This window comes from Hyalella azteca, unplaced genomic scaffold (assembly GCF_000764305.2).
Source record: "Hyalella azteca isolate HAZT.00-mixed unplaced genomic scaffold, Hazt_2.0.2 contig6587, whole genome shotgun sequence".
Classification (NCBI taxonomy): domain Eukaryota; kingdom Metazoa; phylum Arthropoda; class Malacostraca; order Amphipoda; family Hyalellidae; genus Hyalella; species Hyalella azteca.
Window position 1 is genome coordinate 179346 of NW_025936745.1, and position 116498 is coordinate 295843.

Genomic DNA, 116498 nt, shown 5'->3' on the forward strand with positions numbered 1-116498 from the left:
ATTTTATCAAGAAGATAATCTACAATAACGCTGCCGGTGACGCTAATTGAATTTCATATGTGAATGCTGCACTAATATCATGCTGTATGCTGCACTAATATCACTAATATGTACAGCATTCACATGCTGTATGTGAATGCTGTACTAATAGTCAGACGCTGCACTAATATCTAACAATGTATTTTATTTTTATTTTTGACACAATTGCTATTTCAAACGTTTTTTAACCTAATTTCAGCCAAATAATTTCCAGGGACAGCGATTAGAGAAAGAATTTATTGCACAATATCATTGTATCTTATTAATCAATCACTTACATAGAATTATATCATCACTCTAATAGGTTAGCTCTGCTTTCCCGCGGGGATCGGTTAACCCTTATTCGAATTTCGTCATAACGAATCTAGTAAATTCGAATAAAATCAAATTAAGGTAAGACCCGTTTGCACAAATATTTTTCATATAATACAGAACTCCCATTTGACTTTCTTTTTAAATTATAAACAATCTATTCCATGTCTTTGTTATTAATAATCACTAAACAATTTGAAATCAATCATCCAACTCAAGCCTTTCCTTTCCGTTATGAAATGCCTTACTATTCTTCAACTATGAATAAAATTTAAATTCTAGGTAATATCCCGACACGATAAGTATCCTGAGTATGCACCTCAATAGCCCCCAAGTATTTGCTGTAAGTATAAGTATATTTGCTAAGTATAAGTAGCTAAAACACACACACAAATTTTGACTAATATATGTATATAAGATATAGCGTGCAGAGATTGGTCCCTTGCAGTATACCAGCGCTATCAGGAATTTATCGTGCCTTCAATAGTTCTGTTATGCACGCAGATCTTTTGAAAACTTTGGTATCCCATCCATGTTTAGCTATGCAGCAATCCCTGAAAAAAATCCTGCAACAGCTTCCTTTCAATGGTGTTGGGAAACCGTCGGTTGGTCTGCACAGCAACCGAGGGAGGCGGCAAATGAACTACCGTTGTGCAAGGCAATTCTATCTACACGTTTTTTCATCATCTTAGAAATAGAGGAATATTCGTTGATGGAGTTTTACGCAAGCTATTCTATAGAGAGGAAGTGAGCGTCATTGTGTATCCCGCCGCTGATCCGCAGCTGCACAATATGCGGACCACACGTGGGAAAGCATGACCCCTTTATAGGTTTTTATTTCTATGTAGTTTCGTATTGCAAGGATGTCGTTCGAAAAATAACTGCAAAAGAATGTGTCTTGATGCATTTCTGCAATAAGTATAATATTCTTTCCCGACATATATCATGTTCAGGTTACCAAGAAAACCAGAGTTGAACGCGAAGGGACCATAGAAGTTGAACGCGACGGGGCCTACCCTTCCTCCCCTCATCCACAACCCCCCCTTCACTCCTTTGTATTGTTGTGTTATTTTTGTGATTATCTTCTTGCCTCTCGTGTGGCTCCGTACTCCAGTGAGCTCGACAAACACGCGGTTGCTACGCAACAACGTGTTGGTTCAGAAAATATGAACACATTATTTTGTTCCTACTAAGCAGTGAAATATAGGTTCCGCATTCCAGATAATATCAGTTCCATAGAGTGAACGAAACTCTTAGAATTAAACTAAATTGTATGCCTTAAAATAATTACAGCTGAAAAATTATCCGACCTGTGTAATACATTTCGTCTTGTGTAATATATTTTAAAGTCATGATAAACCAATGTTCGATAACCTATGTAATCGCACATCCTATTTAATAAAATACTGCGTTCTGAACCAATTTACTTTTCCTTTTCCTTCTGTTATAATTAATAATTTTGATTTCAACTCTTTCGATTCAGTATGTTGAAGAATCATTCCTAAATGAAAATCTATGTCATGAGAACAACAATTAAATTAATTGGCTCCTAGAGTGAGTCACAAAATGTGGCCCATCAATCAGAATTACTTCATCCAAAAACAATTATATTAATCAACCCATCGAGCTCATTAGTCTGAAGCCATTCAATTGAAAAGAGGCTCACTCCAGGATGACAGCTAATCCTGAAAGCTCCACGGGTGGTTCATTAATCAAGAAACTGAAAAAGGAAAATTTTCATCTTCGTCATCACTACTAGATAAGTGATTATTGTGAAATTTTTTTTGTACCTTTGGATAGAAATGAAAAGCCGAAATAACGAGTAGGAGCAATTTAAATGCCATTGCGACCGTTTACCCACGCACCGGCGAGGCACAGGATGTGATCACGTCACTCGCTGTGGGAAATCAGGTGCTATGCCAAGCCTTGTTCACGACGTTGAGAATTCCTTCTCCTGCTTCACAATGGCGCTAGAAATATGGTGAAGGAACATGAAGTTCATGGTGGAGAAATAGAGCACTGCTGATATTACATGTAGAATATCGATAAGATTCTTTTAGAACAGCATCCAACTCTGTGAAATTTTAATTTTTCCCACAATTTCTTGAAGTGACAAAAGCAATTTAAGTTGCTAAATTTAATTGTGTGTCACTGGTTTATGATAATCATCGACAATCTAATAATAATCGAATCATCGCCCTTATTGGTATGAATAGAACACCAACTACACAGCAGAGGTAAGAGAAACTTGGTAAAGCTCTGAGATAACTTTTAAAGATAAATGAGGTAAGTTTTCGGGCGCGTGAACGTCCCGGACCGACAAGTGCGTGTCTTAAAATGGAAGGAAAAGAAGTGCTTCTGAAGCGGACGAGTCCAAGCCGCTCAGCTGGATATGGTGGTCAAAAGCAATCAAATCTTTTATGTCAGCAACATAACATGACACACATCAAGTTCTGAGCAGGTAGGATATTTTCATGGGCCAAGAACCAGAGCTCCCATATTTAGAAAAAAAGTAACTACTATTGAGCTAGCGCTGTATCCATTTAAATCAAATTTCAACATATTTCCTTTTCAACATAAACGGGAAAACAACTCTTATTCTTTAATAGTGACTTGTAAAGGTGGAGTAAACGCGCAAGAAGACAAAATAAACTTTATTCTAGAGTAAATTTATGCGCAGTCATGCCTGCCCTGTTAGCTCGATGCTTTTGAATTAGTGTTTTGGAGCCATTCTGCTGTGGCTGCTTTGAAGGCACCGTTCCCCAACTCCAGACTAACAAGAACAGCAAACTAGAGGAAGCATTCAAAGCGGTGCAGGTAAAAGACATCTCGACACTGGCGAAGACGGAGCGCGTCTCTTCTTAAAGAAAACAATGGCACCTCGACCAGTGCGCTCTAATGGATGGCAAAAGACCCAAGAAACACCGCAGCCTCCCTAATTTTCAACTTAGGTTCGCCGGTCGACAGGTGGAACGCATCGTAAATGATGGTCGTCTGAGAATTGCTCACGACGAATGAAGGTGCCGAGAGGGACATTTTTAGTCGACCGGATGAAATTGACACTTTATGTGTTCATGTTTTCGAGCACGAACACAACGGAGATGACACTCCTCCGTCTATAACTTATCGAACGGAAATTTTGATTAGTGATTTGGAAATTAAATTCTGCTGTGTAGATGTTCTTTTTTCATTTTGACTTCCCGTGTGCGAAGCTAGAATTTCATCATGGTTACAATGAAAGATATGCAAGTATCGTGACTGAATAATTTACTTTAATGATAAGATGAATAATCGTGATAAACAACCAGTGCGTGGAGAGCTAACGGAACAGAAATTATCATTATAGATCTCTTGGGGTTCAATTTAACCCTCTACCGCTGTATGTCACTCTCCGGGAATATAACTTTCAAATTAAATTATACGTAAACTATTGAGTGTAACAACCTGAGGACGTTTGTACGCAACAGAAAACAATTTGAAGTTGTCGTACGCGGCGGCAATCATCAGTGCAAGTCATTTTGCGCTCACTAGCTATATATCCTTTTTGGGTAGGCTTGTGACAATATTGCTCCGGTTACTTATGTCAGGCGGTAAGGGGGCGTTAAATTTTACACTATAAAAACTATAATTTGTTTCGTTCACGTTGAAATTATCAATGATAAAAAAAATTAATTTCGATCGCATTCATATCGAATTCAATGCAATCATACAAATCAAACGGATAAAACTTTAGCAGTGAATGTTTGTTTAGTAAAATTTTTCAAGAAAGGTGGTAAACTAAAATAATTCTCGTTTCAAGATAATAGATGTATATTGATGTTTGGTTTCATTAAAAAAATCAAGGCAAGCTCTCCTCTATTCACTTCAATTATCGATCAACTAGCCTAGAGAAGCCTACGGGTAGAGTTCAAGACTCGGGACTTCATATCTTTCAGGTCGTATTTTTCGTGCCCCACCTAAACCGACTAAAATACGACCAATTTTCGCCAAAGCTGATCATTTCATCTCTAGGCTCCACAGTCGTTGTTTTGGTTCTGTCCTATCACTTAATTGAAGCGGTCTCTTCAAGCCTAGGAATAACGAGATCAGCGATAAAGCGCAGACGGTTTTTTACGCAAAGCCCGGTCAATAAGTTGCGCTCTTCATGCGGCGCTCTGTATAAGTGAGCAACCGCTCGCAAAAATGACCACTGATGTTTGCGTGCTCGGAGGTACGAGCAAGCGGAACGCTCTCGGACCATATACGTCTGAGGTTTCATTAGTTTCCAGCTGCGCCCCTTCGTGAACACGAATACTAAAGGCTGCACAAGGGCCCCCGGTCGCAGAGGGGTCGCCCTGGGGCATCGAGTTGGAGTAAAACACGACTAGATTGAGGCACAGGCGTCTTTGGCCGGCGCTCTAGGTCAGAAACGTGAGCACTTTAGCTCTAGGAACTATAGGGGCATCTGGCAACGAGCGTGGGTGGTTCCTCTTCTCTATCCCTACATTTGCATGCCGCTTTGATGGTATCTGCGCTTTAGACATGACCTGCACGATCAGCATCTCTGCAGCGTTTGATACGCTAACTTTGAGAGTGTACACGGCTGCCACTAATTCAATCTCATGAGTCTGCAGCTGCCGAAATATCTGAAAAAAATATAAAAGATATCACGTTTTTAGTGTGGGTAAGCAAGCTCCATTATATACGAAGAGCCGCCAATTGCTTGTTTGCTCAAATAGTAATTTAAACAAACTTAAACAGACCACTTAATAGCAATTTGAACAGACAACTGCACAATTGTCATTAAACAATTTTTAGCACGAATAAAAACTCAAAAAAGTTTTTACAAGAAACGATGGTACAAAAGGTTTCTTTAAATTCTAAGATATATTTTCTCGATTCTGTAACTAAGTTTATAAAGAATCTTGAAGATTCAAACATGTAACATGAAAAAAATCAAGTGTTACTTTAGGTGGTATTATATTCAGTAGGTATTATATTCCGTTACAATTAAATTGGTTGCAATAGTAGCCTAAGATACATGTATTTGTATACATATTACATAATTTAAAGGGAAGCAGTACAAAAAAGCATCATGACATCAATAAAAAAAACAATAAATACCTCCATTTCCACCTCTCAAAATGACCTCCAGATGTAATACACGACCAACAGTCCAACACGCATCGCTGACAGCCGTGATGACGACCCAGCGAAATTTGAGATCTCACGTAAAATGGTCACTTATCGCCACGCCATCTTTTCGGATCGTCGAAGGCCACATTATGTTCGCTCAGAAGGAGAAACTCGAAGCTCGAGTTACCTACCTTCTTCGCGATGTCGTCCGTAATCCAATAGTCTTGGTAATCCCATCTTATGGGCTATAAGCTGCCTATAACGCGCATGCCAAGGCAGCCTGAGACGTGCACAACATTGTCTGCTGACTTTGGCACCGGAATGGGACTCACGACCTAGAACTAATGCGCCGATTTTTTTACAATTTTACACCTGAAACAAATCTTCTCGTGAACTAAAAAGATTAGCCGTCGATTTATGTTTGTGATTGTGCGACTTTGCCTCCAGAAAGAAGCGTTTCCATTTGAAGAAATTTTTATACAACAAATTTTTGACTTTCTATGCATCAATCTAACGCGGATATATGCGCTTATCTAACAGTACTTAACAAGATCACTTATTTTCCCTCATTGATAACGAACGTTCCGCACCGGCGATTTTATCGTATAAATGATTCACGGCGTCCACATGATTCAGGAGCCGTTTTTGTGACTCAAAAATAGTTATCAACAACTGCGAAGGATAAAATTATTCGTTCGAATCGTCTTTAATCGTTTCCAAAGGTTACTCAGACAGATTTTTTCTGGAAACTATGAAGCTAATATCACAAAGAAGTCTTCGCGTTGATTCCACTTGACCAAGTCTGGTGAAATTCTATCTGTCGTAGTCGAACGAAAAAATTCTAACCCCAAGGCTAGGAAAAATCCTAACGTAGAAAGACGAAGTACAAACTCGGTGGATCGGATAGCTTCTCCACTTCCTCATTCACACAGTCCCCATTAATTACCAAGGCAAACAAATAGCAGCGCGGGCAAAGAGCCAGTGTCAACCAGCGCACCTTGCGACCGAGACGGACGGACGAAAACTCCTTTCTGTATTGACAAATTCTTGCCTATAAAAAGACGGCGGCCTAGAAGCGTCTACGCCCTGAATAGCGATGATGTTTTGTTGCAGAAATGATGGTTTGTGTTGAAGGATAGAAAATATTTTTGATTATGGGAAATTATTAGAGCTAAATTTTAGCAATGATCTTCGGTTATAGGAAATGGTCGTTATTGCTAGAGAATGGCAATGAAATTTTTGCCGCAGAAAATTATCGTTTGAGAGGAAGAATAGCCAAGATCTTTTTCGTGCTACAGAATGACAGATTCCAGACCAATTTAAAATAATTGATCAAATTCTATTCAAGTGAAAGTAGCAATCTTCAATGCATTTTCACAAACATTTGTGAATAAATTACTTAATAAAGTACTTTCACAAGAATTTTTCAATAGAAGAAATGAATACCATGAGTGGACATCTATAAATGTCATACAAAAAACGACTCCGGTAATACCTATATATTCATTACCAGCCGCACCCTAACGCCTCATGCAAACAATCGAGGATGTGAATTCGGAAAATAATAAGAAAATGGTCTCAGTAGCAGTTTTTGCTATCATCTTGCATTTCATTACATGAATATCCCTTCATCACAATGAAAATAACATGTTGCACAACGAGCAGGGTTGCCGAAGTCAGGGCATCGTGGGGTTGCATTCGACGTTCGTCAAAGTGAACAAAATAGAGCAGAATGGCTGTTGCGTACATAATGAATCATTCCCAGTAAAAAAAATCATTCTTGGAGATAATGTTTAAGAATTGAAACGTAATTTGGCAGAAAGAGATATCAGTACCGTATAGCGGTATCTTGTTGCCAATTGAGAATAAACGCGAGTATAGCAAAATTAGGCAATATTGTCATTGGTTTCAGAAACAAGACAACAGTGAACTTGGTCCGTGTAGCAGTTCAACCAAAAGACAAAGAAATATTCAACTGAAGAAGGAAACATTGTAGTGCGAAATATAGCACTTCATAACTTATTTGAGTTGCAGGCTGTGATCAGCTCTAAGCTGTGAAATTTCATAAATTGAACAAACTAAACCAAAGTACGTACACCACTAATAATTTATGACCATCATAAGACAGTTCTTTAGCCTTCCTGATCGTCGATGTAAACAGAAGCAAGTCTTCTTTTTTTCGCGTTACTTAAATTCAACCTAATTTAACTATTAGTTCATTCACTTCATTCTGCTTGGTGGTTCTGCTCTCTTATTTTATGAGCTCTTTGCTGTTCGGCCTTCTCTTTTTGCTGCCTGAGGAAGCTTTGGAATGATTCAATCTCCTTGGTTTCCTCGATATCATCGGCGTCTAGTTCTTCATCTTCGCTCCCAGAGTCCGACTGGTAATTGTTGACCAGCATTTCTGTCTCGTTTCTGGAAATAAAATAAAAGGTGCAGGGCAAGGTACTACGAAAATACTGTAAATTAGAATGCTATCAAAGTGGAAAAAGGCAAAAACTTAAAGTTTATTATACAATAATTTACATGTCAAACGTACAGAATAAAATGTCACAAATTTTTAGCCTGCTTGAGCATAACGTAACTTTGACATTTGATTTTTATCTTACAGCAAGTTTGGTACCTATTTCAGAACAAACAGTGGAACTAAAAATTGGTATAATAGATGGCTGAATGAACGGTAAAAAAAGTTTTACTTGCTTCCATCAAATTACGATTGATAATAAAATTACTCACTACTATGGGTACGGTACTTCAGCTGGAAAAGTTTAGTTATTTATTATTTGCTCATAGCTTGCTAAGATATGAACTTTGGTAGGGAAGATTTCAAGGTTCAATTCAAATCACTTCAATGGAAGCCCTATGGGTTTTCCTTAGTAACGTATCTTTAACAATTGTATTAGCTTTTAAATCTTTATTCATCTTACCTGATCGCATCTCGGACAACGCTGATGGGTTCTTTACCGTCAGCTGTAATATCAGCCTTAAACTTGTCCATACTTTTCTTCTTCTCTTCTTCTCTCCTCTTCGATGACTCTTCTTTGAGGTGCTCATACTCTGCTCGATATTCTTCATACTCAATGGCACCCTCTGCTAGCTTCTCCACCAAGTCAGCCATACCCTTTAGATAGATTGGTAAAATAAGCAAGGACTGCTAACTAGATGATGCCCACGGGAAGTTGATAGACATGAATCAACAAAATTATATTTTTGCTTTGACACAAGAAAAAAATTACACTAGAAGAAAGTAAGAGAAAAATCTTGTCATCAAGAATATACCTTCTCTTTGAAATTGAATATTAGGCATAAAAATCTGCTGTAAGTAAAAGTAATTTGATAGTTGAGAAACAATAGATCTCAAATTTATTTTAAGATTTGGCATAAAAAGATACATAAAAAAATTCATGTCATGGGCTATATTTTACACTAGTCATCAAGTTACATGGTATCTAGTAAGCATTTTAATTATTCATGAACGTTTATTACAATTACATTTAGCAACCCACCTCTCCAGTGAAAGAGGACACTCCACAAGCCTTGATGTTGCAATAGAATTCTTCAAGGGCGAGTGACATGGAGCGGGTAAGGTTGGAGGAAAACGTGCTTTCTTCAGCCAGTACATCTTGGAACACTTCAAAGTCTTGCATCCATTCAAATGCAAACTTGCAGTCAGTTATGTCTATCTTATTGAATGCAATGATGAATGGAAGCTTGTACTTGTAAAGAATCGAACAAGCATACAGCATGTTGGCCATAAACGTTTGAGTGTTATTTGATCTAACAGTGTCAACTACATAAAGAATTACTGTTGGATAAACAGATGCAAGAGCCCCAGCAATGATGGGGCCAGAAGCAGACCAGTTGAAAACTTCTATTTGACCAGGTGTATCAAAAATAATATAATCCAAATGGTCTTCTTTCTTGGCTATTAATTTCAAAACGTCATCAAACATGGTAGAGAATAAATTTAGAGATGTGACAATGCCTCCATTTGGTCCCAAGCCATACTGTTTCATAACTTCTTTGTAATTGACTGTATCTCTAATGTCAATGTAAGGCATGAATGGCACACTCTTGACAGCAGGGTCGAGATTTATAGTATGAAATGGCTTCCTAGCACTGGCTAAATATGTACTGAGTCTTCTTACAACACTAGTTTTTCCTGAACCTGCCATTCCAAGCACAAGAACACACAAAGGTTGTTTTTTTATTGCAGTCTTGGCAAAGCTTGATGAAGGGATGCTATCAGCAGCATCTGCTTTAGGCTTGGCTCCAGAAGCATTTTCATCCACAGATGATGAGGCCATTCCTTCAACAATACTTTTCAGAGCTTCATTATCTGGAACATCAACTGCAGAACCAGTAGATTGTGATGAATCAACATCCATTTTGCTTAGCTGAATTGCATCTCCTTCAGGTGGAAGGCTCATACTTGTAGCAGGGCTTGGTGGTAGAAGCAATTCTGAAAAATAGAATTTTAGAAATATTATGAAAGAGAAAATTAAGTGTTCAGTAATTTAGTAAAAAAGTCTCATAAATAAACTTTCCAATGCATTTTAGATGCTTTCAATTTGAAATGGTTAACAAAGATCAATCTTCAGACAAAAAAATGAGCCAAGTTTAAATCAGATTGAGCACTTAGCAACAGGGTAGCAAAAAATCCAGGCTTTTTTAATTGCCCAACCCACTTGGGTTATATTAAAAAACCCAGGCTTTTTGTGAAAAAAAAAAAAACAGGATGAAATGGGCAATAAAATTCTTCACTCATTTCATTTATACCCACATTGCTTAAAGTCCTTTTCAGCTATGTTGATTATTACAAATTTTATGCTGGCTTGTCAAGTATCAACCTTTATTACATTTGCCATAGCTTTAATCAAATAATGGTAAATTTTTAAACAGTGAGCCAGTGATGCATTATTAATTTGTATTACTGTCAATTGGGGCTACTCCGGACGATTTCTAATGTTTTTCATTCATAACTTCTTACCATAAAACATTTCATAAACAAGTTTAGGCTCATTTCAAAGCTCTTTGCAAGGGCTATCACATGGCTTCTCCAAAAAAATTCCATATGCTATTTGTAAGGTGCCAGAAGCAAAAAAAGAGTGTCCCGAGTAGCCCTGTTGAATGGGGCTATTCGGGACACTTAGAATAAAACTTCATTTTAAAATATTTTAAGCATGCAGAGTGTACTCATCTAATACTAACAGTACTCTGAAGTCCTCCTCTTTCATTGTAGATGATGTAGAAGTAGGATAAATGACATTTCCTGCGATTTTTACTCATTTTTCCTCTATTAATATGATATTACCATATACATTAATTACTGTATTATTGATGCAATATTACCATATCCATGAACACGCCATTGAGCATTTACAACAACCTTGTCCACTGCAAGCTTCATATCAGCAACCGTATAGCATTTTTTCTGTATCTGTAAGCTTACAGGATGGCTTGTAATTTCATACCATTTTAATTGGGTTAAGTGAATTTACTATAAAAAAAGATCATGAAAAACATACCTGAAACAGAAAATAATGTTTTAGTGACAACCATCATATGTTTTGGAGAAATAAATCATAGTTTAGGTCAATTACTTTTCATTCTATGATGCCTGGTGCACAATTCTATATATGACATTCTATGCACAATTTTGTGATAACTGATGATGCACTAATTTTTCGATAAGTGATTTTTTTCGCTGAACGAGGTAAATGTAATCAATATTCTTTGTTTTTAATCAATTTTTTTCTTAACTGGAGCCTTTGCTAACTGAGGTTCTACTGTAAATGCCGTTTTTGGGGGTGTCCCAAATAGCCCCAGGGGGGTGTCCCGAGTAGCCCTGCCGTGCGGAAATGGCCGCCATTTTTTTTGGATTGAGGTATGTAAATTCTGCAAATAAAGTTTTCATGCTGACACTTGTCTGCCACTTCTTTCTAAGCAAAATTTTTAAATACCGTACGGCAAATATTTTTTTACTACAGACCTTAGCAGAAGTATAACTTTTCAAAATATCGTTTCTCACCATTCTTTCAGGAATTTTTCAAAGCTAGTAAATGTAGTGTTTTTGAACTTCCTTTATCTTACATAGATAGGAAAAATGTTGATGTTTACGCCACTATATAGTATATTTAGTTTTGCAATATTCCAATTAGTTTTGCAACTAAAACAGTTTTACGTCATGTCGGCGGTATGGTGGCAGAGGAGAGAGTTCTTTAGACTCTTCATAAAGTTCATTTTTGAGTCTTATAAGTAGACCAGTAAAGTATCCAGGATACCAGCATTATCATACATAAGAAATTGGTGTAAATCTCGGGTAAATGAGGAAATTGAAAATGAACCAATTCTAAAAAATCTCTGGTTTGTCAATTGTCACTATGGTCGGAGGACTGTCCCGACTCCCAATTTACCCCGCCTGTCCTGAGTAGCCCCGGTTGACTCACTTGATGCCTGACGGTATACTTAAAGGATTCCTAATATATTCACAGACTTATTTAAAAGTCTCAAACCATAATATTCTTTCTACACAAAGTTTATCACTATATACTATAGTAGAGCAAGGTCAACTATCAACTTTGACACGTGTTTTGATGTCCTCAGTAACTTCTCACTAGCTAGTTGACTTGGACTTTTGCTTTGAGGATCTTAACATTTTCCCACCAGCATAGTGGCAAACCAGAGCTTTATTTTTGGAATCAGTTCATTTTTAATTTCCCCAAAACTTGAGATTTGAACCAATTTCTTAAGCATGATAATGCTGGTATCCATGATACCATAGTGACAAACCAGAAATTTTTTAGAATCAATTCATTTTCAATCTCCTCATTTACTCAAGATATTAACCAATTTCTTATGTATGATAATGCTGGTATCCATGATACTAGTTAACTGGTCTACTTATAGGACTCAAAAATGAACTTGAGGGAGAGTCTAAAAAACTCTCTGCTTTGCCACTATGCATGATACTTTACTGGTCTACTTATAGGACTCAAAAATGAACTTGAGGGAGAGTCTAAAAAACTCTCTGCTTTGCCACTATGCTTTACTTGTCTACTTATAGGACTCAAAAATGAACTTGAGGGAGAGTCTAAAAAGCTCTCTGCTTTGCCACTATGCCCCACTGTGCAGAGAGTGAACAAAGATTTAAAGACCTATGGCAATGCATTATCGGCAAAATTTTTGCCTTCAGAAGATCTTGCCGACACATTTAGATTGAAATTCTTGCATTTAATATATTTCTCAGTCTTCAGCCAACTATTTAGAAAAAAAGTAAGGTTTCCGGTACGTTGGATGGATTACGATGCAGCAAAGCTTGTCCGGAAATCAGTTGCGATGAGTTCCCGCAAAAAATGTAAACAACATTTTTTCGATTGCATAGTTTCGGTCGCATTAGAGCACTGAGCAGTCAGACTGCTTTATTACTTGTTCAGTTGACACTTGCTGTACAACCGGACTGTTTTTAGGGTAAAATTAGTTATTTGGGGTAACACGTGCATGCAACCTTGTAATAAGTTCGTGGCTTGTAAATAGTTTGTCATTACTCAGCGTAAATGGCTTTTCATTAAAAATTACCCGGCGACGCATCTTTAAAATGGCCGGCGACGCTTTGGGCTTAAAAATCCATATATTGCCGACGCTGCATCCACGGTCCACCCTCTGCATAGTGGACTATGGCACTATGCCCACCACTCACCAGACCTAGTGTTTTGCAGGAATCTGGCGCGCAATAATATGACGTCACTACTCACTATTTCAACTATCTACGCATCATTAGCAGAACTTCAGAAGTACTTCTTCAAAAGTTCAAACAAATCACTGTTCAAAATTTATTTTCAGGGATTTTTTGGAGCTAGTAAAATTATAACTTCTAAACTTCCTTTAGTTTATGCTAGTAGCAGCAGTAGCCCAGTACCCAGTACTGGCCAGTAGCCTATGCCCTATAAGTTTTAAGTTGTAATTATTTACCAATCTCAAGTCTCAACAACTACTTAATTAGGTGGTGGTGGCGGGTTATAGATGCATAGATGACCTCACTTCAGGCCAGCCGTTGCACCTGGACATGGCAGAGGTTGATGAAGTTTCTAGATACACATTCCGTTTCTCCACCAGGGGGCCCTGGCGCTTGAAAATCTTTCTTTTTATGTTTGTTCATTTAAATCGGCAAGATTGAGCTGTTTTAAGATTTGGCTAACTGTTAAACAGATTGTTTACGCTAGACTGTCTTATACGTCTTGCCAGCACAAGAGACAAATCGAAACTCCCTACTTAATTAGGTAGTAGTTGTTGTGTTATTAAAATAGTGAGACTTTCTGCAATAATTAACAAAATATTTTTTCTTTCAGAAGATATTCATTGTAAAAATTATACGGTTGAATAATTTTGTAGGTATTGTTGATCTCTAGTCTAGGAAGAAGGTAGCTAGGTCTAAGAAAGATTACCATACCCTTCCATTGACTTTTAATCCCGAGTCCCGACTATCTCATAGCATTAAAATGTAATTCTTAAATTCTGGCATTCAAATATATTTTAATATAATATAAATACGACTTACTTTTGAGCTTATATATTTTAGGACTTCGGAGAATACCTACAACTTGCAAGCTAAAACCAGCTACAAAAACAAAGAACGGTAGGTACAACGCAACGAAAGACTTACTGGCGCTTCCTTGGCAGCGCACCAGTGTTGCCAGGTTTTTTCTTGGCGAGAATACCAGATTGCCTAGCTCAAAATACCAGAAATATACCAGAAATTCTATCGTTCAAAAAACAGACTAATACCTCCAAATTTAATAAAACTATTCGTCAGAAACGTTGGTTACAAAAAAATTATCTTATGTACTGTGCAGTTATCTGGCTTGTCGATAATTAGCCAAATTGAACACGTTATATTTTTTCCCCTCTGTTTGCAACATTTTGACCCTTTTCTTTTCCTGTGTTTGATTACATTGACACTTTTTCCTTTTTTTATCAGTGTCATTGTGGCACTTTTTCCTCTTCGCTCAACATGAGCAAGCCACGGAAACAGGTCATCTTCATTTTGCTTATTTTCGTACACGCTTGCATATTGCATTAATCTAACATTTCGGGTGTGATCACATGTTGCGGTTGAGCAGATAGCTTTTGGTCCGAATAAGGAACTCCAGTACCTTTGTTGAAATTTTATTCGTTTCTTGTTTTTCACATAAGTGACTTGTGGAAACACTTGCACCACGAATGCTTTGGAGACAGGTCATTGTAGACAAGTGATGCAGTAGGCAGCCAGTTCCCTGAATGGATGATAATTGTCAAGATCAGTGAAATATTGAATGGCACTCCAGAATTCAAGTGGCACTCTAGAATTCAAAACCACCAAACAAAAACAAAAATGGTTGAGCTTGCGTCGCAGAGATCGGTTCGACAACCTCACTCGTCCTAGGTCATATCATCAGTTCATCACTGATCAGTAATCAATCGAGGATCATCACTCTCATGCTCATATTGCACTAAGCACTTTTGTTAAATGTTAACAATTAAATTGGGGTTATTTTATCAAGCGGTAAACTTGCGGTTCTAAAAATGGCGGGAAACCTCTAGTCGCGCCACTCTGATGGTAACCTATATAATCCACGCCTACGTTGGAGGAAATTCAAACTTCAGAGGTGGAACTTAATGCAGTAAATTTGCAGTAAGTCAGAAAATACCAGAAAAATACCAGATTTAGGCAAATATACCAGATCTAAAATGTTCATACCAGACACCTTTTGAAAATACCAGATTTGTGAAATCTGGTATAGAAATATACCATCTGGCAACGCTGCAGCGCACCGCTTGGATGCCTAGCCTCCTAGGAACGTCGCATGCGAAAACTTAACCTACAATCGGAATTCATCCGTAACTGCGTAAAAATTTAAATCCAATCCATCAAACATCTGGAATCACCCGAAAGGACTCGATTGAACGTAAAAAAAAATATATTGTAGACATAGCTACTTTCAGTATTCGTTGATATATGCGATGCTGGCTTTAAGAAAGAAAAAGTAAGACACTTTCGGCAATTAAGTTTCTACTTTTTCGGCAATTAAGTTTCTAATTTGAGCGTTATTCAAATTCAAGAGCATGATAAAAATTATATTAAGTGCCGATTATTGTAAATTTCTCGAGTATAAGACAACAAACCGTTATGATGTGTACGGCAGCAGGCAATTCAGAGAGCTTATTCAAGTTAAAGCTTAACATTATTTACATGACAACTGACTAAGCGGAGGCTCGGAGCATCACAAAATCACCGTTTATTCAAAAACAAAAAAAGTTAATGTAAATCATTCTTTCTTGGCTCGGTTATAAGACTTCAACTATGTATTTTCTGTTCTTTTTTGAAGAATATCAGCAATTCCAAAGTCAGGCTTTGGTGGAAAAGCATATTATAAGAATGATCGCACTCGATTGCGCAATTACTAATAAAATAGAATAATCACACACATCTTCGAGAATCAAATCAATGGATCAAATAAAACAATTTTTATAGATTTCATTAATCAAAACGTTGCGCAGTATAAAATACGAATATGTATAACAAATAACACGAGAGTAATGATAGGCTCCGACCCAAAATGAAAGTATAGCAAAGATACACTAACAATGTGTGGCCTTTAGTCTCGGCTGTTAACTCAAAATACACCCACAGGCATTTCTGCCATTGAAATTTGATTTTGATATCTTGATACAAATTTATCAGCTTAAAAGTACGCTACCAACTGCGGTGTTTGGACGATTAGAGAGAAGAAACCATATCATAAGCACATATAAGATTTGAGTAAGCCATTCTCAGCTTTATGTACGTATAATACTAGTCCATATGAAATGATCCATTCCAAAATATTTATTACGCTCATGTGATGCTCCAACAAGAGAATTTGTGCCTTAAAACATTAAGAATCGAATAAGAAAATGAAGTTGAGCAATTTCAACGAGAGAATAGCGAGACCAAAAAAATATCATGGAAGATAATATTCCTTTTTGATTTCACAAATAAGCGCTAGCATAAATTCTGCACACTACCGTCGTTTCCGTTTCACTACTTAACACTTAAAAATCAACACATGGAATATAAGACCCTCTTCTTCGTTGAATGTCGCAAAACTTATCCAGAAGCGAAATTTGAATATGGCTGAAGAATTCTCACAAGATCCTTACAATTACTGATTTGGCAAGTGTTTAAAGGAAAGTCTCATGTGTAATGGGTATATAAATGTATACAAAAAATATGTCAGTCAACATAAATGTGTATAAAACTTAACAGACTAATGAGCAGCGAAATTGACCCAACAAAAGCAATGAAAGAAGCTGTCTTTTATGAGTTGCAAAGAATATTGCGTTATAACATTACAGCTTGAATGTATTCAAGTCGACGATGCATTGCAGGAGCAAGCAGCAAACAGGACATTAAAAACAAAACATGCAACAATAAATTTCTACACACAGGGTTATGTAGTAAAAAAATTAAAACGAACATTGAAGTAAATAAAGAGTACAGAATGACGCTAAGTATCTGTAAAAAGATGATAGTCAACTGTACCTCACACGTTTCTTTTAAACTAAACAAGACAAAAAAGTAAACAGCCTTGAAAAACACAAAACGAAAAATAAGTGCAGAGTTTTTGTAGGCGCGAAGTGAATGCAGCAATGCAAATATGAAACAAGTAGGGAAAATAAATGTGATCCTCAAGTTGTTCATGTAAAAGTTATGTTACTGAAACCATATTATGTATACCAGACCAAACCCATCATGTAACTCCGTAAGTACCAAAACATTTGAATCGTCACGAAAGAAATATGACAGCTCAACATGAACAAAAACAGTAAAAAAAACGCGAGCCATATTATACGCAAGCTTAGAAAATTTCCATTTGCAGGTGACAGCAGATAATTGTACACATGCACTGCAATTGTTAGGCACAATAATTTTTCTCTTATGTACACAAGATTCTGTGCTCAGCTCTAGCAGTTTGATAAAGTTAGCGGCGTAAACAGCTTCTAATTTCTATGCATCATTGACGCAATGAAGATGTTTCATTAAACGGGAATCAATCTTTTGCAATGAACAGATTATCATATATTCACGCCTTGAAATTGATTGAGCTCGTGACAAGAATATTTCTACTGTAAGCAAAACATTGTAACTTCATTAATATAAGAATTTCAGTATCGTAATTAATTGAACAAGTAAAATGAAGAAAAAAGACTAAAAAAAAGATAGCTAAATTCCGTGGGGCTGATGGAAGAGACATCCACCCCTCTGAGGTATCCACTCCACGGCCAACAATTCGGAATACAGCCTTCAGAATAAAAAAAAAAAGATGGCATACTTTAGCTAAAGCCTATAAATCGCCCTTCAACAAAATTGTCTGAAATAATGACGAAGATAATCCACGCGAAAATGACACAGAGAAACTATCTATTAAAGAGAATTTACAGAATACACGCTCTCCATTAAATTTTCATGAGCATATCCGATAACTTTGTGAAGCAATCAAAGACAGAATGGGCGAGTATGTCTACGCAAGCGAGTTGTGCAAGTCGCCATAATTCGCCCAACGTTGCCTTAACGCGAGCATTGTGAGTACTCATTCAGTAGGTGCAAGGTTCATTAGACGTCACGGCAGGAGCTCATCACAGTAACATCACATTACATGAGTAATGTGATAAATACACATCACTTAAGTTGAATATTAGTCTTTTTGTTGCGGCAGATCTTGAAACCTAAGTGATTAGGAACCTGACATACTGGCAGTGGCAGTCTTAACTGCTTACCACCAAACCAAAAAAAAGTTTGTTCATATATTCGTAATGCTATTCTTGCGTGAATACAGAAACAATTCAGTACATTTATTTTGAAGGCTATACCAGACAAATCCATCACAGATGCAAGACAATACATGCATTACATTGGACCGATAAAAAGGCACAAAAGTCATCAAAACAACACAGAAAGAGTAGCTCACACAATACGAAACATACATCAAATTGAACATTCATCTGAAGATATCATTCAATGTTGCTATAAATTTACTCATCTGTAGGGAGATGAAGTTTCTCAAGTTTATGAGGGAAAATTCGTTGGATCCTCTCGTAGTTTTTAATCTCCGATTAGTTTAGATGATCCATTGTATTTGTTGTTTCATATGCATAACTCTAAAAATGAAAGCAGTCACTCAGACGACAATTTACATTTCAGGTATTCGGGCATACAATCAATAGGATACTCCATAAGAATTCACGTAAAATAGGTACTACGTGGAGATGACCAAGTCTCTAACTAACCAAGGCTCTAGAGATGACCAAGTCTCTAACAACTGCGAACCCAACATGGCACATCTTACGACTACATACACCAGAGGCACTAGGCAGCTTACATGTCTATTCGACGAGTCACTACACAAAGCCTAAAACACCCATGAACAGAATACGCAACGCTCTTCACCTGCGAAAACTGAAAAAATAATCATCAATTATTCACGAAGTTCAAACCAGAAAAATCAGCGGCTCGCATTGGCCTAAGAAATTTATAATGGCAGCATAACATACAAGGTATGAGGGGAAAGAATCATACCAACTATCCAGACATCTCAGTTCTGCAGAGCCGTGAGTATTTTATTTAAAAACTCGAGGAAAGAAGTGTCAGTGCTGCTAAACCTGAAACTGAAGGAAATATTTGCCGCATTCTGAAGCATGCCATTTATCTGGCGAGTGAAGCATAACAGCATGGAAAGATATACTGAGCACTTCGAGAGCAAATAATACAGAAGAAATTATAGGAGAGACACATTAGACACGAGCAATCATTTTCAGCCCTTAGCATGATAGTCACTCGCACTAGAGACCTAGAATCATGGTTTAGTTATCTAGAGGTAATTAGAACGATACCGTACATATGAAAACTTAAATCTCTTTAGTAAAATATATCTTTTATAGTTCATAAAATGCCTAAAGACGAGCTTCCACAATAAACAATCGAACACAAGAAATTAACAAGGCGATGAACGACTACGTGACAGAGATGGACGGAGCATTTGAATGAAAAGATATCTTCTACTACACGCAAGCTCGAAATTGACACCATAACATCTGCTGGTTGCGCTAGACAAGTGATGACGCGTTTCTGTCCTGACCACAAGTCTGTGACCTGAAGAAAAATTAGACACCTAATCTACAATTGATTGAAATTGCAGGCCCTATTTCTGTATTTTTTTGAGTAGCCATAATTTTTTCTAGCTCTACACTTTAGCGTTGCGATTCAAAGTCTCTATCCCGCAACCTACGTGAATTTTATTAAGCAGCATTCATCACTTCACTTGATTAGCATCAGAAAGTGCACGGCTCAAAATGTAATATCCACTAGTCTCTTGAATATTTCTTTGAAATTGACAAAATAAAATTATTACCATTGATAAGATTCAGCCAGCACTTTAGGCTCACTTTCTCATTTGCTACTAATCACAATCCATCAGCGCCAATTCCTGCTAAAAAATTTTACGCAAACGCTCATGTGAATACTACTGATCACGCACGATAGATGTATCGTTACTGAAAACATTTGCCATACAATTCGAAAACTCATAATGGAAATTCCAGATAAACGTTTACAATGACACAGTACATATTCATTTCAATGGCAGATGCTACATGGCAACTTCATCTTCATCCATAACAGTTCTAGAGTTTGTGACAATTATTTGAGGGGAAGTTTAGCCTCGTAAAATGTTACTTTTGTTAACGACTTTGAGCCCGTCGAAGGCAATGGGCTGATCTTTGCACTTGTCGACGACGAACTGCGTAAAGCGCTTCAGGAACTTGGGATACTCTCGCTTGAACACGGCGCGTAGCACTGAAGCCGGCGCCCACCCTCCAGGGTTAACTGAAATCAAATTCAACTTTAAAAAATGCAAGGAAACTAATGAGGCATTCTTCTTCATAAGATAATCAGAGTAAAATCTATGACCTGGGCCAGAGTAAGAAGTTGCCTGTACAATGTGTAATGTACACGAAGTATGTAGATAGTGACTATCAGGTGTGAAATTTGATTCCAAACCTTTAAAAACTGTCTCATAACGTTAATCAGAACTTCTTTCAACCAATTTACATTATGAATTGTTAAGCTATTGAACAGCAATGGTACCAAATTGTTGGAAAGAGATAGCAGAACTTGAATTGTTATGTACCTCAACCTTGAAGTTATGAACTATACAGAAGATATTTAACAGTGCTAGTAGGCTTATCTGCGCACTGTGTGGAGCTCAGTAGAGCTCATATGGGACAGTTACTGGACTCGAAGATATTCAGTGAGAGGAACAGATTTGAACTCAGGAGTATGTCTACAGATAAGATTATAAAACTGAGCATTAATTTTTAGTGAATTATATTTAGAATTTACATCATTTTAAAGATTGGTGGATGCTTAAGGGTTGAAGGTGAGGCACTCTTGAAACTTGAGTACTGTTGTGTAAACTCTGGTGGTCTCTTTCAGAAAATTGAAGTGAACTCACCAGCCGATGTGTAAGTGACCTTAACGATGAGGCGGTCTCTAGAGATCGTCTCTATAGTCTCTCCTTCTGCCAGGGGAGGCTCGATGTAAGTCAAACAAAGGAAACAAGTCCGCGCGTCTACGCGAACTCTGTTGGGGTCCAGCTGCGCAAATATGAAAGATTTGGAGGCGCACTAATAAACAGCATTCATTATAGACATGATTGGGAGAAAGTATGGAGTTAAAACAAGCCTCAGCCTCTGAAGACCGATAGAACGCCTGGTGGTATGGCCACCGGGCGAATGTCCAGTAAATCTCTGGTGCACATGTGACCCATCATAATCACTTCATCACATCAAAATCACAATACCGTCGGAGTGGGACGGCAGGATACTGACTATGGCGTCAGGGTGGGACGTGGACTTGTTGCTGACGAGCCAGGCATCGTAGGGCGGGTCGCTGAGTTTCTTGAGCTCAGGATGGTCGCGGTCGAGACGTCGCACGTGAGACCACACAAGACAGTCCCGCTGAGCTATGGGCCACACGCGCTTGTGGATCTGATGTATCACTATAGTGTTGTCGTCAATGCTGTCCAGGATGGTGAGCTGCTCCACAGTCACTGCACACACACAAAATACCAAGTAAGCTGTGCGGAATATGAATGTTATTTTGTCCAGGATGGTGAACTGCTCCACAGTCACTGAACACACAAAATGCCAGATGCGAAGCTTATTAAAAGAACACAATATATTGACCGCGATGGTGAACGGCAGATAGGTAATGTTAGTTGAAGAGCAGGCAAAATAGATCAAATGTCAGAACTAAGAGAAGAGTAAGAAATGTGCTCGCTGCACTGAAGTCAAAAGATATGCATCTTGAAAATTTAAGGGTTTAATTTGATATAGTTACTCATTCATATAATGGAAGATAAAAACAATAACATTATATCAATGTAATATGAAAATATATATTTCAAGAAATAATTGGTCTAAAAAGGTAGTAATAGTAGTATTATCAATTTGAATGGCATCGAGGAACCGGAAAATAGTGTGCCGTTCAACTGAGATGATAGAAAGAAATGAAAAATTAAGACTAAGATTATCAGGAGTCGATATACGAGTATTTCAATTGAGACACCAAAACATTTCTGCTGCTTCTCCACAGCCTCTGAATAATAGGCATATTACACCCCACAAGCAGTAACATCCTCCAAACTCATCCAACACCGCAGCATATATTCAAGGACCCACCATCCCAGTCAAAGCGCAGTTCAGGAGACCAGAAGTAGTGTGTCATCTCGTGTGCCGTGGCCCCACAGACTTTATGTATGCCCTTGCAGGGGTCCAGGATGAGGCCGTCCTCCTCCACCTCCTTCCTGAAGAGTTTCATTTCGCCGTCCTCGTGGAAGAGCATCCACGAACCGGGCTCGTTTGGGTCCACGGAGATCTTCTCGAGAGACAAGCTTAGATGTTCCTCCGCCATACGGTTGATCTGTGAGTAACGTTCAGTAAGTGAGCTGATACGAATTTATGCTTATAAACAAACGAAAACATTTTTCACGAGAGACAAGGTCGCAAAATACAGTAATTAAATTCACCAACAAAAACGATGCCCTAACAATGCGTCGAGTTCTCATCAGTTTGAAATTCTTAATTGACAGGTTCTCATGTAAATTAGCCTGCTTAATTTAAAACTATGTTATTATTTCCTTCCTGCGAATTTGGCTTTTCTCCAGTGATGTTACTTATACTATAATTTTTTGAGCTGACGATTGATGTGTTCTTTAAAACTTTTTTGTGAAAATTTGGTGAATTTGCTTTTCATTTTATTCGTTGTTAAATTCATAATGAGCTAAAAATTTCAGCAAAAAGCACAGGCACAAACTGAATTAGAATTACGGCTCTTCACAGGGAAAATGAATCTAGAATAAAACGAAAATATTGTTGCTGTATAGGTAGAGGAAATATATCGGTTGTTACTCAGATACATCACATTATATTATCATAAAAAGATTATAAACTAGTCTAATAATTTCAGTTCAGTTAATTTACTGTTCAGAAGAAAACTAAATTTGTGATACCGGTAACAAATTGAACGATGTCATGAGTTTATTGCAAGTCATTCTTTATGAATCCAATTGGATTTAACGCAATACAAAAAATAGCTCAAGCAATCGGGTTGAAACTGTACGCATGACACGTAATGGATTGCCACTGGAAATTAAGCACAATTGAAGTATAGACTCATAATGGAGGTCAATGATGTAAACTCAAGCACAATTGAGGTACAGATTCCCAATTTCAATGAAGCACAATTGAGGCACGGATTCCTAATTTCAATGAAGCACAATTGAGGCACGGATTCCTAATTTCAATGAAGCACAATTGAGGCACGGATTCCTAATTTCAATGAAGTACAATTGAGGTACGGATTCCTAATTTCAATGAAGTACAATTGAGGTACGGATTCCTAATTGAAAAGAAGCACAATTGAGGTTCCATAAACGAGTTCCCTCATGGAGCTCAAGAGAAGACTCACGTCAGGCCACAGCGGGTGCTGCACGGACGGTACGACGGACGACGCAGCGTTGCGTCGCTGCCTCAGGCGGTCCCTGAGCTCGTCCTCCTCGTCCATCTTGTCGAGCGTGGACTCGACCGCGTCATAGAACTCATCCTCCCCCATCACGGAGTGGGGGCCTTCCTGTGGGGGCAAGGGGGAGGAGCAAGGCTGGGGTTAAGAGGAGGTCACGGCTGAGGTGAGAGCTTAGGCTGCGGTTGAAAGGTCAGACTTGGGTAACGAGTGCATGTATTTACGTGTTAAATAAAGTGTAAATATTGAGCAGGAACACTATGGCTGTGACGTCAAATATAGTGCAGAAAACTTAATTTGTATAGTGATGAGTTATATTTACGACGAGTGATTAGATTTAAATATAGCTTATTTGTGTATAGAAAAATAAATGATTTTAATCATTATGTGAGAGAAGCAACTGCACAACAAATAACCTGCATAAACACCGTCATGGCATGTCTGATTTAAACGATTTCAAACCATATTTTGAAATTGATAATGTGAGGGTTCATCTACGATTTTAAAAACACTTCAAAATTAATTCAATTGTTTCTGTGCTTTCTAGGCAATATTAGGATTTTTACTAATTTTCCTAAGCGACACAATTGGTAACAACTAGTATTAATGATCAAAATTTAAGTTATTGTCAACAACCTTTGCTATTCTTGTAGCTCAATCTATACGTATATTAATGACCTATATATTAATCTAAATCAATAACCCAACATTGAGGTAACCAAGAACAACACACTAAGGGGGAGCCAACCAACCATATTCAGGCAACCATGAACTTGGAAACAAAGACGGTCACCATATTTAAAAAATCTATTCACCATATCATCCAGTAAAACGTACATGTTACTGTATATTGGACCATTACACAATCCACCAACATGTTCTCATTTGAGAAACGGTGCATTTTATTCGGAGTTTTCTTTGCCTTGAAATTCTTAGTGAACTTGCAATTTAAGCAGACTAATGAAATAAAGTCTGCTTAAGCAGACTAATGAACTTGCAATTTAAGCAGACTCATATTGAGGAAATATCTGGATGACAACAAGACTTAAGGCTGCCTACACGTGCTGTGTCCAGTTCTGAGATAAGGATGAAATTCAGTTACTAGGATCAAGTTGCTGATAATAAATAGTTCCATACATGATAATACACACCTATATATAAATATTTCTGAATTATTTCTTATTCAGATAAATATTAATATTAGAAACTGTCAGCCAAAACACGTGAGGAACACGTCACCTCGTAGTCAGGACCGCCGAGCATCATGCCTCTGGCGTCAGCAGGGACGGTCACTCTAGGCATGCTGCCGATACCCACGGCTGCCGCACCCACCCCTCCACCAGACACTCCACACTCCTCCACCTGCACACAGTGAGAACTGCTTACTCTTCAAACTATGGACATGGGCGAGGAAATTTATCCAGCACATCAACCCGCATAGCAAGATATTGAAACATCAACCCGAAAAATGGAAGAGGAAATTTAAGATATTGAAACATCAACACGAGAAATGGGAGAGGAAATTTAAGATATTGAAACATCAACACGAGAAATGGGAGAGGAAATTTAAGATATTGAAACATCAACCCGAAAAATGGAAGAGGAAATTTAAGATATTGAAACATCAACACGAAAAATGGGCGGGGAAATTTAAGATATTGAAACATCAACACGACAAGTAGGCCGATTTGTGTAGGTATGTTATTTCAACCCCTCAATCCATTAATTTTGATCAACACGCTAAACATCACTCTTCCAGCTAGACATAGAAGGGAGGTGCATTACAATCAAGTGCAAGAATACAGAAAAATAATTCATAAATTTTACGACTTTTATCAGTCGAAAATTTGTATAAACCACCGATCGGTCGATTGCTCGGGTATAAAGAATAACTAAGGTTTATGGGTAAAAGAAAGTTATGCCAGTTAATTATAATGCATGAGAAAAGGAAAGGATGGCGAGAGACATTCGAAAGAAAAAGACAGTTATGACGTATAATTAATGCTCTTAATAAGAACTAATAGGTGACAGTTAATTTATTCATTTTAAACTAATTGCTGACGGTTTATTGAGCAGACTTATAAGAGTTATTATGATGGTTATTGCATATGTACCTGTGCCTTGTATTGCTGCACTCGCTCCTCCGCACACTTGCGTCTCTCCACCTCCTTCTCTAGGCGCCTCTTGTAGGCCTCCTCCCGCTGGCTCAGGATCTCCACGCACTGCGCCAGCGTCTGCTGGATGCCTGCTGTCGTCGCTTGAACAACATCAAAATTGCTAATATAACACACAAAAAAACAATAGTACCTCGAAAATTTAATAAAGTTAGTCTTCAAAAGTTAATTGAGACAATAACATTACAAACACTGTGCCGGCCTCTGCTGGATGTCTGCAGTTGTCGACCAAACATCAGTAAATTTCTAATAATTACAAAAAATATAACTCAGTACTCACTGCAGTGAGTGACTGAGAGCGCATTTTCTTGTCGACAAAAACATGAAGTCACGGACGAACAGACAGACGGACATGGCGAGCACAATAGTGCATTTTTTCATAAATGAAAAAATGCGCTAAAGAGTCCAAAATCTTTCTAGTCATTGCAAAAAACAAATGAAGGCATCGAAATTACATGAATAAAAATAAAGGCTACATGGTAGGGAGGGTACCTTGAAGGTGAGAGCCTCGCCCTTGAAGTCGAGCACAGAGGCCCCGTACTTGTCGAGCATGTCTGTGGTGAGCGTGACTTCAGGGGCGACCGGCAGCTCCCCTTCTGCAGTGACAACGTCGCCACTGTCATGGCTGCCGTTGCCTGGAAAATACAGTAAACTTATTACAAGTCAAGAAAAATGAGGGTGCTGGATCGAGCATAGAGTTTTTTTCCATGTCCATGTCACTACAGGTTTGCACATCAACTTAATTGTTCAATGCTCGTATCTATTAAAGATTGTTTATGTGATTGAAGCCTGGCACCGCTAATTTAAAAAGAAGTTGAGACCCCTGTCCACAATACCTATCGCGTCACAATATTAATTGGCAATTTATTTTTAATCGTGGAATTTCTTGTTAATTTTTTACTTAGGAAAGTGTAAATTTTGTTCAAAAGAGAAACACAAGTTTCTTTTACATTTTAAAACATGACTCAAAATGTGGTTTCGTTCGTTTCGCTCATATAATTTTCAAGCCACACTGTTCAAAGAAATACCCTAAAATTTCGGGCTCTAAGCCAGGAACAAATTGAGAAGCAGTTGCAGTGGTCACAACCATGGCATCACCAAGCCAGCAAATAAAGCACTTACAAAGCAGGCTTTTATTCTTCGACAGGTCAGAGCAGGCATCAAAGAAGGACTGCAGAGCATCCATTTGTTTGATGAGGATATCTCTGTACGTCTCCAGCTCGGCAAGTTTGTCGCGCAGCCCTGAAGAAAATGGCATACAAACCAACACGCTAATAAATATTAAACAGCAATATTGAACAAAGTTCGAGATTTAGGCTTAAGAGAAAATCAAAATAATATCTAGAGCTTATTTATTTGCGGTCAGAATGAAGGGCATAACATGTATCACAGTGCATCAACAAAAACAAAAAAGGTTCATGTACGGTATTTAATGAAATATATTTGACAATTTGTAGTAAAATGAAAAACAATTTACATTACACTAAATCAACAAAAAAGGTTAATGCCTTCAGTGGCTAGGACAATCTTTAGCTTAAATAGACGTAGATTCAAACATGAAAATATACAATAACTTCAAAAACATAAGAAAACAATTTTTGGCAGGCAGTTAGTCAGAATTCTTACCACCAACACTGCTGTATAGCAGTAACAGACAATAGTTCTGAATGAAAAGATCACGATTCCTCAGACCCAAAGGATAATTTAACACAGTACAACTAACGATGGCATTTCTTGGATGAATGTCAGCCCTTCCAATGATGTACCATGAGCCAACAAGTCAGTTGGAACAACCAGTACCAGTATGAGATGAATGAGCGAGAACATCATGTTTTTGTCAAGCATTTCAGATACCATAGATGGACTGAATAAGAGAAATATATATATACTACTAGAAATCAAGCTTTAAGCAACCAGGTGGCACAATTATCACATTACTAACACAATGAAACAAAAAAAAGAATTTATATTAAAGAGCTGGTTGAGTTTTCAGAATTATATAATAGGGAACAAGCTAATGAGAGATATCTGTTGGATTTAAAATATATATTTTTTAAATTTTAAATAATCATTCTCTCAAGCCACCTTCAACTTTAAATTGAAAATAAACTTACAAATTAGAGCAAAAATTCAAATCATTATAAGATTAAATAGTGACACTCTGAGCCATGAGCCATGAACCTGAAATTTTAACACAATTGATTGTGGAATAGGAGTTACAAAAAAAAAAACAATGTTAACAAGATGAGCATGCCATTCTGTTGTATTCTGAGCAGGGGTTGCAGAGCATTAAGGCAGTCAATTGCAGCAACTCAATGTGGTCACGACGTGGGTATAACCTACCACCTTTTGATCCCCAAGCTATCAGTAAAGCTAGTATGGTTAACCATTAGAATTACCATAGACATGCCGTAAAATGGGTTACCTTGTACCATTGCTGTGTTACTTGGACCATTTTTATTGCTTACCTTTTTGTGAGACAAAAGCCATATAATAAATAAATAAATATATCTCTCAATTGCATTCGTAGGTTATCTCATGGTACTTCTAGAGCCATTAACACAATTTTTCTAAGGCAAGAACTTTTTGAGTAGTACTATATTTCATTTTCTTAAATTTCAAAACGGTCCAAGTCACCCCATCAATGGACCACATTACCCCGTTTTACAGTGACAGCTCATTTCCCCGTGTTAGAAGTTGAGCAGCTTCAGGCGTCACAACTGGCCAGTTCTTACCGTGCATCTTGAGAGCGGCACTTGATGGAAGGGAGGCATTACCATCACCCTCCTTAGAGAGCCTGGGAGGATGAGATGCTGAAGCTTTAAGTGGACTACCTTGCCCACCTTTGGAACTTTTGGCTGCTGCTGCTGTGACCGAGTTGGACGAAAGAGACACTGTACTGCCGTGACGGTTGAGGCTTTCGTTCTCCTGCATAATACGTAAAAATTTAATCCATTTGGCATTTCAAAGACTAAATTAAAATTAATTGAGTTTTTTTCAAGCCGGAACAAGAATTTTCAGCAAAACACTGAATAAGAAGGAGCTCAGGTGTGGTAACTAACCTTGTGTAACTCGAATGCATCAACCCATTGATGCTTGACATCACATCTCTCAGTGCGAAGATACCAGACACTGTCATTCAGGCACACATCAAATCTGCACTCATCAATTTCATGAGCCTGCAAAAAATTAGCAATAGAGACATAAATATAGTAGAAAAAAAAATGGTTATCAGCAAGCAACAACAATTGTGTCAGGCACCAAAATAAAAGAAAAAAATCTGGTGAATAGGCAAATTGAAATGTTAAATGCAAAGTGAACTTCAAGTAGCATGTTCTTAATGTTCTTTAATAGTATGTGAATATTGAGAGTCAAAGAAATAAATCACAAAAATTATATGGAAAAAAGGCCTCTTGGATTCTTCAGCTGTTTATATACAGGTAGCAGAAAGTATACCTATATTAGGATGACTATTTCTTATGAACATTTATATACTTCACTGTTGCTTGTCCCTCTAAACTAGAATTAAGTCAAATTATGATGAGCCAGTACCTTGACTATAGCTTGTAACTAGGTACTGTATTTATATTCCTTATTAGTATTTGTACCTGTAGGTAAGTATTAATCATTTAATTTATGATGAACCAGTACCTTGACTATAGCTCTAGAAACACTGATGGAACCACGGCAGCCAAAAGAAGCATCACCCTGGCTGCGGTAGTAGCTGAGTGTGCCATCCCGCAGAACAAAATATCGGTCTTGCCACCCATGAATGTAGTTAGTCCACTTTGATAGCACACCCTGAGATGGTTCAAAAACACAAAAATAGGAAAATTAGGTAAATGGAGCACTTCATTCAGAAAATTTTTTAAATGAAGAAATACAAGTTACATGAAATGTAGCTTCAAAGATGACCCTGCCTAAAGTTCAGTAATTAATTTGCTTATTAGTTTATTGCCAAATATTTCATGATGTTGCTTCTACAAAGGAATTCACAATGCAGATAATTTGGTATCATCCACTGAATTAAACAGGTATACAATAGAAATCTTTCAAATGGAAAAAAATAGCATCCACAATCAGGCTAACATAATATTAGCACAGACTTAAGTGAATGACTAAGCTGTTCACTAATTGATTCTTGAGCACTAATTGTTACCTGCATCACAGGAGGATTGCGGAGATTCAAGTTCTTCTCATCATCACTGTCATCCTCTGACAGCTGAGTAGCAGAGGCAATGTCTGTAGACATGGCTACCTATTTACATATGATAAGGAAGACTTGTGGAACAATGTATAAATGCTAACAAGGTATATATATATATAGATGACTGAATTTTAATTTTTAGTTGAGAAGCACTCATAAGTTGTCTTTTTATATTCTACAAAACCATTTAACTGAAGTTTCTCTGAAAAAAATAGGAAATTACATTGAATGGCCATTCTGTTTATTTACTTAGCACAAAACAGTATCATGCTTATAGCAATTACCCCAAGGACAGTGCATGCTGACAGGGCAATGGCTATGCAGTTTGTGCAGAAAGAGTTAAGAAATTTCACTTTTAACAGAAGCTTACAAAAGTTGAAGAACTGCAATTCAGCAAAATTTGATCACATTTTATGAAGTACAATAGGATTACAGTACCTACTTCAAATATTTGTGCAACCTTCCATTGGAATATTCATATAGACATCATTAAATACTTGTCTTCAGCTATTAGGATTGAGATTCAAATACAGATTGAAACGAGGAATATATCTACCTCTAAAACCGCATGTACAGCTTTGCTATCATTTTTTAACGAAATTACCGCTGCATGAATTACCTCTTATTTAATTGTTAATAACAGTGTATATTATATATATTATTGTGTACACTTTTATAAAAGTGTGTATTATTAAGTGTGTGTGTGTATTCCCAAAAGTGCCTATTTTACCATTTTATTTCAACAATAATCAGTCTTAGCCCTAATTGCTTCAGGTTTTTGAGTCACACTACAAACTTGTGTGGCAATGATTTTTGCAAGCTCAGCTCATTTAAGTAGTATTTTTTAGATGTTCTTCATCTTACATGCACCACAATTATTATACCAGGCATTGACTCATTAAAGCCTATTGGCAACTTTAGTAGCCACCTCAAAAGAATGGATCTTTCATTAATAATTTAAATTAAATTTCAGTTTTGTTGTACTTTTCTGTATCATACACATTTCATAGACATACAAAACAAGAATTGTTTTGTTTGGTCACTGACGTCAGTCAGTTGGCGTGGTATTGGCGAAATCATGAAAATTTTCTGCGCAAGTTGACGTAATATTTTTTATTTTAGAACATATTAATTGCAAAAATTTGTCTTATACGACTAGTGAATGTATTTGAGGGAGGCATCACCAACACGGTATCAGATTTCGAATCCCACGAGATATTGGAAGCGCGACAGATTCTGATGAGCTCAGTATATCGATTGGCACTGTGATGGAAGGTGTTTTGTGTTAGGTTTTTTGATCCATTTTCTTATGTTAACATGAGAATATCCACTGTGCAGGGAATGGGTAAATATTGCAAGATATTTGGTGATGCTTCAGCAGCAAAATTTATGCCTTCAGAAGACCCCAAGAGCTGGGGTAACAAAGACCATCACTTTTTTTAAATTACATCAAAACTATGAGAGGCAGGAGCCAGCAATTTATGGTGAGTAAAGCTAGAGTATAGACCTGTATTTTACATGTTTCAATTTAAGTTTAACTTATCTAGTAAAAAAAATGGCATCATTTTGAAAAAAAAAAGTGGTCAAAGTTACCCCAGTTTACGGTACATGTTATGCTTCTTATTTCAAGTGCATAATACAATAATATACCTAGTTATGTCACTATTGATGAATATTGCAAAAAATAACATCTTTACTATGTACCTTTGCTTACAAATACATGAAAAACTGCCCATGATTCAATCCACAAATACAAAACTGATCACTGATGCAATAAGCTGAGACATGAAAACTCCTTCCATTGCAAGCAGGAATACCAACCAAAGAAAAACATAACAAAGAAGGTAACAGGGACCTGGGACACCAACCATCATTATACTAATGTGAAAAATTGAAAGATACAAATTTTTCTATATTAAAAATTATCAGTAACTGACATTCAACAGAATGGTTTAAAAAAATAATAACCTTTGTAAATGTTATACATGCATGCATGCAGAATGCATGTGCAACAGACAAGGTGGTGGAAATCTAAAGATGGTTAGTGCCTTAGTGGTTACTGGTTAGTGGTATAGTTCTCATTACGCAATTGGTGGGTGAGGTAACTACAGCGCATTAACTGCAGATAAAGCTCCCGAACTTCGAGACGAAAATTGAGCGAAAACTTTATGTGATATATTGTGAGCCTTCTAAAGTTTTAATAATGAAGAATTCACAAGGTTCACAGAATCTAAAGGTTTGAATGCTTAATTTTTTATGTACTCTAATCTAGTCAGTCAACTGAGTTGTGCAAGTGTCATGTTGTGCATTGCCTTTTCTTCGATAAGTTTCCCCAATTGCCAATGAGTTTATCCTCAATTTGAAAGCTGATGTAACGAACAGGTGCAAATGCAATAGGCCTAAATGCTTTTTATATCTAATTTGAAACCTTAATGTTCAGAGTATTAGTATACTATTTCCTTCTATAGAATAATAGATCTCTCTTGCACATCTGTGAGTGACACACGCAATTAACAATGTTGGGAGTGGGACTGAGGGACTGGGACACTTTTTTTAAGTGAACCACAAATCTTAGAGATAGAATTCCATCCTGCAGTCTGCACCCTGGGAGAATATATTACCTATACAGAATTCCACACTTGACCCCATCAATCATCATCATAGGAGCCTTAGGAGGTAATTCATTTGGCAGAAATCTTATGCATCGTGGCAAAGCAGAAACTTTTTAATCTCTCTCAAGTTCATTTTTGAGTTCTGTAAGTAGACCTGTAAAGTATGTATCCTGGATACCAGACTTATCAAGTTATCATACATAAGAAATTGGTTTAAATCTCGAGTAAATGAGGGAATTAAATTTGAATTTTTTTTTTAAAGGCCTCCCACACTCACCATTCCAACAAAAAAAAAAGGAATTGATTGAAGGCACCCTATCATTGAATTTGAATTGATTCAAAAAAATTTCAGGTTTGTCACTATGAATTATTCTTGTATATCCGCAAATGGCAGGAAACCTCTGGTCGTGGCCCTTAAGTTAGCTAGATGTTTTCCACACTTCCTGGCAGGCACTACAGCCTTACAGTTACAGGCACTTAGGCATTATTTTAAACTGGGTTGTGTGGTTAGAGTTTGGCTTTGAAGCAGGTTCTGAAGAGTGAAGAAGTTGATGTAGATTGTAGAACAGGTTTGGCATAACTGTGAGCGTGAAGTCTGGGCTTTATTTTTGGTAGGTCTTCCTTCCTGTTATGAGCCACACATTTAGGATGAAGTAGGTTTTCGGGGAATTTTCCTGCGTATTTTGACTTTTTTAAGCCATTGCTGCGCACAGTTGGCACAATGTAATCAAAATTGTCTCTCTTCACGCACGTGTTCACGCAATCCCAGCCATCAATTCTACATTGCGCTGCCGCGCAAGAGCAGTTTGTGGAGGAACAGACGTAATACTCAGTACAGTATGCCTTTAATTATCTTTCAATAATATATGATTTTTCTTGATATGGAAATTTGGTGAATGAGAAATCTAGAACTTGATTTTAGAAGACATTTTTTCCAAAGTCATATGGCAACACTGAACACCATCTGTTTACATTTCATATGTATAATAGCCGCAGTTCACGATTACCGCACATTCCATATCCGACAAGCGGAAGAGTCAGAAATAACCTGGACATGTCTTACATTTAAATTGTTAGTTCGACTTGCGTAGTTGATATAAACTTTGATCTTTGATGACCAACGAAATATAACTTTTTAATAGGGAGACTTCATGTTTATTATACTACAAGTAATGATCTTTATTTAATTAGAGCCATGTTGAAATGTTTTTTTTTTTAAGCCTGCTTCTAGATCATTAATGTTTTTATATAGGTACATCCTCATATTGTTAGGGACGCTCGCTGCTGCCATCAGATTTTAAAATGTAAAAGTTGAATAGATACAGATTTGTATGAATAATGCCATTCAATATCATTAGCTACATTAAATTGAGGGTGAAACATTAGAATGGCAATGTTCAGTTTATCTGAAGCAACCTTTACAAAATTAGCGTCAAACAAGCAAACGGATGTCATGTCAACCGGAACTGGAACATCATGGCTGAGAGTATTTTATGCAGCTAATGAATTTCACAAACTTTGCTGGAAGTGAGAAAAAAATGTGAGATTATTGAATTTTTGAAAAAATGCGGGATAATTCAATGAAGGGTGGTAGCAGAACTGCAATCTTGATACTCTATGGCAATTTGTGCTATGATAACCTACGTTACTATTTTCATATGATAGTTATAATTTTTGCACATTCAAAGTACACATGACATAACATAACGCACCCAGATTTGGAAACCATAATTGCTCAAATGAAGCAAAAATAAACGACAGACCATTGACTTATCATGCAAATATATATTTTCATATTTTGTATCACATAGTTTAATTATGCTCTGTAATTATGCCGTATTGACCTAGTTTGTATAGTCCATTTATGCGCATTGTTATTAGTATTAGGTATTGATCGTGTCAATTTTGCCGGCCAGGAGGATGTTGGGATTTGGGAATGTAGTGACGTAGTTGATGACACTTTTTTACTTTTTAAGCATCCTTCTCACATTAAACTCTTTTTTGATTACCTAAATTCGCAGCATAAATCTATCAAATTTACTATGGAACTGGAATCTAACAATAGCCTGTCCTTCCTCGATTGCAATATTACTAAATCTAATGGCTGTTTTCAAACTTCTGTATACCGAAAATCGACTTTCACAGGCCTCAGTACCAGCTTTTTTAGCTTTTGCTTGTTTCGATTTAAGATTAATGGGATTCAAACACTTTTACACCGAGGTTTTCGTATTTGTTCTACTTACAATATTCTGCACGCTGAATTCGAATTTTTACGCAATATATTTTCGCTTAATGGATTTCCGACTAATCTGGTGTTTACCCAAATAAAGAAATTCATGTCCAAGCGGTACCATGAGGTTGCTCCCGAGCGTGACAATAGGGATGTTGTTTATTGCTCTCTTCCATATTTCGGCCCTGCATCCAAAACTATGTCAAGAGAGCTAAAACTGTTATTTTCTAAGTATTTTGCAAATGTTAATCTTCGTGTCATATTGGTCAACCATTTTAAAATCGGTTCTTTTTTTAGGTACAAAGATACTCTCCCACTGCATATGCAAGCGTCCCTAATTTATAAATATAGTTGTGCACAATGTGCATCTGCGTACGTCAGGATGACGTCTCGCAATCTTCATTCTAGGGTCGCAGAACATAGGGGCAGGAGTTGTAGAACTGGTAACTTACTGTCGCGCCCACCTCATTCGGCTGTGCGGGCTCAAGCCGAGCAGTGCGATGTTCCAGTTTCTGACAGCGACTTCAAAGTTTTAGCTTCCAGTTCCGGTGTTTCTGATTTGCGCATTTTAGAATCATTGTATATCTTTAAACAGAGGCCTAGTTTGAATTTAGCTTTTAGCTCTTACCCGCTTGAAATTGTAAATAGGGTAAAGGCGGTATATTCCGACATCGTAGGTAATTCCGTCACTTCTCTAGTTTTTCCTTTATATTAAGCTTTGTTTTAGTTCCATGCGTTCATTGATGGTTGAAATGGTGACGTTATACATTTGCGTGTCGAAATACTGCAGTAAGTTACGTAACCCCCATGTTAGTAAGTCGCGAAAAAAATCGGTTTTCCGATGCCGACCGCCAAAAATGGATTTCAGATTCGTAATCTACACCCCAAAAAACATATAATTCAAAAAAAACACCCTTTTTTTTGGATGTAGTTAATCTGCAATAATACCCGCCAGCCAATCAGTAATCAGAGCAGGAGGCAGGGCCACCGCAGGGGCCACACCCAGTCAGGCCAGCCTTAGTCTGGCCAGGCCAGGGCCCGGGCCAGCCGCCAGATACCAGATGACTATTCAGCCAAATACTTTTCATATTTGAATGTTCTTAACACAATCACACTAATTCGGTTAGGTAGCACTAGTGACAGTAGTGTTTACAAATTTTCCTTGTATTTTCAGATTAATCTACAACACCGTGAAGTCCCTGAAGCGTGAACTTTGGTAGTTTGGTTATTGTGCGAAAGCACCACGTAACCACACGTCTTGTCACCATGAACGAACAAACAATACTCGGTGTCCGGTGAGGAATGTACAAGTCCACTATAGCACCAGTTATTGATGCCAGGCTTCACGGTCCGCAAATTTTTTACGCCAATGACGTCAATCGAGGACACTGGAAAACCCAGAAGTTCTCTGCAAATTTTTGTCTCGGTCTATTTTCCTTCCTGATCAACTTGAAGGTTCTATTAATATCATACAGCATAGAATCATGTTTTCCTTGATACTACGCTTGTCTATTAAAATGAATACTTTTTTTTGCGATTAAGTCCACAAGTCATACGCGTGATAGAGTGGCACCATAGTTAAGATAATTTACACGAGGTACTTGATAGCCTAATAAAGTTACTAGGAGACATTGAAATTTTACTTGCCTTAGAAATTTATTTCACTCAGTTATTATGTTATCATATTCCTGCTCAAGTTTAGTGTGCAATGTAGAGTTAGTTTTTGGGCGTAAGCCCAAACTCATTTGGAATAGAATAGAAGAGTCTGCACTGAAGAAATAGTCCCATGGCCTGTTGCCGATTCTTGTACTTTTCTTGATTTGATTTCACACCCTGTCGCAACAGGCTACTCCTAACGTAACGTAACCTAACCTGCGAGGCTGCGCCTCTGTTGCGGTGGGGCCTGTTGCGCTCCGGCCAGTTGTGCTCCGGCGCTGTGAAGCAGTGGCTGTGTTGTGCAAAGCGGATTTACAGTTAGCCGGAGTTACCCACAGCTCATTGATCTGAGGCTATGTGTAGATATTGCATGCTGATGGTTGGCGTTAGGCCCAAGGCCTGTTTACGAGTCAATTTTGTTACCCAAAGCTGCGCTCCCGTTCCGCGCCAGCTGCCACCACATGTCCACGACCACATCACGGACATCAGCCACCTAACTTCAGTTTGCTCACAGTTATTTTTACACAGTAATTTTTATCTTTCTCCTTCCCTACATGGATGTCTACTTTAATCTACCAATCTCAAAAATTACCCAAATATATATAAAATAAAAGACTAATTTTTTATATGTATATGTGGATAATTTTTGAGATTGTAGATTAAAGTGGACATCCATGTAGGGAAGGTAAAACATAAGAATAACTAATTTTTATTTACTGTATCTAACCCGTACTATTTCGGTTAGGTTAATTGCAATAAAGTTGCATTGATATGTTTTGAAAATGTTTTATTATCACTAAATGTTTATGAGTAAATCCCAATAGCAAAACAATAAATATTTAGAGATTTCCAATAATTTTGGCCATTGTAGCGGCTAATGTAGCGGCGCTACATTTTACTGTAGCGGTAGCGGCAGCTACATTTCAGAGTAGCGCTGCCCAGCTCTTTCTGTTATACCTCAGAACCTATTTCATTCAGCAAGACAATGAGAAGCCACTTGCGAGTGCAACACTGGCGCTCTGAAACGCTCATCATACGTCATACGGGATATTATATATTAGCGGCCAGCATTGCTTAATACCTCCATCAATTTTCTGTGATGAGTAAAGCATGCTACAGTTTAAGTCAGTGTAGTCGCATGGATTTGAACCCCAGAAATAGTCTTCAATGATTTAACGTCAAGGAAGTTAGGCGAGCAAAAGCTGCCAGAAACTTGAGTTTAGTGCACTACGTCCTAACAAAGCGAATAACCTAATTATAACACGTATCACTTATGTTCTGTTTTTACGTCATCCATGAATCTGAATAAACGGTAGAAAATAATCAGTCGATTTATTTCTCCCGTTGAGCCACCACATCCGTGTTAAATATAAAATATAATTTTCAATTTGAAATTAAATTCAAAATTCGCATTCAAACATTTAGCTGCAACATGACTTGACGGTATGGAAAGAATAAGGTCCGGAATACAAAAAAAAATCTGTTTTTTTTTTAACAGTTCATAAAACAAAGATTTCTCAAAGTCAGAGTACATCATAAGTCAAAGGCTCTACAAATTAGTGGCTCTCATTTATAAGAGATCCTCATAAATAAGAGATCTTCATAAACCAAAGACCTTTAAAAAAAAGACGGTAACCAAAAGAAGGTAATGAACCCAAAACCCTCAATAAACAAAGAACCATAATAAACAAAAGACCCTCATAAACAAAAGACCCTCATAAACAAAAGACCCTCATAAACAAAAGACCCTCACAAACCAAAGACCCTTTTAAACAAAAGACCAGCATAAACCCTCATAAAGGGAGTAACAATTAATTCAGTGATGTCGGCGCTGAAGAGTGGGCCTGATGTGGCCTGTCGGCGATTCTTGTACTTTTCGTGAGTTGTTCACAGAATATCTAAAAGCATGTCATTGGACCGGATCTTTTCAGGACTGACGATAGTTTGAAATTGCTACTAGACTTACACCGGGTTCGATATTGTGCTAGGCATCTCAAGTCTGAACATATATTTCTCCATAGCTTTATCTATTGTTCTTGAACTCGTTTATACTCTGAGCGTCAACGATGTAATCGGGGAGGCAGTTCCACGTCATGTCGGTGATTCGAAGCGAGAAGAAATGTTGTCGCGTGGATGAGTTGCAACTCATTTTTTTTAGTTTATGGAGTTTCATAGGTGGTTTATTGAGTTTCATAGTTTATAGGCTCCTGGTGTTGGTTCTTGTTTCAAATTCTAGTAATCCTTCTGGGCCCTTGTATAAACCTTGAGTATACTTGTATGCTTCAATGAGGTCCCCAGGCAGACGTCGATCACTGAGGCTTGGAAGCTTCAAAATCTTTAATCTTTCTTCATAGAATTATCCTTGTTGCACGTCTTTAAACATTCTCTATTAAATTTTTGTCCTTTTTAAATCTCGGTGACTACACAGCGTTTCCAAATTCTAGATTCGGGTGCACGACAGCAACAAACAACTGCATCATCGCCTCTGCATCTAGGAACTTTGCATCATCAGTGCACCAGTGTTGGTTGCATCATCGCCTCTGCATCTAGGAACTCGCAGGAGCGTCTGATTAGTCCAAGAAGTTTGTTGGATGTATTACCTTGCGTTTCAACATGTTTAGAAAATTTCAGCTCCTTGTCGACAGAAACTCCCAAATCTTTTTCCACACTAGACTTTTCAATCATTACTCTCTCGTTGCATCCATGTCTTCTCATACTGTAATCTTGCTGTTCATTGTCCTTCTCGAGTTGAAGTACTTTACACTTGTCAGCAAATTTACTTCCAACTTGATATTCAAACCATATTAGTATCGCAACATCGCACTGGATGGTGGATAAACACCTTAATTTTTTGTGGTTCCGTGATACGTCTAAGATAAATCTAAATCTGTTCAATATTTAAGGAGAAATTCTATGCCATGCTCACTGCGAAATTAAAGGGGGCGCAGCCGTAGGCAACAAATTTTACTCTTAAATAAGACCTGGAGCTAACGCCTAGCGTCACCCCTAGTAACAATTGTACAATGGGCCCATGAGGGGCCCATGTGACAATGTGGAAATGAGGTGGCATTACGGGTTCAACATATGGGGCCCACATTGATGCTATCTTACTCTGAATTTGCATGACATTGCTATGTGGCTACAACATTGTACAAATAGAGCAAAACCAGTAAATAAATCGGTGGTGTTGGCCCATATGGTGTGCATGTGGCAAACCATTACTCTTAAATAAGACCTGGAGCTAACGCCTAGCTTCACCATGCATTCACTTTACTCAGCCTCAGAACTAGAAGCCGCAGACTACGCTTGAACTCCGTAATCCAGACAAGCGAAACACTGCCGAAAGACAATAGCGCCGTAGGTCTTCAGCCAATGCTTAAGCATGCTCGCTCATAAGCAGGCAGTTCCCCATCCGGCTGTACCTACTCCGGCCTAACCTCTTCTGGCCTAACCTATTCACGCTGTCACGGCTCACAACCTTCTTGCAGCCAATGACTGGCTCTACCAGTACACTTGGACCACCTTTCTAACTTCTTGCAGCCAATGAGGTTAGGTTAGGTCCGCTCAGGTTTGTTTTGGGTGGAGAAAGGTTGCAGCTCGTATAGGTTAGGCCAGAAGAGGTTTGGCCAGATGCTGTATGGCCATATTTACCTTTGGCAAGCTTATTTTGTGGCTGTGGACATCCGGCGCTATGGCTTTGAGCACTTGACTTCATAGGCCGTTATGCACTCAAGCGTTCTTCCCTGTGAAAAGGAATATGAACTAAGCGTGAAGTTTGGCAAAGCTGGCCTCCGGCATGCGCCCCAATTTTAAGCATTTATTTCATAAATGAAAAAAATGCGCTGAAAAGGCTAAGACATAGATTAACAAACAGACTATGACAACTATACAGATCTAAGTTTTTAATATTATATAATACCTAAACTTGATTGGATATGCTTAGAGAAGTAAAGTGATGCACACTGTAAGATGTTCAGTCACTTAAAATTGTTCGGTTACGCAAAAATTTCGTTTTTAATTTTACTTGAAAACGGAGTGATGTGAAAATCTGTAATAATCTCCATCACAGCGCATGGATAATATCTACCTACCTATACTCCAAATTTCAAGCCTCTCCGTTCAGTAATGAAGGACTTATGACTAGGTCAGTTGCTTAACAATTACATTTTTCAACTTACATCACTTCAAACGAAGTAATGTAAAAATCTGTAATAATACTCATCACAACGCATTGATAATAGCTACTATATTCCAAATAAATTATAAGCAAATCCATTCAGTATTGAAGACTTATGTCATGACTGGGTCGGTTGAGCATAAAGTTAGATTTTGTGTTTGAGTCCGCAGGCGAGTTCAAAGAAGCGTAGATTTGGTGTGAGTATAAGTATAGAAAATCTCGAATTAGGTTCACAATGCTAGATTATTCTCGAAATTGTGCCTGAGGCTTCGAGAATGCGTCAGTGCGCCAGTAACGTGGCAGTGAAGACCAAGTCAAAACGAAACAAACTGGCAGTGTGTTGAGAACGTTCGTGGAGTACGGTTGTGCGAAAAGCTTCTTCAAACTTTCATTGCCTTATTTGTTATTCCTCTCGCCGGGCATCATGGATGGATTCTTTAATATTCCCGTTAGGTTGGGCGACTTCAGCGTAATCGACGACGAGTTCAACTCTATCAGAGGGCGATTTGACACTGAAATGAAGAAGATGGAGGAAGAGATGTCAAGATTTCGTAACGAATTAATGAACCGCGAGTCTAACTTCTTCGGTCAATCGATGTTGACTTCGTCAAGGTAAATGCACTTTTTCCTATATCATTATTGTTTTATTGAAAATATTTTTTATTAAATACTATCTCGGTTTATTGTGTAGCATTATGAACATTTTCATGTCTTGTATGTGTATTTATTTTGTTCCGTTGCGGGCAACTTTCAATTGGCAATTGTTTGAATGAATTTACCACAGATTGGTTAGGTGTGCGGAAACTAAATCATACCTGGCGAAGCGACAATGAGACACGAGTAATCGCTGTTATTTCTGTCGAACACCAAGGCAATTTCGTGCAACACAAGAACGGTTTATATCAATCGTTCTTTGTTTTTTGAAAAATTACTTCGAAATTTCAGTTTCACTAACGAAACACATTTACGAAATTATGTCGAAATATCACTTTTTTTGCAAGGATTAGTATCTTCAGCCTGAGCTCCGTACAGTCGAAGGTGAGTCGAGAACTCGAAACGTCACTGCACACCAACACTTACAATTGCCAATGGCCACGAAGTGAAACCTGAAACGCTGTATTAAAAAGGGGTAGGAATCCTACTGTTATATCGAAATATCAAAATACTTACTCTAATCTCTCTAAATTTCTAAGGAAACGTCAAGGTTAATTTCATAATATATTTATATCGATTTAATTTGATGATTGGTGAAGAGGTACTTGCAAAGCCGTGGCTACTTAATTTGATGTCATACATACCGGCAGTAGTAAAGGTAGGTTAGTCGTAGCACGAGCCACGAGGTAGTATATGAATCTCGGTTCAGGCAGCGGCCATCGTTATTGCAAGTGGCCTACCGAACCGTAAATGGCCTATTGCCTCCATCGATGATTATGCACAGTTTTTTTTACAGTAGTTTTCAACATTGGTTCCTGAACCATTTTGCCAATATAGCTAACATGACACAATAAGCATGTGATCCTCCAGCCAAATTTTCGGTGGCGCTCCATGGCATGTGGGCCATAATGATTAATCGTAATATGGCCTAGGACTGTCAAGTCCGTAACACGTAACCAGTTTACCAAGCAGAATTAATTTCCTATTTGGTCAAATTACGCGATAACGTACAGAAAATATTTTAAGAAAAAAAAAAAAAAAAAACCAATGATAACAAGCATATTTGTTTACATGTACGGGCAAATTAGAATATTCTTATATATATTCTTCCCACAGCTTCCCTCGGAAATGTATGGATGACATTCAGGGGATAATTACTCCCGAAACCTCCCCCTAGTTCAAGTACTCGCAGCTACTGGGTGGTCGTGTGCAAAGCCTCATGCTATTCTGATATTCCATGGCCTTTTACAGTATTATCAGTTCTCTGACCTCTCATCTTAGGAGACATTTCATAATTGTCACATTTTATGATTATAGCAATTCATCAACGGGACATTAGGTATAGAAAGTCATCATAATAGTATTTCATCAACATAACATTTCATCCCTAAGTGGAACCTCTTGATATATGAGAACTCGTTGACGTCAGGATTGTAATATTGACGCTTCAGTCGGACTCATTGTTATATTGACGGTCCAGTCGGGCTGATTGTTATATTGACGGTCCAGTCGGGCTGATTGTTATATTGACGCTTCAGTCGGGCTGATTGTTATATTGACGCTTCAGTCGGGCTGATTGTTATATTGACGTTTCAGTCGGGCTGACTGTTATATTGACGTTTCAGTCAGGCAGATTGTTATATTGATGCTTCAGTCGAGCTGATTGTTATATTGACGGTCCAGTCAGACTGAAGAGTTATATTGCCCCTTGAGTCTATGGCCGCCGGTGTGCTATTCTTCACTAATGCCGCCGCCTCATGCCAAGCTTCCATTAGCTGGGCGTTGCCACACTCACGTGTTGGTCTCCCTCTCCTTGTTCCAACAATGTCTGGTAGAATATTGTGTGTCGCTATTTATGATTGTTTATATGAGGCTATTATTGAATCATATTGACAACGTCTACGCCTTGATGTTCAAGTTTTTATTGAGAATTTTATATTAAATACGTGCAGTGCGCTTAATTTGGGTCATATCCGCAGCACATCTATGTATACATGTGTTCGACAAGCTTTGTTTAATTGAACTAATGTCTGCTATGTGCACATGCGGAGTGTGTTCTCATAATTGATGGAACTTTGATGCCAGAATTTAATATATCATTCGTCTGCATGTGTCGCAAGGAACGTTTTCACTGAAGGTGTGGTGATTTTTCTTCCTGTCTTCTGTATTTTTATCTTCTTGTTGACATCAGAATTGCCATGGTAGTCATACGTGCATTGCGGCATCAGATTATCGGAGTCACTGCAGTGGGAAGATCTGTACTCACTTGCTCAGTCACGTCCTATTAGTTACCTGTTAACCATTGTCGTGCTGCATAGGTAAAGCTGTGCCTATGCTAGAAACTGTTGTTGCTATGTAATACGATGTAATGGGCTGTAATATGATATGAATATGCATGGCAAAGGTTGAACATGCTACAATGAGCATGATTCCTTTTGCAAACACTATCGTATTTAATTTTTTAAATATTGTATCACTATTTTTAAGTGTGTGGTCTTCTACTAGGGAAGTTTGAATTGCTCTTTCATAGGCCTGACGTGATAGACTTCTCTCAAAATAGCCCTCTGCCGATAGCACTCGAGTCGCACCCTTCGTGTTCGCCTCGTACCCTCGCTATAAGCACAAGAATGCTCCCTCACATCGCCTTCCCACATCACAGACTAGCGTTTACGCCTACATTTCCCTCTACCTCCTCTACATTGTCTCACGGAATGAGCTGCGTTTCACGCTAACGTTCCCCTTCATTTCCCTCAGATTGCTCATTCTTTCACGGACGTGGTTACGTTTTGCGCAAAAATTTCCCCCACTTTCCCTCGTACAGTTTTCTTCTCGAATGCTCACCCTCGTTTTGACACGTCAGAAGACTTCCGGCGTTCGAGCTGTCGAGTCCTGAGTCATCGGTCTGCCTGTTGAAGTTGGAACATTATACTTCATCCAAGAATTATCGTATTTATTTTCGTCGTTCATTTTCAGGAAACTCTTGATGTTTAGTGGTGAATCAAGCTGATAAAATTTGGTAGCCATTTGCTATTTTAGAAAACTTATAAAGTGTAATGAAGTCAAGTTGTGTCGGCAGAGCAGTTGTGGGGTCAAGCTGATGTGTAGGTAGGCGGGGCCGGAAGATATATATTTCGAAACGTTCGGTGAGATGTACGGTAGTCTTTTCTGGTACTGAATTGAATCACTCTCCTATAACGATAATGAGAACGAACAGCTTTTATTTGGGTTGCAGTTTGAATGTTACTTTGAACCTTCATTCACGCAAGACCGTAATACGAAGCCACGTATATTATGGACATATATATATATGCTTTCCTGTAGAAGATTTATTATCAGCAGTTGGAAGTTCGGTAGTTACGTCACACCTCGGTCGATCGTAATCTTGACCATAAATTTTTCAACAATTTCAAGAACCTTGAAGTTATTTCTGTTTATCTAGCAGCAAATAATCCTAGCTATATATTTAGTTCGTTGTTGGTATCATTCGGGGTGCCTCATATCACCCAGAAGTTAAAGTCTCCGTGATGTTTAAGTGGCTCCGCAGGCATATGATGTGAGTATCAAGGCATGTGGATTCAAATGGATCAATTAATTAAAGTAGTTGCATTGACCTTGATTTTGTGTCAGCATTTTAAAGTTCATTTGGTTTTCTCGAAACTCAATTTGAAACGCAAATTTTATGAATTGAAATTCATTTATTGCCATTCTGTAGTCAGTTCTATTTTGTTAACATAGGAGTTTCTCTTTGGAATTGCATTTTACAAACTTGACGCTAGTGAGTGGTATTATGATAATGAGTTCAATTTCGGAAGCCAGTTTTAATGCTCGAATGAGGATCTTAATTACTTTGACGGCACTCTCCTTGTTCGCAAGTTTTCATCATGACTCGCATGTGATGACACTCTTTAAACATGCCAAACTTGTGCAGCTAAGCGTGTAGGCTTTAGGTCATCACAATGTCGCTGCCCACGTGGGAGGAGTTTTATTGATGCCCAGGTGATGCGTAGGTGATGGAGATGATGCATACGTGTGAGTCATGTACGACCTCAGTCATGTCGATATATTACGTACTTCATGACTTGGTGCTACGTCAGCCTACGTGTGAGTGGGAGACATCAGTCATGTCAGCATATTGAGTTCTTTTCACTTCATGACTTGGTTATTGTAAATGCTGACTATTCGTCGCTTGCAGTCGGTACGACGTTAATTGCACATGGTGCATATGATATATGCTGCAAATTTTTGTGAAGTCTCAGAAATAACCTAGAAGAATACACAACTATTGATGATATGTTATGTTTTGTCGTCTGATATCTCTATGAACCTTCGTGTCGCTATCTTTAATTGTAAACTATTTATTTTGTATGAAACTTTAATGCTCCTGATTCCTTCGTGATCATCAGGATGCAAAAACGAAGTTCTTTTCCAAAGAAGATCATCTTCTCTGAGCCACACCTGAATCATGCAATCTGAAAAATAAAGTCAACCCACTTGCAAGACATTCACAGTATTCTCGAAATCTATTCCTCAGTGCTTGTCCTTATTGGGAAATTACAATGTGGCTCTCCGATATACATGTATATACTGAAGTATTCTCCGTTTGTTTAATGCGGTACATTGGCCATCAACTGTCTCTCTTCTTGACCGTATTGTGATATCACAATCTGATACTTTGATTTATTTATTTGTATACTTTGTTTCTTTATACCACCTGAAATAAAAGCCTTCTCTCATCCTGAGGCGTTATTACGATGCTATCAAAATAAGTCAACAATGTAGCAAGGAAGAATTTCTATCGAATAGTTGACTGTTGACGCTGCAGTGCAGCTGTTGCTTTCAATCTAACGCCGCTTGTAACTTATGTATACTTTACTCTGCTCGGGAGTTTACCTTGTTTATTGGCCTAATATTCAGATATCTTTTACTGCAATTAATTCAATTGGTTGATGTGATGAGAGATTTTTCATCCTAAAATTAAAGTGATTTTTCATCCTAAACTTCTAGTGATTTTTCATATCAAACTTCAAGTGATTTTTCATCCTAAATTTCAAGTGATTTTTCATCTTGAACTTCAAGTGATTCTTCTTACCCACGTGAGGCCTGAGCCGTACAGAGAGTTCGACAGAATTTGATTTATTTGATGCAAATATTTCTGGCGGTGCCTATGCCTGGCCGAACCGTTCTTCTCGCGGTTTCGTTCTGTGCGCAAGAAATAAACGTTTCTTCGGGCGGCTATAAAGATTGATATCGAAGCTTTCTTCCTCGTGTGCCGTCGCGCTGTTGCTGGGTGTCTTTGAGATAAAAGATAACAACTGATCGCACGTGCCGTTCAATGTATACAGATCGACCTCGAGGAAAATGACCCGACTTGGCTGCCGTTTTGTATTTAAATAGGCGTCTTATATGTTACGCCGCCTGACGCTTCATGTTCTTTGTTTACTGTAGCAGAATAGAAAAATTAATTTGTAGCATATGTTTGACCAAATTTTGAACTACTTGCATTGGGCTGTTATTTTGGTGCCAGCCGATAATGGTGATCATAATGATATATTCTATTTACAATGACAATCAATTTTTAGCGAACTAATGTCGATCGACGGATGTTATATCTCGGCGTGAGGACTCTTCGAGTTATCGCGATATCATCCAACTTCAGATACCTGTTAGAAACTCCTTGACGAAATAATCTGCTTATTTGTCCTATAATGACGCTGTTAATAGGTATTGAAGCGTTAAAAACTGACGATGAAAGTATACCGGCATTTGCAGCCGATGGTAACGTTTTCTAAAGTCGCCGTAGACGCTCGGAGCCTGGCCGTCTCGATCCATACGCGACTAGCGCAGCATGAGTCAACACGGGACTGTGGAGCCGGGGCAGCAGATCTGCCTTGTTTGGATAGCGTCGTGTGGGCGGAACTCGAAGCTTCTCGTTCCTATAGCCGCCGTGTTCTTGCTAACGTCTTCTACTGCTTAGGAAGCTTCTTGCTATCCTTCCGGAGATTCAGCGTCTCCTGCTTAGAAAGCTGCTTGCTATCCTTCCGGAGCTTCTTGTAATTTCATCGGTTATCTTGGATAAATGGGCACTAATACATGATAACATGTATGGATGGGGTCGTGGAGGTTAGAGATTCTCGTTCCCATAGCCGCCGGGGTTATTGCCCAGGGTATTGCCTACTTGCCATCTTACTTGCTCTCGTCCAGAGATTCTCTCAATTTTTTTTGTTATAGTATACCTAGTACATATGGTATTATATGTGTTGAAATATATGTCAAGTTTGGCCTGTCGCCTATTCATGTAACGTTCTTGACTTGTCTCTTCTGTATGAGTTCTGAGAACTGATATTTTGACCAGATCTATATGAAATTAAAGTTATCGTACGTACATTCGCTGATGATGGTGATAACTAATACGCAAGAACGTGCTTAATTTCAACACAAATTTTATGGACTGTTGGAGGTCTTAGTAGTATTTCTTGGAATCTGAAAGCCTTGTTCCCTTCTCGTCGTGACGTCATTCTAACAACTCGATAAACCAAACTGATGCATTCTTGATTGGCGATATTTTTCACCGATCCTTGTACAGCTTATTTAATTGAGGTAAAAATATTAAATGTAACAGATGAATGCCACGATAGGCGTTACCCTTACTGAAAATAGCGACAACGTTGATGTATGCAATGGACTGAAGCAAACCTTCAGAATTTTTTTCTCCATTCCACTAACTCCGTCCCCTTCCTCAAAATTATATTAGTCCCCCCCGCTGGTAATACCTATATACGCACCCAGTGTGGCAATCGTTAAAGGAAACACGCCATGGCAATAAGGGGTGGTGTTACTGGTGTACGTAGGCAGGCATCCACAGAGCCCGTCTCAGGCGTCGTAGTCTTGAACTTTAATTTATCGACAAATTTGCAATCTCGAGAGAAACCGCTGCGAAATTAGTGGTTTAATTTATTAATGTTTGAATATAGATGGATTTCCGGTATCGACAATAACTGCCCTTGGCAACTTCAGCGACATGCGTTTGATTGCAGAGCCTCAATCGACTTCAGAATTGCCAGGTTATTTTTTAAAAATATGATCTTTATTACTCTTGATATTTAATTCAATTATGTCGAGTTAACATTCATTCATCTGGAGGCTATGCCATTCTCAGCGCAAGTCAATGCTCGACATCACTGCGCATGTCAGTCTAGGGCTTCTCAGCATGGCTACACGAGTACAGACTGTCACTTGCGTCCCGCCACTCTTTTAGCAGGTTCACTCCTGCACCTTGCGTGACACCGTTGCTTGTATACATTCAGTTTGCTTGCAGATGAAGGTCGCTGCCTTGTACTATTCTGCTTAATTTTGAAATGCGTCATTGATATAGAATTGATTTATATTTATTATTTACTCGGCATTAAAAAATTCTTAGAATACATATTCATTGATTTACTGCTTCTCTGCTGAATAGATTTTTTATTCTATCTCACGCCATCACGTATAAGACCTACGACGAACAATCGGTCTTTCCCTCACGTATCTTTGTATTCGTAATCGTATCTGACTCGTATCTTTCTCGTATAATTGCGTACCTCTAGTACGGCAGTCCGGTGAACATTAACACTGGTTGGTGCTGCTCGTATCAACAGGCGCTCGTTGATGCAGTCAGGCTGCTGGCATGTGGCCAGAACGTCAGCCTCGAGTCTAGCGTCTCCTTCATAACCCTGCTCTCGCTCGACGTAGACATTACTCCTACTATTTTTTGTCCTTCGCTAGTGTTGCGTTTTTTTTTTTTGCCATCTACATTAGCAATTAAAAATTGATCAGTTATGAAATAAATCATTCCATGCTTGGCCAAATACTTTTCGAAAAGCGTCGTCCTTGCCTTTTACAACTCGAGTTTCGGTAGGTTCAATTGAGTGATTGGTAGGTTCTATCGGCTGAAACTATTGCATTATGTCTCTGAATAATTTATTAGTTACACAAGATAATTCGGAGTTATGTTGTGCGAGCAAGTCATTACTAATCAATATGTTGCGTCTGGATTACAACAGGATTCTCTTGAGTTAACCTAACCGTGTAATATATTAAGGTATGGTTTGTATTTATTCTCATGTGCCTTCTCTCCTCTTACCTGCTCACCTGGATATCGGTAAATTACTTGAATACATGTTTTTATTATTCTTTAGAGCCTTTTTACGATGCTTTATGTTGATAAAATAATTAGTCAAGCATTGTACCGCTATAAATTTACATTTTGTGCATCTACAAATCTTTCTTATTATCTTTTCATTGTCGTGCGAAATTCGTGTTTGTATTTCCTTTCAATGGCTGCTATATGATCCTTGATACCTATCTATTTTTCTTCAGTTCCATACGCTTACATTCTTTTGGATGCTGTATACGGCTTGATATGTTTACAGTATAGTTATAGGTACTTGATTTTGATTTCTAGATGTTTTCTTATTTTTTACCACATGAAATTTGAATTTGTAATTTTTTTCTTTTTGCGTAGATTTCAATTATTGATGACTTTTAGCTTCTTTTATAAATTCTCCCACGCGAATCATCTTCTGGAATATACACGCTGCGTCAGATCATTACATAACTAAATGTAAATTTTTATCTTTTTTTATAATACTTACACTATTGAATCCGGCTATTGTGATTGTTCATGCCTGGCGATCATTCAGTTCATGCGTGCGAGAATCCCGCGTTCAGAGAGGCTCTGGAGACAAAGAAGTTAAGCGAGAATCAGAGACTTTTTCAAAGAGCTCCTCCAGGTGTGCACGGATTCGGTTCCCCTTGTATCCCTTCATTGCGATCACATTTAACGAATTTTAATTGTGGTTATATAAAACTTAGTCCCGAAGTTCGTATAGCCATGAAAAAATTTAAACTTGGTGCACGGGATGAAAATCATGCCATTAGGAACTGTCAGCTGGGAATGTTTTTAATTTCAACATATCCATCTTGAGCCAAAACAAAACTACATTCTGATTTCATGAAGATTTTTAGTCGAGGTTAGAGGTTAGAACCTTTTATCATTGAGGTTAACTTAAACCTGCTCTCTCTCACTCTCTCTCTCTTCTCCTCTCTCTCTCTTCTCCTCTCTCTCTCTTCTCCTCTCTCTCTCTCTTCTCCTCTCTCTCTTCTCCTCTCTCTCTCTCTCATATGTCTGTTCGCAGAAATGGTCATGTGAAATAACCTTATGACGTATTGCAGCCAGCATGACAACCAACTGCAGCCACAGGCAGGAGGCTCGTGGCTGGAGGGAATGAACTCGCCTCTCATCCAGAACGACGGCGACTGTAAGCAGCTGAAGCTCAGGTTCGACGTGTCACAGTACAAGCCCAACGAGATCGTTGTCAAGACTGTCGATAACAAGCTGCTCGTGAGTACATTCAGATCATTGTTATTTATCTATTTTTAGAGAGAAAAAAGGTGGAAGATGGATAAAATTTATGATTGAGGAAAATTCTTTTCCGCTTGCTTGCTTGGAATGTTTCAAAAGCCACAAGTGATGTATTAACTAAATTCACTATATAAATTTACATTAAAAATATCATCAAAAAAGAAGCAACATAGTTTTTCTATATTTTTGATCGACAGTAAAATGCGAGGTCTATCCGATATTTAAGATGTTAGTTAGTTTAAGAGGTTTTTATTAAATTCCCAAACTATGAAGCCTTATTATTATCAATGTGATCAGAGATAACGGGATTAAAAAAATTGCAGGAATAAATAATAATTAAGCCCTGACAACGCCCTGCTAGGGCGTTATTTACTTTGGTATTCATGTTATTTGTGTCCTGTGTTATTACTGACGTGAATACTTTTTTGCAGGTTCACGCCAAACACGAAGAGAAGAGCGATTCTCGAAGCGTTTATCGGGAATACAATCGAGAATTCCTGCTGCCAAAAGGCACGAACCCGGAGTCCATCAAGTCGTCCCTCTCTAAAGATGGCGTCCTGACCGTCGAGGCGCCATTACCCGCCATCACGTCCGGGGAAACGAAAATTCCCATCGCTATGAACTGAATTCCTCCATAGGTCACTCGTCGTAAGAATACTAATCTTCGGAGCTAAATTTCTTAGATTGGATCGTCATCATCGTTGCGTAACAAATTTTTTGGGCTGTATTACGCGTAAGAGGCTTTCGAGTGTTCCTGTGTCGCAAGTTGGTGCTGCCTGTAGCAATGGCTGTTCGTAGCAAGAGTCGAATAATTACTCTCTTGAACTGAAAAGGTTTAGCTGCATTACATTCTATTTTTTTCTGCGTCCAAGAGTACGGAAATTTCGGAGGAAGTTCGAAAGTTGGCTCCATGATTCATTGCTAATAACTTCTGTGTGAATTTCAAACAATAGTTACCTTGAATCCAAATTTTACTTTGGCTCGATTTCATCCCGTACGAACCGCTTCATCAGATGCTCATGAAGTATGTTTTTCTTAGATGAATTTGAACTGTTAGAGCGCAACTCGTCGATGTGGCCTATGGTTCTTTTAGTTGCGCTTCGAGGTTCTTTTTGTGGCCTACGGTTAGAGACTACTTTGTATCGTTAAATCTATGAACGGAAATAATGTTACCTTGTACCAGTTTCTGAGACAACTCCTATCGACAGTGCTTCAGCATCGCTACATATCACCGTGTATACTTTGGGCACATCTTCTAGCCGGACATTAAGTCATTCGTAGTTGCTCCCACTGATGGGATTTTTGGTACTCGAATCAAAAATTCATTTGGAATGCCAAAGGACTTGACAATATTACAGTCTAAAGAGGTTCCCTTGCACGGTGGTCGTTTTAGTTCTCTGTTGTAGTTCGTTATTTTGTTTACATAGTGGATTAACGTTAACATAGCGTATAGTTACGGACGTAGCAGAGCTGGATGCTACGAGAAACTAGACTTTTTATTTATGGAAACTAACAACTGATTGATGATGCTCTGGAAGATTCCAATTTTATTCTCATTGGTTTTTATTCAACTCAGAAGACGTTTATTTTCCAATAAAGAAATACTCACATCATCTAAAAAATGAGTATACGTTAACCCAATATTTATGAGAAATTTTTTAGTGGAATTTCAAGGAAACGACGAAGAAACTCGCGTATTTATGAGAAACTAGTTATATGCGAAGCGTATGTAAAGTCTTACAATAAGATGCATGTACAAGGCGTAACGCTCTATACAAACGTTGAAGCTATGGTTACAATAGCACATTCAGCTTCGTATTAATTATAGAATAGCAACAATGCTACACGAGATCAGAGGATGCAAAGTTTGGTTCTGCATCGTCTTCATAATTGGATAACCTCGAAACTTGTTATTTACAGCTCCTATATCGAGTGTATCTTCTAATGTTAACACACTGAAGTCAATCTTAAGATAGAGAAGCGAAATAATACCTACATGCTCACATCTTTGCTAGAGAAACATGTATTAGCAAGACAAGGTTTACACAAGGTAATTGGTAAACAAGTTGTGTGATAAGCAGTTTGATTATTTTTTAGCAATTAAGAGCCTGCTACTAGTCAAATGAATAATATGACATCCGAGCAATATAGTGAGTGGCCTCTCAATATGTCCGGAAACTCGACGGTAGAGAACTAACTACAGCTAACCACGAAACGTGGCATCAGCGATTCAGTGACAAGTTTTACGAAAAAATTCACTTCAACTGACGAGTAAAATTTTCAGAGAGCATAAGAATAAATAGTTAATCTCACGGTGACGGAGATTCAATTTATATGATCACAGCATTTATGAGTACCGGTTTTTTCGAATACGCAGGTCGGATAGCGAGTCGCATTGACGCATCTAGTACAAAGAAACTAGGATAATCTAACACTAAATTTTTCGTCAATGTTACAAGAGACCTGTAAAAATGTTTTTTTGCAAGAAAGATTCTTTTTCACGAAAAATGAAGTTCCAAAATTACTTGTGCACCTAATCATGCTGTGGTAATGAATGGCATACTAAAATTTCTCTGAAAAGCATAACAGTTTATAACAAGACGCGAAATGTAATATTAGACACAAATTTAACATTGGGTGATCTGGATAGATTTAGTAATGAAACTATGCAACAACTTGTACTAAGTTCACCTTTCACGTCCGTACGCACTTCGGAATTCGTGTGCTTCAAAAGCCCGAATCGCGTTTCAGCGAAATAATATAGCGAGTTTTTTCTAACCGGTACTACTGTAAATTATGATTTAAAAGAGCCGTTTTCATCATGCATCACAAGACAGTAAATTACGACGGGGAAGCTACTTCACAATATATTACTTCTATTCTAGTAGCTTGATTACCAATTTATATTTGCTTGAAAGGAAACCTCTCAACTAAAATCTCATCAGGATGAAAATTATTGGACAAAATTTTCATTCAATCAATTACTGCACTAAACGGATCGTCGTGGCAACTTTTTACCGAGGTATCAGCAGGGTATCGAACTTCTAGTCTGATTAAATCAAGCCTTCTGGACATATCAAGAACGAGAATGTTGATCAAGACGAGGCAACCCACAACTACAAAACATACTGGAAATTTGAAAGAAGCTGATTCAATAAAATAACGCCAAATATACCAAAAAATACAAAAGGCAGCATAAAAAATTTAGTTAACACGACTCTGCGGCGCTAACGTTACGAACACATTGCATTAGTGACGGCAGACACTAATTCTGATACGTGCTAATTTGTAAGATACTTATTTTTCAAGTTTTTCATCCGCATCTAAAACGGTTTGAACGAATCCATTATGCGTCTATCAAATGATAAGTTCGTTGTAATATTGGAGGTAGGAAAGGAAAAGTAAGCCGACGAGTGAAATGTCGACCCCCAGCTTACATTAGTGGCATTATCGGGAGCACGGAAATACATACAGTAAAGTCAGACAACACAATAATTTGATCTTCAGGTCGTTCAGCATCTAAAGTTTCCATTTAAAAGACCAAAATATCTTTGCTATCGTTGAATTTTCAACAAATTATGACATTAGGTTATTTACCAAAATTTTAGTCCTGATCGGAAAATTAAGAGATTAATGTAAGGATTACCATGATCCATGAACAAATCTTTACGGTTGCAAATGAAGTCAAAAGGTTTGCAGCAGGTATATCTTGTGAAAGTGTTTATATTTATTCCATTGCAAATAATTAAGAAACATTGGAAAATCCCACATTTTCATGAAGAAATGTAATTGATTCATAAGTCAAGTAAGCCTGAAAAAAAAGCGTGAGAAGCCGTTTCCGTTCCTTATTAACTTCGACCTAGTCAAACTTCATCCCATTGCAATTAAGGAGTTAAATATTCAAGTTTACCAAACACTTTGGAAAAAGAATTGTATTGACATCAAAGACTAGGCGATTTAGAACGCGAGAACAACTTTATCTGGTAAACATCAAAAAATCTGTATTACAATCGGTATGAGCCACACACAGCACCAAACTATTGACAATTAAACTTGAAGTACTTAAAATAGGCAGAGACAAAAGATTTTAATTTAATCATAGTTAAACCAATTAGCAAAGTTGAAGAATTTCTATCATTCTTGGAATTTTACAGGCTGACAACCATCGAATTAATGACAATCTGTTATATACGTAAGTAAAGCAAATTATCGTCCTTGAACGCACTAAGTACACAGGTAAGGAAGAGAGTTATAATTCACAGGCCTTAGTTAAAAAAGGACGCACAGTTGACGAACAGAAGATGAGCTCCAGATCTCATTGAAAACGGTAAAGAATCTATCTGGATTCAGATATACACGAAGAATTAAAATACGATCATTTGGGATAATTTTCATATTGCCGACTCAAAAAATACAACAGAATAAAAATAAAGAATAATATTTGCAAAATGGTGAACATCAAAATACTCGAACAATAATTTACACAAGATGTTATTCCGCTCAACTGAAAGCAATTAGCACAATAAACAACAAAAAGTCGCATGCCCCCTGAGATTAGTACAAATAAAATGACAGGTTATTTATGCTTGGTGACATCAGGTATCATTTCTAAATATGGCTCATCAGTAGTTACAAGCACACAAGTAAATGGAGCAAAAATGTCGAGTATGACATCCTCATTACAAATCCAACAGTTCTCTAGGCACAACAAGAAGAAAAGTGCACAGTTGCTATCATTAAAACAATCGAAATCATATTTGAGTAACTTGGAGTCATTTCTCAAGAAATGTATCAAAACGATCTGAAGAACAAAAACGCTATGAGCAAACGACGCTAACAGCAAGTTCTGTGAGACGAAGGGAAAAGTGAAATGGAATGCCGGTGAACGTCATCAAGTCCCGGGACAAATCTCAACTAGCTCCAAACCTAATTTTAGGTTAGTCACACTATGATAATAATGCCACCGTTTATAGACACGCTTTATACAAAAAAAAATTAATGCACCGATTTCCGGCGAAATAATGCTGGCATTAGAGCAACCGCAATTCTTAAGATTAACCTTACGAGCACAAAACACACAGCCACGTCTACTGATTCCACAAAAGGTGGAGCTTTTGATGATGCAGTCTCATCCAACAGTTATCTCTACAATTTTTATACTTTGCTTCGGCTATTAGGAGGATTTCTCAGCGGAACAATCTTGGGTGCATACTAATTGAGATATAACTAAAAAAATTTAACATCGCATGTGTGATAGAATTTCATATCAAGTGACGAAATTCAAAATCATTGGTAAACTTTTTTTTCTTCAAAAATAACAGTAAACAGAAATTTACATCAAAGGATTACTAAGAAAGCTGGTTCCTCATCCAGTGTCTTGGACACACATTTGTTGTATGGCCCGAGAAACGTTCTCAACTTCTCTGGTGCGCAGCACATCGGCGTGCAGATCAGCAGTAGTGCTGTGTAAGTCGGCAGCAGCAGCGGCAGAAAGGTCTTCCATGCTGCGCGACCGGGCAACCATTCCTGGCACGGCGTAGCACGGCCTTCCAGTTGCCACTGCGTCAGACCCAGAAATTGCGTCGCCTGTCAGGGACACAAGCGTTTGTTTCTTGTTCTTGCCACTTACTCCGCTGCTGAGGCTGGCAGTACGAAGTCTGTAGCAGCCTGTCAAGTTGCTCGTTCTCTCTGAACTATGGACGCACATTTCAAACAAGGCTGAGCACTTTTCACTCCCTTCTAAAGTGTAAGGGTGAGATCTGAATCTTTTTCTCCTTAAAAAACTGCGTATGTGATCTTTCTGCCATGGTTTTCCCTTTTCAAGAGAACCACAAGAGGCAATTGAATGACGAGTCTTCTGAGAATTAGCCAAGTGGCCTGGCAAGCTGTAACTGCTAAAACTTGAGAAGAAATCCGAATTAATTGTCAAGGTTTTGAGGCCTGAAAATATTGAATTCTCTTTTTCGACAGGGCTGCAATTTTTGGAATCATTTGTATCTGCAGTCATAGTGGAACTCAACAAAAACTTGTTAGATAACCTAGGAAAAAACGAATTGTGCCTCTCCATGATGGAATGAGTAGGTAAGTTTTCAGAACAGCCCTGCAGAGAATCAAAAGAAGCACTCTCTGTATTGTGGCCTTCCAGTGACTTTGTTGGTGTGTGTGGCATAACAGTTGCTGCAGAGGCCGAAGCAGCAGTGCTGGCCCCCAGTCCGCGGTCACTCAGACTTAGAGCCTCAAGGCGGCCAAATATTTGTTCTCTTTCTTGCAAGTATTGATGTCGGCTGTCAGTAACACGGCTCAACAAGCCTGCAACACAACACTTTATTAGAGATGCATAAGAAAAATCTCCCACAACCATTTCAATAACAAAAACATTAAATTATTTCATAGGAATATTACTTGCATGAATGCATCTGACTAATTGACTCAGCATTGCATTGCAAACACACAGATAAAGTATATATATACGGTATTGGTTAGAATAATTGAAAGCTAGAATAAAATCATTTACAAAAGTAACAGCCACAACTTGAATTTCTCTGAACCCTACCTTAAAATTTTGAGAACTAATAACTTACCAAGTGCATCGAGGGCATAATTCAAGGTGTCTGAAGTATAATCTTCAATAGAGTCTCCTCCTCTGGCTGAATTGGTGCTCATATTTGTGCTGCAGCATCCATTTTTTACAACCTGTAAAGCAAAAAACCAAAACAAAATTAGAAATTATTTTCAAGAAGCATAGTTGACTCAGCCAATCCACTTAATTCAGCTTCTTTTTGACAAGCATGAAATAAATCGCAACAAGATACAAGGCTGAACAAAATATAAGAAAAATCATCTCAAATTAATTAGAATACCAGTAATACTTGAATTGAGAAAATTAAACATGCATTCATGGTTACAGATGATTACAATACACTACATTTCTATAATGCAATCTTGAAGACCAATCACAGGTCATGTAGCCAACCAACTACAGCATGCTAGATGAAATATAAATCAGTACTCGTGGCAGTGAGTGACAGAGAGTGCATTTTCTCGTCCACAAAAACATGAAGTCACGGATGGATGGACAGACGGACAGGGCGAGCACAATAGTGCATTTTTTTTCATAAATGAGAAAATGCGCTAAAAAATGTGTCAGGCAAACAATGATGAAATCTTCAGCACATCCTCCTGACTCTGCACACCAGGATCATTTGATTAACATTTCTACTTTCTTATCATTAAGTAACCAGAACGCCAATTAAAATGTCAATAATTTGATGCCAGTAATCATCAAAGTATCATTCAAATATTATATATGGTGCAGGAGTGATGGTTATAAATCTACCAAATTATTTATATACAGCTATTAGATAAACTTAGTCATGATCAATACAATATCATGACTATCTTAAAATCATGTTTTCTCCCACAGTTTTCAGTAAGATTTCAAGAATATTACAATCTGGCTTCAAGTATGGTGGCTGCGCTCATAGGATGTTTCTCAAATCTTTGAACAGATATGCTAATCAATGTTCTTTATTTTAATTCCTTACTCCTTACTTGATCTGATAAGACTAGTGACACAAAAATTTCAGTGAGCTTCACTCATTTCCTTTACTATTTTCCAAAGTTTATCTATCTATGTAAACAAAGGGAAACCATGATTACTTTGCTAGCATTATATGAGTTTTCTCTACTGTCTTGAATGTGCCTTGTATTCTTGCTACCAAGATCCCTTGACCAGCACCTTCCCTTGCACTCCTGGAGCACTGTGGGGGCTATAGTGATGTTACATGAACCTAAATTCCTACAATTCACTTGACTTTACTCAATGTTATATTGAGAGATACCTTAAATAATATTGTAAAATCACATATTTGATAGAAGTTCAGATCAAGTGACGAAATACAAAAATTATTGGCAAACATTTTTTAAAAAATAACAGTACAACAGAAATTACACAAGGACAAGAGGGAATAAATTCTTCTGTTATAATGCAGAAAGTAAATTTCACTATTTGAATTTAGGAGTGTACAGCTAGGACAAGGTTGGTGTTATGTTTCACATGTTCATCATTTACAGATTATCTTTAATTTTAGATAAGATTGTTCTTAGAAATTAAAAATATTTGATTACTTTTCATATAGCACTTAATCAATCATGACATCAACATCTTTCTCACAAGAACCTGAAGGCTCTAGTGGTATATGGTATACATACATCTACCAGTTTGGGAGCCTCCATATGGTACACAAGCAACTACACTAGTCAATGGTAAAAACCTGAATGATTTTATGAAAGTTGACATTTACTAAATTTTTATATAGGTACCACATGATAATAATGAAAACAATTTTGAAATTCCAAGATTAGATGTCAGTCAATAATTAACATTTTTGTTTAACTCTTCTGGAATTACATTTAACAAACCACTGGTGGGCAATAGTATAGCATTATCCTCTTTCTAAAACCTTCTGAGTGTATTGTTGAGTGTAGTAAATTATTAGCCTGGTTAGGGAAGGGATAATGGAAGCAGAATTGAGACAAGAAGTGAATGATGGCAGATGACACTGCAGCATCATCATGATCCTGCAGATGACTGCAGTTAATGTGACAGCATTATGGAACTGTCATTGTCATACTCTCTACAGCTGTTCCGATTCCAGAAAGCAAAGAGTGAGCAAATCTCTGAAGATCTTTGGCAACACATAGGGACTTGTTCACTTTTCTTGACAATTAGATAGAGTTGATTCATCTAGCAGAAATTGGGTAGTTCCAAGAATAGCAGGAAAGCTCTAGTTATGGCTTAAAAGATAGATATATTCCATGACTGTCAAGAAATAGATCAGGAAATTATAAATAAACTAGTGCCTCAAAGTCTCAAACTAGTGCCATAAACAATACAAAGACTCAAATTTGTAAATATGCTTTGCATAACCAAAGTGGTCCAGAATAAATCATTAAATATGAAACACTATTTATTAGGTATTCAACTATAGCCTGAACATGAGAACTTCACTACAGACGGAAATATTGATCAGTGCATTGATCATATCAGATTAAATACAAAATGTCTTTCATTGATCACCTTAAGAAATTAAGTAAATTTAAATTGATACTCTAAGCTTACTATGTCAAACAAAGCCCTAGTGGAAGATTTTCAAGAATAATGGAGAAGACTTGGGGAAGCATTTTCGTCATTGAGTATAAATTTTTTAAATCACATTGCAAATAAACTAGAATGTAGCAGGGGTCTGGACTCAACAGATATGAATGTGTGTTGAGGATAAGATTAACATGTCAATAATATTCTTGAACTTGAAGTCAAAGAACTTAGTATTGACATTTTTTAGACACTCTTGTGGCATTAATTCTAAAAAATCTCACCCAAAAATGGTAAATGTATTAAAAAAAATCTTAATTCTGAAAATATGTGATAGAAATACTAATAACAAATTAACAAGAGCTAACCTTCCCATTCCATGTTCACGAGTCACAACTCTTCGAAAAATATCACATACCTAGGCTAGGTATTATCTCTTCTCCCTATACAGCATATAGTAATTTTAGAAAAGAGTATTCTTAATTTTACAGATGCTAAATTGATTTAGGCCTTCCTTATGATTGAGCATTTTATTATCATGAAACATAAATCACAAAAACAAATTACAATTTAACAATTTGCATAAATTTGACCCATTTTAAACAATGATACAACTTACCTACTTGAACTTAGGTAGGTACTACAACTTCTACAAGGCTAACAAGCACAAACTTTAGCAAACTTAGCCAGTTTTAGGCTACTTCAAGTTTTAATTCTGGTAACCTGGTTCCTGGTATAATAATATTATGAATGGTAGATGAAGACTAAAAGAGCAACGTTCGTTAACGCAACAAATATTTAATACTCTTACTTTTCGCTCAGAAGAAATGTAAAGAGGGTTCATTTGAACATATCTATTAAGTAACAATGAAATTTTTAGACAACTGAGCTTTAAATTAAATACTTATGGCTTATTTATGGGAGTCGGGACAAGTGCTGCACAACTTCATGCAGTCAGAGCTGAAGCTTCTTTCTCAGTTCTGTCTAAAAACTGAAGGACGTTCACTGTTCAGCCACAACGATCGCTAACAAATTTTCTTCCTTTGGTATGAACCAAAATGAAATAAAACCGATTTAGATACGTGTCTGAAAATATATGTAGTTGGAAAAATGATAAAGCTACACTCACCTCAAAGAGCACAAATCTTTTTAATTTTAACGAGAGGCAGACAATTGAGCAGAAATACGACGAGCGATTTGCAACACCACCATCTACGCTGAGACCTTCCCCAATTCTTAGGTAAACATTGCCAGTCGAAGTTGAATATATCTGTTGTAAGTTTCGACAGTAAAAACTAAATAAAGATAAATTAACTAAAAAATGTGTGAATTTTGAATGAAAACCAATTAAACTCCTTTGTGTGGAGTTTTCAAGTTTTAAATCGAAACCGAACTCTCCGCGGGAAATTCGAATTCTGAGGCGTTGTTATGCTTCTAAGCACAGTAATTGAAGTAACAATACAATTTTCATAATCACACCTACGCTAAGTTTGTGACAAAACGGTGATGAATTATTTTATACTGATAATAAATCCTTTCAGTAGATGATTCGAAGAGACATACTAGATCCGAACTGAACTAAGAACATGAGTGGCAATGACTTTCCAGCAAGTTTTTATAGATAAAATTTATATTATACGTATAAAATATCTCTAATACATAAGAAAACAGTTCCATAGAGAGATAATTTTCTTTAATTTCATGGAAGGTTTTCTGGGGTTTAACTTGAATTTTGTAGCGAACCATTAGTTATTCAGTCCCTGGAATAATTTTATTTAATATACATTTAAATGCCTATTCCTTTCTGTCTGTCGAACGCTTTAATTTGTCTATAAACGATAATTTTGCGCTTTCAACAACGTTCGAAATCACCCGCAACTCGCATAATCAGCATGCGTGTGCCAATCATTCAGTGCGTTCTCTACAGGCTGCATGTTAATGCACATCAAATATCATAGTTCAATTTTTTATTCGCACATATATACCGTAGGGGTTGTGTGTATTCCAAGTTGAACTTTAGCCGTGTTTCCTTGTTTATGTGGATTTAAACAAAAGAGCAGTAATATTTAGTAGATTTTTCATGAAGCAACTGTTAAAATTTGCATAGTGCAGATATTCCTTGGCTACCGATGCCATTTTTGCTTATTAGCTTTATTTGGCTTTTATTTTTTAGCTTTTGGTTAGCTTTTTAACCCTTAGCTTTATTGGTTTACTACACGGTTGCGATAGCTCCTGAATTCACACGGATTTGTAAGGAAGTAAAAACATCATGGAAACAAATAAAATGTCAAGAGATTTTATTTTAATCAGAATGAATTTTCTCTGCTTTTGTATTATCCTGGAAGGAATGTGAAGTACTGTCTCTCAATCCCGAATAATCACAGACGCTCTCTACTTCTTTCGTCGATTCATTTAAATACTTGTCGGGAAGGATGAATAGAGAAAGCAAAAATAGAGTATGACTATATATAGTCATATTTCTCGATAGTTTATTTAGCAATGCAAACTTTAAGACGAACTTTGAAAAAACACAGACGATGTTAATTCATCGGGATCGACACTTTTCGTCATGCCAAAGAGCGAGCGATCTTCATAGAGAAATCAATTACACCGAAATCTGTTTATAAAAATAATAAAGATAAATTGAACTAATCACCTGATATTGCAATTGAATCACAAAACGGGTTTTTCGAAAAAAAAGATGTTTGAATGCAAGTTCTTCATTTCACAGCCTTCAATGCACGCAACTGAATGGAATTTGAGCAGTTTCCCTTTATTTAGTTAGGGAAAAATTGTTTTTCTCCGTGACAGTTCTTCTATTCAATGCTTCTAACAAATGTGACTATTCGCAGTAATATATAGTCTCAGATAATTTAATTATGATTTGCACAGATTTGAATTTGTAAATTTGCACACTTGAATTTTTTCCCTAACAGTTTAATTCCAAAAAAGTCCCCATATACATGTATATGTAGTATCTTCGGCGTTGAAGAATGGGCCTGTCACCGATTATTGCACTTTACTTGACCGGTTCGCATATCTAAAAGACTGGCCTTGTGATCAAATATTTTCAACGAACAGTGGTTTGAATGCGTTTGTTGACTTTCAGTTGTACTGTTGGGTACTATAGGCATTTCAAGACCACACATGCTCCTGCGCAGCTCTGTCTATGGTGACTCACTGACTCTAGTCTCTTCTTGAACGTGCTCATACTCGGAGCTTCAGCACAGAGAAGCTGTTCCACATGTCGGTGACTCGAAGCGAGAAGAAATGTTGTCGCATAGAAGAGTTGCATCCCAGTTTTTCAAGTTTTAGCCGTCCCCCTGGTGTTAGCTCTTGTTTCAAATTCTAGTAATCCTTCAGGGAACTTGTACAAGGCAGGGTGGCCTAGTGGTTAAAGTTCAGAGTACCAAGATTGGAGCAGAGAGGCGCGGGTTCGATCCCAGCTCTGTGCGCCAGTTTCTGGTCAGAATCGGCAAGGAGCTAGCCGGGCGGTTAAGCACAGCAGAATAATTGTAGCAGTGCGTTGCGAGTTCGAGACCGCAAAATGCTGTGAATGTAGTGCGATGTTAAGAATCGGCGACAGGCCTACGGCCTACTAAACGATGAAACCGCTGTTATTATTATAAAAGGAAAAGAATCGGCGACAGGCCACATCAGGCCTACGCTTCAGCGCCGACATCACTATGTTATGTTATGTTTAAGCCATGAGTATACTTGTATACTTCAGTGAGGTCGCCACGCAGGCGACGATAACAGAGAATTGGAAGCTTCATAATCTTCAATCTTTCTTCACAAACCTTGCCATTTAAGCCTGGAATTAACCTTGTCGCACGTCTTTCAACACTATCGACTAAATTTTTGTCCTTTTCAAATTTCGGTGACCACACAGCGTTTCCGAACCCTAGGTTCGGATGCACGACAGAGATCAACACCAGCTTCATCTCTTCTGCATCTATATATATAGCCTAGGTAACCGTACTCGTAGGAACGTCTGATCAGCCCAAGCAGTTTATTAGATTTATTGACTTGCCTTTCAATACGCCTAGAAAATTTTAGCTCCTTGTCGACACAAACTCCGCGATCTTTTTCCCTGCAAGACTTCTCAATCATAACCCTCTGGGTTGCAACCATGTGCTCTCATGCTGGAAGCTTGCTGTTCATTGTTCATGCCGAGGTGAAGAATTCTACACGTACTCGCCAACATTAAAACTCAGCAGCCACGCATCAGCCCAGTCAACTAAACTGAACGTATAGATGATCATTAATTAATTGACTATAAATACTTTTTTTATAATTTTTCTGAAAATGAAAATACACGCATTATGTTATTCTTCAACCCTCATTGCCAGAGATACGTAAATATAAGCTCTGAATTTTCTCATTCCGAATATCATTGTCCTGCTTCCAATTAAAATTGCGCAACTAACCAAGAATGCAATTCCAACAAACATTTAGCACGAAATCCCAATTTCGCTCCAGAGTCGAAACTCTAAGTTAATTTGAATTTCCATTATTCAACAAAATTTAGCATAGCAAACTTTAAAGTGCACGGCTGCTTTCCCTCACCGTGTGCTGAAGCTCCGATTGATTGATAAACAATAAATAAGATTTCAGATTCACAAAATATCACGACACGATATGTATCGTGGTTTAGTCTTAATACAGTCCCTTATATTTACAATGCTAGGCTTCAAAAACACTCACACAAACTTCGAAAAATACTCACATTAACAACTTAATATGACGTCCGTTCATCACGATATTCTATATACTCGTCTATGTCAAAGTAGTCTCTGCCGTGTACACGTGCTAGATTTTATTACTCGCTTGAAAGTCAAACCGTGCATGGACCTCGTTATTTTTTTTTTTATAATAAAGAATCTCTATAAATAACAATAACTACAAAACGTTGTAGTTTATAGCCTAATTAATTACGGAACTTCTAACAGTGAAATTTGTTACAAAATAGTTGCAGATAAGTGAAGTTTCCGCAGCAATGAGCACGAGTGTATTATATATATATAATATATATATTATAAATTTATACGCATATTATTTATTATTGATATGTATTATTATTTTGGCTTGGTTGCTCGGTTTCATATGAAAAACTACACACATTGAAATTGGTTCGCGATTAAGGTAATTTGTAAACGAAAATTTACGATCGTTTAAATTATTTTACTAAAAACGAAGTAGACAGGAAAGGACATAAAATATTTTAAAATTTGATATGGAATGTATAATCCAGTTTTTTTTTCTGTTGAAACATTCCATATCATGTTCACATTACGTTTCCGTAACATTAGATTTTAAAATCTTTTCCAGAATAATAAATATACCTCAATTAACCTAATTTTAACTGAAAAAGTTAAATAGCTCTACTGTAAAATTGTTTACGATATTAAAGGATTTAAAGGATACGATTCAATTCGCATTAAAGAATGACAAGATGTAGCTATAAGTAGGATCGCTCTTTAGACCCATATAATTCACGAGACAGAAATAGTTTTTAATTAATTACCGTTGGTGTTGCCCGTGCAAAACCCAAAGATTGAAATGAAAAACAAATAGTGAAAAAAATATTATAATATAAAATGAAGGACAGCCCTAGGGTTCTAGCAGGGGAAACGACTGCGAACTTCCCAACGAAGGACTTATAGAGTTGCGCTACCTGGCAATTCATGAGCGCTTGCGCATGTGTTATGCATTTAAAAAGGTTAATAGTAAGATACCAATTAAAAGCATTTTACCGAATTATGTCGTTACGAAATAGGAACTATCGTTAACTTTTAACTTCTAGCGTCGTTTCTCATAGCATCAAATGAGGTTGTGAATCAAAGTAGGTTTATCGCAGAACTCTTCGTGTATGTCCCGGATGTTCGTCGCACTCAGTTACTGAATAGATGTGGCTGGGGGCGGGTGTTACACAGTGTGCTCTTGGCATTTCTCATGGAAGGTAAGAAGTATCCCAAGTAGTGGAATTCAGCTGAGTGTTTATGGTGAAGAAAATGTGAGTGATATAGAGAATTTTAAGTGCTGTCGAATGGCTAAAGTTTCAGTGAAAGTGTTCGAAAATTAAAAAATAGTGCAACGCTGGGGCTTCGATCTGCTTTAGAGCAGTGAAGTTAGAGTTGATGCTAAAAATCCCCAGGCTTCATTATTACGTATTTTTGCACTTGTGTGACTCTTATAAAATGGTTATTAGGAGTTTGTTCTGTGATAATTGCGTTCTAAGCTTGCATAAAACTTGATTTGAAGTCATGGCTGCACGTAAGTACAGAGTTGGAGAGAGTGTCATGTTGAGAGGAGCTGCACACATCATACTCGCATAGTGTCTTTCGACGCACTGAACGGGCTCAGCCAGACGGCCATCATGCTTCCGAGCAAATAAGTCTCTGTCCGACCGAAACCCTACAAAATCCTACTACATTCCTGTTTTCCTGCATACTCATTTGCTTAATAGCTAAATATAATCAGAATTTGATTGAAACGATTCTATAACATCATGCTGTTGTTATATTTAAATCTATTATTCATCGTATTTTCTGCCTATATTTGCCCCTTGGTTGTACCGTACTGTAGGTGCCGTGCGCTAAATGAAGGGATTCTCTTGAGACGCATTTTGCGCTGTTAGTTACGCAATCGCTTCTTATTTTCTATGTTATCTCATTATTCCTGCCATGCGATTTTTTGATTCCTTTAACATTCACAGAAAATTTTGATATATTGAATTTCTACATTTGTTATTGTTATCATTAACCTGTTTCCGGGAGTATAACGACCAATTTAGACGTGGTGCGAAGATAGAACAGTCTTTATTCCACTCCTGTGTTTCTTCAGCCTTGTCCATGATGTGATGAAAAACACATTTGCCCATATCAGTGAACCCGCGTTGCTGTATTCATATGAGAGAGGTTTAATAAAGAGGTACCGTCCTCAGAGTGACGTTATCCCGCGATTTAGTTTTTATGGTTGAGTTTTAATTGAAGATTTGAATTCATGAATCAAATGATTCATGATTTTTAATGATTTCCTTGATGATTTTAATGACTTATAACGCACAAATCTTCGAACCATTGCTAAATACAATCCTCTGACGATTTTATTTCAGTTCTCTTTGCTGTATGGCATTTCAACTTGCGTAGTTGCGTTGTTGAATACTATTAAACTTTGAAATTATGTTGGTACATATGAAATCTTTTGGTTGAACGCTGTTGAATTGGTTAATTATTTTAGCGCTGAACGAATTCATGACGAAACACGTGCATTTCCTCCTTACTTACGTAGTTGCGCTTGTTGAATGAAAATATAACCTTGATGTTACTTTAAAATTCTGTTGATATAAATAGTTATTGTTGGACGTTATTAAATTTTAAATATATAATTATTTTGGCACTGAACAAATTCATGACGAAACATCTGCACTTCTTCTTACGTGCGTAGTTGTATTGTTGGATTACGTACAGGATTTCCTTTTGACATGACTTGTTTAGCGCTTATTATGATGAAACGTGTGCCCAACCGACGGCTGACCGCAGCCTCCCTACAGCTGACTCGTCGTGGTCAGGGAATTTGGGCCTAGTCTTGCCTTTTGTCTGCTCCTGCTTCTTATAAAATGCTCGTAGAAGTAAGTTTTTCTGTGTGGAAGTCACTGGTGACTGAACGAGGTGATTTGTTCATGTTATTATCGTCAAACATTTGGCTGGCATCACTTTAACACTTTCTGCTATTTAACTCAGGAAATGTGGCCTGTGCTGGAAGAGTTAATTTGAGATAAAAGAAGCCTTTTTTTCTTGTGGTTCGAGTGCACGGTTCAATATATTTTTTTATCAAATAGCCTTAATTGATATGCTTTTTTAAACAAAGTTAATTTTGCAGAACTCTGGGCACAATTTTCTTGCATCAAATATCATTGTCATGAGAATTGTCGTTATGACTGATCTCAGTCGGGGAAGTTCAAACTTAGAAAAACGATGCTATTTTTTCCACAATGCCATGTATTTTCGATATTTTTTTGATTGTATTGATATGAATCGAGATCATCTGATAATGCGTTGGTCAACTTGCATGGTGACGATGCTGGTGCCAGTAGAACTTACTCAACTTGTCGCAATTGCACCAACAAACTTTATGACGCTACCAAAGAGCTCGACATTAATAGCATGCTTTATTGAGCGAGGTTGAATTCTAATATACTTTTGTGGTAGGTTGATCGCAGACTTGTATTGCATTGCTCACACAATATATAATTCAAGTCACATTTGGTTTTCTCGACTGCTATGAGGCTCGGCTGCGGCTTGCGTTCAGTAATGTTAGGTGTGAGGCGCCTGCTGGTGCCAGATGTTGCTTGCAGTACCTACGTCGGTGAGGCTTTTGTAAACAAAGAAAGTCTAAAGCCCTACGCAGCCTTCTCAAGAATTCATCTTGTTCTAAGCTCGTCGTAATATGCTTTGTGTTGTATGCAATATGCGTGCCCGCGATTTTAGGGTTTTGAAGCAAGTATTATAATACATGGGGAGCATCTGATTTTCGTTATTTTTTATGAGAAACGAAACGTTCCTAAATACTTTATCGCGATTAGCGCTAAAAATCTAGACTAATTTTCACCTCTGTGGAAGTGCGAGACGATACGAGACGTTCCGGATAAATAGGAGCGTTTCAATTGTTCGGAATGTACAAATTTTTAATAGCGCATAACAATCTAGTTGACTGAATAACGGTTTGCTTGTACAACTTTGAGGAAATGTTGATTATTTGCAAAATCTGTTTTTTTGGTTTCACATTTTTAATTGACTTTGAATCAATTTAATTTCAATGTTCAATTTTAATTCATTCCTAATGAACGTTTTCCAATAATATTCTAATCAATTGTGTACCAACGGTGACTCATTACCTTTACTTAATGTTAGCGATACGTTACGTTAAGTTACGGTTACGTGTTAGGAGGCGAGTAGCACCGGAAACGGTTAGTGCACCTGTAACCAAAGAGTAGAACATTCAACGGAAATCAATGGTAACTTGGTAAGGGTGAGCTTCTAACTTCTATAAGACAATTTTCATTATAATTAATTTGTATGACTCGTTCTGAAGTATTGTTTTAATCTATGCATGATTGATTGGTGGTGCTCACGTATGAATCTTGAAAATAGGATGGCCGGTATGCGAAATATAATAACTGAGATTGAATTGGCGCTCAATGGCGACCACACATCAGAAGACACTGTAAGAAATTAATTGCCTTTTGTATATGCTTAATCGCCAATAAAACTAGTTGGGTCAGTTCAGGCCGTCAGTACTGGCTGCCGCAACTGGTCCCGCGAAGTAACACCTGTAGACACGACGTCACCGACGCGTGCTGATGCCACTATGATATTTCGATCTCTTACGGTCCTCGAGGTTCACCAGCAACATTTTCTTGCCAACCACATCTCGCCAAATCTGCTAATTAAGTTATCTTGCAAATGTGCTTTGCAGGCAAATGCCGGAAAATCTGCCCAACTGTCATTAATAATCTAATTTTGAATCCGTGCTATCCTTGTTCCGCTCTATCAGAATGTCTCGTTTGTCTATTACCTTAATAGAAAATCTTATTCTTTCTGTAATTTTCACACATTTCATTATATCCGGGGCACCATTTCGACCTTCCGGGACACAATTATTTTCCTGATTTATTTCTGAAGTCATTAATTTTCCCCTGGTCTCTTTTTTTTCTGTGACATTTCGTCTCGTTGTTCCGGTCTATACATTTTGAGAAAATAGATCCCTGACGCAAGAGTTCATGATGCCGATTAACTTAATTTGCTAACTTTGAAAACATTTAACTAATACTTTTGACTTCAGAGCACTTTTATTTGACTTCTGCACTGGTTGAATTACCATGTAATAATAATAGTGATAATAAATATATGATGAATTAATAATAAAAGTAGACTAACGACAGAGGCTAGCAGTGAAGATATTCGTCAACTTCGGTCATTGACAGTTTTTGCTCAATTATTCCCTGTTTTTAAACAAAATTTTTACAATAAAGTAGGTATTATTTTGCGCGTAGAGTATTAAATTAATCGGAACTCCGTTAAATATATCCATGTTTGAATCATTTTCTGTCTATGGAGTATGGAAAAATTTGAACATCTTTTATTTTTCGAAGAATCTTTTCTAAGTATTCGGCCTTGTTTTTTCCGCATCAAAAACTCAATAAGATATACCTCACGGGATGCAACGTTAATTCATGATTATCTGACCCTGTTTTAGTGAACGAAACTCAGCTAGTGATGCTCAGTAATGATATTGTTGATGATATTATTATTATTCAATTGTATAATATTGCAGAGCCTGCCTTCATTATCGGGCAGCATTGATTTGCTTGAGTAGGTTGCAGGAATAACTATTCCATGGAAAAAAGTGGAAATTTTTGAAAGCGTAGAAATATTTAAAAAGTTTTATTTATTAACCACTCTCTGACGTTATAATGGAATTCTGCAATTTGAGTTTGTATTGCTTACTTACAGGTTAGTCCAGCCTTGTTCGGTATAGATTGTAATCTGTGCAATTTTAGACCTGTGGTTGCAAATAATGTTCATACCGAACCCGGCCATCCGGAACTCCATCATTCAAAATCAAGTTAACAATTTTGAAACCAAAGTACCGTAATTAAAGAGAGTCCCGTTCGATCAAACCTGCATTTTATGCTGGAAATTAGAGGGAAGTTTAAAAAGTTAAAAGGAACAACTGGACTTTCTTCTTTTTGAATAAAATTTTCTCGCAGAAACGTTGAATTGCATACTGCAAACCTAGGAGAAAGATTAAACCCACGCGAATGTATACCGGAATTGAATAGGATAAGTGGGTTCAGATAGATGAAGTGAGATAGTGGGTTCAGTTGAGTGTGAGACAAATGGGTTTCTTTTTGCCAGCACTGTTAACAGTGGGTTCATTTAGCCTAGCAGCAGATGAGAGTAAGAAAACGGGGTTTATTCATACCAGCATAGGCAAGAGTGGGATAACTGGATTCATTACGTGTGCCATCAATGAGGATGTTATACTGGCTTGGAGGATCCAGTCAGAAAAGGTCGCACGCTTCTGAAAACGAGACTCAGCTAGTCAACACGCGCATGGTTTACCTCACTCTTGGTAACGATAACAACCTGATGCTGCTGCTATGTGTGCTCGTGTGTGCCTGCTCTACGGACGACACAGGATCGGGTGTATGGTCTCTTTTTTCCCACCTTCCTCTCGGGTCCCTGCCAGCACGCCGTTTTTCGTGTCGCTTGTTTCCGCATCGGGGCGTTGCGGGAGGTGTAGCCGCTGCGTTATGGGAGAACACGGCACAGCCCTCCATATAATTTATAGTTATTTCATTCATACAATTATTGCATTTATTCCATTATTGCATTTATACAATTATTACATTTATTCAATTATTACGTTCATACAATTATTGCATTTATGCAATTATTACATTTATACAGTTCTTACGTCCATACAATTATTTCATTCATACAATTATTACATTTATACAGTTCTGACGTTAATAAAATTATTACATTCATACAAATATTACATTTATTCAGTTATTATGTTCATACAATTATAACATTCATACAATTATTACATTTATACAGTTATTACGTTCATACCATTATTACATTCGTATAATTATTACATTTATACAGTTATTACTTTCATACAATTATTACATTTATACAGTTATTACGTTCATACCATTATTACATTCATATAATTATTACATTTATACAGTTATTACGTTCATACAATTATTACATTCATAAAATTATTACATTTAAACAATTCTACATATGCATAGCAACTGGCATGGATAAGCACATCTGTGTATTGCATGGATAAACATTAAACGTAGTATTCCTTTGTAAATGCTTATCAATTTCACAGGTGCGATGTTTGTATCGCTCATTACCCGCAAAAACTTACTTCCGCATATGTTCTATGGCATATTGATTATATAATACGGCTATGGCTTTGTATAAGATCAGCAATTAATTTTTTTATACGATACGACTAAAAGGTACCTATAGGCATTTGTGGAAAGTCAGACTTTACAACAAAATTTGAGTATTTTGACTGAAATTAAATTCTCTTTGGATTTATTTGATTTAATATTATTGTTTTACTAACAATTAAGTAAAATACAATTCAGCAAACGAAATGCATGCGACTTCCGGAGTCCATCATCGGGTCGAATAGTTTTACATGAGGGCGCGGGCTGACGCTTATATACTTAGCATGTGTTTCGAACGTAGCAGTCCCAGGCCACGCTTGACGTATCAGTCCCAGGCCACGCCGGAGCACCATTATGTACATGTTTGGTCATGCGACGAGCAGCAGTCTTGGTCCACGAGGTCGTGACATCCTTGTGTGCACTCCATCGATTGCTCTGCGATAGCCTGCAAAATAATCACCGTAATCAATTACGTTACTGCTCAGGTTGGTAGCATTCCAGCTTCATTCTTCCTGCCATTCCGTGTTGGTGGTTTCCGCGCCGGGGCGTTGCTGGAGGTAATCAGAATCCCACAACTGCCACCAAAGCCTGTTTACCCATTCATGTGCGTCCATTTAATTTCAGACGAGACTCACGAAAACCGAATATATTATAACTGGGAATTCAATAAAGCTGCGGTCTCGAGCTACGTCGTTTCGTGAATGAGAGGTACACCATACTCGAGTCATGTTCATGGATATTGATTTGTATGAGTATTACTGTATGCATTTATCTATTATATTAAAGCATTCATTTATGTATATCACTTACATGTCATGAATAGACTGTTTTTTAATTTCACGTTTTTTCACCCACGTTTTCACCCAAAGTCCTGCGTGAATGCATAATTACGTGGCTGAAGAACTAATAAGTCCGTAGGTATAGGTTATGTTCACTTTGTGCGTGCCTGTATTAACTTGGTAGCATATGGTATAATATCCAAGTGGTGCGTATGTTCCAAAATGTGTGGAGAATCAGTTAACAGTGTCGGAACGTATCAACGTCTTAAGGCAAGGACTAAATATATATCTATAAACATGGGAGAATATCGCATGGGCCGCACCTACGGATAGTAAGGTTGAATGACCAGACCACGCTCGGTCATCGCCGACGTTTGGCTGCTTTGGTATGGTTTGATAACATTGTATTGAATTGAAAGCGGCTCTACCAAGCAGCTCCGACAATTCAGTGGCCATACCTTCCACACTGCTGGATTATTCTGCTTAGTATTTGGTAGGTACGGGGGTTGAACAAAATAAGGGAAACACCTGACATTTTGATATAGTAATTTTTGAATATATTATAAACAACAAAAACGTGACATATTTTTATGTTTTATTGTTTATTGTTGCTGCTAATTGATATTTTATCCTTTATTGATATTTTATCCTTATTATTTATCCAGATATTTTTAGTAAATCTTGTATCTATAACCTACGTATAAATGGCAAACCTCTCAGACTTTTAAAGAGGCCAAATTGATTGGTGCCCGTATGGCAGTTGCTAGTGTGACAGAAACTTCCAGAAACTTCTACTTTTGAGGCAGTACCTTCCAGAAACTTCTAGAGGTACCGTACTGTCTCAAAAGTAATGACTGCTTTTGAAAGAGAAGGAAAAACGTCCTCAGCATAGCTCATGTCTGGCAGGAAGTCGAAGTTGTCTGAGAGTGACCATCGGCACCTAAATCGAATTGTGAGGGAAATCGAAAGACCACGGCTGTTAAAATTACTCCAGACCTCAATTGCCAGCTACAGAACCCATGCACTTTCCATTAAGACTATCCGCCGAGAGCTGCACAGGTCTGGATGCTATGGGAGAGCTGCAATTAGAAAACCTCTGGTTTCAAATACAAATGCTTCAAAGCGTTTAGAGTGGTGTAAAAATCTCCATAATTGGTCCCTCGAGCAGTGGAAAAATGTGATTTTCACTGATGAATCATCGTTTACCTCATTTCCAACCTCTGACCAAGCTTACGTTTGGAGACGGCCAAAATTATCGCTTAATCCCGACTGCCTCCTCCCAACCGTAAAACATGGCGAGGAATCTGTGGTGATCTGGGGTGCTATTTCTTGGAATTCCGGTGAACCAATTATTTCTCTTCATGGAAGAATCAACAGCCGTGACTATTTTGGAATTTTGGAGGAATATGTTCATCCAATGGTTCAAGCACTGTTTCGGGATGAAAACGCCATCTTTCAAGATGATAATGCCCTGATTTATGCAGCTGCATGGTACATTCTAATGAAGTTGAGCATCTCATTTGGCCACCACTATCACCAGACCTGGGCCTATACTTTCAAAAAAAGTTAAGATATCGTAAGTTCATCAGCCAATCATTGACGGCCTTTCAAGCAAAATCCACCAATCATAGATAAGAGAATAGAGCGTAAGTACTTAAGCTAACTTAGCGAGTTTTGAAAGTATGGCTAATGAATATTATCGAGCATTTATGGCCCATTTTAGAGATGCAAGTCAGAAGTCGATTCCCGCCGCCATCGTCTTTGAAATTGCTGGAAAGAGTTTTAACTGAAGAATGGGTTAAAAATATTATGGAAACAATTCACAATTTCTATGAATCAATACTTCGGAGAATTGAGGCTGTAATTGTCGTAAAATGTGGACCTACGCCATATCAAAATAGGTACATTTTGTGGATTTCTCAGGTGTTGTCCTTATATTTTCCAACCCGTGCACTACCGTTAAGAGTAATTTCTGAATTTGTTCGGCTGGTTGATGAGCAAGTTTTTTTGGCAGCAAATCTTGTGTGTCGTGATATTTGGCCCGTTTGAATTTAGTGTATTGAAGCACGTAGTAATAGCGTAAATATAAAAGTCGACGCTAAGAAAAAAGACGCTCCAATGTGCTTGCAGGTTATGCATTTAATGCAGTGCTATAGTTTTGATGTCTTTAATTATGCAAACATCTGCCTGTGAGGTGCAAGTGCGTTTTACTTTGTTGATCTTCCATGCTTTGCACACACAAAACAAGCGAACAAGTGTGCTCCGATTTCAAAGAGATCGATAGTTGGTTGAATAACTGTAAGTGCATTGATATAAGCTTGATATAAGCATTGATATAAGATTGCACCTGTTTCGTCTCACAGAAGGAACTACGTACACTAGCAACTAACCAAGTATTAGAAGGAAATTTGTCAGCGTTAGCGAGGTTACCTGTCCTGTTGACTCCGTGTACTGGCGCCATGGTAACATTGCAAGCTTCAACAACTTGATGAAATTACTGCACTCATCTTCAATGCAAAATGGATTTTTAAATGGCCAGATAAATTAGATTCCTTATTATATAACTTCATATACAACAAGCTGAACATTTTTTGAAGGAAAGTTGTTAACCCTCTACCGCAGTATGTCACTATCCGGGAACATAACTTTCAAATTAAATTATACGTAAACTATTGAGTGTAGCAAACTGAAGACGTTTGTCCGCAACAGAGAACAATTTAAAGTTGTCGTACGTGGCGGCAACCATCAGTGCAAGTCATTTTGCGCTCACTAGCAACATATCCTTTTTGGGTAGGCTTGTGTGACAATACTATTGCTCCGGTTACTCATGTCAGGCGGTAGAGGGTTAAGGTCGAACAAATTCACTGAGCTTGAGCAGATCCTTTGTCAATATGTATTTTTGCAATTCTAATGTTTCATTGGCACGATGAACTCAATGGATCCACACCTGGAAACTTTATTTAAGCGGGTGCTAGCGATACATTACGCCGTTGAGTCACTTCTCAGAATTAGTATTGTAAAACGATCAAACAGATCGTTTTACGTTCATGCTGAAGATGTTTCCTGCTTAATGCATGCACTTTTTTATCACTAGAGTATTGTTTCCCTTGATGCGGCCGTCTAAAATGTCATAGCCGGTGGTGTCGATTGATTTATGCGTGATAGTAACAAAAATGACTCCTCCGCTACGCCTGTGGTGACAACCTGCCTGCTCTGTGGCTTACAGTGAAGCTCGTGTCAGTGCCAGGGGTGAAGCAATGGAAGAGAAGACTTGGAGGATAGGGAGCGACGGCTGACAACAGCGAGGGTGGGGTTATAAAGTTCTAGTTGGAGGGAGGGGAGGGGGTGTAGGGTTCCTAAGGAAGAAGCCAAGGGGTTCAGGGGAGTAGGGAAGAGGGGCTGAGCTGAACGCTCTTGCATGTTGAGACAGACGCCAGCTCTGGCAGCCACCAGGCAGCCTGATAGTCTCACTGCCGTCGAGCTCTGCTCGCTCAACTCGCAGGCCTGGCAACGTGTGGCGCAAGTTAGGTTACATTCCCTATTGAACTATTCCTGCGGTTTATTTGAATATTATGAGTTGTTAATACATTTGTGGGTAATAAATAGGGTTAACAAACTTATTTCTTCAAGATTATTCCGTACTGAAAATGTTACAAAGAACATTTTCTATTGTGGTCAATGTTCGTCGGCAAGATTAGTTCGGGCGAACCAAGTCTCACTTAAAATTTTTTACTCACTTTTGTAATTCTGTCTTTTTCTGCAATCATCTCATCCCTCTTGGGATTTGGTGCCTTGTGAATGTTTCATTTAAGCGTATGTCAGTAAGATATTAAGCACGAAATGATATTAAGATAAGTTTAAAGATATATGCTCAATCTATTTAATATGTATATAGTTAATTGTACAACCTTCGTTAGCAGTTCGGTATGTCTACTTCTGACTTCACTGTCTGCTGTGCTGAATTGCCGCCTCGAACCGTTTGATTCTGTGCTGTCTTATCTGAGTCATCGATGGTAATGCTATCAGTAATTATACTCCTTATCTTGTCAGAATACTAAAGTAGGCTCGATGGTCCGTGTGATCAGCTGCTTGTCAATGACGTGCCATTGCGATCTTTGCAGTCAATCAGTTGTGTTATTTATTTTTTTCATCATTTTTTTCTGTAGAAATTTTACATTTGCGGTATTCAACTCAACCCGGCACTAAAGAAGTTACCGTCAGACGAAACGCGAAATTGAAAAGACGCTCGCAATCACTTGATATTTAGGTTTAAAATTCTTGAAACCGAATAATTTTGAGAATCCACATCACCACTATTTCAAGCTTTATTAACTATAGCTTTCCATTACCTCTTGCCGTCTGTGTTGCTTGGAGTGAACTCAAGTTATTAAAACAAAAACAGTAGCGAAAATTATAAAGTTAAGCATTCCAATGCGATTGCCTGAGGGTTTGATGACCCGCGTGATTATATTAGGCATCATATGTCGCCATCCAGTTTCTCCTTGCTAGCCACTGGAGTGTCAGCGCTGCTCTGACGACGAGTATAGTTGCTGATCAATACTCATTGCTTGCCATGAATTATAATCCGTTCTATTAGGCCGGACTTCTTCACTTCTTAGACGCGCTTGACATGAGTTATGGGCATTGATGGACGCCGACAACTGGAATGTTATGCGCTTAACTGCAATGACTTATGCACTTGTTGCTTGTGGCAGTCTATATCAGTGACTGTGAATCTCTAATAGCGATTTCATCGATTGATATCGGTACTCTCTGCGTCACAAAGTGTAGCTGTTCTTATATAACAGTGGAAGCTTTTTTGAAGAATATAGAATATATGCTTTATCTTTGCCATTGGAACTAATGCGTTCCGATAGGTGGTTGAAAATGCCAGGAAAATGTTGACAGGTGATATGTTCTTCTAATAGGTACCCTTGAAGGTTAGCTAATGAGTATGTGATTCGATGGTTGGCTATTTAAATTGAGCGTGCCTAGAAAAATTCTGTCAATTGTCAGTCTTAAGATCTTCAGCAGTTGTCTTTAGGATATCTGTTTTTTATGTATATATGCAAAATATCAGTATATTTTTGATGAGAAACTCACCAAGTGCGCAGGAGACTGCAATGAGATCGAGCTCATTTGACTGCATTAATTATTAAACTGCAGACAACTTTTCAGACAATCGAAGTGAAACTTGTGAACAGCGCTACGTCATGTCACTGGACACTTAGCAGCCACATGCATGTATTGTTGTTGTTGTGTTTGTTGTGATTCTTGTTGTTGTTGGTGGTGAATCGTGGCGGTGCACCGCGCTATATCGATTGCCCCTCGCACCCTCCCCTCTCTCCTCTCCATCGCTCCTCCCTCCTGCCCATCGCTGCTTCTCCCATCCCTCCTTCCCATCGCCACCTCACTCCTCCCTCCTGTCCATTGCTACCTCGCCTCTTCCTCCTGCCAATCGCAGCTTCACTCCTCTCTGTTCCCCAGCGCTATCTTACCCATCCCTCCTGGTCATCTCATCATCTCTCCTCCCTTCTTTCCATCGTAGCCTCGCAAGTTATTTTAATATTTTTCTACTCGCTCTCTTGTATGTTTTTTTCTGCTCCCAACTCCTGATGCTGAGTATACATTAGTTGCAAGTCGCCCTGCACGTCGCTGGCACGACCGTAGATCGTGTGTACAACACTTGGCATTCAATGTATTTACGACCATCTCGAGTTTTCTTTCCTAAATTCGTTTTCTGATAGGATAGTTTATGTGTATTTTATTCGAATTTATTGATTTACATAATAAATTACTTTATTTATTTACGTTTTTTATATTGGACGAGATCTACCAAGTGCAATTGTTTTACTCGCTGTATAGCCCTGCCTGTGTGTTGCCCGCTGTATTATATTGATTTTAATTTGTGTTGCACTTCGTGGTCTCACGGATGCAGCAAGCAAAATCGTCCGCGGCCGCGTGTTACGGTATATATACGCTTACGTGCGACGCTCTTCACTGCTAACCCTTACCTTGCTTCTGCCAATTCTGTACTTCAATTATTTCTGTAATAATTTTGTTTGCACACTTTCGCATACGACTTAGACTTTATTTATGAATTAATGCCTCCCTCTTTTATATTTATATGAAGTGAGAGTTATATTATATTCATTTTTTTCTCTGTAGATACCTTTCAAAGTTTTCTTACTTAACGCGTTGCTGCTTATTGCGAGCGGAGCCTCTGGTTGGTATCATATTTCTGATCTCGTAACGGAAAGATTTATCCCGCAAGTCCACATGCGTAGAATTTGTCTATAGCAGCTACCTATGTCACCATGAAGTAATTTAATTTGCTCGTACTGAATGGTTTGATTCATTATGACGGTGGGGGGTTAAGCAAGACCCTATGAGGATGTTGATGCTGTCGAAGGCTTAATTATTGACCAGGACGAGAGTGCGTGAGTGCGGCCCGTGGCTAGTCCTGTACCCGGGGGCAGCTGCGCGGTGTGAGCTGTAGCAGCAGCGCAGCTTTAACGCTGCTACTGCTGCAACTCCTACCGCTGCCCTTACATGCTCCCTCTATACATCTGTCCCTTGCTCCATCTGTCCCTTCACTCCATCTGTCCCTTGCTCCATCTGTCCCTTGCTCCATCTGTCCCTCCACTCCATCTGTCCCTTGCTCCACCTGTCCCTTACTCCATCTGTTCCTTGCTCCATCTGTTCCTTGCTCCATCTGTTCATTGCTCCATCTGTTCCTTCACTCCATCTTTCCCTTCACTCCATCTGTCCCTTGCTCCATCTGACCCTTGCTCCGTTGTCCCTTGCTCCATCTGTCCCTTGCTCCATCTGTTCCTTGCTCCATCTGTTCCTTCACTCCATTTTTCCCTTGCTCCATCTGTTCCTTGCTCCATCTGTACATCTGTCCCTTGCTCCATCTGTCTCTTGCTCCATCTGTCCCTTGCTCCATCTGTCCCTTGCTACATCTGTCCCTTGCTCCATCTGTCCCTTGCTAAATCTGTCCCTTCATTCCATCTGTCCCTTCACTCCATCTTTCTCTTCACTCCATCTGTTCCTTCACTCCATCTGTCCCTTCACTCCATCTGTTCCTTCACTCCATCTGTTCCTTCACTCCATCTGTCCCTTCACTCCATCTGTCCCTTCAATCCCATCTGTAATTTCACTCCCATCTGTTATTTCACTCCATCTGTCCCTTCACTCACTCCGTCCCTTAACTCCACATGTCTCTTCACTCCCTCCGTCCCTTCACTCTCTGTCCCATCACTCTCTCAGTCTCTTCACTACCTCCGCCCCTTCACTCCCTCAGTCCCTGCATTCTCCAAGTCCCTAAGTAAAGGATATACTCCGTATATCCTTTTGATCCTTACACTCCTACGCTCCTCACATCTTTCTCAGTTGTACCCACCCCACACCCATCTCCTCTACTCCATCACGACCTCATTCTCTTCTATTTCTACTGCTCCGTTTACTCGCACTTCTTTCTCTTTATTCCTCGTGAGGTTCCCCTCCCTTGACTCCCCAACGCCTCTTCCCTTCACTCCCCAACACTCCTACGTACTTACCCCACACCCAGCGCACCGTCCCCACTCCTCCATCACTTCATCTCCTCCTCCCCGCTCCCCAGCCAGCCTCGACCGCCATGCCGTCTTGCTTCTTCTAGTCTTGCCCTTGCTCTGCAGCGTTGCTGCTCTTCTGATCTACTTCTCTTTATTTACTTTGTTGCTGTTGTTACTAGTGCTCTTGTCAGTTCCCTTGTTTTTATTTGTTGCCGCTGCAAGTTCTTGTTGTTGTTACTGCTGCTCGCTATTTTGCAGCCGCTAATGCTGCTGTTGCTAGAGCTCTTGTTATTGCCAGTATCCGCTGCAAGGTAAGGTAACTGTCGCTGTCTACTGACCGGGATACTAGGAATCCACTCGCTCATTTCTCGCTAGGAAATCTTTTTTTTTCGCGTCCGGTTGTTGCGAGCATCCCCGAAGCTCATTTGATACCTGATGCCTGTATGGGCTTCCTCGGTAGGTAGTACTTTAGTGCAATGAATATGCTCATGTATTTACACAGAAGCTCCTTTTCTCCGATATTTCTCCGATATATTTTTTCAAGATATTTCTTGATGTTCAGTACGACAAAGTCGTTGGTATAATTGATTTGCTTCAAATTTGGCGCCTTTGTTTAAGTATATAGGTAGGTACTGTAATTAAGCATCCAGCTAACCTGTTCAATTTTGGTGTATATCTCTTCTTTGAGCGCTGCCATCGTGAGAGGTTTGACTTGTGCGTTAAACCTCGCATGACCCTTCAACCCATACCATGAACCTTCAACCCATACCATGAACCTTCAACCCATACCATGAACCTTCAACCCATACGTGGGTTCTACACAACCAGCTTCTGGGTTGTCTTCTATGCACAGGCTGGGGACTTAGACTGCCAGCGGCTGCACTCATAGAAATAAGAATTATAATTGCACATTTACAATGATCGAAGCAACGTGTAGAAAGTGTTGCACTATTCAGAGAATGCGACACATTTATTTCGAGTGCCGGGTTTTGTTAGTGTAAAATGCCGGACATTTCTTCATTCTAGGGAACATAGTTGTTCATGGTGCACGTATATTGTGAATATGCTACTTGGTTCAACTAGCTTATATTTTGTATTAGTACCTATGGAAAATAGTCGTCATGTCTGTGCATAACATGTGCGCGGAGTTTTGTACACATTCTAGCCTGTTGGCTGCTGATTGGATTACAGTGTCAACGAATAGATTGCGTTGTATGGTTCTAGATTGCGTTTTAACTTCAAGTTATCGAGTGCATCCCATAGTTCTTTATTGGTTTTCAGCTTTATGTTAAAGAATGTGTGGTGCAGTTCATTGTATTTTTATCCTATTTTTAAAACTGTGTGATGTAGCAAGTAGAATGCGTTGCGGTGGCATAAGTGGCTTTGTTTTGATAATTGTATTTTCGATTAAATGCAGCACTAAGCTTCATAAGTTTCGAAGTCGCTTGACTTCCTCTATGATCGAAGCGCATTTGATTTGAATAGCATATGATTTTTTTAATAACAATAATTTAATTCTTAATAATAAGATTCAGAGAAATCAGTGAGACTATGTCAAAATAGCGCTGCACTTTTTCGCCCCTGAATAAGCGATCCTGACCCTGTTTGGCCGGTATTAAGGGCGTATCAGTGCTACGCGGAGGTAATGTGTCATTATTGGGACAATATAACACATCAATTTATGTGAGTGTGTACGTCGCGTTCCCGTGCTCTGGGTGTATATATATGAACCCCCTTGGCTCCCCTCCTCCTCCTCCCCCTCTCCCTCAAACTCGTGCCCTTTGATATGAAACCACGCCTCTACCACTCTCTTCTCTTACCAGTCCTCTTACGCGATCCTAGCTTATATTTCTTCATCGTCGTAATTTCTGCCTTTCCTATCCGTCTCCTATATTTTTATGCATGCCTTTCGTTGCAACTATCATCAAACCAATTGTTATGTTCATCACTATACTCTTCACTCTATGTCTATAGAATCTTTACCTCTCTCTACCTCCCTCCCTCTCTACTTCCTCTCTTTTCATCGTTCTAGACTCTTGCTTGTTTGTTCGTCAGTTCCCAGTGGCCGCTTATCGTCACACTCATACAAATGCATATTGTCCAAATATTAACACACTTTCTTACCTACCGTATGAGCAGAGAGCGGAAGTAACATTGATACCTACGCATCTTTTGCCGTGTAAAGTGGGTCAGGATGACCCACACAAGCGCAAAGTGCATCACTATTTTAACAAAGAACCTCTCATTTCTTCTGGTGCAGGCAGCACGATGTTAAGATGCCTGTGTTTATACCTAATGTGAGCTCGTTTAGCTTAGCGTGAAAACTGAGTATATTATTTAGCGATGAAATTATTTTCAATGCGTCTAATTCTCCAAAAAATGTCTGAATGTCGAAATTCAGAGGCCACACTTCCAAAACTCGCTAAGTGAACGTAAGTACTTACGCTCTATTTTCTTGTCTATGATTGGTGGATTTTGCTTGAAAGGCCGTCAATGATTGGCTGATGAACTTACGATCTCTTAACTTTTTTGAAAGTATAGGCCGGCCCAGGTGCTGCAGGTGTAAAATTTGTTAGGTAGGTGTTATTAATTATTCTCTAGCATTTTGTCATGTATGTGGAATTAATACAATGCCGTCCATGTTAATGATTTGTCTAGCTTTAGTATTGTGCGACTCCTGCATGCTGAAACAGTGCGCCGGAATATCTTAGTTTTGCGTACGTTTTTGTATAGCCTATGAGCAACCGGCCGAGATAAATGCATACATATTGGCTGTCTTCAAACATCTCTTGCATTTTACAAGCGCTAAGTTGTTGTAGCTCCTGGAAATAGATTTTTCTTACAAATAATAATATATATGCATGCTATTCATGACAGGATTTCCAAATTTACTGACATGACAGGTTTTACATCAAGTTCATTAGAGCTTGTTGTGCCTTAATGCGCATAGACTTACTAATTATATGTATATAGAGTGTGAGCAGTATTTGCGTAGACCGCCTAAGTGAATTAAAGGAAAACGTCTTTTTTGTATTGCTTTATTGTTAGTTTTACTCGTCAGTGTAGGCATTGCGGTAAAGAGAGAGATACAACCCATTTTATTGTAACACAAACAGTTACGTGATGAGGTAGTTACACACGCAGTTGCGTGATCAGTGTAAGTCAGTTATTTACCAACTGTGGCCAGCGTTATTTACCTACTTCTCAAGAGGTACCTACAATTTGAAACTGCTGCCTGCCTCACGTCGACTACCTTTCCCAGCCGCCCTCCGTTACATTCAAACAGTAAACTTATTAATATCGCTAATTATTAACACCCTAAGTAAGATATTCTATAAATAATATATGCTACATATTTTTCAGCTAATATGTTGTGATAGTGGAACGCTGCAGCGGTACTTTTAAGTACCTACCAATTTAAGTAGTACTACTCGGCCACGGAAAGTTTGGGAACCACATGGTAGAGTCAGTGATGAGAACATAGAGGTTCAACCCACCATCATAGTAGCTCTTGAAGTCACAGGATCATTGAAGGCAGTTGAAAGGCTTAATAGGATCATTCCTCGTGTGAATTTTCGGACGAAGAGTTTCTTGGCCTGCACATACGAGAAAATCTCCGAAAGAGATAGGTAGTTGTACATGCGCGCTGATGCTCCCTCCCACAACAGAGCGCTACAACGACCTCGATTGTTTCCTTGTCACGACCTAATTGCCTCTGACCTCCAGTGTTCCTGCGACTCATTATGAAACTCTATAATAGTTGGGCGTTCGTTTATTTTAAATGTCATTGGTTGCTCGCCCTAATAAATTTTAATTAACAATTCTTTACGGTATTTCTCGACTATTGCGACTCTAGTTTCAGGCTTCACTTCGAACCATTGCGTTTAAATGTTAAAATTTTGTTTAAGTCCCCTCAAGGTTGAAAGCTATGAGTGGATTGATGGCAACGTTATGTTTGCTCACCTCAGGCCTTAGGTTCACTTCAGAACTATTAGAAAATAATCTACGGTGAATTATCTCCACCTTCTGAATCACTGGTCTATTTCCGTCGAATTCTCAAGGCAAAATGGTGATGTCTAAAGTGCATTTGCCATTTGTTACATTCAAGATAACATGTATATTTATTGTATGTGGATATTTATTCCATGTAGTGTGCTGTCAGTGGCGATATCAAATCGAATTTCTATCGATTTTTAATGCAAATGACAATATTTTTATTCTAAAATTTACGTGTAAAATTATCGACTGAAAAAATTACTATTTTCTCCCGAATATATCAATTATTTTTTCCGTTACATTCACGTATTCCTTCAATTAGATCGATGCTTTGCAGCTAGATCGTCAAGCACCAAATCACCTCTGGTTTCGTTGTGATTTGTGCACTCGTTTTTCTGATACTTCCTCGACGCATATAATTCACCAGGAGCTGGACTTACATTTGGTGAGGTAGCTTCTGGCACTTATGTTTGTCGAGTGTGTAGGAGTTGGGATGCAATTTAGGACTCGTTTAGGCCCAACTGAGCTATATTGCTTACGGCAACAACCATCCCTCCAGCCTCTAGTGTATACCTGCACTCTTGATCTTCATTTGCTGTCGCGTCAGCCTTTTCTTTTATTCAACCTCAACTGAGAGAATATTCGCGCCTATAAAAGTACCTAAACATAATATTTCCGAAGGCTCTTTGCCATGAAAATTATTCGCTCCTACAAAACTCTAAGCAGTCCTTGCATCAACCTAGAAAAATTGCATACAACCTAGACCCAGCCTACAACCTAGAAAGTTAGCCCACAATGATAGCGCCAAGCGTCCCATACAGATTTTATACTTGTTTCTGCCGTGCTAAGTTTCTGATGGTTAGGTTAGGTTCTGCTGGTACTTGACGCTGGACGCATGTAATCGCAGTTATATGGTCCGTTCCTGCTTTGGTAAAGCGGAGGAGGGAAATTGATGCTGGGAAACCTGCGACCTCTGGCGGAGACCAAGGAAGGCAGGCAGCTCACTCACATCACACCATGGACATCCGCTGGTGGAATTTCAACAAGAGCTTTGATTTCCAAATGATGTCTGCTTTTGTTTGGCATTGGATCTCAGTCTATAGAGAGTTTTCGACATCTGATTCATGCTATTAGGCCCTGTGTTGACGACTGTGCTCGACGTTGTATAGGTGGCTTTGCAGAAACTTTTTCTGCTTTAATTTTTCTCACTTTCGAAGTAGCAAGAAAAAAGATGAATTGAATGAAATTTTGCTCCTCACATTAACCGCTATGCATGCCAAAATATGAAAAAAAATGTTCCTCGTGTCTCCTTGATAATCATAATTAATTCTTAATGCTTATTATCAGCAGTATAATTTCTTATATGCGTGTGGGTTTTTGAGTGAACTGTTCTCGTCGCTACATGTTGTTTCTTGGCTCAGCTTGGCGTGCTTCTCTTTTGCTTTGTTCTTGTGCGCTTCTCTGCCGCCATCGATCCTTCGCCGCTTCGTCGAGGCTATCGGGAGCCGTGACGTTTTGTCTCGTTTCTTCCTATTCGATTCCCTAAATTAGCGCCTTCAGTGCTTTGATTTAGTTAGGTTTAATTCGTATCGTGTCTATTTTCATGAATTGAACACCATCTTGCGATAGCAGTACGTTGTATTTCCATGTTATATACTTCCATGATTCGAATTCCTCAGCCAAAATCATATTACTGCAGTACATTCGTAGCAAATTTGTTCGCTTCACAACTTTATAGAAATACGGAATCCGAGTGAACTTGCATCGATAATCTTCCAGCTAACAGTATTAGAATGATTACCACTATTATATATAAAAGTTCGAAGGCCGTTTACTGATGCATGGATCACAACTTATTATATCATTATCACTTAAATTTCCCCGTTCGTACCTTTAGTTAATATATTTTTTTTTATTTGGACGTCTTGTGTTACCATCGCCTTCGTAGTAATTTTTTCCATTTTCGTACTGATGATTTTTTTTTCGCGTCATGGTAACGCCTATTTATTCTTTCTTGCATAGTATATTCTAGTTTAATTTATTTAGAAATGTTTTAGTTCAGTTTTAACCTCACAGGAGTAAGGGACACGGTCAGTATTTCAAACGGTCACACGCTGAGCTTCGGTGCCGCGGTCGCTAGTCAGGTGATCCCTGGCTCGGTCTTACCCTGCCCCAGGCAAACCTATCTCCTACCTGACTGTCGCCTCGCCACTCATGCCCACTCATTCCTTTTACTACTTTTAATTGTCGGCTATTGGTGTGGGTGTTTTATTCTACGCGTTTTTATAGCCACGCATCCTAAAATTTTTTCCTTGCCCTGATCTTCGTTAGGTTGGTACTTTTTTGTTCTTACTTCCCTTAAGTTGTTTTTTTTTTGTTCTCTAGTGTCCTTACTGTCACTAATATTTTTACTTCAGTCGAATTTACTTGGAATCAGTGTCGCAATACTCGCTGACATTTGTTTAGCGAGCGACGAAGAAATTTCAAAGAAAGGAACTTATATACAATATTACAGAGAAAAGATTGTCACTGTCTATAGTGCTGATTTTTTACTGTAGTGCTGATTGTCACTGTAGTGCAACAACATTACTTTGGATTAACCAATTAAGGACAACCAACAAATTTATGGCATATTGAACTATCAAACAAACACTCGTATTGACAGAAAAATTTAGTTGAGCAGCGTCTCAATTGTGTTCGTGTTTTTGGGTTTTATATCTTAAATTTTTTTCGCGCTCAAAGATCAAATTATGTTTAGGTTGGTGATGTATGCCGGTTGGTAGGTTAGGTTAGTTAGTTTATGTGACGAGTTCCTCGTAGCCCTATTGCGCTGTGTCACATGACCGAACATTAGTGCAACACGGCCGGACGTGTAATTTTCTTTATAATTCGCATATCCTTGATGCTCAAGTGCACTTCAGGAATAGGTAATCCTTATTGAGGGTACATGAATGATTCTGTTTACAAGAATGGTATACGCCAGAGGTTATTTGTTAATTGAAGTAGTTTGCGCATGTATTCAAGAAAAACTAATTATCTCAAAATAAAGATGCTGCTTAAAGTTCAAGTTTTAAATGTTGCCGGGTGGCTCGTTCTGGTTTGGTATACCGGTAGTAACTTTGCACAGTGAACAATAAAAAGTCTTTATTCAGATTCAAAGTTACACGTTCAACAAGAGATTTCGTGACAAGAGAAGCATGACGATAGCATGAGCAGCATGACGAGACGCTAAACATGCCTCCCAGCTCCACGCTGGTGTACCTAACTCTCACGTACTGACCCTATAGGATCATTCCGCCGCTGACTGAGGACACCACATCAGCCAGCGATAAATCCGCTAAGATGAAAAATAACAAATAGAGGAAATATGACGAAACTTATTTACATTATAATTCTAAGATGAAGAATAGCTAAATCCAACTTGGATGCAAGCCTCCGACGCCGACGTAGCGTGAGACCGGCGAAAAAACACAAGTATAATACCTACAGAAAATATAGTAAGAAAAACAAATGGTATACTTCTACCCTATAACACACTCCCCCACCAGCCTCGGCTCACGCGACTTACTGCTGGTCTCGAAAATCCGCGAATTAAGTACACATTTAATCATATTATCAAATAACTCTTATATCTTAAATCCTACGTTAATGACTGCAAGGATCAACTCAAGCAGAAACGATCACCAAAAAATTCAGAATTTGGAATTTCTCCTGGACTAAATTCACAAATTTAAAGTTTGAATTTCGACGGCGTAAAAATTTACAATTCATCAATGTGCAACTCGACATACGTGTTACGTACTCGAAATTGTATAGAAGTACGGTTAGACAACTCAAGTTGACACAAGTCAAAACACACTAAGGACACGGTTTCACATTAAAATTAGGCAGCTCTAGAAACAATTATATTTTTTCGAAGCTTTTCTTGGGTTGCACATTTGATAAATCTCTAACCGATCCCGTTGACCTCAACCTACGAGGAGAATACAGTGGCTCTGTCTCATCTCGCACACACGCCTCACAGCTAGTTTGTTTCTGCATAACAGGACGCGGCAGAACTCTGTCGTAAGACTCAGAAATAAAATTTTCCAAACTAAAGGAACTCTTCTGGCTTTCGTTGTCATCAATAACAAAAGAATGTGAAGGTTACCCTTCATCTGATAATACGGCGGTGAACCCTATCGAAATAGAACCTAATTTTAAATAATATACGTTTAAAAATTACTTTTTAAAGACAACACTTCTAAAGAATCCAGTGTCTCCGATGTTACACATGTACAATGAATTTCTAATTTTATTATCATGTATACGTATGCAAAAAGTAATTTTTATATTTTATTTTTAAAATGAAAAAATTAAAAATTTCAAAATTATTTATAGGTAGGTACTGTCAATTGAATCATGCATTGTCTCCAACTTTACGCTAGTGTGCAAAATTTCAGATCGATTGGACAGGTTGAAGTATGTTAAATATCCATTATCAGATTTGTACGTAGCAGACAAATTATATTTTCAATTCTTTTAATAATAAAAATAATTTATTTATTTCAAAATTATTTATTCTGTCAATTGAATCATGCATTGTCTCCGACTTTACGCAAGTGTGCAAAATTTCAGACCGATTGAAGAGGTAGAAGTGTGTTAAATATCGATTATAAGATTTTTAGCCGACAGACAAACAAACAAGAAGTGAAGTTAAAGAGAAGTTTTGTAAAAAACTGATTTTCTCAGACTAAAGTTGCTGCTTAAAGATCAAGTCGTACTCATTGCATTGAAGTATCGGACCTAATTATTATCTCTTAAAGTACGGCAGTTAAAATTTCAGAAATAACGGATATGTATAGAGGCTGTGCCGCGCAAAAAATTGTAGAAAAACTTATGATATCATATAATGATTAATTGTATAGCTTAATCACTCACAAGCTTATAAAAAAACAGCAAGTTCTCCTCTTTCTAACCTCACTCGACAAGCTGTGCGTCTCGAGCAGCTGCTAGTGAGGCAGCTGCTGCTGGCACGCGCACGGCTGTCAGCCGTATCATTAATAATAATAATAATATTATTATTATTGTTATTAATTTTTTATTATTATTGATTAATATTATTATAATCGTTCGAAAAAAGGGAGCTGTGCGAAGTACTGACTCGGAAGTACTCCGTTTCCTTTACTATTCAGGAGCTTTATGTTAGTAAACTTCTCCCTGTCAATAAACCAGTACCTGGACTATTTCTCGCTATCTGTGAACCTTCTCTAAAACTTTGTTTGTTTGCTTGTCTGTCTGTCTGCTACAAATCTTATAATCGATATTTAACACTTTTCTATCTGTCCAAGCGATCTGAAATTTAGCACACTTGCGTAAAGTTGGAGACAATGCATGAATCAGATCACAGAATAAATAATTTTGAAAATTTAAAAAATTGTATTTTTCATATTAAAAAATAAAAAATAATTTTGTGAGCTAGGTACATAACTTTTAATAAATATTTTACACACTTTTACCTGTCCAATCGATCTGAAATCTTGCACACTTGCGTAAAATCGGAGACAATGCATGAATCAATTGACATGTATCGTATATTATTTATATTCCACAACCTTTGACCACCTAGTTCTGAAACACTTTGACTTCATGAAAGTCTGGCATAATGCACAGTTTGCGCCTTATGGTTGTGTGCCTGGGGAAGTGATGGCACAATAACTCAATATGGTTCCTAGACACACAATATTATTGTGCAAACCGAAGTATTGCGCAATAATATTATGTGTCCGTGGATTTCATGCAGTCAATATATTGTGCAAACCATATTGCGCAATAATATTGTGTGCCTAGTAGCTGCTTTCCAGACGTTGCACTTCAGCGTGACAGCGCTTTCACTCCAGGGCTTGCGCAGTGTGAAAACGTTTTAATCGGTCCGATAATTCCAGTTCAAGCGGCGTTTAAACCCTTTAATGTACCGTGTACGTACCATCAATGATACAAAGAAAATTTCACAAATTTTGCCCAAAATGCCAAGTTAATCAGGCTCTTATGAATTTTATAAAAAAATACATTTGCATTCGAAAAATGCGCTGTAAGATACCCATAATTTAAATAGAAAGTAACATAGTTTTCCATTAAACCTATATAACAGAAATAAATATTACCAGCCGTTGCAGCGACGAAGAGTCTCTCAATAGGATGTTCTGTTCTGGTAGATTTTCTGGTAGATTTATTCATAGTGCTAAAGCCTTTTAACGACTCATAGGCTGCTATTAAAATATTAAATGAAATTAGTGCAATATCATAATTAAATAAAATCATCATTACTCTCCCGCATCAGAACTCTCAGAACGCCGAACTTCTTCTAAATCCCACTTCATATTTTTCTTTCTTCATCGTCCTACAAGCGACTATGAGTGTCGTCGCCCGCTCCTGCATACAACACGCTGTGATCTGAATGTCAGCGAGGGAATTGAATTCATGGATTGAGTACATTTTCACAAATTTCAACCGAAGCCACATTTACAAAACGTACTTTGGAAACTCAGCAGCGTTAAGCGAACGTCGTTTATCCGAGTCGGAAATTTTAACGATTCCTTAATAATTAATAACGTGGATCAGATGCTACGAGCACTTGTCAGACTCTTAATTCCCGCGGACATCAACAGGTATTTTGGTCCGCCGCTCCTTGATAGAGTCTCCTCTTCCTTCGATCTAATCGAATAGGTAATTATTTGCGCGTCATCAAATTAATTTTCGAAAAAAAGATACTATGAACTGGAAATTTTCAAATCTTTCTGTTAGACCGGTTGTAGCTAAGTGGTTACCTATAAATTGGGAAAAATTATGAATAAATTTAAATTTTTAACCGCGTCAAATTAATCGATCTATTTTGTGTAAGTTGGAGAATGTACGATCTTCGCGGGACTATTAAATATCGTGCCGGTCAGTTCTGGTTTTTAATGAACTTTAAATTTTGCATTATTATATTTTTTCGTTTGCTAGCAGCCAGTGTGATTAAAATAGAATAAATATTTTATATATTTCGTTGACATTCTAGTAGTTCATTAATAATAAAATAAAAGTACAAAATTAATAAAATTCAGCACGACTTGCAATCGAGTTCAAATTTTTGAAAAATAGGTTGCATAATTTTCCTCTTGAAGGAAAGATGTCTTCCGCAATGAACTTGCGTGAGTTTGCTCCACATATGTATTTGTCGTAAGGGTGTTTTTTAAGTATGCCATGTCTTTGTATTCGATTAAATTTTTAGTTTTTCGATGCGTATCTACGTTTTTTTTTTAGAGTCGGCGGAGACAATTGATGTGACTTCGACTCTCTGAATATTAATCTTACCGTTTTTATCTTTGTTTATGTTTATGATTATTTGTGTTCAAAATTAGACAAGTTCATGAGATATGTTTCACTTTTCCCATTCTCACGCGAACGTTGTTTTGAGTTACTTGTTTTGGAGTGTCCAGGCACTAACTTAATGGTGAATGCTTCATGCATCAATTCTTTCGTAACCCAAGTGCTGGAGCGCAATTTTGCAATGCTTTGCTCTGCTCGATATGAAGCGCAACATTCATGCGCCTTCTTCTCATGTTTGTAGTGATACTCAAATCTTGTTACGCAGCGAAACTTAACCAACGCTGCATTATTTTGTGAACTTGTTTACGTCTATCTTTGGGATAACTATTTGTGGGCCTGAACTAGTATTAAATTCACGATGCTTTTTACTCATATTAACTTAGCTGATGGCACGGCTCGCCAGTTGAGATTGTATATACGACCTCAATTGAAATGTGAATGCATAAGCTCGCGTTTTTGCGTTGATTATGTTTGTAGACTTTAGGGGATTAGCGAAGAGGTTTTATTGGTGTAAATTACAAATTCAAGTTAATAACTGGTGGAAATTTTACTGAGAACTTTGAAAGTTGATTGAAAATATGAGATATATAAGAAAATTTTAGAAAAATTGGCTATAATTTAATTGCTTAATTTTATGAATTTCTGCATTGCTGTTGAATGTCGAAGATCAATTACTGAATTAGTGTTTGAAAATTTTTTCGGCGACCCCAGTCGGATAAATGGTCTGGCTTTCTTCATTGTCAATAATGAAGCAAATTTATAGCTGAAGTGCAAGAAGGTTGGTGGTATACATATATACGAACTTCCATGAACATCAGTCATGGAAGTTCGTGTGTTTATCACTTGACATAAAGTTAATACATTAGTGATGTAAGACTCGTCGGTATTACAGATATCCAGTCATGGTGGGAGCTGCCGAGCGTCGCGCACTTCTGCTCGCTGTTCCGAGCAGCGTTTGATCTTCTGCATTTCGATATTGAGGTGAGTTGTAGCCTTCTTCGCTAGGACTAAAGGAAAATAAAGCATAGCTGTAAGCAACTTAAAATGAGAGAAACTCTGGCACTCCAAAATAAGGTAACGATACAGCAAAGTTTAAGGGAGATTTTTGAGAATTTTGACTTGGGATTGATTATGAACGGAGTTGATGAAAAGTACTTCGGCGTCAATAGACACTGTACTAACATGGTTCTGTTCCTGGAGCAGATCTACCCTCCACAGCAAGTGTGTGCCAACTCTCTAGATAATCTTCGTGACAGTTTCCAAGTGACACTATGCTACTAAATCTTCAAATGAACTTGCCATAAACCGATCTCAATATTACCCCAACATTACATAAACTAATACAAATTAAAAATTAGAAAATCAAGGAACGGTGAGAAATTTCCCATATTTTATATCTTCCAAGTTAGATGAAATTATATTTTTTAATCAAAATTGTTTCACTATCGAGTTTTTTGAGAAATGTGTTCCTTGAAAGGAGATAACTTCATAAACTTCTTACATAATCCGGCTTTATTAACCAATTAACCAGAAAATTATAGCGTTCTGTGAAATGAATTGTTTGAAATATTGGTTATTTCAAGACTGTATTTTCTAAGCATGTTTCTCCCCCGTGTACTGAACATGTATTGTGAATGAGTTATGGTTGTTATTCCCCACTAATTGTTTAAAATAATATAATATTTATCTTGTAATTCTGTGTTCACTTTTGCGCTGGATTGTTATATAATTTGCCTTCCCATACAATCTTATTGTAGACTTAGACGGATTATTTTTTGACGAACGAACTTGCTATGACTGCGATTAATCATTGATAAATCACTGTTACTGACTTGTTTACATCACCGAGGTCTGTTAGTGGCTTCTTGTATGCTACGATTTTTTATATAAAGTGTTACTTTTTATGTATATGATTTGTTAGTGGCGTTTTAAATGGATGAAAGTTTCTTGTTAAATGCGGCTTTTTATGTGTGATCTATTAGTTGCTGCTTGTCAGATGATAATTTATGAAACACTGTTTTTCCTGCAGCACCTTGTGATCAAACATACAATAATCTTCCTATCTCTACACAAACAGGAACTTGAGGAGGCCATCCTGTGCGATGGAGTGGATGGTAGCGAGGAAAGTGGCAGTGGTGGTGGTGGTGGAGGGCTGGTGGTAGAGCTGGTAGTGCGGCTACTGCAGGGCTGCATGCCGCACGTGGTCGTTACACCGCAAACTGTCAATGAGCATCTCATGAATATATTTAGGGAGAAGTGCCAGGTTTGTAACCATTAACGGGCTGTAAGCTCATGAATATATTTAGGGAGAAGTGCCAGGTTTGTATAAGCTCATGAATATATTTAGGGAGAAGTGCCAGGTTAGTGACCATTAACGGGCGGTAAGCTCATGAATATATTTAGGGAGAAGTGCCAGGTTTGTCACCAGTAACGGGATCTATTTTCATGTTTATCTCAACTGTAAGAAAAAAATACATATTTGATCACGTTATTCTATAATCAAAAAGAGCGAAGTCGTTGTTGAAAGTTTTTCCCGGAACAAACTTTTCGGGGCAGTTATATTATTTTATATATAGTGGATAATAATTCCAGAACTTGGCAGACATGTTGCTGTCTTTCAATATCTTAGTGATTAATTACTGACATTAATAATATTTTAGCAATATTAGATAGCGCTAAGAATTTTCATGTTTCGATAATGATAGCCCTTTTTCGTGAAAGTGAGTGATTCCTTCTTAATGCATTACAATAGTGAGAAAATCATTTGCTCGGTGAAGCTATTGGTAGGTAGATAACAATCGGAGTTCCGTCAGCTAGTCAGGCAGAAGACATTAATAGTGAGGCAATATCATCGTTCGCATTTACATGTTAGGATTCGTTTCATAAATATGATGAAGTTTTGAGATCTTATTGACTAGTAGTTAAAATATCCTCCGGGGAAACTATTTACCTCTCTTAATTTAGTAAGAGACTCTTCTTGATCAGCTGGACCCGAGTCGCGAGAACCTCTTCACGGTTGGGTCGCGTCTGCACCGTCTGGGGCTGCGACACAAAGTGCAGCTCCTGCACGCTCTCTGCGACTTCAGGCTCGAGGCTGACGACGTGCTCGATCTCCTCAAGGTGCTATATTTATACAATTTTTTCGTATATTTAGGGTAGAGACCTTCAACTTTAGATAAGTTTTAAACAATAGAATAGGTAGGTATACTTTTCTATAAACTAAACACGAGATAAGATACTTTGATAATAAAATACTTGGTGGATGAGATGGGGATGTAGGCAGAGTTCTGAATATGATTGCAGAGTTACTGTAACGAATTGAACGAACATCTAGTGTTCATTACCTATATTCATTGCCCGTCAGTGTTTACTAATATTTCGGTGAGACATATTGAGTTGATCAATCCTGCAAGTATTAAGCAAGTAAGCGTCAAGTTTTCCAGCATATCTGACAGCACTGTTCGCTTTAGATTATTGGATCACAATGATGATGGCCACATAAATCAACTTGCAAAGTCCGTCACCTAAATGCTGCTCGCTGAGCATCATTACGATGTTGTGGCCTGGTTACTAATGAGATTACAAGGAAGGACTCTTTACCTTAAGTTTGTACTCTATATATCTAAGTATAAACTCCTTACGATAATTATTTTCTCCAGAACTTGGAGTCAGACAGCTTACGTGTCGAGCCGCTGGGTTACGATAGCAAGGGCTCCACCTTCTGGTACTTTTATGGTACGCGACTGTACCGCGAGGACCACAGTCTATACCACCCGCACAGGTGAGGTTTTCTCTTCTTGTGGTATTCATGAATTACCCAAATTTATTTAACTGCAATTTTTTACACCTAATTTGTAACATGTATGTGAAGTAGTTTGGATTTTAATAATTGTTCGATTCAAGTTCCATTTTTTATAGTTTATTAATTTTAGTGGTTTATTTTTTACCTTTTAATAATATGTTCAATAATTATTTATATGTACAGAAATTATTACAGGACTATATATATACGACGTTGCGTATGCATTAGAACGTAAATTTATGTAAATCTTGATGTCGCATTCATGAAGTGACATCTTGCGACGTGCTCAGCACACATTCATCAGAGCAACCGAGTGAACGCATTCATTTCTGACACTTATTGCAATTATGTACGCAGGAGACGCCCTAAAGACAAAGCCCCGCAACTTTCCTTACACGACAAACGCAAGAAAAAGAGAAAGAAAAAAGGTGCCAAGGATGACAGTGACGACGAGGGTGAGGATGAACAGCCGCCCCCCGTGTGGCAGGTGAGGCTTGTGAGGCGTGACGTTTAAATGTCCTTGTAGGAACGTTTAAATGTCCTTGTAGGAACGTTTAAATGTCTTTGTAGGAACGTTTAAATGTCCTTGTAGGAACGTTTAAATGTCATTGTAGGAACGTTTAAATGTCTTTGTAGGAACGTTTAAATGTCCTTGTAGGAACGTTTTAAATGTCCTTGTAGGAACGTTTACTTCCAGTCTAACGTTGCAATAACACTCGGAATCGAACAATAAACAATGATGATACCAAGAATAAACAATGGAATGGGAGTTAATAATTATACTAAATGTAGGTTAGTTTAGTTTGTATGCAGTGGATATTTTAGAATAGGTATGCGCGGCATATTCTATGTATCACTGAAGTTCATTCATGTTATATTTTTTGGTTTACATCATACAAACGGTTTTCGTTGTAGGTTTTGTGTAATAAATTAGAAAAAATGTAGTGCACTTTTTTATTGGCTCTCTGCATATTTCCCGGAGAGTTTTTTTTCTTCGATATTCAGTGCGAAGTGCGCGTGTATTGTGCATGGCGTCGCGCTCCTTTTGTCCGCATTGTAGCTCCACATTTTCACTCATTCCCTCTAACTTTAGGTTGTCTCGGATAGTCGCCTATTAGTTTAAGTGATCTTGCTGCGTGATATTAAACATTACTTTTTTATTTTAAGAAAATTTGCATAGCAATTCCGTCACATCTCAATAATGTCTGAAAAAGCTCTCTGTTTTGGAACATCTGAGCAACGCGCTTAAAATAAGAAAAATAGGCAGAAAAATAGAAAAACTTACAAAAGATCAGATGACCATCACAACAGATACGACCATTTCTGCAATTAAAAATAGTAAGAACAACAAATCCACGGGCCCTGATAACATTAGCATTCAACACCTAAAGCACCTTGGACCCAACGCAATAACATATCTTACCAAAATATACAACATAGCAGTAAACAAAAACATCATCTCACACACATGGAAACTAGCCAAGATCATACCCATACCCAAACCCAACAAAGACACATCCATAGTTTCTTCTTACAGACCAATATCACTCCTCAGTCCAATCTCCAAAACATTAGAAAAAATCATACTCAACGTCAGTCAAGCTCTCATTCCACAAATAGTTCATCAACACGGTTTCAAGGGAAATCACTCCACAGTCACAGCCCTACACTCACTTACCCAACATATAACCCGCGGATTCAATCAGAAACAACCACCTTCACGAACCATTACAATAGCACTAGAAATGTCCATGTCCAAATCATTCGTACGCAAGTTAATAGACATACTATCAAAGATTCAAATTCCACCAACATTAACGAAATACATATCCAATTACATAAAAGGAAGAAAAGGCTACACACTTTTCAATGACACCACTTCCAAACAGCAGAATTTCAAAACAGGCGTCCCACAAGAGGGCGTCCTTGCACCCACTCTATTCAACATACACCTCAGACCTCCCCACTCCACCCACAGATGTACACGTGATGTAGAGGTACCCACAGAGGTACACAGATGTACTTGGCACTTCTCATCACACCACAATTACAAAATTGCAGAACAACGTATACAACCATTTCTACAACAGATACATGACTGGACTATCAGAAACAACCTCCAACTAAACGCATACAAAAGTACAGCCACACTTTTCACACCTGACCCTGCTAAGCACAGGAAAACACTAAACCTTACCATAGACAATACCACAGTTCCCACCATCACACACCCAAAAATACTAGGAATCACATTCGACCCAAAACTAAACTTCAATACCCACATCCATATCACCCATAACAAAGCAACTAAAACAATAAAAATTCTAAAATCTCTCACATCAACAAACTGGGGCACACAAAAAGAAGTCCTACTCACAACCCACAAAACTATAACACAACCTATAATAGAATACAGCAGCCCCATCTGGTCTCCCAGCCTAGCACAAACTCACAAAAATAAAGTACAAACAATCCAAAACACAGCACTCCGCATTGCAACAGGTTGTACAGCTGATACTAACCAAAGCCACCTACACACAGAAACAAAAACGCTTCCAATAGACCAGCACCTCAGACTCCAATGCATCCCAACTCAGACTAAAAGCTCAAGCACCAACCCACCCACTTCACACTCGTACTCAACCTTACAACCCACCCAGACTTATGAAACAAGCAGCTTCCACAAACTGAAACCACACCACTAACATATCCATAGAACCAGATCAAGCCACAACAGAAACACTGAACAGATGCAAAAAACAAATACACACTACAGTCACAACTAACTACATTGACAATCTACCAAACAATGATGTACTTTCTGCGCGAGCACCAGCCATAGACTCTTCAGAAACCCAATTACCCAGACACACACGCCGAGCACTAGCACAACTCCGTACAAACAAGTCCCCCCTACTACACCAATACTTACACAAGATAGATCCAGTCACACATCCATCCCCTCTTTTTCCACTCTGTCACGAATAGGTACACAACACCAACCACCTGTTAGGCTGCTCGGAGCTGGTCACGCCCGTGTCGCCCCTGGTTCTGTGGAGCTCTCCCATTGAGGCGGCAAGGCTGTTGGCGCGCTGGGGAGAGAGGTTGGGCTGGCCACAGGAATGGGTGTAGGCCCCGTCCCGCATTTGTCGCGGGACGGGGAGGGCGAACAATAACAACGCAGTCATGACTCGCAACATTGACCTATACTGTGGTGGTGCAGGTCGAGTGCTACTCCGAGGCTGACTGGAACGGCTTGGCTGAGCGCTTCGAGGGCTGCGAGTCGCGCTTGGAACGCTCGCTCCTGCAGACGTTGCGGGAAGACTTCCTGCCCGAGATACCGCGTCTCTTTCAGGAGAAGGAAAAGGTATGTTTCCTGACTCGTTTATAGAAACGATTGTTTTCTATCGAATGGCTGCAACAGTGTTGCTTGAAAATTTTTTTCGGTTTATCTAAGGTTATAGCTGGCTTGTATTTTATTTCATGTGCAACGTTGTTAAGTTCAATAGTGACTTTAATATATATATATATATTTAATAGTTTTAATTTTTATAGAGAATATAAAGATGTATTTTTTAAACGAAATCGTGCAGCTTCAGCGCAAGAAGATGCTAGAAAATACGCCCAGAAGAACGTCAGGCCGCGTCCAGAAGTTGAAAGAGAAGCGCGAAGAAGGACGGTTCGACGACCACGCTTTTCCTGGGTCGCCTCAACAATCAAACGGCGTCTCGGCGGCCACGGAAACCTCGTCGGCCCTTGGAAGTTCGTCCCTCGCTGGAGGGCCGCCATATTTGGACGGCTGCAGCGAGGGTGTCGAGGCCATCAACAGGCAGCTAGACGAGCGGTTGAGAGACGGCCTCCTCAACGGTCTCGAATCAAATATTGAGATCAAGAGAGAAACTCCAGATTTCGATGAAGTTCATGATGATTTTCATGATTCTCGAAGGCCACACTACGGCATTTCTTCCCCTTGTCCTCCTGTTTCTCCTCCTCCGCCTTCCGGTAATTTTGCCTCTAATGCCGAGGCGACGCTCCCTACTGAAGGTTCATTCTCTTCTCAACCGCACTCGCCGGTTCATCCTCTTCCTTTATCTTCTCCTCTTCGGCTGAGCTCGCCAGTTGTCGACGAGTACGACATCGACAATGTCGAACTTGACAGAGTACAAAACTTCAAACACAGTTACGTTAGCAGTAAGTCTTATCTCAAGTGCTCGGATCTCTCTTATAGGAGGTCTAGTACTTCTTCTTCCGTTGACGGACCTCCTGAAGAAATCAAGCAAATCAAGTCGCCCGTTTCTTCAAAGTATGACTCATCTTGTTCACTTAGTGAAAAGACTTCCAAATCCTCTTCTAGTAAGAGTATTAATAATAATAATAGTGATACCAATAAAAATAAATGTAGTAGCAATAGCAGATATTATACAAAGGAATGTAATAATGTTGATTTTACTGACGTTAAAGACATTACTTACGAAGCAGAGCCTTCAAAAGAACAACAGTTCCGACCTACAGACAGCAAAGCAGACGAACATGAGGGAAAAAAGAGGAAACGTAGACTTTCAAGTGTGTCTTCTAGGAACGAGTCTAAGAGCAAAAAGAGGAAAGCTACAAATTCTTCAGAAAACTCCCGGAGGAAGAAAAAAGCGGACGAATTCACTGTTTACGAAGACGAAACTAGAAGATGTGACAAGTTGCTGGATGAAATAGACGACGAGGATGAGGAAGTGGAAATTTATTGCCCCAGGCCTGGCAGGTGAGGTGTTGGCGAGAACAGCGAATACAGTTGCTATTCTTGAATAATTTTACCAATAATGATGTTCTTTTTTAATCGCCAATATCAGAACTTTGCAAAGGTAAGAACTGAGTAGTACAGTTACTACGCCTATATCTTTGTATTAATAATAATCTTGAAAAAATTTTAATCGCAACTGTTTATTGTAGTCTTTTCAGTGCATTATTTCACCTCACATTGTTCCTGAATTAGTATAGTTTGATCTCATAGCTGTGTTGCTGAAGTTTGTCTGTTTCACAGAAGACGCAGTAGCTTCAGGGACCAAGAGCTCGCTATTGCCGCGTCTCTGGCTGAACATGAAAAAGAATTGGAAAAGCAGCGACTAGAAGCCCTTCTTAAAGATGAACAGAACGATGATTTAGTTCAAAATGAAGCCTTGAGTGAAGGAAAAGATGCTATCGGGCCTCCTGCGTTGGAACCTACAGGTCCTGCAGCAGAGCTGCCTGCCTCTGCCAAAGAGCCAATCAAATCAGCAACTGCTGATCAGACCTCCATTGTGAGTAGACCACGAGGACGACCAAGATCGAAACCCGTCTCTAAGGCTACTGAAAACGAAACTGAGACCAATGAAGATGACTCTGTAGGCACGGCGAGCAGCATAAGAGACGTAAATTCGGCCATCCAAACTAGTCTTAAGAATGTCGTCGAAGATCCTGTGTCTCCCTTGCGATCTCTACAGCCTGAAGACTTTAATCTGATTCCTGTAGCTGGAAAGTCTCCCTCCAAAGGGCTGAATGGCTTGACGGCCAGAAAATCCCAGAGAAAAATTTCCACTGATTCTGATACTCTTCCTGACCTCGAGAACGACGAAGAATTTTCTACCACGAGTGCTGACAAGTCCCAAAGTGACAGCGGGGTTGGTGATGGATCTCCGAGAGGCAGCTCTTCTTCTGTACCGACGGAGTCTGTCAAGCTAATTGATTTAAATCCTGATGAAGGAGTGCAGAGCTCCAATGGGGATAGCCCCTGCAGTATAATTGAGCCTTCGCCTTTCTTGTCACCATCTTCGTCTAATGCATCTAAAGCATCATCGAGTAAGTCTTCCAAGATGTCAGAGCAAGTTGCGTCTCCAAAATCTTCAAATGTTCTTACTAAAGCCTCCAAGAAATCCAAAGAGAGCCATTGCAAGGCGACGAAATCGAGTCAAAAGAGCAAAATTCAGCCATCAAAAGCATCGAAGAAAGTAAAAAAGAAGAAGAAGAAAGTCTCCAATGAATATAGCGATGACGATGTCGACCAAAGAACTGATAAAATCATTAGCTCTTCCGACGACATTGATAAACCTCAGGTTGGGCTTGTTATCTTGGTTGATCCGACCTTCTAGCATGAATTCTCATCCATAATCAACAATAAGTTGAGCGAATCCGTGTGTGAGCTGAATTAAGCATTTTTTCTGTTGTTTGCTAGCTGTGTTTCATGGTATTATGTTGCTGCACATGTTCAAAAAGGTTCCTGAATTTATATTATTAACTTCTTGGCTAATCCACGCGCTAATTGAATAGTATTCCACGCGCTTGAATACTAGGATGCGTCTTATCTCTGTCATTCAATCTTAATTTTTTAATTACTGTTATGTTTTTATTTAAAATATGACAAAACTCAAACCTTTAAACTGCGCCTACAATAGAACCCCTGTTTCTTCCCTTGGAAATCTTAGCTACTAATATTCTCCTATAAGTTTCAGTTTTGAAAATAACGATGAAAGTTTTCATGCATTTCCGACGCATACTACGGGACGGTGTGTCAAGTTATGCTCTCGCGTTTGCAGGTGTACAGCGGCCGCAAGACCAACAACTCTTTATCATCGTTGGCTTTCTCGCTGAGCCCCGCGGCCGCTGTAGTGCCTGAACCCATCGAGCCTCCCGCGCCATCCGTTCAGCCCACAAAGAAGAAAGTTAAAACTTCTCACGTGTAGGTTTTCATGTTTATAAAATTCGAATTGTCATTTTTTTTACGTCAGTGCTCAGTTATATTTTATTTCCTTGAGTAATGATATGTAAAATTAATTCATAAAAATAAGTTTCTCTACTTTTTTGCGTGTGTCACTGTGTAGAACCGATCAACAAGATGTAGAACGACTCACTGAATGCGATTTGGTTAAGGTAATCAAGGTAATTTTTTTTTGTGATGGTTGTGTAATCTTAAGAGTAGCTTCACTTGTATAGAGTTACCGTAGAGGATTATTGAATTTTCTACAGGTGAAAATTCTATATCGGAGTTTTTCTTACACAGGGTGCTGCAGACCGACGAGGACTTGAGGACGGGCATGTACAAGGTGCTGGAGCAGCTGCGCACCCACCCTGACGCCTGGGCTTTCCTGGACCCTGTGGAGGAGTCCATAGCCCCCAACTACTACGCCGTCATACGTAGACCCATGCACATTACCAAGGTCTGTTGCTACATCGTCAGACCCATGCACATTACCAAGGTCTGTTGCTACACCGTCAGACCCATGCACATTACCAAGGTCTGTTGCTACTTCGTCAGACCCATGCACATTACCAAGGTCTGTTGCTACATCGTCAGACACATGCACATTACCAAGGTCTGTTGCTATATCGTCAGACACATGCACATTACCTAGGTCTGTTGCTACATCGTCAGACCCATGCACATTACCAAGGTCTGTTGCTACATCGTCAGACACATGCACATTACCTAGGTCTGTTGCTATATCGTCAGACACATGCACATTACCTAGGTCTGTTACTACATCGTCAGACCCATGCACATTACCAAGGTCTGTTGCTACATCGTCAGACACATGCACATTACCAAGGTCTGTTGCTATATCGTCAGATCCATGCACATCACAAAGGTCTGTTGCTATGCATCTTGTGCCCGACAAGTTCACTGCACTTTTCTATGATCTGTTTCATTCTTCTAAAATTCATCAGCCAAATTGTTTAAGGGTCTTGTTGCTTCATGAAATCGCTCTAGTTAGCGCGAAAATTAATTTTTTTCCTGTTTCTCTGATATATTTGCGCTTACTTGTGTGATAACGTTTCCCTGTGCTGCTAACGTTTATGGAACAAATTTGCTACGTTTTTTCGGTATTGATTGCTTTTTTACATTTTTGAACCATGAGTGCCTATAAATGATTTATACGCTGCAATATTATGTATATTATAACTGATTAGATATGCTGCAATTTAATCAATGAGAATACTTTAATTCCAACATTTCTAGCGTTGTTGCGTAAAATTCATGAAACAATTTTTGTTGCAGCTGGAAGAACGACTTGACAAAGGTTACTACACGTCCCTGGCCATGTTTGATGCCGACTTCAAATTGATGATGGACAACTGCAAGCTCTACAACGGACCTGGCAGCGGTACGAATCTACAGAATGTTTTACAATGGGTTGCTAGGTTTTCGGTATAATATATCATCCTCAGTTTAGTTACATGCATTGTTAGATATTTTAAACAGTTTTATTTCGCATTGAACTGCTGGGTTTTGAGGCAAGATAAAAAAATGATGTTGTTTGCCTACCATGTACATTATTGGGAAAGTCTTATTCGTGCGTGTTAATTATTTCTATCATTTCAGAGTACACTCACATGGCGTATACACTGGAAAAAGTTTTCGCCAAGCTACGAGCCAAGTACCTCGAAACAGACGTATCATCGGATGAAGAAATTTACATCGACTTGAGCTATGAACAAAACTTGACTTCAAAGAAGCGCCGTCGGAGCAGGGATGAGAAAGACAACAACAAAGCTGTCAAGGCTACCAGTAAAAAGGGTCGTAAAAAGAAAGTTGGCCGTAAACCTAAAGATCAAAAGTTGATATTGTCCAGCGAATCTCCTAAGGAGCCGGAGACATCTCCAAAAAAGAAAGTTCTTACGCCTGCAATAAATAAGAAAGATGCCCAAGCCGAAGAAAAGTCTAAAAACAAAGAAAATAGAACAGACAAGACAAACAAGCCTAAGAAGAAAAGTAAAAAAGCTTCTGATTTGGCTGTTGATACGGAAGGAGACGAGGCTGAGCAGCCAGCGGCTCATGAAGAACTCGTAGAAACTACAACGAAAGAGATCACCGGTGTCACCGTTAAAGCCACTTCTCCACCTCGCGTTGTGCTCCCAATAGATGAAGATTATGATGACGATGACGATGATGACTATGATGAACCACCACTTCTGGTCAGGGAAGATCCGTACCCAGAAGAGGAAGATGATGACTTCGAATATAGCAGAAATGCTTCTCTTGCTTCCCGGTACTCACCCGCCAAAAAATCTGAGAGCAAATGTTTCTCTAGCGAATTGATTCCAACGCCATTGTTTTTACCAAAACGAAAGCCTGGAAGACCTCGAAAAGATTCGAACACAAAAGCTGCTGTCATCACTCAGGTGTACCACACTAACAGGGAAAGTACTAATAATGAGGCTAGCAAAAGATCAGCTGTGACAGTCTGTAAATACTCGGATGATGATAGACTCAATAATAAAGACAGTGTCATTACTGACGTGTCAAGCTTCGCTGCCAGCAAGCTTGATGTTGATATGGACGATGGCAGTCGAGACGACCAAAATAAACATCGTCTCCTCGATCCTCTAGAAGTACTGAAGCCTAAACAACGCCATTACGTTCCACCCGCTATCATCGATGATGACGATGATGACGATGAATTAGAACAAGACGTTTGCATTTATTACAAGAATGACGATTATCAGTCTAGTGAGGAAGAGAGGGACGAAGCCAAGGCCAAGAAAGATTATATTACTAAACGCCATAGCGAACTCTTCGGTGAAATTGACGATCTGGACGAGGAGAACGACCGAGACACATCGCGCGACTACTCCGACCATCACTCGCAGAAGAGTAGCAAACATGGCAGCAAGAAGAAGGATAAGGATAGGAAGAGACATAAGCATGGTGAAAAACACCACCACCACCATCATCACCACCACAAGAGTAAATCTAAGGATGGTAAGCACCATCACAAGAAGAAAGACAAGAAACATAGTTCTGACAAGGAGAACTCGAGGAAGGTTCTCAAGGTTGAGGAGGTTTACGACTGTTCTGAAGACGACCCCAACTCGAGGGACGTGATCCACAGCCCGGCGCAACTGCCGTGCGACGATGAGGTCGTCCACGGTGACGTGTGCGGCGTGTATGATGTCGACATAAACGATGAAGACGAAGCGGGCCGCGTCAGTGTGGACATGGCATCGTCCGAGAGCGAATCTAGTCTTCTGAAGAAGAAGAAAAATAAACACAAGTCCAAGCATCATAGCAAGCACCACAGCAAACACAAAGACGGGAAATCTAAAGACAAGGAAATCAAGAGCAAAGCTAAACTCTTGAAAGTTAAAGGTAGCAAGGCTATTGTAGAGAAAATTAAACCTGGCAAACTAAAGTCCAAAGAGAACAAGAAGATGAGCAAAAGCAACAAGAACGGCAAGAGGAAACTATCACAGAAGAACGTTGCTGCAATTGATGCACTCTCTGTTGCCACAGAACAGACACTCAAGGTTTGTCTCATTCAAAATTATTTGTTTGAAAATTTATTAGTCGTTAATGTTGTATGATGTTATCATAATCCCCGATTTGGTCCTGTTCAAAGGCGCCTTTTCAGAATTATTGTTCGTGTATATCATTTTGTTGAAGAATTAAAAACATCAAATTGTCGCTCGATTTTTAAATATAAACAATTATACTCTGTCCTGTCGTGCAAATCGCATTACTTACTTCTCTATTGCACTGCGACCTGTGATTGCTGTACTGTATTCGCATCAACTTTCTATCACAATCATGCGTAATTTGAATATTCCCTCTTGAATTCCATTATGACATTGCTCTATTTGCAGCCATTATAGTATTATTCAATGGAAAAAGTCACTGTTTGCGACTTTATTTTTGAACATTTTTATGTGCAGGATATCACGTTTATGCTTGACGCTCCTGGTGTGGCTCGTCTGCGTCAGGACGAAGAATTTCAAGAGGCGTGCAGGGAAGTGGACGACGTGCACGATGACGTGTACCAGCCTGTGGAGGACGACCGGGAGGGCTCGATGCTGCACCTCAACGCAGACGCCCTCCGAATTGAGCAGGAGTATCGCCAGCGCCTCAAGATGGACAAAGTTGAGCGTCAGAAGTCGGAGAAAAATCAGCGCTATAAAACGGAGGCAGCAGAGACCGATATTAGCAAAGCGCCGCAGCACAAGAAAAAGAAGAGGAAGAAAGACGAGACGGAGGCTGGTGTTGCCGATACTGAGAATAAGAAGAAGAAGCTCAAAACCGAAAACGAGGAAGAAGAACGGAGCAAGAAGAAAATGAAGGCGAAGAGCAATAAAGTTAAAAACGATGTTGCAGAGAAGAAAGACTCTCAGACTGGCAATGTGAAGAACGATAGCTGCTTGGTTAAAAGCGACACGGAGCTTGAAAATAAAAAGATAAAGCCCTTCTTGGACAAGAAGAGTGATAGCGATAAGGAGTCCTTAGATAATGGAAAAGAACTCTTCAAAGACATTAAGGACGGAAGAATTAAGCCTGGTGCCATCATCAAGTCAAAGGATATAGCCAAAAAAGAAGGAGTTGTTAAAAAAGAACCCAAACCTCCACCTGAGGCCAAACCGAAGCCTAAACCAAATAATCCTTTCGGGAAAATAAACAAGCAAGAAAACTCCAAGTTAACTACGCTCATTGCCAAAGCTAAAGAATCACGCGTTGGTCTCGTTCCTTGCAGTGAAGTTGGCGACAGTCCCAAACTGAGCCTTGGGAGCATCATTGTTTCTGGGGACATCGGGACCGGCATCAAGTCCACCCACGAAACTGACGACGATGACAAATGGGAGCCCCCACGTGATCGCGAAAAATGGGAGAGCAGCCCGTGGGAGGGTTCCAATTGGGACCGGCCGTCTGAGCGTGAGGAGAACACCCCAGTTAGGGAAGAAGAGCCTGTCAAGAGCGAGAGGGAGGAGGCGGAGGAGGTGATAGTGTGTGACAAGCAGCAAACTCCTTCAAGAAGTGAGCCCAGAGAAGACAAGACACCAACTATTGAGGAAATGACACTTCCTGTGACGCCCAGAGCCCCGGAAATCAAACAAGAACGCGCCACGCCCAACTTGTCTGCGTGGTTCAAGGCCTTCGGCGCTCCTAAGAGCAGCAACAACAGTAACAATATTAATAGCGGTGGTAGCAGCCAGCACGGTAAACAAGGAGAAGATGATGACGATGTGGATATCACCGAACTGCATTCACATGAGTATCCTTCTGTGGCGAGCGACGGTAGCAGTTTTTCGAGACCTGAATCCCGTCAGTCGAGACAGACCACGCCAGTGCACCACCAGCAGCTACAGCATCAGCGCCCGTCTTCACAGCTGCATCAGAGTCCTGGAGCTGGCAGTCTTACCGATCATATGAACAGTTCTATGGAGCAGGAACAGGATGATCTCGACTCCAATTCCCAGCAACTTTTGATCGGCAGTTGCAGTGGCAGCCTTCGGGATCCGATGAGCAGTGCGTCTCGGGCGTCTTCCGCTGATCGCAATCACCGCATTAATGACAGCAACTCCAACTCTGCTGTAGATGTTGTCGAGGTTGTTGGTGAAGACATTTATAATAGTAGCAAAAATAACGTTGGTGATGACAGCAACGACTCTCTCCGTAGCGGCGATCACTTCAACCAGCCCATGCTGCCTTCGAGCCCCAAGCCAGTGTGTTCCCCTGAACCCCCTCTTTCCCCTGAACCTCCCATGTCTCCTGAGCCTCCAATATCTCCCGGAAAGCCTCCAGAGACGCCCTGGTATGAAAAGCTTGACGAGAAAATGGAAGACGAGCCTATTTGGAGGAAAAACAAGGTGACTATTAACACTTTTGATATTTATATCATACTAGAAACTTATCCGACATGTACTTCTGACGAGTGTCTGTGCTCGTTAGAAGTCCTATAGAATTTCGCGCTCCAATAGGGTGATTTTTCCTGAGCGCCCCACCGCCGAGCTCGCGGTGTCTGACTGCAGGTCGCAGTTGTGGGGTTAAGGTATTATGTAGGTAGGATTCCTTACATTTCCCTTCTCTATCTCTCTCGTGCGGGCGGCCGACGTCCCGTGTAAGCAACCTCTTGTTCGAGTGTCTTAGTTTCTGTTGCTTGTCGCCTGTCCCTCCTTGTCACTTCGTCTCTTAGATATGCTAACGCTGCTTCTCTCGAGCCAGCTTCAGCGGGCTGGACAGTTGAGACCTTCCGCCCCTTGTGGGTGATGATTAATTTGCGATATTGAATAATTGAGACCTTCCGCCTCGCTGGCGATGTTACATTTTGACCTCCGGTGCTAAATAGCTTGATAGCTGAAGTGCTAGCAAACCACTATACTACTACTACTACTACTACTACTACTTGTAACTTCTGTTGATTTTCACCTGTCCCTCCTTGTCACTTCGTCTCTTTGAGATGCTAACGCTGTTTCTTTCGAGCCAGCTTCAGGGGGCTGGACAATTGAGATCTTCCGCCTCTTGTAGGTGATGAAGGATTTTTTGATTTAAGAAACTTTCAATAATTGAGGCCTTCCACCTCGTTGGTGATTATCATCTTGACTTTCGGTGCGAGATTACCAAATAGCTGAAGCGCCAGTAAACATGCTGCAATTAAACTAACTAACTAACTAACTAACTTATGCTTTAGAATTGATTGACTGTTAATGCGCACCAGTATTATCTATTTTTCGCCTCGTTCAGTTTTCTCATATTACCTCAATTTTCAGATGGAGGAGGAGGAAGATCCGTACAAATTTGAAGAGGAGGAACTTGACCGCGCCCGAGAAGAGGCCAAGAAGTTGGAGGTGGAGCGACAGCGCAAAGCTTCGGTGTCGTCGTCAGGAGTGTCGGACCGCTCACCTCTGCCTAGCCTCGAGAACTCCCCAGCCGCGTTTTCTGAGGGCGAACGGTCCCCCGCTATCAATTCCCCCGTCACTCCAGGGTTTGGTGGAAAGCAATTTTCACCGGTCACCGAGAAGAGCCCCAATATTCCTTCTTATTCACCACGATATGATTCGTCCATTAGTAAACCTTATTCTACTTACGAAGCTGATAAATCCAAGTACCAATCTAATGGTGGTTTAAAAGTTGGCTTTTACAAAGACCATTCAGAAAAATCTTCCAATGAAAAGCAAGATAGCAAGTCCTCTGAACACAAGTCAAGCGAATCTCCTCTATATAGCCCCACTGTTCCTTATGTTTCCAACTTCTACTCAAAGTCTGACAGTGCACACAATAAGCAAAAATCTCCGGGACGTTACAATAGTTTTTACCCTCCGTCTATTGATCCTAGCATAGACAAGCCCAAGACTCCTGGCTATTATCCTTCCTCAGCGCCTTCCACGCCGTCAGATAAACCCTCCCCGAATACCCTGGGATCTGACGTTGACAAAAACAAGCCTCCCTTCAATTATTATAATTATGATCCTAACAAGCCTCTCACTGATCAGTTCAAAGGCTCTGGTTCGTCTCATAGTACACCCACGCATAATAGCACCCCGAGTAGAAGTACTCCGAGCCACAGTTGCGAAATAGTACCTGCTATTCAGTCTCGCGATATCAATAACGTTAGTCACAACCAGATACCCTTACATATTTCACAGCAGAGCAAGCACACATCGTCCTCGCATAACCACAACCTGGCGGACGCATCTCGACAGATGAAGCAGCCAGGCTACTTTGCAACTCCAGAAAGCAACAGTCACGGTACCTTATCTCCGGCTGGGCCTTCTCCGGTGGTGGCGTCTTTGGGGCTCACTTCTCCCAACCAAATGCCAATGTCGTCCTTGCCTCACCATCAGCAGGTTACAGCTCCGCCCGTCCCTCCGCCCGTTCAAAACAAGCCAATCGACCACCCACCGCCTAAGAAGCGCCCTGCTCTTGATCGTGTCCTGGATGAAAGTAATATTCACAGTCGTAGTTTGGGTATGAGATCGCCTATTGATATTATGCAATTTCCTCAACACCCATCTCCTAATTTACCAGCCAACTTGGCAAATCTCTCTCAAATTGTCTCTCGCTTCCCTGATCCTCAGTTAGGTGGGTTTTCTTTATCTGAGAAAGATCCAATGTTGCTTAATTTACATCATGAGCGTCATGCTCCCAGCTGTCCTCCAGCCAGCCATGATAAAATGCTTCACTCGCCTCCCATTTATGGATCTACGGAATCTGCCGCTTTGCTTGGCATAGCGGATCACCATCAACCGAGCTTATTATCAGGTCGTCGGTCTCAAATGGATATTCCTAAAGGAAGAGAACTGGAATCTCAGCACCCCGACCGACCTGCGTCTTTGGCGTATCATCACCAAGTCTCGAGTCCATTGATGCCTCCAACACAGTCCTCTGTGGGATCGTCTTCGAGTTCTCTGCACAAGCATCAAACTCAGTCTCATGGTTACAACTTATCGGCTCAAGCGTCCGCGCAGCCCCCGCCTCCCGCTGCTCATCAGAAATCATTAGAATCTGATCGCCCTGGCAGCCGTAGCGTCCCTCCTCCACCACCTAATGTCGAGAAGTCACATCATTATCTGCCCCCTAAAACTATGTGGACATCATCATCCCTTGCTTCGTCGCTCCCAGTTTCATTATCTTCCTCTCTTGCTTCTCCGTTCAATCCCGCCGCCATGGCCCAGTTTGCTCTGGCTGGTCAGAAGAGCTTGAGCTCAATTCCTCCTGACCGACTGGCTCAGCTTGGCATGGACAGAGCCGCTCTAGCATCGCTGGCAAGTCGCTCCAACACCAATATTTTCCCTCACGAGCTTCTGGGCCGAAGTTCTGGCCACCAGTCGCACAGTCAGATGGGCGGGGGAAGTCACGGGTCTTCGTCCATTGGATCGAGCCATGGCAACAACGGCAGTGGGTCGAATGGTACCGGTGGTAACAGGTCGTCAAGTTCAGTTAGTAGTTCTGTAAATACGGCGCCTAGCAGCAACGTGGATCTCACTTTGGCGCGTTCCTATGCTAGTTTAATGTCAGGAGGTCAGTCGTCCCCTTTATTTGGACGTGGGGATGGATCACTAACGCCTCGCACCTTACCTGGGTCAACGTCACCTTTCTTATCTCAGTCTCCAGGTTTATCCACGTCATTATCTATGCCTGGGGCTCCTCGAACTCCTACTCCCGCTCATCAACAACCTCACCAGTCACTGTCACTCGGCCAAAGCAACTTCGGAAGCTCCTTGCCCCGAGACCCTATTTCACAATCGCATCCCTCCCTCCAGATACCCTCATTGAACAGCATCGTCAACAGCCAGCCGCAGATCAGTCACTTGAACGCTGCGGGGCTAGCGTCTTACCACAGTCGCGACTCGTTCGCCCTCATGGGCCAGGGCAGCCGCGGGGCGCTGGTGGGTGCAGCAGGCAGTCTTGTGGACCCGGCGGCGTCACAACAGCTATATGAACAATACCTGCAGCGGCAGCAACAGGAAATTCTCCTGCGCTCCAGTCATCCTCAGTTGGCAGCGCAACACTCCATGATGCTGCAGCAAGGATTCATGTCCGCTGCAGCTGCTGGATATCCTTCTGGTTATCCCGCTTCTCTAGGACTACGGTCAGGCCCCTATCAGGGCATGAACCGTCCATGGCTATAACAGTAGAGTTTTTGAGCCCTTCAGCGACCACCTTCAATGAATTGGGCAAACTTTTGCCAGGTGTTAAGTCATAAATTTGAGTGAAAGATGCGACTTTGACTGTAATCGTAAACCCTCCTACAATGTTGTAATTCCTAAGGAAGATCTGCAATATAAAATAACTTTTAAAATGGTTTCTTGTTGACTGTCTGAAAGTATTTACTCTTTGTTGTACCGAAAGACTTGAGCGTCGAAATTGATTGTTATTCTAATGAGCTCGGCTACAATTATACATTTTGATCATTTTTTCTTTTGTCCATGACTTTGAATTAGAAATTATTTATTGAATGATTACCGTTTCGTTGCATTAAATAGTTGGAATGATTTCTCAGAATGATTTTTGGAAATTGCTGATATTTCATGCATTTGGCCTCTGATTTGAACTGTAGCAAAAATTATTGCCTAACGTCCGTTCAATCTCATAGCTAGGTTAGAAAAATTGGTGGTGGTTCACGTGTTTGATTCTGTTATTCTCAAAACGGGTCTTTCTCTTAGCAAGAAAAAATTGTCCCTGGATTTCATGTAACGTATGATACTTTTATACTTGCATGTAACGTATGAATGGCGATACTTTTACTTAATTGTTTGAAGTTTCTTCGTTGACATGGCATTTTATGTTCCTTTACCGTTCTTAAGGTTAGAGGTGCGGACGCTTTCAAATAGAAATATACCTGAAAATTTCAAAAGATACAGCGTCTTTGCCGTCATCAGTATTGGAAGCAAATAAGAATTAATTTTTATACTTGTTATTTTATGAACCTAAACAAATCTTAATCCTTTTTGGTTCCGTACTCTTTAAATCGACTTCTGGTTTACCGGATATTGTGCAGGTATTTTCCAGTCCATATGTGAGTGATTTCATTTTCGGCGTCTTATCGTTGAACTTTTTGAAGAGATACGCTGTCAGCCAAACTAAATGCTTATAAACTCAGCCAGTTCTTCATTTAAAATTGTAAGTCCTCAGTATGTGTCAAAACGTCTTCCCATGCATTCTTTTTGTTGGGGAAAAATCGAAAGCTTCCTTCTCAAGTTTACTCTTTTTTAAGAACATATTTATTTAATCGCGTAGAGATTTCGACGCGATAACCATCGCGGGTTTGAAAACATGGATGTGTTTTTATAGACGTCGTCATCGAAGATCAAAATTTCTGTCATCTGTGTTAGTATTTCAGGCAAGTTGACTACGCCTGAGCTTTTCCATTGCCGGCTGGGAAAGCTAATTAACTTAGTTATAAGCCTATGTAAAACACGGCATGGTGTTCGTTGAGAATGATGAATTTTAATCTCGTCTTCTATGTATCTTTCTAAAAGATATGCGTGTTGTGTTGTCTGTTGGGTTTATTAAGATTACGCAAACAATGTTCTTAGAGAATAAGACTGAGGAGAAAATGTCGTCCGTGAACAGACTCTGTTGCGACGAACGGACCTTGCATTGTTCCCCTGACTTTGTTGGAATGATTTGCAGTCCAGGGTTATTGTTTTATCTTATTTCTGAATGGTGTTGAACAGGTCTGTGTAAAGGACTTAATAATTTGCAATTAATAAATTATATTTTATTTCTCTTCGATGTAACATTTTGACTGGAAGTTGGCGGGTTGATTTCGACCGGAAGATGCGCGAATCAAAATTTCTCTTCATAAATTGTAACCAAAATTAAATCTGCTTGTTTTACGAGTATAATTTTTAAATATGTGAAGGATAAGAATCCGTATGTCTTCGAATTTTGTACGAACTTCATAAAAATTGCAGGAATTTGTGGAATTTTGTACGAACTTCATAAAAATTGCAAGAATTTGTGGAAGGGCTTCTTTTACTAATCTTTTACGGTAAACCTTTCGTCCTGAACAATCTTGAAGAAAGCTGAATTTAGAGCTCGTGATCTCTATGAGATTCCCTGCAACGTACCTGCATTCCAGTGCCGAAGTTCACAACTCGGTAGTTCTTGGCTGCTTCTTGCGTCTGTTCCCGCCGTGTCAATTGAGTAGTATTAAAATATATAAAATAATTCTCATGCTGCAGCTAAATCAGAATTTTTCGTGAAACGAAGTTTTCGCATTGAAGGCAAGTTGTCTTTCAGGGATTTCGTGACGAGAGTTATACCGACGAATGGACCGGGGGCCCATGGCCTGTAGATTCTATTTGAGCTGTTTTTATATCTATTCTTGGTGTTTCTTGTCGTCTTGTACAGCAAAAGAAGATCTCATTTCTCAAATTTAAAATACGAAACGCCGGTAACTGAAAAAAACACGAAGCCTGAACTGCGACACAGAAATGGCTTGGCCATGTTTTTACCGGATCTTTTAGATCGTTTAAAAGATATGACGGAAAAATATTCAAAAGGACACATTACTAATAAATTGATGGTGGGTGTGTCACGTCTTGTTCGGCGATACCATACACTAATTCATCAGTACGAGCTTCAATAGTTCGGCTGCCGCATGCTATATTACGGACTGTCTCGACGGCATTCCGTCGCCTACGGTGAACTGTATAAAATTATTGTTTTATTATGATTAATTAATTACTGTTACGATTATCCCTAGTTTTGCAGCTCTGTAAATAACATTATAATCTGTACATACCCTATACATAAATATGAACAAGTGCTCGCGTTTTTTATGTCCTTTGATCCCTTAGCTCTGAAATCTAAACTTGTGAAGTGTTTTCAAAGACTCTTGCTGTTCAATTGTATATGTCTCTCATAGAGACCTATTTGAACATGTTCCAGTGTGTGTTTACGGCATATTTACGACATTTTCTGGCTGAGACACAAGATTGAAAAGGTTTGCTTCGTACAGCGAGCGCACTTCGGTGCGAAGCGACTCCTCTCTCCTTGGGGATTGCCGCTCGTAGAACAGATAAGACTGGCGCCAAATCAAATTATATGCAACCGAGCTTACTATAGTCTATATTTGTTTAGTTTAGAGTAGTGGTTAACAAATTTATTTTCACCCCCTATCACCTATTTTAGCATACCTCAATACATGTAATTTATTGTGCTGAAATTGTCAACATTGAATCATCGATATATATCTATAAATATTCGTTTTTATCCACTAACCCTACACGCCATCACTCAAATCCCGCACTATTTTTTAATCCAACACTTGAGTTGTATGATTTCAGTGGATGGCATGAGCATAGGCACCAGACGAACAGATGTCCGCGGTGGATTGTGAAAACGTCCCAAATGTATCACAAATAACCACTATTAAAAAATATCTTAATGAAAATGCATCTCCAGAAAATCACCCATAAAGTGTGCACAGCTTCATCGCATTCTTATATTGCCATCAGAGTAGAATATTCATCGGGGACTCGAGATTTGGCTCTTCCGAGTAAGTATGGTCCAATTCAATCTAAGCAAATTTAATTGACTAATAGATTCTGTAACTGAAGTGAGAAAATGAGACGAAACAGTTAGAGAGTGTTTCTTGAATTATACAGCCAATCGTTATCTCTTTCTTAAACTGAGGTGAACATTTCAGATTAAACAATATTGGATATATTCATACATTACGCTGTAATTTTATTCATTAATTAGAATATCTGTTACGTATATTCGTTTATCGAAGGGGTTTGAAACTTTTTACCCCAGAACCAGTATCAAACTAAAACTTAAGATGCTCACCGAATCAAAATTGGTTGCACTGTGCATTGCCAGAATGTCCCAGGTGAATATGAGTTATAAAAAAGTGTATTTGAGAAGAGATAATTCAACAATTTATGTTCTTAAGTTTTGCATTCCGTCTTCCGTTATTTTTCAAACCTTACGTGACGTAACATTGTTGTAAGCTATGCAATTACAATTGCTGAATCAAATTTAAATTTGTCTTGCTCTCTTTCTAGTTGTGCCTTCTATAAACAAACGAGGACGAGCGTTTTTCAGTATAAATTCCTACCCATGTCATAGTATAAATATCTAAATGGCTCTAAAATGGTGAACGAACGTCCTTCTGCAAAGTATCTATAATGATTAAGAATATTTTCAATATAGGAACCCACCCCTGCCAATCCATAAATATCGAAACGGCTTCAAAATGTTGATCGGTAAGTGGCCGTGCAAAGTTCCATCTCCTGCGCGTCTCTTTATTTGGTTGGTTGCCGCTGCTCATCACCCAGCGCAATGAAATCTCAAGTCCGCACAGTCCTTCGATGGCGGGCCCATCTTTTCGTTCATTTTTTACACGACATTCTCATAATAAATTTTTGGGAAAATTTCCTGTATTTCGAAGCAGGAATTCAATAATTTATCATTAATACCAAATAAACGGATAGACTGGAAATGAATTGCAGGAAAAATCATCAAGCATCGGAAAATTCGCTGTGATCAAAGTGTATTAAAAACTACTTTTATTTCTCCTAAGTAAGTAAGTGCCTATTAATTTGGCTTTATAAATAAGTAGCGGGTATTCATCTCACGTTTACCATTTGCAGTTCAAATAATTCCCGCGACTTATAATCGTGATTTAAGCCACTCGTTTGTCTTATTAGCAAACCATCTTACACCGGGCACAGTTAATGATTTTCCTAAATCCTTACAATAGCATAAACCAGAAAAATTTGTGATCCGTTTCTTGGTCGCAATAACGAACGTAAAGTTCCTTGCTAGGCATCATTTTTGCTGTCATGTTCAAGGCGATCGAAAGTGACTCGTTCGTCTCATGTGGCGCGATGATGTTTTTTATTTCCTTATTCCATCCCATGTCTCCTCTGACCCTGCCGAATTGGGGAAGGGCTCGTGAGCTGCGCTATTGGTTGATGATTACTGTCGGTACTTCGCTTTAGATTCAATCACAAGAATTAGCACAACCTGAGCATTGAGATTAGCGGGAGCTTGTTAAACTATATACTACTACTAGTTGAA

At 38.9% G+C, this 116498-nt stretch overlaps 5 protein-coding genes across 10 annotated transcripts; 2 read left to right on the top strand and 3 right to left on the bottom strand.

Annotated features, from left to right (window-relative positions):
• Positions 1–7039: 7039 nt before the first annotated feature.
• On the bottom strand, positions 7040–14136 carry LOC108677186 (GPN-loop GTPase 1). Of its 2 annotated transcripts, none has more exons than XM_018165359.1 (4): positions 14129–14136; positions 8973–9928; positions 8394–8587; positions 7040–7881 (listed from the first exon to the last, which is right to left on the bottom strand). In XM_018165359.1, exons 2-4 carry the CDS (start codon positions 9894–9896, stop codon positions 7692–7694), a joined length of 1308 nt encoding a protein of 435 aa, XP_018020848.1. In that variant the 5' UTR covers positions 9897–9928; positions 14129–14136; the 3' UTR covers positions 7040–7691. The 2 variants fall into 2 exon arrangements, with proteins under 2 accessions (XP_018020848.1, XP_018020846.1); XM_018165357.1 differs by lacking the exon at positions 14129–14136 and adding an exon at positions 14024–14122.
• Positions 14137–15954: 1818 nt separating this feature from the next.
• Positions 15955–30145, bottom strand: LOC108677187 (ceramide transfer protein). 2 transcript variants are annotated; one of them, XM_018165361.1, is made up of 13 exons: positions 29894–30145; positions 29386–29535; positions 28797–28913; positions 28578–28662; positions 26857–26976; positions 26227–26369; positions 25675–25818; positions 24800–24922; positions 23510–23671; positions 22222–22462; positions 21370–21590; positions 20994–21135; positions 15955–20365 (listed from the first exon to the last, which is right to left on the bottom strand). In XM_018165361.1, exons 1-13 carry the CDS (start codon positions 29984–29986, stop codon positions 20196–20198), a joined length of 1911 nt encoding a protein of 636 aa, XP_018020850.1. In that variant the 5' UTR covers positions 29987–30145; the 3' UTR covers positions 15955–20195. The 2 variants fall into 2 exon arrangements, with proteins under 2 accessions (XP_018020850.1, XP_018020849.1); XM_018165360.1 differs by having other exon boundaries at positions 28470–28662.
• A 10777-nt stretch (positions 30146–40922) lies between these two features.
• LOC108677192 (heat shock protein 27) lies at positions 40923–52292 on the top strand. Of its 2 annotated transcripts, XM_047880924.1 has the most exons (4): positions 40923–41228; positions 49949–50038; positions 50481–50649; positions 51102–52292. In XM_047880924.1, the coding sequence occupies exons 1-4, from the start codon at positions 41041–41043 to the stop codon at positions 51294–51296; spliced, it is 642 nt and encodes a 213-aa protein (XP_047736880.1). In that variant the 5' UTR covers positions 40923–41040; the 3' UTR covers positions 51297–52292. The 2 variants fall into 2 exon arrangements, with proteins under 2 accessions (XP_047736880.1, XP_018020858.1); XM_018165369.2 differs by lacking the exon at positions 49949–50038 and having other exon boundaries at positions 40924–41228.
• Positions 52293–52355: 63 nt separating this feature from the next.
• On the bottom strand, positions 52356–60702 carry LOC108677191. 3 transcript variants are annotated; one of them, XM_018165368.2, is made up of 3 exons: positions 60576–60702; positions 57252–57363; positions 52356–56979 (listed from the first exon to the last, which is right to left on the bottom strand). In XM_018165368.2, exons 1-3 carry the CDS (start codon positions 60606–60608, stop codon positions 56036–56038), a joined length of 1089 nt encoding a protein of 362 aa, XP_018020857.1. In that variant the 5' UTR covers positions 60609–60702; the 3' UTR covers positions 52356–56035. The 3 variants fall into 3 exon arrangements, with proteins under 3 accessions (XP_018020857.1, XP_047736878.1, XP_047736879.1); XM_047880922.1 differs by lacking the exon at positions 60576–60702 and adding an exon at positions 60384–60559; XM_047880923.1 differs by lacking the exon at positions 60576–60702 and adding an exon at positions 60388–60400.
• Positions 60703–65683: 4981 nt separating this feature from the next.
• On the top strand, positions 65684–114236 carry LOC108677188. Its single transcript, XM_018165362.2, has 15 exons — positions 65684–65726; positions 92324–92412; positions 93509–93694; positions 94417–94551; positions 95091–95212; positions 95591–95720; positions 98457–98600; positions 98827–99986; positions 100266–101313; positions 101794–101936; positions 102258–102414; positions 103254–103359; positions 103578–105502; positions 105908–107830; positions 108731–114236. The coding sequence occupies exons 1-15, from the start codon at positions 65720–65722 to the stop codon at positions 111590–111592; spliced, it is 10137 nt and encodes a 3378-aa protein (XP_018020851.1). The 5' UTR covers positions 65684–65719; the 3' UTR covers positions 111593–114236.
• Positions 114237–116498: the final 2262 nt, after the last annotated feature.

What these genes read in the sequence shown, in the direction of transcription:
- LOC108677188 (XM_018165362.2), top strand. An exon ending in TCTTTCAGGAGAAGGAAAAG is followed by an intron (nt 98,601 to 98,826) that starts GTATGTTTCCTG and finishes GAAATCGTGCAG; the next exon opens with CTTCAGCGCAAGAAGATGCT. An exon ending in GACCCATGCACATTACCAAG is followed by an intron (nt 102,415 to 103,253) that starts GTCTGTTGCTAC and finishes TTTTTGTTGCAG; the next exon opens with CTGGAAGAACGACTTGACAA.
- LOC108677186 (XM_018165359.1), bottom strand. Translation starts at nt 9,896, where the DNA reads ATGAGCCTTCCACCTGAAGGAGATGCAATTCAGCTAAGCAAAATGGAT. An exon ending in TGTCCTCTTTCACTGGAGAG is followed by an intron (nt 8,588 to 8,972) that starts GTGGGTTGCTAA and finishes ATCTATCTAAAG; the next exon opens with GGTATGGCTGACTTGGTGGA. An exon ending in GTTGTCCGAGATGCGATCAG is followed by an intron (nt 7,882 to 8,393) that starts GTAAGATGAATA and finishes TTTTATTTCCAG; the next exon opens with AAACGAGACAGAAATGCTGG.
- LOC108677187 (XM_018165360.1), bottom strand. Translation starts at nt 29,986, where the DNA reads ATGTCTACAGACATTGCCTCTGCTACTCAGCTGTCAGAGGATGACAGT. An exon ending in TCGGCGGTCCTGACTACGAG is followed by an intron (nt 23,672 to 24,799) that starts GTGACGTGTTCC and finishes TTGCCCCCACAG; the next exon opens with GAAGGCCCCCACTCCGTGAT. An exon ending in CGTCCCACCCTGACGCCATA is followed by an intron (nt 21,136 to 21,369) that starts GTCAGTATCCTG and finishes ATATTTGCGCAG; the next exon opens with CTGGACCCCAACAGAGTTCG.
- LOC108677192 (XM_047880924.1), top strand. Translation starts at nt 41,041, where the DNA reads ATGGATGGATTCTTTAATATTCCCGTTAGGTTGGGCGACTTCAGCGTA. An exon ending in TTTTCAAAGAGCTCCTCCAG is followed by an intron (nt 50,039 to 50,480) that starts GTGTGCACGGAT and finishes GACGTATTGCAG; the next exon opens with CCAGCATGACAACCAACTGC. An exon ending in CTGTCGATAACAAGCTGCTC is followed by an intron (nt 50,650 to 51,101) that starts GTGAGTACATTC and finishes ACTTTTTTGCAG; the next exon opens with GTTCACGCCAAACACGAAGA.
- LOC108677191 (XM_018165368.2), bottom strand. Translation starts at nt 60,608, where the DNA reads ATGAACCCTCTTTACATTTCTTCTGAGCGAAAA. An exon ending in ACATTTCTTCTGAGCGAAAA is followed by an intron (nt 57,364 to 60,575) that starts GTAAGAGTATTA and finishes TTTGCTTTACAG; the next exon opens with GTTGTAAAAAATGGATGCTG. An exon ending in TTATGCCCTCGATGCACTTG is followed by an intron (nt 56,980 to 57,251) that starts GTAAGTTATTAG and finishes GTTGTGTTGCAG; the next exon opens with GCTTGTTGAGCCGTGTTACT.